Source organism: Cyrtonyx montezumae, unplaced genomic scaffold, assembly GCF_038088225.1.
Source record: "Cyrtonyx montezumae isolate F1298 unplaced genomic scaffold, pur_monq_1.0 scaffold_25, whole genome shotgun sequence".
Taxonomy (NCBI): domain Eukaryota; kingdom Metazoa; phylum Chordata; class Aves; order Galliformes; family Odontophoridae; genus Cyrtonyx; species Cyrtonyx montezumae.
Window position 1 is genome coordinate 14,041,345 of NW_027071992.1, and position 124,591 is coordinate 14,165,935.

The following is a 124,591-nucleotide window of genomic DNA, read 5'->3' on the forward strand; positions in this document are numbered from 1 at the left end:
CAAAAGTTTTACACCACTTATAGCAAGCTAAAACAATGAGAGACAAGGTGCAAATCAAGGACAGTGCAAAAGACAGTCAGAACAGGTGAGGGCAAGGATCAGATGAAGGAAAACCATCCACCAGAAGGAAGGAGATTATCTCCAGTAAAATAATATACATAGAAATATGTTAAATGCATGAGAAACCAAGCAACCAACAAAGTCCTTTGGAGGAGCAGTTAGAGAAAGCCATTTGTTGCAGATGTATTTCACAAATCAAAACAGGAATGAGACTACACTAAACATTGCTTGGCTTGAGTAATGCTCAGCTTGAGTAATACACCTCATAGCTGTAAGTGTATCTGTAGAGAAAAATACACCGTCTGCATACTACACATCCAAACACTCTTGTAGTGGACACATCCAGAAGCACAGCTTAAATGCTCAATTTGTGTCACAGAACATAGAATCACCAAGATTGGAAAAGAACTACTAGATCATCCAGTCCAAATGTCTACCTGTCACCAATAGCTCTCCCTAAACCATGTCCCTCAACACAATGTCTAAACGTTCGTTAAATACCTCCAGGGTTGGTGACTCCACCACCTCCCTGGGCAGCCCATTCCAGTGCCTGACCACTCTTTCAGAGAAGAAGTATTTCCTAGCATCCAGTCTGAATTCTCCCTGGTGGAACTTGAAGCCATTCCCTCTAATCCTATCGCTAATTACAAGAGCAAAGAGGCTGACCCCCAGCTCACTACAACCTCCCTTCAGGTGGTTATAGAGAGCAATAAGGTCGCTGTTGAGCCTCCTCTTCTCCAGAATGAACAATGCCAGCTACCTCAGCTGTTCCTCAGAAGGTCTGTGCTCAAGACCCCTCACCAGCTTTACTGCCCTTCTCTGGGTATGCTTTGATGTCTTTCTTGCAGTGAGGGGACCAAAACTGAACACAGTACTCAAGGTACAGCCTCACCAGTGCTGAGTACAGGGGGACAATTGCTTCCCTGCTCCTGTTGGCAACACTATTACTGATTAAAGCCAGGATGTCATTGGCCTTTTTGGCCACCTGGGCACCCTGCTGGCTCATGTTCAGTCAGGCATCAACCAATATGCCCAGGTCCATTCCCTCTACACAGTCCTCCAGCTATTCTGCCCCATGTCTGTAGCGTTGCCTGCGATCGCTGTGACCAAAGTGCAGGGAGATGCCAGTACTCTTCTTTAACGTGTCAGTAACAGTTATGGTCAAACCAAGACAATAGGACTGAAATCAGCAGTTTTTCATATGTAATACTCTTCTAGGTTTGACTTTTTGTCTTTGAAGGATCAACTAATTAAGAAATGTAGGAATATAAATAGAATAGTGGTAGAATAAGAGTTTTTATCTGTAGGTTGTTTCAGGGAAGAAAAGAAAGCTTTAATAATTCCACTATTAAAAGATAATAGGATGTTACTGTTCAGACTAATTGATTTCTCTTTTTCCTTTAAATTGAAGTTTACCTTTTGGGAAAAGTGACTTTGCTGGGGAAAAATATATATATATATAAGCGTATCTCTTACCCAGCAAGCGTAAGAGTGAAAGATGTTGGCAAATTGTACCTCCTATGGGAAAGAGATGAAGCAGAACAGTTGTTGGAAGGGTTGAGATTATCAAAAAAGGACCTCACTTATGTCTTGGAAGAAAAATTATTTTGTGAGTTTATCTCCCCTATGGGCAGCTTTCTACTCTGTCATGCTTATGCTATGTATGTTATGATGAAAGATCATATACTCTATGTTCAGTAACATACAAATCTGAAAGGGGAGAACTGGCTGTGCCATTCATTGCCTGGAACAACAGTGAACATTTTTAAAGATATCACAATGCCTCCGTATCTCTTTTATTAATGCAACTACTTATTCTTGATTCAGAAATCACGTGAAATATATTATTTCCATCTACTCAGATAACTCTTTGCCTTCTTTTCAGTATGAACAGGCTTACAGTTAGTGTTAGCTTCTGGTGCCAATAAACAGGTCAGTCTAGTGACTTCCAATTCAATGCTTTATCTCAAAAAGTAGCTGCTTAAAACACGTCTCTGATGGAGGCAACATGGAACATCTTCCTTCACAGAAAGCTGCCTGCTACAGACTGTTCCAGAAGCAGGTGGTTTTCATTACTGCCTGTCATGGTTTTTGTTATATTATTGATATTCCACATCATAACATCATGTTGTGTATTGGGAGTTAAAGGAGTTAATGCTCCAGCTGCACTCTGGGTATTCCTGTCTGGGAATCCAACCTGGGCTGGTAGTGAGAACTCCGGCTCCTAGCCACTAGCCCAAGAGCATTAACTCCTTGGCTCCTGCTACACTACATGATGTTATGATGTGGAATCATAACACTTCCCCCACTGTCATGATATGGCTGGTAAACATTTCTGCATCCACCAGTTTCAACAGAGCAAGAAATATGTGAGCTTCTGTAAGTATGAGCAGATTTATAGAATGGATTAAGCTGTCTCAAGAGACCATGGGCAACTCACTATACCCCAAAAAGTGTTTCTTTCTTTCTTCTACCTCACCAGAAAATCTTTGTTTTCCTGGTTATATCAGCAAGTTTCACTATGAGCAATGTAAATGTCATCTGTAGGATTAGAAGCTGAACAACAAAAATCATAAAAGGTTATAGAAAAAACTTTCTCCTTAAATCCCTGCTGCCATTTACCACGATGCCTGAGAATCCAAGCTATTTTGTTAGATAACTTACATATGTGAAGTGGCACTGTTGTTCTGTGCTCAATATTAAAAATGGATACAAAAGATACACGTGGATCAGAATATTACATAGCTAAAAAATGTAGGGAAAACTTGAAGAAAAATCACACAAATTTGCAGTAATCCAATTCCATTAGAACAGTGGATCAGTTTGGAGCAGGAAAAGAAGAGTCAGGACAGTCAAGTGAAAAGAGATTCACCCTGAAACTGGCTTGAAAAAAAAAAAGTTACAGTGAGGAAAATATACATTTTTCCATCTATGCATTTAGGATAGATTCTGATGCTTGTTTGATAACACTATTTTTTTTAAGAATGCACTAAAGCATGGCTCTCTAGCTAAAGTAGGCTTGTATGCAATCTCCCATATGTTTATTAAATTGCAGATCTTCCAAAAATAAGGAAAATATTATTAAAAGCTGAAAGAAAATATTTTAGAATTATATTTCAGTAAGCTAAGAAAAGATACAAAGAGCCAAATTAATCTCTGTTGCCATTGCACTGACAACAACAGAATTGTGTTTGGAAAGGTCTGCAGTGGTATTGCCAGACATAGAACTGCATCATACAAAACTAGAAACAAACACAATGAGCTAAATTCCTGCTGCTATCTGCATCCCTGTGAACTCATTTGCTTTCACAGCCACTCAAAGAGAAACTTACTGCATAGGCCAGTCCATCAGTCCTTACAGATAGGGACCTCGTCTCTGCTTTGTTAATGAGTCAAAATATGAGCCAAGATCTATAACAGTCCCAGTACTGTTATAAATTGCCCTGGTGGATCAGATCTGTGGTCCATTTAGCTCAGTGTTATAGACCTAGCAGTGGTAAAGTGAACACTGTTTAAAGCATGACCTTGCAAGTCCTGCTAAGCCCAGATTCACAGAATCACAGAACTGTAGGGGTTGGAAGTGACCTCCAGAGATCATGCAGTCCAACCCCCCTGCCAAAGCAGCTCCCTAGCCCAGGTTGCACAGGGAGGCCTCTAGAGAACGAGACTCCACAACCTCTCTGAGCAACCTATTCTAGTCACCTGCAGTGTGAAGAAGAAAGATGTCACTGAGTACAGCCCTGTTCTTCCAGTACCCCGTTCCACACATGGCTTTGTCACAGCTTTTTTCCACTTCACCACTCCTGAGGTAGAAGGCTCCAGATATGCTTTTCTTATTCTGTTTCAAACTTATCCTCAATGCATATCTTTAGTTTTTCCAGAACATCTAGTTAATGTGTTTTAGGACAGATATTTCAGTTATCCATTGTTTTCTAGATTTTCTAAATCAATCGCAAACCTCCTCAGCCATTCCCTCCCAGACTGGGGAGTCCCACCTTTTTCTGGGGTGTCAAACAGGTACAGGCAAAATTCTGGATCAGTCTAGTGCTTGTCAGTGCTTTTTAGTAAATTCCTTATTTGTGGCCAAAAGAAAAGGGAAGGAATTGTGATTCATTATACTTAATAAATATTCAAGATGAAAACAAGAGGAAGAATAGATAAGCACGAAGGTGCCACATCTGCAAGTTTCTTAAAGTAAAAGGTGGGAGATTTAGATTAGCTGTCAGCGGAAAGTTTTTTAATGAGGAAGTGGTGAGGTACTGGAACAGGTTGCCCAGAAAGGCTGTGGATGCTCCATCCCTGCAAGTGTTCAAGACCAGGTTGGATGGGGTGCTGGGCAGACTGATCTAGTACTTGAACTAGTGTTTGGCAACCCTACCTGTGGCAGGGGGGTTGCAACGTGATGATCCTTGAGGTCTCTTCTAATCCAAGCCATTTTATGATTCTATGACAGGCCCCAGTACTGACTCCATGGAGACATCACTCATGACTGGTCACTAGCTGTATTCAAATCCATTCACCACCAGCCTCTGTGCCCAGAGATTCAGCCAGTTCTTTATCCAGCAAAGAGTGTACCTGGCCAAGTCATGAGTTAACAGCTTCTGCAGGAGAATACTCTGGGAGACAGTGTAAAAAGCTTTACTGAAGTCTTACTAGGTTATATCTATAGCCTTTCTCTCATCTACCAAATGGGCCACCTGATCCTAGAAGGAGAACAGGTTGGTCAAGTAGGAGTTTCCTTTCATGAACCCATGCTGCCTGATCACCCAGTTGTCCCCTCATGCTGTGTGATCACAGTAAAGATCATCTGCCCCATAACTTGTCCAGTACTGAGGTTGGGCTGACAGGCCCCAGATCCTCCCTATGATAATTCTTGTAGCTGAGTACACTTAAGGATAACTGGTCTATTAGTGACAGAAGCAGAGTAGGCATTGTGTACCTTAGTCTTTTTTCCTCAATCTTCATGGTAATGATAGTACTACTGCGTTTCAAACCCTAGCTCTGACCTATGAACACTTCAATTTTAATTAAGATCTCTCAGGCTTCATGCTATCACACCGGCACTTTGCAGTGGGGCATAATGAGGCTTTCAGACAGCCAATTTCTGCTAGGTAAAGCAATCATAGTAAGACATAATGTACAAAGGTCTTTAAATGAAATTACCTGGTTGGAAATTTTTGGATATTCAAATACAAAGAACATAGTTCACAAAGCAATCAAGTCAACATTTCAAAATATATCTCAAATATCTTGACAGGATTCGTGGCAAGGAATAAAAGTCTAGCTTAGCTTAATTACAAAACTTAATGATATTCTCCATGTCAACAAGTTTTTCAAGCATAAAATATTACTCTGTAAAACAAATGGGAAACTAACTGATATTATTTTCCCTTCCAGACTCACTGCAAAGCTGTGCGTCTAAACCAATTGCACTAACATTTCAGAAAATATCAGGCTTCCAGGCTGAACATTTGTCTGCCAAATTTTAGCCTGAAAGGTATTTGGGAGCAGGGGACGCAATACCAAATGTTAAATTCCACTGGGGTTTTTAATGGAAGCACTGACAACACAACATCATAACTGCTACCCTATCTTCCTGGATGCTCTCTCTCTCAACTGCTGGTTTGCTTCTGATTCAAAACCACGAACTTCTGAGATGTTTCCAGATATTTCTTATGTTACTTGTACTAGGTGTAAACTCTTCCTGAGGACTCAGAGCCCCCTTCCTGCAATATAATGCATGTGACCCTGCACAAACTCCCATTATCTGCAACAGGACTTTGTAAGAGTGTTTTACAAAATTTTCATTTGTCTCCTCCCTGGAGCTGAGCCATAGTTTTCTCTCCTCCTGAGACATACTTCCTCCTCAGCTCAGTCAATCAAAGCCCTCATCCCACACTTCACAGCCCTGCACTCCAGATTTTTTCTCATTTTTTACTCAGCAGACAGAAATTTTCGTTAAACTTTTTTCTTCTTTTCCTAGTTAACAACCACTTCTTTACCCCTGCTAAAAGCTACAAACTTTCCCCAGCAGATCAGCTCAGGCTCAGCTCCTCATAACTTTCATTCATGAATGAAGTTGAAGTACAGTCAACATTTTCATTTCATGACATTTTCAGGAGCACGTCCAGAGGAGGGCCACAGAAATGATGTGAGGGATGGAACAGCTCCCTACGAGGACAGGCTGAGAGAGCTGGGGCTATGTAGCATGGAGAAGACTCCAGGAGACCTGAGAGTGGCCTGTATGTATCTAAAAGGGGGCTGTAAGAAAGAAGGGGACAGACTCTTCAGCAGGGCCTGTTGTGAGAGGCTGGAAAGTGGCTCCAAACCAACAGAAAGGAGATTTAGACTGGGTATAGGGATGAAGTTTTTTTACAATCAGTGTGGTGAAGCAGTAAAATGTGTTGTCTGGAGATGTGGTGCATTCAATGAGGTCAGACTGGACTAGACTCTGAACAACTGACTGAGCTGTGGGTGTCCCTGTTTGTTGCAGGGGAGCTGGACCAGGCGACCTTTAAGGGTCCCTTCCAACTCAAATGATTCTGATTCTATTCAACTCCAAAAGGAAGAATTTGGATCTCAGCAGATGTGTATCCCCGTCAAAATCTATTCTAAAAGAACCTTTCTGAGGATTTTTTGTTTGTTTGTTTGCTTAAAAAATCTTGTTTCCACCAAGTTTTGTAAAATTCATTTTTGAACAAAACTATTTGCAATGAACCAGCAAAATAAGTGTGGTGTAACTGTTTTCATTTTGAAGATTTTACTTTAAGGTCAAACTTGCAAAACATCTAAAGTAATAACACTGAGGATCTTTGACTCTCCATGGTACCTGAGCCTAGTTTTCACTCCCTTCGCTGCTGCAAAGGTAAGAATCAGGCTGAAATGTTGTCCTAAAACTGTTATTGTATTGTAAATACTTAGAAATTGTAAATTCTAGAGTGAACCAAACCAGCTCTCAGTCCTTCCCCACAAGACAAACATTCCAGACCCTTTGCCATCTTCACTGAAGGCACTTCAGTATGCTCACATCTCTTTCATACTGGGAAGCCCAGTACTGGATCAAGCACTTCAGATGCACTCATCAGTGTCAAGCAGAGAGTAAGGATTACCTCTTTCAACAATTTACCAACACAAATAAAGCCTCTTTTCCACCTGAGCAAAGCTAGGCAACTGATCACTTCTTCTTCCTTCAGCTTCCCAAGATCCTAAAAGCATAGTCCTGTGACTAGTTCCATTCTACAGATTTGTTTGCCAGCATATTTACTAGGCTGGAGTACACATGACATATTTACCATTTTCCAGTTTATCCCAGACCTTTCAATCCAGAGAAACTGCACCCATGTGTGCCCAGCATAAGCATGCACACCAAATCCAACAGGAAGTTAAACACATTTCCACGCTCTTTTCCTTAGGTCCATTCACATTGCTTTCATCGCTGGACTTGCAGCTTTTTGTTTGCTCAGACATCAACAGCATTTCCTTTACGATAAGGCTTAACTTTGTGTTTGCTTTTTTTTTAATAGGGATTTTTTTTTCTCAGAATAGCAACTTCAGAAGATATTCTTGGTTTAGAAAACTGTAAAGACAGATCCAGTTTTACTTGACAATTCATACTGTTTCCTTTTGTCTCCCTGAATTCTGTACAAGCTGAAAAGCACAGAACACTACAGACTTGCATTTTTAAGCATAAGGACAGACTGCCCTAGTTTTTACATTCAACTGTAACATTGCCTTTACTCAGCTTAAAATCTCTGCTAATCAGTAGTTATTAGCACAGGTATATTTTGCAATTACTACTGCTGAAATTCTTAACTACACCAAACCCTTGCCGAAATGCATTGTGTATCTTTGACATCATTCTGAACATCTTAATGAGTTGTTAGAACTTACTTCAAGATTTCCCTCTCAAAATAAAGAACTTTTGCAACAGATTCATTGCAGAAGCAAGCTTCCCCACTTCTATTGTAGGGAATAGTCATCTGACTTCCCCGTAGTGATTTATAACCAGTCTGTTTCCTGAAGCTTTATGTAAGTATACAAGACAAGAAGTACATTCAAGGAATCCAAACAGGATAATATTTTGGGTTGGTTTTTTTTTTTTTTTTTTTTTTGAGCTGTCTTCCGTCCTACAAAACTGAAGAATCACTGCAACTTCAGTAAAACAGTTATCACAAACAAAATAGTAGTACTTTGAAGCCCTACTAAGAGTGTCTCCTGACCACAGTCCACCAGGAGAAAGGCCCCACCTGAGGCACCGCAGCAGTCCATCTGCTCCTGCCAGGCACCCTGTCTATGCACTTCTAAAACAAAAATAAATAAATAAATAATATCGACCTCCCTCCCTACACTGTACCTTAGCTCTGCTATACCTATCTACCAGGAAGAGGTAATGGCACTGTGAATTGTGATGCATATCTACTTAAAGGTATGGCACATTCAGTAGACTGAGACACTTTCAAATCATTGTGATTTAAAGTTCAGAGTAGTGTGGAGATTTTCAGCATGCACAGTGCTCTCACCCTTTGTAAAAAGCTGCAGATCCACAGCATAAGAATTAGATATCCCCCATCTTCTGATTTTTTTTTCCATCATTTAGTTGGTCAAAGTAGAACAAATTATAACACACACTTTGCCAGTGCTAATTTTTTTTTGCCTCCCTTCTTATCCCAAAGCAACAACATATTTTATGGGAAGAAAAAAAAAATCTGTTTATTTTTTGTAATTACTTCTGGTCTCAGACCAAGTTTCCAAGTGGAAGCAAATTTCTATGTCCAAGTTATAACCTCTGAAAACAGCATATAATGAGAATGCTGACACAATATTAAGTGTAGTGACATGAACGGCGCCAACATAATGTAGTCAAAACATGTGGGAAAAAGTATTTTGTTCCAGAAGGATATGAAATTCCCAACTCATAATAAAGTATATGTCTGGTATTTACTGGATTCTACCAAACATAACAATTTTGAAAAACATATAAGGGCTTTGGGGAGTATAGAATTCAATAACACTTCAAAACCTCTTAATCTCAGATACACTTGAGACCAAGGGATCCACAAGCCACAGTAAGGGGTAACCTCTTTCCTTCCTGCAGAAAAACAAGAAGGGATTCACCCCAAGTGAATAATGCTAATGGACAAAATAGGAGTTCAGCAAAAGATCTGCGTAGGAGAGGCATTCAAAAGCCCACAAAGAATACAAAATGTTGTAAACCACTTAAAACAATCAGTGTAGCATCTACGCCACACAAGAACTACAACACAACACCAAAAATTAGTCCTTTGCAAGACAGCAGAGGCAGTTTCAACACACACAGAGCTGAGCCTTAGATAAACTACGGCACTATTCTCTACTAGTTGATAAGCACTGGTGTTGTATTCACTTCTTCTCCAGGGAGTCCTTGTCCTTAGGGACTTACAGTCACAGGCCCTCTGCCATTTGTTCAAGCCAACTCATAAGACCTCTCAAACTCCAAATGTTAAGATGGATAAAGAGATTCACCGACACAAACCCTGTGACTGCACCAAAAACATAATGAAGAAACAACATGGAGCAGTGAGAAATACGTAAAGAGATTATCATGCTTTTACAAATCATGAGTTAAACGATGGAAACAAAACTGACACTGAGCAAAAAACTGCAGAAGACACTTGAAGAGGTCTACTCAGCATCTTTGATAAGGCATAAATGGAAAGGAAGTAGAAGAAGAAAAAGAGGGTAGAAATTAAAGCTATTACAGGGCAGGTTGATACTGCACTGCTCAAACAGACAGTAAACAAAAATGAGGAATCACAGAATCGTAGAAGTTGGAAGGGTTGTGTGGAGATCACCTAGTTTCCTCCCTGCTAAAACACATTCCCTACTACAGGTTGCACAGGAAAGCATCGAGGCAGGTCTTGAATTTCTCCATAGAAGGAGACTGCTACCTCCCTGGGCAGCCTATTCCAGTGCTCTGTCACTCTCACAGGGTGAACATAACAGTGAAGGATATAAAGAGTCACATCTATCAAAAAGAATTTCCCCTCTGCCTTCCTTCCCTTGCTCACTGGCTGCATGCTCTCACTCCTGGAACTGATTTGGACACTTCTCTGTTCAGAGAGCAGTCATCTCCCCAAAATAAAACTCCCCATTTGTTCGTGCTCTGTTACTTGACCAACAGTGCTTAGAAGACCATCTTTTCTGTATCAGTGAGCTATTACATCTGTTTAGTCAGTGCTCTCCCTAGGATGCAGTTCTCATTTGCTCTCAGTAAAGCTGAAGAGCTATGTGGTACTGAAGCATTTTTGTTGGCAGAGGGCTGTTAGGGCAGTACCTGCAGCCTCCCCCACCTCTCCGATGGATTTGCACATGAATACAAATACCTGAATCTCAGAAAAAGGCTGTCCAGTATCAGTTTCCTCTCCACTGTTTTAGCAGGTAACAATGTCTTCCTCATGAGGACAAAAATTGGAGAAGTTATCATGAAATATCACCCTGGCACCCTGCTAGCAGCAAGGATTTCAGTTACAACAGCAGAGGTTAGCAAATCCCATATAAAGCATTATTCATTTTAGCAGAATGAACTCAGAAAAACACCTACCGATTCTGGCCATAAACATACAACACGATTCCTACCAGTTACAGCCAAAAGCCAACTTCGCTTTAGCAGAGCTTAAACAGGGATGAACAAGTGGTCCTTCAGTTGATATTTAAAATAATACTGACATCTAGCGGCTGGATCAACTCACACACACCTTTCTCAAGTTACTGCTGCGCACCTCTAGCTTCATTTCTTAATCTTTAGCGACAAGAGGCTCCAGCTGACGGAGTCACATCCTTCCCTGTCCTCTACTATTTAGTTAAGATGTATCCCAGTTGTGCAGAAGTCATAAATATTTAATCTTATAGAAAGAAGAGGGGACAAAAAATATTATTCTTCCCCTTTTGGAAACTGAAGTCATCACAGGACCATGGGATAAAATAAATTCAAAAACAAAACAAAAGCTGATGGGGTTAAATCTTAAGCCAGATAGGGCTGAATATAACCGAAGAAGAGTCCAGCCTTCACCTTACCCAAAATATCAGGAGCTTTAAAATCATCAGATTGGATGAATTGGAGCCAGACATTCATTGACATTCATCGATACTTGCTGAACGTTTAGGAAGACCAACCATTGGCTGTGGGGTACAGTGAGGTAGCAGGTGGTGCATTCTAGCAGTGGTAACAGTGGGCCACCTCCGCTGAGGCAAGGTTTTACAAGCACAGCATGCACACTTTTTTTTGTTGCTGGTGAAAATCATTGAATTACAGAATCATTAAGGTTGGAGTAGATCTCTAAGCTCATTTAGCCCAGTGGTCAACCCATCCCCACCATGCCCAGTAACCAGGTCCCTCAGAGACATATCTTCACATTTCTTGAACACCTTTAGGGACAGTGACCTCTCCTCTTCCCTCAATACCTCACCACTTTCTGAGATGAATTTTTTCCTTAAAATCAACCTGAATTTCCCCCCACACAACTTGAGGCAATCATCTCTTGCCATGTCACTGTTACCTGGGAGAAGAGGCTGACCCCACCTCACCACAGCCTCCTTCCAGGGAGAGAGCAATGAGGTCTCACCTGAGCCTCCTCTTCTCCAGACTCCAGGTTCTCTCAGCCTCTCCCCACAGGACCCATGTTCCAGACCCTTCACAGCTTTGTTGTCCCTTACTGGGCCTCCTTCTTGTCGTGAGGGGCCCAAAGCTGAACACAGTTCTCAAGAAGCAACCTCACCAGTCCTAACATATAGCTAATGGTGGTGACTATGTTGAAAGAATAGTGTTTTGTAGCTGAGAGGTAGCTCTATCAAATAATATCATTGTGCTCTCTGTAGCTATTGTAATTTCCACTGAAATAAATAGGAGGCACTACTTTCTGAGTGACCTTCATGCATTTTCCAGTACAACCTAAACCCAAGGTCTTCAAAGATCAGAAAAGCTATGCTTATATTCATGATCATTAAACTACAAGATGGCTCTGTCTCACAGTTGAGCATGCTGATTTGAAATTCCCTCAAAAAGTTTGGCATTTGTAGAGCATTCATTAACAGAAGACGAGCTTATCCTGCATCATATCTGTTGCAAGATATTCCATAAGTCAGCAACTCAACCTTACTTACGACAGAAACTGAGTTTGGACATTTTCAAGACACAAGAGGCATATCCATCCTGGAAACAAGTTACTGGATTAGAGACACACTTCCCTACCAAGAGAAGTCCAAAGGCTGTTGCTGTGCTTTGCCACGGTACCTTACCCCATTTCAGAGCACAGCTTTAGAGGAAGAAAGCTGTTCTCTTTCCTCCAGGTGTCAGAGTGCAGGAGATAACAGGTTAACAAGTACCAAAGCAGATAGCAGGTAGTGGTGCCGGTACTCCAGGAGGAACACCCATCCACAGCTGTGAGAAGCTGTCAGGTGAAATAAACATAAGGAAGAATTACAAAGTTAGGGCCATAAGATTGGCAACCATTAAGGAAAGATTTGTTGGTAGTGAAGAAGTGAATTAATGCTTCATGTCACAAAAAACAGCATGTCACAGACTCAGAAAAACAGGTATAACTCATGTTGACAGAGTACAAGCCAAGAGGCTCACATACAACAACCCATTCTTACATGTTTTCCAAAGAACCCTTCACATTTTCATGTATTTGACAACAATGAAAGCTCAGCTGTGCCTGAAATAATGAAGCTGCAAGGCAGTTGACATACTACTGTGGCCAGTGTGATCTGTGTTTTTTTCATCTCATTGCTCAGACAGCATCCCTGCATGCTGAAACACCACTTTTATTATTCTAAGTATCCTGAACAATGAACATTGTCTTGTTTGAAAATATTGTTCAGAGTACTTATATCAAGACAAAAATGTAAATGCAAAACAGTGGTCAGTTATGTCATCAAATGGAACTGACACAGGAACACTTTTCCTGAGGGCTGTTTCCTAATATCCCCAATCCCATCATTAACGTAGTAACAGGAAGTTACTTAACACAGTGCTTTTAACTTCAACTCGCATTACTTTGAAAATGATTCAAATTCTTGTTCCACCAAAGACATAGCATTGACCAAAGCTTCATGTGTCAAGTAGTAGAAACAAATGTTCGATTTCCAAATGCCGCAGCTGCCTGCACAGTTGGCAGCCAGCAGTACAGAGCACTCGAACAAGATTTATTCAAAATTCATCTGCCATCACAACCTCTAAGCTAGCTTCAGACCTCATTGTTTTCACAACTGAGCCCTCTATAAAACAGGGAAGGATTTAACCCATAAAGCCCAAGTAAGGTGCAGAAAGTATTTGCGTTTAGAAATAGTTCAAGAGTGAACGACTACTGTTTGGCACTTACACACTAATTCCCATTCTAAACACTACAGATCATGCATACAGTTGTACACCAGCAATCTGATGGAGCAACCTGCAGAAACATAGCCAGATGCAAACCAGAACTGTAAAGTTACCTAAACCATGTGCAAATTGAAGAACGATAGATATACTATGTGCTAATTTCAATCCACTTGAGGACACCACCGAACAAAGTAGCCTGCTTTAAGGAAAAGGTGAGTATCAATCAAAATTTTACTTCAGTAGAATAAAAGATCAGTGATATCTTTCATTAACTAAGCAGACTACTCACACCACAGAGGCAACACCAAGCTGAAGCAAATCTCTTTGCTCAAAACACACAGCCAGCTTCCTTGTCCAAGAACATCCATGGTGAGTTCGCAGCCTCTTCCCTCAGCCAAGGATGCAAAATCCAAGGCTCCAAGTTCTTAGAAAAGTTTCATAAAAACTTATGTTCCCAGTCCAGGAGAAACCTTAGAGGTGTCAAAATCACAAAACCACCTTCAAGAATCATACAAAGGTATAGAAAGAACTGGCTTTAAAATGTTTGTGGTTCTAAACAGTGCTCATCTAACACGGATTGGTACAACTTCTTCAAAAAGACTGAGTAACAAAAGGGCACATCTGCTGAACTTGTGTTTGAACAGAAAAAGTTCCACATTTCAGCTTTTTTATGTTTTTTAAACAGTCTGGGGTATGGCTTTTGCCTTCAAAATGGGAAAAGTATTGTTTCTGGAAGAAGCCACAAAGAAGTACAGAACATCTCACTGTTTTAGCTGCATAATCCCCTCTCCTCCTTTTTGCAGGTTAAATCAAGCCAGTAATTTTTCAGTCCTGACAGACACTGGTAGCACTTTTCAGCAGGTGCTCAGACAACAGAGCACATGGTCTTCATTAAGATAACAGTCTACAGATCTGAACCTGACAAAAACTACTAGAAATGCACCCAAGCTTGAATTTAACAAGTCTATTTTCAAAACCTGTAACCAGAGCAAGTTTAAAAATAAAATAAAGGAGCTGCAGAACTGTATGGTCACAGAAAAAAATTATATATGTGTGTGTGTGTGTGCGTATAAAATTTGCTTCCTGCAAAACAGTGAAGCAAAGTTAAAATACCATGAACGAATTTAGGAATGGGGAAAAGAGCAAAAAAGCTACGTAACCTATTTACAAAATTCGGTCATGAAATGTTAATCCCAAAACATTTTAAGGTGTGAATCACATTTTCCACAGTTCACTGCTAATTCTTTCTATAGGTAAAATGCACATTACCATGGAGCAGTCATGTCACAGATGTGTCAAAATAAGAGAAAAAAATACATGTGCACTTTCCCTCTAGCAGTCTCAGAGAGTGACAGAGTATATCAGAAGGAATAGTTATTGTGCTGCTTAGAGGACCATGCAATGTACACTGACAAACCTCTCTAAAAAAAAAAAAAAATCACACTGACAAGAAAAAAAGAATGAGTGTGTCTGCACCCTCTTAGCCCTACATAGGGATAAATCTTTACATGTTTTTTTGTTTGTTTTTTTCACGTGGCAGCTCAGGAATGTCTTTCAGGCTACAAAAGCAAGTGATTTTGCCCTCCAGTAACCATTTGCAACTGAAAATGCCCTTGTTTTTGGCAACAAGTCGACATCCAAGTGGTAATTCACTTTTACGCAGGAAAACTGGGTACTGTCTCACCACAGGATTTTTCCAAACTGTTAGTAATCACTTGCAGGGAAAAGCATAAGGCAGTATGAAGAATGTTTCCCTTGGGACATGTCAGTTGACTCTATTTAGCATATACAGTCACCAGAGCTATGGTCAAAGATGGATCCTATCAATAAGAAGGTAGTGATGGGAAAGTGGTAGAACAAGGACACTCTACCAACCCCAGATGGTGTTTCTTCCCATTGAGCCTGCCCTTTCTACTTCTGTTGACATGAAATGCTGAACTAAGCAAAACTGCTTAAAAAAATGTTTGGTTCAATCACAGAATCAGATAATTCCTAACAGATTGGTCACAGCAAGTACATGAAAAAAACAAACACCCTTCCTAAAGAAATCTACGTTAACCTAATGAGTGATTTAAAAAAAAATAAATGGGTGAACAAATGTTTTCTACCTAATCTACAGTGACATTTATTGTCAGATTAAAAAATACCACTGAAAAGACAATGGCTCAACTTCTTAACAGTAGTGACTTCTTAAGCCTTTTGGTTCAGGGTTTGAAAACTTTTTCCTATCTGCTGCCGCCATATTTGTAAGATACTTCTTCTATTCGAAAAGAAAAAAACTTCTATCTATCCTTCTGGGCTACACAAACCCCCCTCCCACAAACACAGATCAAGTACAAAGTGATAAGTATAAAAATTCCCAAATTACAAAAGTTGCAAGAAACAATCAGCAGTTTTCACAAGAGAAGAAGAAAGAAATAGTGCAGCTAAATTTCTATTAAAAATAACACTATTTCAACAGAAGTCTTCATTTATTTCCAGGTGTTCAAGTTCTTATTACACATAAGCCATTTAACTTTTTTATTTGAACATTAAAATTACAATTGGAGGGCTCATATCTCCAGATGTCTCTTTGCAGTAGAGACTGCCAGAACAAAACATTAAACATTCTACATGGTTAACAATATGACATTTAAGTTACCAGAGTTACAGTTACCCATTTTTTTTTTTGCTAACAGATCACATCAGAAGTACGTAGCTGGGGCATTTCCTTTAACAGAAATATCAAAGTTAACGCTGCATTTCTTTAATTTCAATATGAACATTTCTACATAAGAGCAACATCATACACATAACAGTTTGATTTAGCAAACGCATGGTACCTTGGCTGGTCTAACTGATGTATTTTCCCTCCTCTGATGGATTGTAATTGAATTTATAAAACATGTTGCTAGTATGCCCTGCATCAGTATCACATAACAAACGTATCTTTCTTTTCGCAGCTTCAGCGCGAAAGGGAGTAGTGTTTATTTTTACTTCATATTAGTCTTTCCATACATGCACAATTTTCTTCCACTGATACTTCTACGTGTACCCTAAGTACTACTTCATCTCCAAGAAAATAATCTGTACCCAAAAATTTGAGTTTTCTTCCCAAGTAAGTAGTACAACTGAAGACAACACATGACAAATCACAACCATCTATTAATTTCAAAGTAACACTGAATGTTTAAAATATATGTCAACTAACAAGCCATCAGTCACCTGAGGTGGAAAGAATTCCCTCACAATTCGTTTTCAGTTTTGAGGTCATTTGTGAAACTGACTGCTTGATTTAACTACCCTTTTTGGTAGGACATTGATGCAGATGTTAACACCAGCTCAAGTAAAAATATACATTTCAATCCATATTACAGGCAGAAATATAACTAGCAGATTGGAAAGCTATTTTCTCAACAAACAAGCTAAGTAAAATGAAAGTGCCTCAAATTTTATCTAGTAAAAGCATAAAGCAGCTCTGTTAGATATCCCCACATAGACAGTATAAGAGCTGTCTGTAAGAACTAGGAGTAATTTATCTGAAAATCTCTACCATGAGTTTCCACAAGAGAACTAATCACAATACTAAAACTTTTTCACTTACTCTCTCCATATTAGTGAATTTAATTCTCCACCTTCCTGAACAAAATCACCTCACAGCCTGATATACAAATTGCTGCCCAACGACTACCACAGTAACCTAATCGAGGACAATGTTCCTTCCATTACGATAATCATGCACAACAAGGTAGCCACATATGAAGGTTCTGAGGTAAAAAGATACAATCTGGTCACAAAACTTCAGTTTTAAAGGAAAAAAACTGCAAATACATACTGTAAATTTTTAAAAATTAACAACTGAAAAAAAAACCCGAAAAAAAAACCAACATAACTTCTCAGAGACCTAAAGTAATTTTTTTCATCCACTGATAGTAACAGGTATTTCATTTTTGTTTTACTTGGTCCAGATGTTCCTACATGTCATTAGCAGTTGAAGAAAGTTGTGCCCAGAAATGGTGCAGCTACTGTAAGACATCTCTTCACTTTTTATTTACCCTCACTGTAGTACTTAAATTCATATCTCAGGTAAGTTAAAAAGCAGAATTAATTATCTTACATAATATTTTAACTAAATAATACATACTTGATAAAATTAAGTCACCTTCTCTCACCCTTCATATACCACGTGTGCTGAATTATAAACTGTGCAGCACAAGAACAGTCTGCATATGGCACTTAGCAGAACAGGATGTCCATGCATGTCCTCAATACAAACAATATTAAGTTACCCCAGAATGAAGTAGCAAATCTTGTTTACCTATATAAAATTTTAAAAATACTTTTTAAGTTTACCATCAAATGGGAAAATCACAGCTGAAACAAAAAATTGTACATTCATTGCATATTCTTGAAATGTCAATTCTCATGATGTTGGTTTATCATCTTCTTTCTGTTAACTGAAGTAAGTCAGAAAATGAACTCCACTTCTAATGGAAAGGTCCTTCACTGTAGGTGTCAGCTAACTTCAATCCTACCATATTAATTCCTCTACTGGAGCACCCATTATCTCTCCAAATTCAACACGAACATCGTGTTCTTCCTTATTCATTTCATAGCCACATGACACCTACCAAGATTTCCTTCACTTGAGGCAAAATCTAGTCTAAAAGAACCTCCACTGGATAGAAGCTTCTCTTATCAGAGTAGTACACTGGAGGATGATTGAGGTTTTCTAGAGCCATGGATTCACTATGCTCCAGGACTCCATTGTAAGCACTAAATACCTTTGATAAAAAAAGATAAAAGTTGTGCACATGGTAAGCTGCACAAGGCAAGCCAAGTTAAACTATTTGGTCAGGCAGTGAGGACAGGACAAAGGCATGATAGCCGGATGCTTTGGCTGAAGATATTTTAACCCTGTGTGACTGTTTAACCTCCGTTACAGCCTAGTTTAAGCAGTGTTGTTTACACAATGCTCTCTTAACAAACAGAAGCCCTACAAAGACGTATTAAATCTTGTTTATAGAGTACCTAGTCGGTATGTGCTCAAGAATAAATTTAATCCAAAGTTTGAAAAAGGTACCTAAACTAATAACCAAGTCTGAAGCTTTTTAAATACTGTCTTACTCTGAGGTATAAGTCTATAACTGTAAAAGTTTATGCATCACATTCTAAGATCTAGGGTCCTTGAATAAAGTCTATTTCCTAAGTCAAGCAAGCTATACAAAAAATAGAACAAATGATGTGTGGATAGTGTTCCAGTGTTACTGTTTAGCATAACACTTCATGCAAATATGCAAGAAAGTCTACATACTCAGGACTGTTTACATCTGAATAAATAGGGTAAATTAGCAAATACAGTACTTAAAATTATCTATAAAAATGTGTTTTATCAGGTATTCACTGTTTGTATTAGTTTTAAAGCTGAAAGCTGAGGGCAACAGCAGAGAATATGAAACAAAAAAAACTATACGGAGACATTTTTAAAATCTGCTTAGAAAACAATCTCAGAAACTATTAACTAAATTAAAAAAGCCTACACTAGCTGGTGGCCTTATCAGCAAATACCTTTAAACAAAAGGCCACAAACAAACACGAACAGCTTTACATATTACTTGACTTGTTTATTTTACACCATGAGGTGAAAGCAACACATTTCCTTTTAGTAAAGTATACACAAATAGCCTCACTGAGAATACATGTTTAATGCACATAAAAAAATTATTCATTTTACAAATTGTTTTGCAATCCAAATATACAATAGCTTGGAAAACAATATTTTAGAAAACAAAAGCCAATGTAAAAAGACTGCTTAAAACAACTAAAGTGATAAAGGTTTCTGTATGGCTCTGTCTTTACAGTTTTCTTACTGCATCATCAATATCAGAAATCTGTTCCTTCAGCTGGTTCCACTGCTCTGGATTTAGAGAAATACCTGAAATGCATTGAAAATAAATACTTAGTATAAAAAGGAAAACCACAGTTCAGCATCTTGCATACTTACAATCAAGACTGATTTCATACACAAAGGCTATGTCACAACTATTAATGTTTGAACTACATCAACATTAGTAACAGACTTAGATGCATGGTTAAACTGCTTACTTGGAATACTTCAGTTTAGAGCTTGCCTATCTCTGGACAAGTTGACCTTGCAAAGGAAACAGGTACAACAAATTCATTCACACGTTTCATAAACTCAGGAAGTGAAAAAAGAGCTCTGCCTCTGCAGCACAAAAGCCCTGGGTGAGATGTAGGAAACTAACAGTATTTCTGTTGGCTGCTAAAAGCCAAATAACTCTGTGGATATATTCATGTATTTATGATGTAATGTGATTCTGGTTGGTTTTTATTTTTCTACTTTTTTTCTGGAAGCACTGTAAAGAATGAATGCCATAAATATTTTGGAGATACTCTTTTCTGCACCCTGGCACTCATAAACCAACACAGAAGAGTTCTTGTTTAGTTGCTTTTTTGTTGCTGTTTAATTTCACTATAAAAGCTTATGACATTCTATTAACAATTAGTCCCTCACAACCCATCAACTCATCTCCTCAGTTCTGAACGTTTACTTGTTCAAGCTACAGACAACTCTTTTCCATTGTGCATTATTCTCTTCACTCTTTTCTACAATTTCTAAGCCAACTCTATGCAAGTAGAGACTCGGAGGCCTTCCTCCCTCTCCCTCCAGCCAGGCTCTCCTAACATTTACCCCCTCACTCCCCCCTCAGTGATCAGGCCTCCTTCATTGCTTTCTCCCTGTACATAGAGCAGGACCTGAAAACAGGTGAAACTATGTATTCCATCTTTGGGACACATCAACTTTTATTTTTAATTTTTTTTCCCTTTTCTTTCTTTCCCATTACCACCAGAGTTTCATCACAGAACCACAATTATTTTAAGCAAAAAACTATCTATGCGTCTCTGCTTTAAACAGCTGTCCCAACAGTCCTTAAGGGAAACATTCTGGAAAGGCATTATTAGGGTACAAAATACCACCAAGTGGGCCCCAAACAACGTCTCATAAAGAGTGTAAGCAGGCGTAAATTTCAAACCTGATGCCTGAAACAGTCTGACATTAATTTCTAAGGGTCATATTTTCTTTTTCTATTTTTATTACAAGACTAAATTTATCCTTTTTAGGATAGCTACATAAGCAGCCTTTAAGAGTATCATTTGAACATTAGGCTCAGTTGCTATACTTGATTATTAATTTTATTCTAATAAAATCCAGACTTGTTTGACACACTTAAAAACATTTTCACCTAATCACATAATCTTTGTGAATTTGCCTGCCCATCAAGAATCATCATGGTTTCTCACTCAAGCTCTTGATTGATGAAATTTTCACTCCTAGCTCAAGACACAATTTAGCTCTTCAAGCTTGGAATAATCATTTTTGCTAAGGTGTAGTAACACTTTCAACAATAACTTCCCTGTACAATTTGTTACACAAATCTACTGAGGTTAATTAAGATATGTAGAAAACAGTTCACAAGCTTTCAAACTGTCTGTTCACTGTGTTGCTCCTGGGCACATCAAGAAAATACAATAAACTTCACAAATGCCTTTAGTCTTCAGAACACTAACGTTTCACACTTACCTCTTTCACTAGTACAATATTAAAAATGATTTATTTCTAAAGAAGCAACAAAACATAAAGAAAAGCACTACCACTGCAACCATCAACCCATCCTTATCTCACAGATGGCAAAAGTTCTGAAAACGGTCCATTGAAAGTATATCATAAAAATTAGGTATGACAGTGGCAACTGAAGATTTAAGGCTTACATGCTGAGCTGATGATTAGACAGATACAGAAAATGTTATAGGTTTCTATTATTTTAATCTGAAATTCAATAAAAATTGAAAACTGTTATTGTCTTAAAGAATTTAATAGCTTTTGCCAACTAAAATTAAACCTTTTAAGTCAATTTAGAAATAAAATTCCTATTGTAACAAAGCTAAGAAACTGATTTAAGCAATAGGAAAAAAAAAAGTATGGTTGCTACAATAAATTCGCTTAAAGTTCTGTCATTATGTATTCCCACAGATCATGCGAGATCCATTTAGGAAAATGGACTCAGGCCACCTTTGCTTTTGTTGCTTTTTTTTTTTTTTTTTTACAGGTAAAATTAATGTTTATTTATTTTTTCTAAAAATATTCCCCTAAAATCTAATGCAGTAAAAAATTATAAAACTCTGATACAAATATTTCCAGTAAATTGCAAGCAATGTTTTATCACAAAACAATATGAATCAGAAGAGTACCTTTTCTGCCAGGTTTCATTTCACCTTCTTGATCCATCCAATATTCTCTAATGTCAATTAAAACTTTCCCTTTAAAGTCACGAACGCTGACATACCTCATTTTGCCAATCTGTTAAAACACACATAAGGTATTTCAGGTATTTTGTGTATTACAGTATTCACTTTTCCAAACAGTATTAAACACAAGATATGTGACTTGAACCACTGCAGCTTATTTTAGACACCAGAGAACGAACCAGATCAAGAGCTTAATCCAAAGTGGTCAGTAGGCTAATAGGTAATGACAGTATAAATGGATGAAGGACTTAAAACAGGTTGAGCATTCAATAGTTGGTTTTTGTTTTTTTAGTTTTTGTGTGGGTTTTTTTTTTGTGTGTCTTTTTTTTTAGCAAATCAGGCTCTCCTGAAGTAAAAATACCTATATTCTTAGAAAGTTGCATTCTTACAAAAGTATGTTGGGTTTTTCTGGATATCTTTTTTTTTTTTTTTTGTCTCTATCATTATCATCTTTGCTAGCAGCAGTTGTACATGAAGAAAAAGATATTCACTCATTCCTAAATGAATAATTTTAAAATAGAATATTTTATCTGGACAGGCTGGATTCCTGGAATGAGAACCATGGGATGAAGTTCAACTTGCAATAGGACTAGAGGGAATGGCTTCAAGCTGCACCATGAGTGGTTCAGGTTGCCCAAAAACTCTTCTCTAAAAGAGTGGTGAGGCACTAGAACAGGCTGCCCCAGGAGGTGGTTTAGCAGAGAAATAAAACTGTCCACCTGGTGGCAGATGTACAGTTGGACTGGATGATCTTGGAGGTCTTTTCCAACTTCGGTGATTCTGTGATTGATTCCTTTCTAATAAAACTAATGTTTTACTTCTTTACATTTCCTTAATTTATGTATCCTGCACCGATAATTTAACAGAAGCTCAGACTTATTGTTCTAGACTTCAGTCTGACCAGAAACATGAATTCTCAAATCAAGTAAAATCATCGACAGATATTTAAGCCATATGCTGTTACTTCATAAAATAGATGTAAACAAGTATGCTTCAGTTAAGGACAGTTTTCCTCTTAAGCAGACCATGTTGAATTAACTCAAAAATTAATTTTAAAGCATCTTTATGTACTGTAAGCCTAAAGCATGTTTTTCTTACTTCAAAGTATCCTTTTAAGTGAGCGATAGATTTCAGTTTATATTATTTTGTAATTGATTTATTAAATACTTCCACAGCACTACAAATACAGCAGATAAAAATAAGGTATGATGTCAGACAAGCTCAGTTCTTTCAGACTTAACTTGGTATAGCCTGTAGGATTGGCCAAATCTGTCAGCACTGTTGGCAAAGAATATCAGAAATAGCCCACATAAAAAACATTTCCTGATTTTTCACTGTAATACTTCACCTATTTCAAGTTAATACTTAAAGTAGCAGTACTCCAGAACATCTATCAATTAATTATCAGTGCATTACCAAATCATTCCAGATTTGCTCTAAGAAACAAAATCTGATAAAAGCACAGCAGATTAGAAATGCAAATACAGTAGAAAGTCTTACTATCCGAACATTAAAAATGAGAGTACCTATATTAATTAACTACAGCAAGGTGAGGGGAGAAGAAAAGTACGAAGCTAACATCACTTAGCCAGTAGGACTACATTAACTGGAAACAGTTCAGTAGGAAAATGCTGAAATTTAGTTACATTTAATGCTTCTGCCTACATATCATCTGAATGCTCACATTAAATTTAGACTGTTAGGCTGAACTCTATGCAAAACACTGCGTCGTTGCAAAAAAGTTTTAACACTAGTTTCTGAAGTAGCTCTTATTAGCAACTAAAAAGAAGTCACCAAATTTACCCATTTAAGTTGATTTTTTTTCTGTTTTAAGTTTAAATACCTATCATTCTGGTATTAAGTCATTTCTGAACAGCTTTTTCATGAAGCTGGGCACGAAAATGATGGGCTCAAGCACTTTGTTATCGCTGTAATCAGAACACTACTATCACAGTAGTGTTCCAGAAGTTTATGATTTATAGCGTGGTAGTTAATGCCATTGAACTTTCATATACAAGCTCCTATGTTTTTCATAAAATATTTATGCTCTTTAGATATGCTACCCGACTGAATTAAGTATATCAAAATACTACTTCCAGGTTTTCATCTCTTAGAATACAATGCACTAAACTGTCTCTATGTTCCTTTCACAGCAATGCAACTCACTTCCTGTACGAGTTTCAGCTTTTATCTACATTTTCCTTCCAATTGCCACTTTCCTTTAAACACACACATTGAAAGTAGAAACTGCAAAAAAGCAGCCTTCCTTCTATAGCACAAGGAGCACAGTAAGGTAATATAAACTCCTAGAATGCAGCGTCCTGTAAACAGCTGAGCTCTTCAACACACCAAATTGGTTTAGAACAGTAATTCTGAAACTGATACTCACACAACATTATCTCGCAATCAAACACCTTTCCAGATCATTGCAAACATGTATTATTCTATTTTTAGGATCTTATGATAGGCAAAGACATCTTACTGTGAAACCAATGAACTTATTTCTGACAAATCAGAAAGCATATACAACTTAACCCTCAGAAAGGAGGGGGGTGGGGGTGTCTTTTCCAACAAAATGAAGTAATAAATTTTGTGAAATGTCTTGGCTCCATTCTGGACAGTTACTAATAGTGTAACCAGGTAGCATTAACAAACCTTACCCAAATTAGGCATGAGCAGAAGGCAGGATTTGTCAGAGTACCCATAGCATGTGATGCAGAGCTTAAATGAGCTTGAAGCCACAGACAGGAACCTAATGTAAGAACACTAAAACGTCCCACGTGAAAAATGCCCCTCCTTAGGATCTCTGTTAATAACATCACACATGGAGTGAGATAAATTTCTGCATCTCAGTTGTGCCCAAATCCCTTTATCAACAGTATACAAATCTACCTATAAAGTCTAAAAGGGCCAAGACACATAAATACATAAAATACACATGGGCCCATACTGAAACAATTTCTTACTATTTATAATTCTACTTTTAATGAGTTTCAAGGATAATGTTATACTAACATTCCTTTTAAGTTAACATCTTAAAACATACATCTTGCCAAAAATTATGTATGTTCTGAATATAGCAGTCACAATGAGCTTTACATAAAAAGGAAGCTGCAATTCTTCCAGAATACAGCCTGAACATTTAGTACCTTAAGTCACTATGTTTCACATCATTTGTTGCTTACTCCCACACAAAACGTCAATGGACATTCCAAACTCTTGAATAACCTATGGATGCTTTATATTCTGATTTCTATCAGTTCAAGTTGGGTGTTACTCTCAATGCTATTTCTACACCAAAACAGACCCATCTCATTTAAGGTACATAAGTTTATGTAGCAGTGCAATGCCTTCAAAACAGAATAAGCAACCTAAAAAACATTTCTGTTGAGTAACTAAAAAGTAGGCAGATACCAGAGAACACTGATGGTAGAGTCCAGACATTAACACATATTCAGCTGAAGCCCTCCCTCCAACTATACACAAGGAAAGTAAGGACTGACAATTAGTAGTAACTGACCTGTATTACATAAGCAGTACACAGGTCTTCTGTCTGGAAAATAATTTTTTTTGCTATGTTGCTTTGCGCAGCAATTCCCCAAAGCCATTTGCCTTACCCAGATGTGAGATCATTCCATTAAACATCCGCCCCAGCCCCGACACTTTCATAAGCTTAAGAGTCAGACTCTGAGTTTCTCTATTCCCTACCTTTTTCAATCCAGCTAGTCACAGATATTAACTAATTACAAGCTACATATATTCTTGCACAGCTTGCAGTACACACTGCTACTGATCTAGCTAACACTAAAAGTTAGTCTCCCACTCTAAGCTTACAAATACATTATGCTATGGAAAAATCAACATTCAATTCATCTAAAACAAGAATAATGTCAGAATTTGAATCTTTCTGGATGTTTAGTGAGAAAAACCTGTATCACAAAACAAAGAAGCAAGCAAAACTTACTTCAAGGCACTGCCTCATAGAACAAAAGCCAAGTTGCCCTTGACCTAGTTAAACAGGAATTAAGAGACCATATTTTGCTTTCCAATAACATTTCTTTCAAAAGTTCTGATTAAAAGAAGCATTCATGCAGAGAGATTGTCCTGGTTAAATATTTGCAGTTTATTTATGACGAGTGCTGTATTTCCAGACAAAATGACTACCTAGAGAGTTACCACGGGCAAATTACAAGAGGCCTGGGTCAACAACTCAGTTTCTTTTATTTTACTAAAAACTGACTGTTGTTCTTCTGACTACCTCACCTGCATCACATCTTTCACTGTAATCCCCTTCAAAGGACCCCTTCAGGCACTGCATGACCAAGACATTCATATCAACTTGAAATTTATACTGAGTGCGATTAGCAGGCTACCTTAAAAACAGTCATTAGGTTTTACCTGAAACATATTCTCATCTCTATTGCTGCTTTGCTTAGAAGAAGCGGCACCTTTTGAACTTTCACCCGTCTTTTGTTTCTTTACAGGCTTTTCTGGAGCTGCTTGCTTTTTCCGCTTTGCCTTGGAGCAAGAATAAAACAAATGCATGAACCACAACTCATTCTTATCAGTTACAGAAAAGCTTACATTAAAGACCACAAACTACTACTACACAACACACACTATTACTTTCCTTTTGTGATGGCAGAACTCCAGTACCACACAATTTCAAAATTAAAATCTCCAAGTGTGACTAATTTCTGCTCTTAGTGAAGGATACTTAGCTTTAAAAAAATCGTATTATTTTTATTTATTATTTTTAAAAGCCAACTCTTTTTCGCACAGCAATGTTGTCCAGCCAATAGTTTTAATTAAAAAAAAATTAAAATCTGATGCAAGTTTCACATTCTTTTCCAGTGAAAGCAACAAAAATGCAAGAGAGCTAACAACACTTCTGAAAAAAAGACAAAAGAGATGAAATAATGAAGAAAGGATCTGGAATTCACCTCTGTCATGGGGAACATCTTTTCCTTTTTTTTTTTTTTAATCTCTGTCCACAGCAGGATAAATCAAACACATTTTTAGAACATTCAGATGGTATCACTCATGTATCATATAATTTGCAGATACTGCAAAGTTACTGTTTTTACCAACACTTTTACAGTAATCATTACAGTAATCATGCTCTTGTAGCCCATCTCCTTCTCATCCTCCACTTCAAAATGTGATACAGAGATATCAATAATAATTCTCACACTGTGGATAATTTCTTTTAAAGAGAAACAGTTGCAGCAAATTTAGACAGCTGTGAGAGAAAAACCCATCAAAGTAGATTGTTCAAGTGTAACTTTTAAGGAATACATACCTGAGCATGTTCTCTGTTAAGATTTGACAGAATATCTAATTTGTTTAGGGCAACCAAGTAACATTTGGATGTAGAGCAGTAGAGCAGACAATATTTTTTCAAGTACTGACCATAAGACCTGAAGTCTGTATTATCACCTAGCATTAATTCTCTACTGTAATTCTGGCTTTGTTCATGACTGGTATACTAACAGAAACTTAAAAATTAAATAATTACTAGAAATAACTGGGAACACACAATTTACACATTTAGAAATAGACAATACATTAAAACTAATCAAGTGAAAGACATTCAGCTTGGCTGAGCATTTAAGTGAGAAAGTCGTGGACAGAGTAAACAGGTAAAAAAGTCAGAATCTGAAACAAAAAGTGTAAACAAGATAAGCAAGTTAGCATAGGGATGACAGGGCAGGTGGAGGTTTTGACTTTGGACTAGCAAGTTATCCATACAAAATAAAAGCAGAGGAAGGTTGAGGTAGTCTTAAAATTAATCCAAATTCTTGCCACGAGGGGCAGCTATGTCTTATCTCTATCTTTGGACAAAATGCAAGAAAGAATTCGAGGAAGACTAAGACTAGAAATATCATGTGGAAAAACCTAAATAAATCAAAATACAATGTAAGAAAAAAGTTCACTGCAAAGCAGAAAATATCTTTTCTACACAAATCCTAATAATAAATTTACCAAGTGTCTGATACATGATATGGAATGACCTATATTTTGGTACGTAACAGTTAATACCATCATAATGAACTACACATAGTTTTCACCTTTTTGTCAACTTCACTATCTGAGTCACTCGCAGATGAGCTTGAAGACACAAGTTCCTTTGACTTAGGCATTCTAGGATGAGAAAGGTAATATGAGAATAATGTACAAGAAATAAATCACATTACATCTAGAAAGCAATCTTGATACCGTTCACTCTACCAAGGACTTCCCTGTCTCTTCAAACAAGCTTTAATGCACATTAAGAATGTAATCTCATACACAATTCCTTCTTATACTGTTCCTTCTTTAGCTGCAACTGCTTTCAATGTAGCCTTTTAGTTTCCAGTTTAGGAAGGGACAGTTTTCCATCAGTTCCATTATGATAGAAACCACAATGGAAAAAAATACAATACATTACACAACTATCCACAGCTTGAATTCTCAATGTTGCGTTCATTAATTTAATCTACAAAGGCCACAGCACTACTACCTATACTCCTAAACAGGCATTTTGTCTAGTTGAATTTGCAAGCAAAATCTGTATAGCCATCTTAAAAGAAGCTAAGCTGCTCCATCAGTAATACAAAATCTGAAAAACACCTTATTTACAATGAATTACAGTATTGTGATTATTTCTACTTGCAGCTTCAACAGATCAGTCACTAGAGTCTATTCATTCGCCAGACAAGTGGACGTTCAACTTTCCTTGAATGTATGCTGCCAGATGTACTTCTGCATCTCTCCACTATGCAAACATGTGGTTGGAATATAGCAGCAGAACAAATTGCCTGCTACTAGAAACTCTTCGTGAGAAATAAATAGCTCATTTGTTCTTTCCTTACAACAAACATGACTGAGAACACAAAGGTAAGTTAAGGAAGGCATGTATCAGCAAAGGAAAAGCATCTCTTTTAAACTGGTGGTAAAATCACAAAGTGCGAGTCTAAATAATGCCAGTGGCTCGACACAGCTGATAAGTGGGGCAAGTTCTGTCGTCACAGCTCAGGGTACAATGCTGGAAACTGCAGCACTGAAAATGAAACAGGGTACGGGGAAGCACAGCGCATGCTGCAGGACAGACGTGGAGGGGACCTAGAAGGGGACAAACAAAGCAAGGACACGAACGTGGGGCGCAGAACAAGGCTGATCAGATAGGACCAGGGGGCCACAAGCCCTTAAGTCTGCCTTCGGATGCGTGAACGGCGATATGGAGGAAGGCGGGGAAGGAAACCGGAGAAAGGGGGAGCGGAACGATCTGCTGGGGAGACGCCGAAGCAGCGGGGAGAGCGAGGGCGGAGTGAGACGGGCCACGCGAATATGAGGCGGGGGAGTGGAGAAAAACAGGCCGGGAACAGCCGCAGGCAGATCCCAGCCGCCATCTTCCTCTCCTCCTTTCCACAGCTCCCGCTGCCCCCCGAGAAAGAGGGTCGAGGGTCCGCGCAGGGCCAACAACGCGGCCCCTCGTCCTGCCCCCAAGGCTGCAGCGAGGGGCCGCGGTTCAGCGGCGACGGGAGGCAGGAAATGCAGAACAAAAAGAAAGAAAGAAAGAATGGGGTCTGGGGTCGTCTGCGGGCACGGTCTGATCCCGGCGCGGGGGAAACAAGAGCCGGGCGCTTCCCTGACGCCATTTTCTCCCTCCCTCAAATCCTCTTTGCCCCCCAACATGGCAGCAGCTCCTCCCCGCCCCAGGCCCACCACACAGCGGGGCATCCCCCCTGCAGGGCACGGCGGGCACTCGAGGAAAGCGGGAAGGCCGCACGGCACGGCTCTCCCCGCCCCCCCCGACGCCGGCCGGGAGCCGCCGAACCCTGGCAGCCGGCCCCAGGAGTGAGGGCAGAAAAAAATGGCAGGGACGCCAGGAGGGGACCCCAAGACTCACGTCCTGATCCACACGCTGCCCCGTTCCACCACGAGAGGAGCGGAAGTGACGCACCGCGGAGCCCCCGCCCCCGCGCAGTGACACGTGACAGGGAAGAGTGCTTAAAGGGCGCGCGTCCCTTTGTTGCTCGTTCCCGCTTCCCTCGCGCTAGCGGTTATGGGTGCGGGATGGGGAGCGCTGTTCGTTGGAGCCGCCAGAGGCGGAGAGCACATAATGGCTCCTAATGCCCTGAGCGGGACTTTCAGGTGTATGAGCATCCGCTCTCAGTTCCTCGAGCTCGGGGGTAGGGGAGGAAGCGCAGCGGGGGCACGGCCGCTGCTTTGCATGCTGAGACCGCAGCCCCGGAACGCGCTGCTTCCTCCTTGCCCGCCTCCTCCTCGCTCCATTTCTCCTTGCCCGCGTCTTCCTTGCCCGCTTTGATCTCGCCCCAAGGCCAGGGGGAGCGAGGAGGAAACGCAGCTGTTAAAAAAAGCCCCACTAACTTCTGCAGGGCGACACGATGGGATAGATCAACCAAATAAAATGTGACTGTAAGCACCCTCGGCAAAGCTGGTCGACGGCCTTCCTTGCAGGTTCACCCCAGAGCGTGCTGCACGCGAAGTCCCCTGCTGATGGCAGCTGTGCAGTGATTTGGGAAAGAGAGGAGTTAAGTGCTCCTGTGAGAAGCCAAAATAGTACCAATTGTCAACAAAAAGAGGTTTGGGATCTTTGACGTTCTGTGAGACTGACGCACCAGTGTGCTTCAGTGGCAGTGGCTGCCTTTCTCAGCAAGCTCTTAACGGTGCTCATCATGAAATTTTACTCTTCCCACACTTCATCCTTGAAAACACTTGCTCTCAAATGCACATACTAACAAAAAGTGATGATATGAATAAGGGCTGATGCTGAAGTAAGGGATACTTCCCTCTGGTAAGAGAAGTCTTAACAAAGCCTGGTAAAGAGACACAATTTTTTTCTTAGAGTGGAACCTCTGGTTGTATGTATTTGTTTGTGCCAAGATGAGGACACCACAGATGTTACATTAGTCTTACACTTACCAAGAACTATAGTTAAGAATTCCTATGCTGCACACCATATGTTCCAATTGCCATTAGTAGATGATACTGTATTAATCTGCATTCAGGAGTTTTATTGATGGGTTATTCTTTAGCAAGTTTATATTTGCTATCCCTTTTGCAACTATGAAGCCAAGCTTACATGAGAAAGTTTTGAAATTGTCTAATTTTGAAATATATACTTTTTCTTCTTGTATTTTACTTTTATTTGCGTTTCAGATTTTGTCATAGAATATCTAGCTTGTGTTCCTTTCACATGGAAATAAAGTGGCGGCTAAATACACAATTAGACAAATTTACAAGTTCTGAGGAAAAGTGAAGAAATGTAGGTATAATACACATGTTCAATTAATAATTAGATACTAAAACTTACAAGTCCCTTTCATAGGAAATGACATGTATTCACAGGTACACACATGTATAGGTAGGCTGAAACAATATAACTGGCAATCACTGCATTTTACCCACCAAGTGCACAAGCACAAGTAGCATGCAATTTCGATTTGACTGAGTGTTCGTGGTAGTCGTGAGATGTGGAGTTAGCACTGCACTGTGCACTCCTCTCTGCAGTGTTCTGCTGTCATCAGCGCAGTCTGTGTCCAAGCTATGCACATCAATTCCTGGAAAATATTGCTAAAAATCACATAATTATGTTAAAAGTTTTATGCTAAAAGTTCTGGGATGCATTACTGCCTGTCCTGGGCTGCATGCAACCTGTGGGCTATAGATATGCCTGACGTGTGCTGTTGGAGCCTGAGTGTATTTCCCAGGTACAGTTGGTGTGGGTGCAGACATTCTGTGTTGATGAGCATCCTCTGTGGTTCCAAGAGCAGCTACCTCTTAATAAAACATTTTAAATCAGAAGTATTGTGTTTTCTAAATTCCAAGGACTTCTGTTCATCAGACAGGGTCTGTAAGACAACTATGTTCCAACTGAGGATAATATACAAAGTTAGCAAATGTTAAGCAGTCCTTATAAATACTCTTGAAAAAAAAAAAGAAAAAAACTTAGATTGGGGGGATGAGGTCTGTTAAAGAGTCTCACAGAATTTGCATAGTTTTCACTATTGATTGGCATAAATAGGCTCTCAGTGTGGCTTCTGACTTTATTAGCAGATAAACAGGAAGTTAATATAAAAAAAATTAGAGGTATGCTCTTGTAAATAATTCTTGTAAATTCCCTGTTTTACAATGCTATTTTTTTTCTTGGAAAATAAAAAGAAAAAATACACATTTCTTACTACAGACTTTCAGAAAATAAAATGCATGTTTAAACACAATTGAAGCACAGTATGTCACATGCATGTAAACATACAGTGCAAATATCACAACTGTCAAGCCATTTAATCTTGGAAGATGAACAGATGATTCTTTAATACTTAACAGCAACAGTAAAGAAATTCAACACGAGAAGGGCTCCATATGTGTAATATTAATGTGAAAAAAATATTCTCCAACTATGGTGTGGTTTCAAGGCCTATACTAGCTTTCGTATTAGAACAGAAATAGCAGTTAAGGTCTTCATAATCCTTATCTGTGTTATATTCTGATACCAAATCAATACATGGTACACAAAGAATGCAGAGGTTTTTCACATCCAAATTAACAGTTCTTCATGCATTTTTTATCAACTCCATCAGCACTGAAATAAATCAAAATGACTTAACAGGAAGAGAGTTTTTTTCAGCAGGATCCTAACGAGTTAACATCTCCCACCTCTATCATTTCCTCTGAAGCTAGCACCAAGTTTATTTTTACATCTGAATTCTCAAATAATTTGTTAGTGATGGGGGTGGAGTGTTTGCTATAACTAGGGATGTCATGTTACGCTCTTCTGTAATTACAGGCTTCTTTGAGAATTACTCTGGTGTTAAGTTCAGTGGCCATTTGAGCTTTTAAGTAAACTACCCTTTCTGTATTTCATTCTATTAAAAAGAAAGAGAGAAAGAAAGAAAGAAAAAAGCTGACTTTAGAAAAGTAGGGGAAGAATCTTAATTTTTCCAAGGTAAATCCTTCCCATTACCTTCAAAGTGATTCATCTATCTACCCAGTGTGTATAGTTCCCATTCAGGGCTATTAATTATTATTATTTTTAATCTCTTAGTTCCTTCATCATACACTTTCCTTTGGTAGCTGCCTTAAAAGGGCTTAAATTCTTCTAGCGACTGCCTGATTGCCTCATTTCATATCACACGTCTTCGGCTGAAAAGAATGTTGTAAGCATTAGCTTTTTCTTCAGATAGGATTTTCAGAATACAGATTTGAACAGGAATGCTGAAAAACAGAAGGCTGTACTTCTGATGTCATAGCAATTCTTATCTGCAGTTCACTAATTACAAATAAAAGGACAGGTTAGAAACAAGTTTTGGGGGGGCAAAATGAGAGACTTCTCTTGAAGGTTTATTATTAAGTACTCAGTATAAAACGTAGGTAAAATTGGATGAGGAAGGTTAGCTTATAATACAGACACTTTTTTTTAAAGTCAAGAAAGAGAGTAAAGGGATTTGCTAGGCATTATTTTTGCACGTGTACTGTGGGTAGTTCACTTCTCATGTAGGCTGAATGTGCAATAACACTTGAACAACTTTGTATTATGCTTCAATGTTAAGACTTATTTTTCTGTTGAAAATTGGAATTATAAACTCTAATAACTTTCATGTGTTTTTTAAGAGATTTCTTTTATTTATTTTACTAAACATGTATGTTAATCTTGTCACTGTTCATCTTCTAAACCGTGCCATTAAAAGGTAACTTTTTTTTTTTACTTCAATCATTTAAAACACTTGGTGAAAACATCTGCTTTTTTCCTTCACTGCTTAAAAAAAAAAAAAAGAAAAGAATAAAAAGAAAAAAGAAAAGCAGTTTCATTTTAAAAGTAACTTGTAAGATGATGAATGACTTACCTCTGTGCAGCCATCCTAAATAATTTCCAGGTGAGAACGGGACTCCTTATGCCGAAAGCAAAAACTCCGATTATCTTGGGCTTTTACAAAGAGTACGCTAAGTACTGGATCATCTTTTCAAGAAATGAAAGTGTAGCTTTTGTTAGCATGCTCCTTACTCGCTGTTGAGAGATGTTTTTATCTTCTGCCACATCCGCCCTGCCCTCTGGTGGCCGTACACGCCAGATAAAGGTCTCGGTTTTGAATGAACAGAATGTTTTGAATGTCGCCTCTCAAAACATCTTACCTCTTTCCACTACCACCACCAACAACAACAAGAAGTATATATTCTATAGTTGCTTAGTTTTATTTTTTTAAGAGAGGGTACGGAAGATTTAATTTTTTTTTCTTTGAACTGCAGTCTTGCAGTCCTGTGGTAGCAGCAGAGATGTGCATCTTAAAGTCAGACTCATGACACTGGTTGTTAAATTATAGACCTTCTTCTACCCATATTTTGGACGTATCCTTTTATATAGATAAAATTAAGGTCAAAGATTTGTTTTTTCGAAATGCTAGCTTGCTATGTTTGTCTGTGATATTCTTAGACACCCTGAACTTTGGACAAATAGGGTAAGTGCATATTTAATATCAATGCATATTTAATATCAATTTGAAGTTTTGTGTTTCATTGTGTATTTTCATTCTATAACCTTAATAGGAACAGAGATAGACTTTTTTTTCCTGTTTGGTTACATATATAGAGAGTGCTTATTTATACTTACATTACTTACTAAAGCTTATTACCCTTTCTTCTTCTGCCTCATGATTTGCACTTTATCATTCAATTTATTTTCCTTCCAGTTGAAGATGCAGAAATACGTAGAGTTCAGAATGCCCTAAAGGATCTAATCTAAATTTATTACTGTTTCATTTTGCTGCAAATATGATATGCATCGTGGGGAGATGCAATCTTGTTTTATAACCCACTGAGGTTTTCTAAGTACCAGCTATGAATCTGATCCTGTGAGCTAGTAGTAACATAAATAGATCTTAGTAATGGCTCAAAAAGTCACGAAGAAGCATCAGGTTCTTATTAGGAAACTGCTTAGAGAAAGAATTCCACAATACTACTGTTTTTTGTTTCTTGGTGGTTTTTTTTGTTTGTTTGTTTGTTTTTGTTTTTGTTTTTTTTTCTTTCTCAGGAATATGGCAAATCTTGAACTTTTTTTTTCTCTTGAACTGTGTTATATCACTGTTTAAAGTCATATATGCACTGAAAATTCAATGAGCAAAATTCATCTGGAAAAGAAATCTGACACTTCTGTTGAAATTGCAACTGAATCTGGCTATCAAATGAAAGTTCACATGCAATATACAGAATACAAAAAAAAAAATTTAAAAAAAATATGGATGGAATACTTGAATTAGAATCTTACAGATGACTTGGACAGAAGGAGATGTGAAGCCTAAGATGGAAATCTGCACTGTGAATAAACAACCTTTGTTGTTCCCCTGCTCTTTAAGCTGAATGTTTTAAAGAGAGTAAATATTCCAAATTAACCTCATCAATCTAGAAAAAAAAAAAAAAGCAGTTGCAGGACTATCCACTCACAAAATACAACTTACTGTTACAGTTTTAAATGGCATGTAAATGTCTATTTGTGCATGTAAATGTTTATAGTTTTAATTCAGTGTGTGTTGTATACTCAGTGTTTTTCAGCATACTGAAAGATTTGTAGCTGACAAAAACTTGAAAGGCAGTGGAATAAAGAAAATTTTTATTTTCTTTTTGTCCAAGTAACACAAAACCATGAGCTAATTATGAACAATTTTTAATCCAGTAACTATAGATATCTCTCACTTATGTATCCTAAGTCTGTTGAGAATCTAGTTCATGTCCTCTTAAGTTCTTATTTGAAGAGTTGTATAGAGGCCTCTCCTGAAGTACTCTTGTATTTAGGCTCAGGATTAGGGCTTTTATTTTCCTAAGCAATTGTAATTACATGAATTTACCTAATATTCGCTTTCTTCACAGAAAAGCACTTTGACCAAAAGCACACAACAAAATTTGGAAATTCATTCCTTTTTCAATGCAGGTTCCTTTTTCCTATTATGCTCTAATTAGGATAAGGACAAGAGGTACATTGCTATTTAGTTCCTGTGTGAAATATAATAATGTATATAAAACACATAACAATACATATAAAATGTAATAATAACAAATGAATTATATGTGGTGAATTGGCAAGAATATATGGCATCTTATGTAGCTATACTTGATAATTAGCTGCAATAATGTAAACTTCAGATGGGAAAATATTTTCCTCTTCTCATTCATTTTGTACCTAATAATAATAATAATAATAATCTATCTTGAAGTCTTACTTCCTGAGAAGTCTGCATGAATTCTGGAATAAGGGAAACCTGTGGTTTTGCAAGAACAGCAGGGATGTTTTGAATAAGTGGGATTTATGGAAAACAAATACTTCTGAAAAGATCACTTCCAAATTAATTCAGAGATGAAAGTATTTGAGCCACTTCTCCTAAGTCTTGCGCTCCAGATCCTTCACAGCTTCATTGTCCTTCTCTGGACATGTTCCAGGGCCTTTCTTGTAGTGAGGGGCCCAAAACTGAACACAGGCTTCAAGGTGCAGCCTTCTAGTCACAGGGAATAGAACCACTGAAATGCACTTTTGGTGACCAGAACGTTACCGCATGACCTGCAATATACTGCCCAGCATCCGCTGTGGCACACTGGGTATAGGTCAGACAACACATGCACATGGCTTTAGTTGGATGGCAGCTCCCTCACTCTCCATGTGTGTAGCTGTGGTAGTGTGCACTAAGGCTTAGATGAATATGAAACTCTCTTGCTATATGTCAAGCCAAGTCCTGGATTGTGCCAAGAGCTCCCACTGTGCCGTCCTCTGATTGCGTGGCATTACAGGAGTGGTAATGAGGTGTATGCTGACAACACAATTGGTGGGAAAGACATTTAGTACCAATACACCCAGTACATGCATGGGACAAATATTGCTATGGGATGAGGACGATGGATGATTTCATCTGGACTTCTGCTTCTTGAGTTACCAACACTACACAGATGAGGTCACACCTCAGGTACTATGTTCTGGGCCCGTCATTACATGAAAGGCAGCAAAGCCCTGCAGGATATACAGAGACGGGCCTGGAACACGGTTCCCAGGAGGCATTGCACATCCCGCGCATGCGCAGTCTCCCCGCTCGGCGGCAGCGGCGCTAGGCGCGCTCTGCGGCGGGAGGAGGGAGGAGGCACGGCCGCGGTGCGGACTACAGCTTCCATCGGCCCTCGCAGACCTCGCGCGTGCGCACGGCGCCGGCTCGGCCGCACACCGCCATTGTCGCCGTGGGTGGGTGGGAGGGGGGGGAAGGGAGCGAGCGCGGCGGCGAGGAGGAGGCGGCGGCGGCGGTGGTGGCGGGAGGGGGGGGGTGAGAGTTGAGAGTTCAGACGCCGCCGTCGCTGCCGCTAGCTCGGACTCATGATTCCCATATGCCCGGTAGTTTCGTTCACCTATGGTGAGTAATTGCGCTCGGGGCGGGCAGGGGTCGGCGGGTGGGTGAGGTGGGGCGGCGGTCCGGAGGCGCCCGTCTGACCTGACGCTCTCTCTGTCCCTTGTCTGTGTGTCCGTGTCCCCTTCTTCCTCCCCCCCCCCCCCCTCCTGCCGGGCCTCCTGTCATGGCCCCTACCTCCGCCGCCTCTGCGTTACCGCCGCCACAGTGCCCAGCCGGCTGGGAGAAGATGCCAAAATGGCCACCGGCAACTACTTTGGATTCACCCATAGCGGTGCTGCTGCTCAGTATAGGTAACCCTCGCGACCCCGCCCCTATCCGCCCGGGCCCTCATCCCGCGCTCGCGTCCCGCGGCGAAACCTCCCCACACCCCTCAGGGCTGAGCGCCCGGCGCCGCACCTTGCCCCGCCTGGCCGGGACCGTCGTGCCGCCGCCCCTCCCGCGGGCGGCTGTGCTCCTTCCCGGCGGGTCCGGCCATCCCCGGGCTGGGGGAGCCGGAGGGGGGCATCGCGTCCCAGGGCCTTAGATTAAAATGGCCACTTTCCGTCGGAGCCGGCGAGTTCCGCCTGCTGCCCGGGCCCTTCTCCTCTTTGGGCCCTCGCTTTCCCCGCAGCTCTGTCACCGTGGGAAGGCTCAGTCCTCGTTAATCTAGGTTAAAATTACGCCAGCGAAACCTGTGGGAGAGTGAGTGGGTGAGGGAAGAGCTGGAGCCGTGGAAAATACGGGGGGCTGTCTCATTCCCCCATGATATTCTGTTGTAGGTAATGGTCTGTCTAAGAAAGTAGAGAAGGTATCTTCAGGGCCTATCATATTTCAAAACGATTTCCTTTCTTGGTGTTATCTAAGACCTGAAACTGTACCTCTTGTTCAGAGGTACTCCTGTAAATGTTGGTATTGCTGTGTATCAGAGCATTAAAAAAAAAACAGTAATTGGTACCATCTATTATCTTCTGATATCAACTTAATATGAGGGGGAAAAAACATGGATATAAGCAGAAACATTCATTTTCAACTTGTATTGGAGAAGCAACCTGAAGCCTGCGTTTAAATCTCACATTATTTGTATCATAAATCTGTAATAAAAACTTGCCTTGACTCTCAAGTCTTGTCTAACAGAAAAAAAAAATAATACAAAGACAGAAGTGTAATGCGAATGCATGAAAAATAATCAGAAACAAATGCAAGTACATGCTACTTCTAGAAAGCTAATCAAACTTGCATACCTGATGTAGTTTCAGGAGAGCAGAGTTTTATGGAGATCTTGCATTGACTCTTAATACTGTACATCTATCCTTTCTTGGAAGCAGGCATAGTATGCTTTCATTTTAATTTAATTCCAATGTTGAATATTTAGAGGAAGGGATTAAATTCAGCATATCTTCTAGTTCTTCCAAGATGGGGTGCTTGCAACATGTTTATGTGTTGCTTGACAGTTATAGTGAAATTTGAAACTGAGTCCTCATAAAATGTGGAAGAGTTTTTAAATAGCTTAGAGGATTATTTTTTTCTTTTGGATTAAAAATAAAGTCTGTTAGTGAACAATAAACTATGCGATCCATATGACTGCAATTAAGAAATGGAGATGAAGTTATTTTTCCTTTTATGGTGGAGATAAGGTATATAGATTTAAGAACTTGAACAACTCATTTGAAATTTCCTTCTGCACTGCAGCATGAAAATGTTAATTGGAATAAAGTTCAAGTTCAGAATTGCTTTCATTGAATTCTAAATGCATTTCTGAGAAAGTGGAAAAACTGAACAAAAGGAGATTTTTCCTCTTCTACCACAAGTACAATATACTATTCCATTTGTGTATCAGTAAATGACTTTGTCCTATAAATGGTGTGTATGTCCACCATCATTGAAAGTTGAGAGGCACGGCAGTGTTAAAGCAGTCCTTTAACAGGAGCCAAATTTAATGTTTTTAGCAGAAAACACAGAAGGTGCTTAAAACATCTGAAAGGGGAATTTATTATCAAAAGCAGATCTGGCAGATCATTAATCTGCCAGATATACTGAGTGCTACAACGCCTATATTCCTTTCTAGTATATTTGAGCAAAAGATGGTGGTGGTAGGGAAAATAATTGAAGATTTAATATAGCAACAAGCTCTCTAGGATGTCTTTTTTTGTTGTTGTTCATAAATACTGGTTTTCACAAAGAACATTTGAAATCTTACCTCATTTTATATTTAATCAAAGGCAGCAAAAGAACTAACTGCCCTTTAAACCTATAAATAATGGATTAGAAGCATTCTTGTTCCTTTCAGTGTTGTAATTGCATAAATTTTCCTGCTGCCCACTTCGTTCAGAATTCTGTGAACTAGTCAGTAATAATATCATGACTTAATGAGAGCATAATTAAAGTGTTCAAATACTGATCCCGGAAATTTCTCCAAGTATTACAAATATACTTTCTGCTGATGGTGGTATTAGAATCTGAAGTTAAAAGCCTCTGTGCAGTGCAAAATTCATCTGCTAGTTATTTCAGTAACAGTATTAATCCTTTATTTACAGGTCTGAAGTAAAAGTGTAGTTTGCTTATACCAGTCCTCTTTTGTGCGAATATGTGCACCCTGTAGTTCATTTGAGCCACAGTTTCAATTCAGTTTGAGATGAAGGTTTTAATGTTGACTTGCATTCCACATGTGAGAAATATGCGGTGTGTTATGCTTTCATTTTAAAGTCGGCTGATTGATACATAAGAATACTGATGGAGAGATGAGGGCATTGAGAATTTAGATAGAGAAGTGGGCTTTTTTTTGTTTGCAAATATAGTGGTCTTATTTTATGAACCTAGAATTAAGATTTTTGGCTTCTGTTAAGAAGAGTAACTCTTTGAGTTTCATTTAGTGATGTTCTTACCAAGTCCCCACAGTAATAAGACAGGTCATAAGCTGGGAAATCCTTGGGTACTTATGAGTGATTTATTAACTTTAAGTTGCCTGCAAGCAGCGTATTATCGGTTCATGTTGTGAGCCATTACAGATAAAGGAAACAGTAGCAATTCAGGCATAGAGCAGAACACCATACCTGTAAGTTTAGGTTAAGGTGCAGTCTTCCGTGCAGCCGTGTAGATGGGAATATGTCTGCTGTGCACAGTTTTAGAGGCATTCGGGGCTAGTGCAGAGCTGCAGAGGAAAGGGATGCTGTGGGTGGTAAGTTTGCTATTGTGAAATTCAGGGGAGTGTGAGTGTGTGTTCTTTTTCTTTTTTCCATGTTTGTTAGTACTGACCATCACTTTTATCTCAGCAGCGTCAGCTTTCCAATCAGATTCAAATTCCAGAAGCAATTAGTCTCAAAGACTAATCCATGTAGGCCTGCTAGCCCAACCTTAAAATATCAGCAAACATAATTCAAACTTGCAGTGGTGGACAGCAGCAAAATAGGCAATGCTGAGTAGGAGTTATAGTTTATTCTGAAGTGGAAATGCTTTATTAAACGGAGTTAAGCATGTTTAGTAATCTTTGGTCATGTTAAGCACACCCAACTCTTAAACATGGGCAACAAAACTAAAAGTAATAGGGCTGCTCCAAAAGTGATGCCTCTTATTATGTTGGCCCACGATGTCAGAGGCAGATGGTGGTGGTGTGACAGTAGAGGATGACCCCTCCCACCAGATTTATTACATTTTATTGCTGTGTGACAGAGGACAACAGAGGGGCAGCCTGGTATAATGGTGTCCGGCATGGAAATGCATGTGAAGGAAAGGTGTGTAAAAATGGCACCCATTGACTCTTGCTGAATGTTTATGGAATCCAGTCAGTGTGAGCACAGAGAAGCATTGGGTGGTGTATTTCAGCAGTGGCCTCTGCTGGTGCATATTTTTGCAAGTGTGGCATGCAGATGCTTGTTCCTTGCTGGCAAAAATGCATAGCTAATGGGGGCAGCTATGTTAAAATAGTGTTTTGTAATTGAGAATTTGCTTTATTAAAGAGTGTTACTGTGCTCTTTGTATCTGCTGTAGTTTCCATGGGAATAAGTAGGAAGCATTCCTTTTGGAGCAACGTAATTTTATCTCACAATGAATGTACCTACATCACAGTGTAAAAACTCCCAACTCTGCTTTCTGTGATTTTTATGACCACGCTGCTTTGAGTTGCATCACATTTTGAGAAGAATATGCATTTTTTTAAGGAAAAGAGACTTCTTAGTATGATCAAGCTGCGTGGTACTGATTCTCCTTTGCTCAGTCTATGCTAGTCTTAAGTGGTATCATAAACATGGCATTTTAGCTTATGAAATATACATGATAAACCTCTAATAAGCTACTGCTGTTTATGCAAACCGATGACATACCAGTCTGAGATGAGGTATGTCAAGCTCAGGAAGACAGTAAGAAGCTTTGGGTTTGGTAATGTGGACTATATAATGGTAGTGACAGGAAGTCAAAGGAGGTACTGGTAAACCGGGGAGGCGGTGTGCCTCAGTAATCAGAGGAGCCTTTGTTGTTTCTGAGAGGGAAGTCTGCCAACTTGTTTAAATTTGCAGCAGGATAAGAACCAAGCACTTGGGGAAAGTTTTCTGTTATTGGCATAGTTAAGTCCTTTGTAGTTGTAGCCTCAGAATAGTTTGGTGATTTAGGCTTAAATCTGGATTGCTATGTGATAAGTGAAATTTTGTCTTCTACTTAAATGCAAAAATGGTAATGTGTCATTGCATTATTGGTACTTAGAAGAGCAAAAAAATACAAATTTCCATGGTGGTGAAGTTTCTTTCTTCTAATACAGAACTTGCCCATTTTAGTACTTTTTTTTTCTTTTTTTTTCTTTTTTTTTCTTTTTTTTAATGACAGGAAAGATGTTAGTATTTACTAGTTTTTTAGGCAGATCTTGCATCTCAAGTAATTCTTTTTGTCATGTGCTATTACTGTGAGTATGGCTTTAAAGACTATCAAAACGTTGCTTTTATTCAAGAATGCAAGTCGCTGTGTAGGCAATGAGCCATCCATTGTGTGCAACGGTACAGGGTGGTAGATGCAGAGTTTGCATTGCATCACTGGTTTAGACACTTCAATTATGGTGTGATGTAAAGTGAGGGGAGCTGCCAAATTTGATTTTAAAACAAGTAGTGAGAACAAATGCTAAGATTAATTAAGCAGGAAGAGTGTGTTGAAAACATGAGCATCTTTGAGATGGGTTATTGATAGTCAATTATTTAGCGATTGGTAGCGGTGAGTACTTTTGGGATATAGTGGAATAGTGGAAGAAGGGAAAATAACAGTTGCTTTAAGGGAGTGTATTTTTCAGATGAGATGTAATTAGACTGTAGAATGTGTTACCCAGAGCTGCTAAAATTTTACAGGATTCAAGAGTGTCATACTTGTGCATAGCTTAAGGCCTCCCTTTGGGTTCATAGTGAATTGCATTGTAATCAATATTGCACTCACATAATTATTATGAGAAGTAATATTTTTCATTAATATTCTGAATTTATTCACTCTTCATCAAAATTGTACGCTTACATTCAGTGGCAGGCTCTTAGAAAATACAGAATATCTTGCAGGAATATTCTATTTCACCATATTATGATGTTTATTGTTAAGTGCATTCAGGAGACAATAAAATTCCATTATTATTACTGATGTCATTGCTATTATTTCAGCCCAAGTTTCATTCACAGACCTGCCACTTCATCTGACCAGTTACTCAGTAGTGCATCCTTATCTATTTCTCTAAAGAAGCAGTATGTTGCAATGCTTACATCTGTTTTTTTGTACATTTAGGTCCTAGTTATTTCTATCTTACAGTCTCTGAAATAAAAAAATGCAGAACTGTATTTTTAGTCTGAGCTTTGCTATTCTGTTAGTAACACAATAGGCTATCAAACTTTGAGAAAGTCTGTAGTTAGATCTCAGTAATTCCTTAATTCTAAAATATTCAGAGGACTTAGAATTCAAGAAACAAGGCTTGTTTTGTTTCAAGATATTAGCAGTTTAAAAAATTATGCTTATCTGTTATGTTAAGCTATCTTGAAAAATCTCTTCTTTAAATGAAAAAATAAGTTTCCTAGAAATGTAATTTAGAAGTTGTCATCTCATAATTGGAGACAAAATTGGTTTAGCCCTGGTCTAACTCTGTGTCAGAGTAGTGCTCCTTATGAGGCTAAAACTGAAAATATAGGGATGTCCTTTAGTTGTAAAAAGTGAGTTTTCAGTGTTCAGGGCTCTAGGTTGGGCACTTCCAGTCCACAGGCCATCTGCACTCCCCAGCAGCTAGTAGTGCAGCCTCACAAAACTGTAAACTTCTGCCATTATTATGTGATTTTTAGCTGTATTTTTCTTGAATTTGTTGCACGTAACTTGAGTGTCAACTGCATAGGTGGCAACTGAACTGTGGGGTGGAGGGTGCAGTGCATTGCTGACTCCACCTCTCATGCCCACCAGACACACTCCATCCAACTCATACCTGAACGATTGACGCGGTACATTTGTTTGTCCACTTGGCAAATAAAATGCAGTGATAGCTGATGATAATATTTCAAGCTAACCTGTATCCGTGTTTGCCTGTGAAGACACATGTTTTTTTCTACTAAGCAGACAAGTTAAGTTTTCTTATTTAATTTTTCAGCTTGAAATTCAGACATTTTTGGTGGACATGATTGCTCATTTAATTGAATCAAACATGCATTTTCAAGGTGGAAATCAACCTATCTGTGCTATGTTTCAAAGCACAACTGTTGAAAATGAAACTTAAATTATGGCTAGATGAAGTTATGGATGCTGCTTTTATGCATTTTGATACATCTAATGTTCTTTGAACACTAAAAAATATACAGCCTTGCTTTCTGTTTTGATAAAGGAGTTCGAGAGTACGTTTCAGGATTTAAAAAAAAAAATCATTACTTTTTTATTTATTTATTTATTATTTGATTTTCTGTTGACATAAATACATTACCTGCAGATTTTGAATTGAAATGCACAGAGTTGCAATCAGACATACACATTTAAGGAATGTCTCTTTGCCACACTCTTCTAAAATCTCTCTTAGCAGAGAAAAATATCCTTTGCTTCACAGTTGCCCCTTGTACATGCTGCCAAAATGTGGTTACATGAATATTTGTGACCAACTGTTTTCAGGGATGAAATGCAGGAAGAGTAAAATTTCATCAAAAATCTCTGAAAAGCACTGTGAGAGCTCACTAAGAATTACAGCCGCTGCTATCGATCCAGACTTTGATGCATTACTTCTGCAAAAAGAAATGTCAAATATTCTTCAAGCAAGAAAACTTGTTTTCTATTTTTATTGCCCTCTTATTTTTTTAATGTTTTAATAAAAATTATTTAAAAAATAGGAGTTTTGTTTCTTATATACGTGAACTACATTTAATGTTTTATATGTGGCTCAAGATAATTTCTCTGTACTCAGGTGTGGCCCAGGCAAGTCAGGAGGCCAGAAACCCATATTCTGTACAAAGCTGTAATAGCAGCAGCATTACAGTGTATATGTTGGTTGTTAGTTTTCTAATGGTTTGATACTGTTAATGTGCAGTAAATAGAGCTTTCTACCTTTTTTCTTTCTTTGTACAAAGGAAGCCTCAAATCTTTATTACTGTAAAAGATCAGTATCTGGAAAAAGATAAAATAAAAGTGTTCTCCAGAGAAGAATTCAGTCTTTGCTAACTTAAATTTAAATGCTTCTATTTTTGTGTCATTCTTGGTCTGATAAATTGGAAGAAACTCAGACTTCCTGTCAGTATTGATCTTTAAAAGTAGCTAATAAGTGAATGCGCTGCTGTATTAGATCTAACAGTTCTTGCTTAAGCTTGTTTTTGTGGAGGCATTAAGCTTGTTTTTGTGGGGGCATGTTGCCTGCAGATCTTTAAGTAGCTGTTTAAATTAGACAGACCTGTTCTTCTGGAACTGGACAGTAATGTTTTACTAATTGAGCACTAGTACTTGATTAATTTTTATTGATCAGTGTATGTTTCTTGTCCAGCTTCTGACTTACAGTTTAAAGCATTCTACTAGCATATGAAAAAAAAAAAAAAACCTGCTTCAGAAGTTCATATTTCTTTTTGTTTGTTTCAAAGACACTATTTCTGTTCCCTTAGTGAAGATCTTTATGTAGCTTAGAAGAGGTTATTTTTAACTCATTTTAGCCAAATGTAAGTCTTCAGCCAGGAAGAAACACACTCTTTTTGATCAATACTGTATCTTACTTGATAATGCAGTTTAGAATTGGGCTGAGAGGTGTTAATAATTCTTTGCCTCTGTTTTGGAATTACACTAGCCTCATAACATAACATGGAATCAAAGAATCTCCATGGTTCAGTAGACCTCCAAGATCATCCAGTCCAATATTTCTCCACTAAACCATGTCTTCTGGTACAACATCTAAACATTCATTGAACATGTCTCTTGGACATGGTAATTAATGATATGGACAACAGAGTCAATTGAACCACTGAAGGTGAAGAGGCATAACATGAAAGAATGACTCAGCAGTGAGCCCCACAGCCATGCAGAGGGACCTGGACAGACGAGATTTGGACTGACAAGACTCTCATACAGTTCAGCAAGGAGAAGTCCAGAGTCCTGCTGCTGAGTACTGACAACAGTAGCCAACTGTACATGCTGGAGGACACTGAGATTGAACTGGAGAATAGAAAGTGGATGTCCTGGTGATCACTCAATTGAACATGAGTCAGCAACATGTCTTTTCTGCTAAGCAAGTTAATTGTATCCTTTGCTGCAGTACAGGAGAGACATGGACATGCTAGAAAGATTCCAAGGGAGGGCTAGCAATATGATCAAGTGACTGGAACACTTTCTCTATGAGAAGAGGCTAAAAGAGCACCAGGGATTGTCCCGCCTGGAGGAAAAAAAAAAAAAAAAAGACAGTCAGAGGATTTAATCTATGTTTATAAATACCTGAAGGGAGGATGTGAAGATGATAGAGCCAAGCTCTTTTTGGTACTGGGCTGGTAGGCAATGGGCTCAAACTAGAACACGGGAGATTTCCTCTGAACATCAGGAAGCACTATGCTAAGGATGTGTGGAGGATGGAGCACTGGTAGCCGAGGCCCAGAAAGGTGTGGAGTCCCCTCCTTGGAGATCTTCAAACCTGCCTGAATGTGGGTTTGAGACACCTGCTTGAGTAGGGGCTGGACTGATCCAGATGTCGTTTTCAACTTAACCAATCTATGACTTTGATTTGGTAAATAGGAAAAAGATTTTTAAACACTGTACTGCTGGAGCTTACATTTCTGAGTATATACAGTCTTAAGTGCTCACGCCATGAAAGTAGCTGTAGTGTTAGTCTTATGTCCTGCTTGTGAGCTATATGAGCAAAACACACGCTTGGGAACGTTTTATTTTCTTTGATCAAAGGAATTTCATACACCAGACAACACTGTGGGCAAGTCTAATTTCTTTACTGTGTGATGAATTCTGCAAGGTTGCAAGCCAGTCCATCCCTTCACTGCCCAGAAAATCAGATTGACATGGTTTTGGAGATTAGTATGGAGAAAGGCACTCAGTCTCAGCTCACTGTAGTCATTCCCATCTAGGAAGTTTACTGTCGTAACAGCATTTCATTATGTGTGGCACTTCAATTTTAATGCATTGGAAAGATCTGATTAGTATTTTACATTGTTAATATTAGTAGAAATTAGTATACTCTTCAAAGTTTGAACCAAATGTGTTTGACAAAAAACACTTTTTGAATGCACTGTTGTCCAATAGTTGTGAACAAAGAGTTCATTCTATAAATCTCCAGATTCCTTTAGTAAGTTATTGAATAACATAGTAAAGTAGGTATATACTGGGGTTTAAAACTTTTGAATAGAAACAAGTCTATTTGGGAAGCATAGAATGTGGGGAAACAGAAGTATGTGCTGTAGCAGTTTAGGGCAGGCAGGGAAAGAGTAAATTAGCTAAGTTGCTGAAAATGAACTTTGACTGAAATGTCCACAGAACATCGGGCGGAATAATTCATTGTAACATTTAAACTGTGAACTGGATGTGACTGGGATATTGAAAATACAGTGAAATAGAAATCTGAACTCGAAGTTGAGCATTCAAGAATATGTGTTCCTGGAAAAGAGAAACTGAAGTGAACTTGGTGGAATAGCACTTTTGGCATTATGATCATTCAAAAATAGGTTGACATGAACAGAATATATAACTTTTGGATTAAATCTTCAATAGAGGAGTTTTAGGGTAACACAGCAAAAGTAGAATTTGAAGCTGCCAAGTCCTTCCTTAGTAACTTAAGTCACAGAGTGGTGTTTATTTTGATTTTGCTCTGTTAGTAAGGTTAAAACTGTAAAATTATAGTATGAAGTTACGTTGAATTGAGCAGTCACAAGGTGGGTTTATTTTTATTATGTGTTGGTCTATAACTCCTTTGCTTTTTAATCTGAAACTTTTATAAACTTAAGGAAAATTATTTTCACACTGAGGGTGCTCAGATTCTGAAACAGATTGTTTAGAGTAGCCTTGCAATCTCCATTTTTAGACATAATCAGAATATGACTGCACAGAGCTCTGAGAAACCTAATTTAACTTCAGTGTCAGTTGTGCTTTGAGCATAGGATTAAATTAGATCACCTCCAGTGGTTTGTCACAAATTATTCTGTGATTTTAAGCTTACCTAGTTAGTAAAGATAGTGGCCTGAGGAGCTTGTCATATGAAGAGAGCTGGACCTCTAAATTCTGACATACTTATAAGAGTGGTAGAAGTTATTTGGGGGAAGGAAAGAATTCACCTACAGAAAAACTTGAGTAATTTACCAGAACACTGAGTTTGTGTCATCGTGCTACAATTGTATGTAATGTTCTTAGCCCATAGAACACAGAGTAATTTTATGCCAGTTGTGTTGAGTGATTAAGCTAAATTGAATTAACTTTCTTTGTTATGGTGAAGAACATGCACGTTTTGTTACAGTAGCTCAGTTGACATATTCATCATTACTTTAACTGCTTGAGCACCTGACAAGTCTTTTGGCGTCTAATATATTGGAACTAAGTTGAAATGCTCAGTGTGGTGCATTATGGAAAATTATTATGTAAGGTAGAGATTAATAAGAGAATCACAATCTTAGAGATATCGGTAGAAAAATGATTATCACATACAAATAATTACACTGAAGTCGTGCAAGGATTGATCTTGATTATTATTTAGTATTTACATCAGTATGTAATGTCATGATATCTGATGTAAAGGAAATACTGTCCATTCTTAAGTGACTTCACAAGAAGCTGTTCTAAGGAACGTAGTGTGAAAAGAAAAGCTCTGTCTGGAGCAAGGTGGATAGCACAGTTAAAGCTTCATCTGAACTGATGACTGTTTTTTTCCATTCATGGTCAAAAAAGATGAGTAGATAGCACTAGGATAGGTGCAAAGATGAGCTGCAGAAACTGGAGAAAGATAATGCAATACGGGATCTGGCAGAAATGTATGGGAAGAAGTAGGTTGATCTCAGTAAGTACAGTGGACATTTATCACCGAACAAGGATAAAAACCTCTGCTAAGTTAAAGGACAAGCAGCACAAAAATCCTTTGGCAGAAATTAATTATGTAGAAGTGTCTGGTCATCTTAACATCAAAATGTTTTAAGTGAGAGCTTCAAGAGCAAAGGAAACCTCATAAATGTAGAAAAGATGATGCCATGTACTGCAATGAGTATCTCTTTAAGAGGAAGAAATAGTCGGTTCTTCTAACCTTGCAAACTCGATCACTAGCTCTGCATGATGTTGCAGAAGCAAGGGGAACAGGTTTGCTAAAGTAAACATGGTAATAGAACTGTACTAGCCTTAGAAATCAAATGACTGGGGCTGATAATTCTATTCCATGATAAGGAATTTTGTTAGAGAAATAGCATAGAAGGAGTGGTACTGGGCAGAATGTTAACGCTGCTGTTCAGAGCAGCCACCATCTCTGCACAATATTGAATACTGAAAACTCAAGAAGTTTTAATAATATATATTGTGTGAATAAAAGCATTTTCTCTTATAAACTGTCTGATAATGTTACCTCATACTGTGTTGTGAGCACCTTAATGTATTTTGTAATAGTAAGTTGAGAGTGGTTTTGTAAAACTTGAAGAGTTAATGATTTCAGGACAGGCTTCACTTCTTTCTCTTTTTCCCATTTTTTCTGCATGTATACCTTGTGTTTTGGCAGGCATACTATTCTCTGAGCTCTGACATTTCTGACAGTTCTACCATGTTAAAAAATGAGTCCAGAAAAAAAAAAATCTTCCTTTCTTTTTTTTTTTTTCCCCTCACTTTTCTGCTACGTGAATGCAATAAATCAGTGGCTTGACAACTAGCAGAACTAACACAAGGGATGGAATAGGATGGCAGGGCTGGGATTAAGGATCAGGTGGATTAAGATTTTTCCTTGTGGACATTGTTGAAGAGTTCAGGTGTAGTACAAGTCAAAGGGAGACCTCATTGCAGCTTTCCAATATGTAAAGAGAAATTATAAACAAGAGGGAAAACTTAATGTAGGCAGATAGTGATAGGTCAAGGGTAAATGGTTTTAAACTGAAAGAGGAGAGCTCAGAACTGAGTTTAGTTTGGATGGAATGTAGTTGGTGTTTCAAGCAATGAAATATCAAAGGCTAGTGGTGGAAAGTACCTTCTGGGTAGGAAAGTCCAGTAGTAGTAAAATCTTTTCTGTGTTTTTCTGCCATACTTTCTAATATGTTAATTTGTTCTCCTGCAATTAAATTACAGTTTTATTTCTTTTTAATTACTAAATTCAATGGAGTAATGGAAATGTCTATAGCAAAAATTATATCTACAACAAAAAGATGCTTTGTTTCTGGTAGTTACATTAGAGAGAATATTGTAGGCTTGTGGCAAAAAATATTGTGTCTTCTTGTGCCTTTTGGTTTTGAGTAGAACTGCGCTGCAATTCCAGTTTGCTGAGTACCTATCAAGTGAGATAGCATATTTCTGTTTTCTTTTAAGTAGGGAATACTGTCTTTTGATAGACATGAATTCATTACCTTTTAATTGTGGTAGGAATATCTGAAATCCTACAGTGATTCCTAAATGTAGTTGAACAACAGTGAAGGAAATGTGAAAATAAAAATCAGAGTAATCACTGACTCTCTGTTTTATATCATTGTTCCAGGCAGTGTTATTTTGCCCAGTTCACTGTATTTGTTTAAAAATCAAAGCAACTATTATAAATATCTGAGGTGTGGGGGACACAGTGGTGAGGCCAGACTCTTTTCAGCAGTATGTGGAAACAGGACAAGGGGGAACGGACAGAAACTGCAGCACAGGAGGTTCTGCACGAATGTGTGCAAGAACTTCTTTATGGTGAGGGTGACGGAGCACTGGCACAGCTGCACAGGGGGGTGGTGGGGTCTCCTTCTCTGGAGATATTCAAGACCCGCCTGGACGCCTACCTGTGTGACCTGGGCTAGGGAGCTGCTTTGGCAGGGGGGGTGGACTTGATGATCTCTTGAGGTCCCTTCCAACCCCTATGATTCTATGATTTTATAAATCTTAATTGTAATGTGTAGTTACAGATTGAAATAAGACATTAGCGTCATTTTTTCTTCTAATAATTGAACTTCAGAGGCCAGAACTTTCTATTTGGACTGATGGTACTTACTTGTTCTTTGTTAATAGCCACATATTAATGTCCTACCTGCAAATTTTAGAAAGGCAGATTAGGCTCAGCATGTGCTTGGAAGGTTGCCCAAGCTCTGGTGGCAGGCTTCTTGCTTGATCTGACTGCCCTTTGGTGATGATTCATATGATTCATATCGTGAGGCTGTGGACTGCTACATGAGCAGGGCCAGTATTTTATAATTCTACATTTTTGTGGGAAAATTGTATTAGAGGTATATTTTTAAGTGTCTCTGCCTTAACTTCAAGAGTTTGTAGAATCTCGCAACGTTAATGTATTTTACTAAAAAATACTATGCAAGTGCGAGTCAATAATGAGCTGTCTCAGATAAAGTAGTATTTATCTTAATTTGGCAGGCAGTTTTACTGAAGAACTAATGAAGCACTTAAAAGTTTGTCAGACATGGGAAGATATCTGTTTAAGACTTACATGTTATTTTGAATGAAAGACTTCTTTGAATGAAATAATTCTAGTGCTACAGAAAAAAATAACCGCAAAACCGACCCATTGGCCACTCATTTCTCTATTTAGAGAAAGTTCAAAATGATGTAGATTTTTTTTTCATAGAGGAGTAAGAGAGTTAGTAGAAACCATTGAAGTGTATTCATAAGCAGATAGCTGTTCGTAGTTGATTAGTAGAACAGCCAAGTATTTATCAAATGTAAGATTTTGAAATGTCTAAGCATTAGCTTAGGATGTTAAATTAATGTGATCATTTACTTACTGTCTTTTTCCCATATAGCCAGCAGCCAGCTTCGGGTGTAGCGTATTCCCATCCAACTACAGTGGCTAGCTACACAGTCCACCAGGCACCAGTTGCTGCGCATACAGTTACTGCAGCCTATGCTCCAGCAGCAGCTACAGTTGCAGTAGCCAGGCCTGCTCCAGTGGCTGTTGCAGCTGCTGCAACAGCTGCTGCATATGGAGGCTATCCTACAGCGCACACAGCTACAGATTATGGTTATACACAGAGGCAGCAAGAAGCTCCGCCACCACCGCCTCCTGTCACTACACAGAATTACCAGGTGTGTTAAGCAAAAAAAAAGTAATTACTGCTGAACTACTGTGACACATCTGTGACGGAATTTTTAAGACCAGTGTAGGGATGATGTTTGTAAACTTGTGACTTCATATTTTGTCAAGGTGTGTATTGTTTTTCCTACGTGTTTTATGAGAATGTGATATAGTCATTATGAAAAGATAACAAAAGTAGTTGCTTTTTAGTTACAAAAATAGCTTGTAAGGGAATGAGATTAATTTTGTATTAAATCTGGCAAGGTCTGTCTGATTTTTCTTCAGGTGTAATATAAACATTCAATTTCTTTAATGTGTTTATCTATTTACAATGCCTCTGTGAATATTTTTTCAAGCAAATCATCTTTAGTGTAGGTTAGACAGAAATGTTGTTGGATATTTTTCCTCTGCTAATAACATATGTAGTTAGAGAAATAAAGGTTAAGGATAAATTCACTGTTCTTTCCTTTTTAAATGTTTAGGATTCCTATTCTTACGTTCGATCTACTGCCCCAGCCGTAGCTTATGACAGCAAACAATATTATCAGCAGCCAACTGCAACTGCTGCAGCTGTGGCTGCTGCTGCCCAGCCTCAACCTTCAGTGGCTGAGTCATACTACCAGACAGGTGGGTTGCATGCTTCAAACTCCTGTCATTGTACTGTGTAGGCACTGCTTTAATACCTCAAAAATAAATACCTATAACATACATCTAGGCAAACTTTTTGCTGATTTGTCTTGAAAGTTATCTGAGCTAGGTCAGCATGTCAAGGGCAGGTTCAGGTGATAATGATATTTGTCACTTGGTAATTCTTTAATTAGGTGATGTATGTAGTGCTTTAATTATTAGTATCATGACTGCTACAAAACATAGTTACTTTTTTTTACATTAATAAGAAGTGGTATGAGAATTTAAATGTACTTCAGTTCAGCATACTCCAGTAAAAATATTGAATGAGAATGTTAGTTGGGCAGCACAGTTAAAAACAAAACAAAACAAAAAATATCAGTAACTGATTCTTACTAATATAACCTGAGATATCATTATGCAGTTGTGAGTTACACAGTTATACAGTGCATAACTATGACTGTAAAAAAAAACAACATATATAGCAAAAGGAACCAACCAAAAAAGCCACTTCCACTTATTATATTTATTCCCCAGAATATAATTAAGTACTACTTAACAGGGTTGGCACTTCATTAAACTAAAGCCTGTGTATGTACTCTTGTATTTTCTATCCTACTTAGCTCCAAAAGCGGGATATAGCCAAGGAGCAACTCAGTATACTCAAGCCCAGCAAACACGACAAGTAACAGCTATAAAACCTGCAACTCCAAGTCCAGCAACAACAACATTTTCTATATATCCAGTATCTTCTACTGTGCAGCCAGTAGCAGCTGCAGCTACTGTTGTTCCATCCTATACTCAAAGTGCAACGTACAGTACAACAGCGGTTACTTACTCTGGTAAGAATTTTACAAATTGTGCTACTGAGATCTTTGCAGTTGTCACAGAAGGTTACAGGATTTAAATACTCAGAATTTTAGCATTTATGTTCAATTACATCAGTCTACTGAGAAATATCAGCCACTTACATAAATATTTTGTCAATATAATGATTTATCTTTAAAAGACATTTGATGCTTCAATATGCCTATTTTGTCTTGTGTGAAAATATGCAAGATACTGACATTGCTATGTGCACAGTGCTTTGAGGCTAACCATAAGATTTAGAGAAAAGATGAGAGGGAACAGGAATAAAGAAGGAGGCACATCCATGCAAATATTAACCCAGGGGAATAGGAAGAGAGCATGATGCCATGAAACAACAGTTGTAGTGACAGGGAGAAACAATCCATTATAAACCCTTGTTCTGTCTGGGTTGTATTAAACCAAAACTTCCTTGAAACAGTACCTGATAGGAGGATTAAAATAGTTGAACCAGTAGATGTAGAAAGTTTATGGGTAAACTGGCTCAAAGGTATGAAAGCCTAGTTTCCTTGACTTACTCAGCTTCAGTAGTAGCAATCGAAGAGTGCATACTAGTGTGTGCTGCAGATGTTTTAGCAGGCCAGCAGCTTTGCACTAAAACAATTTAACTCTGAATTAGAATGTTATGGCACAAGACGTTAGATTTTTTTGTATTAATTTTTTTTCCCTTTCTCTACATAATCTCCGTCTTCCTTTTAATCTTGAATCTCAAACTGTAAATCTGGTCCAGGAAAACTGTTTACTTCAACTGGCCTTTGATAAATATTTTATTATATGACGTTGTTATGAAATTTGCAAGATGTACGAGGAATTTTCACATATTCTTTAGGGATGAGAATTATATCCCACAGCATAACTGTGCATTGCAAAGATATCTCAAAAATCAAAGATGTTTCTAATAAGAGTGGTATGTGTTTGTGTCTTATGAAACATTAAGAAAAACCCGGACTGACTAACAAGATCTCAATACATTGTTTATGTTCTGCCATGCTCAAATGTTATTACAAAGCATGCTTGTAATTGATGTGTTACGTAACTGATGTATGACGTACAGTGATGTAATATTTATTTTATTTTGATCTTTGAGGTACCTCTTATTCTGGCTATGAGGCTGCAGTGTATTCAGCTGCATCGTCCTATTATCAGCAGCAGCAACAGCAACAGAAACAGGCAGCAGCAGCAGCTGCTGCTGCTGCAGCAACAGCTGCTTGGACAGGGACCACCTTTACTAAAAAGGCGCCATTCCAAAATAAGCAACTGAAACCAAAACAACCTCCCAAACCACCCCAGATCCACTACTGTGACGTTTGTAAGATCAGCTGTGCTGGACCACAGGTACCTGTATTATGTAATGTTCTGTAATACATTTTTATCACAATTTCTTTAGCTAAAAAAAATGACTCCTTCAAGAATGTTTGTTAACTTCTAAGGACCAGTTAAGTGCCCTGTGAATTTATTAATGGAATAAAGAGAAGACAGAAAGGTGCATTTTGTTAGCTTGTACAAAGAAGCTTCAACTGTATTTCAGACTCAGAAGTATTTGAATTTGATATGCGTTTTTAGCATAGCAATCTTCTTAGAATATGCTTTTTTCAAAACTCCTGAATTGTATAAATTTTGTGAATGGTAAGCCTGAAAGTTTATTCTTCATCATATTCCATCATCTCACTTTAGTTTCACAGTAGATTCAAGTGTATAAAAAGTAGATAAGAATTAATCCACTGTTTGTGTGTGAGAGGCTGAACAGTTCTTTAAGTGAGTCTGCCATTATTTCCCTCCGTCTCTGCTTTGTAGGTTGCCAGGTCAGTACAGGAGCTAATCTCAACTTCTGCATTTCGTTTTCAGCTCAGCTTTCTGTGCTGCCTTTATTTGAATCCAGTTTTTTAGTTCTTAGAATACACTGTCTTCATGCAAGTTGATGAAAAATTCAATTCAGAAGTACTGTGTGCAGTGCTGGAATTTACAACTCGGATAAATTTTTGTGACTGTATCAAGTTTTTGATAGCAGTAGCTTTTGAGCAGAACTTCACTGAGGAAGTAAGGAGGTGTAGGAGAGGAGTACTCAGTATTACCTCTAAAAGTGGACTTCTATTGGAAGAGAAGAAAATGTCTTACAAGAGTTCCACTTATGCCTTAAAGCTTGTCGTATGAAAGAACTGCTCAGCATACCAACTATTTCTCACATAAAGCATGTATTTTATGTTATGATCTATACTGTGTGTGTTCACGTGAATGATGGGCAAACAGTACGAAGGCAACTTAATGTGTGTGCGTTATTTGTTTAAACAGACTTACAAAGAACACTTAGAAGGTCAGAAACACAAGAAGAAAGAGGCAGCACTAAAAGCATCCCAGAACACCAGTAACAGTAGCACTTCTGCTCGTGGAACTCAGAATCAGTTGCGCTGTGAGCTTTGTGATGTGTCTTGTACAGGAGCAGATGCATATGCTGCCCATATCCGTGGAGCTAAGCATCAGAAAGTAAGTATTCTCTGGTTCTGGTCACTTGTATATTTTCCCCCTCCTCTTCGAGGGGAGAAAATGAGCAGAAACAATACAATTTGAATAATTTTGTTTTAAATTATTTTGTTCTGCATTTTGTTTCAAACATGTCTTTAATTAGAAGGGCACTGTTGGGAGAAAAGTGGAAAAATGTTACCACTGCATCAGAGAGAACTTTTTTTATTCAGAGAGGGATTAGACACTAGGACAGACTGCCCAGAGAAGCTGTGGATGCCCCATCCCTGAAGATGTTGGTTGGATGTCCAGGTTGGACAGGGTCCTCTGGGCAGCTTGAGCTGGTGGGTGATAATCTGCTGTAGCAGAGAGGTTGGAGATTTAGGGTCCATTCCAACCTAAGCTATTTTATAGTCCTATGTTTCTGTGGATTAAAAGTTTTCTAAATAAGACTTTTTTTTTTTTTTTGCTAGTACAATTGTTAAATTATACTAATTTAAATTGACTTGTCTAGTATTCTTTCTTTTATAAACACATTCAGATCTTAAATTTTTGGGTTATGCTCAGTAATCACATAAGTACATGAGGTATGGTACACATATTGTCCCCGTACATTTGAATGTAGCTCTCTCTTTCCTCTAGGTAGTCACTAGCTACTACTTATTTAGGTTTTCATATGTGTTAAACACTTCTCAATCTATTACTCTGGTACACTCTGAAGAATCTTTCCCATTCTGCTGCAAAAGGTCATTTGGAGAGTTCCTTGAACTTCTACTGTTACCTGACAGTATGTCTGTATTCATCTTTCCTAGCCTTGAGTTTTCATCTTGTGTATTTGTTTTTTATGAAGCCCTTATATTCCTTTGTCAGGTGGTGATCAGCTGTCTGTAAAAGGAACTACTCTCCTGCCCTTAAGTATTACTTTTAAGAACAAGTATTGTGACTTTTTTCTTTCTATGAATTCTAAGGAGTTCAGACATAGTCTTCTCACATTCTCCTTAATTGCAAAGAAAAAAATGGAAAGAATGAAAAAGAAACAACTTTTCCTTAATTAATCTCTTCAAATTTGCTAGGTAATTTGGCAGTTCTTTCAATATTCTTAAAAGACAGTGATCAAGAGACAGTGTTCTTGAATTTGAATTAAATAACTTAATGCACTATGCTCTTTGAAGAAAAGAAAAAGCAACCAGGCAGCAAAACACTGACACAGTTTCAGCAAAACCCTTCTGTTTTTTTGTCTTGTCAGTTTGTGAGCTTTCTGTTCTCATACACATAGCTTTTGAAGTAAATACATGAATTTGTGATGAAGACAAGCAATCCAAGATGATGATTAAGTATTTCCTTGTTTCAGATGAAAAAGCTTTTACAACTCCATCTTTTTTGTACTAAGATCACTTTTTGTTAAGAAACAGCAACTAACTTTGTAGTTATTGATTTTTTTCTTCAGTGTTATGTTCAGGTTTATGTTACAGCTTCCATAAGCTATAAGAAGTTCATTTTTTCTACTTTTTCCAGGGAGGTGATATGAATTTCTTTTTATTCTTACAGGTTGTAAAATTGCACACAAAACTTGGTAAACCCATTCCTTCAACTGAACCAAATGTGGTTACCCAGGCTACTTCTTCAACATCCACATCTGCTTCCAAACCAGCTGCCTCTGCTTCAAGCATAGCAACTAGCAGCAGTACTGTGAACTCCTCTGTTGCACCCTCTGCGGTGAAAATTCTTACTCCCACGGCAAGCACACCACTTAACACAGCGTCCAACAACAAAACATCTTCAACTGCTACTAATATAGCAGTAAAGAAAATATCTACACCGAAAATAAACTTTGTTGGCAAGTACAGAAGTCAGTCTTTATTTTGAAACCTAACCTATTCCATATATTTTTTTAAGATCTTACTGTAGCAGCTACAATTGTATTTAGTTAAAATGCATGAATAACTCTGTTGTGTTTTAGGTAATTACTAATAGGTGAAAATAAAACTGTGTATAAGAGTTTTGCTTTACAATTTATGATGTTTTCTGTACTGTTGTCTCAGCCTGACCTTTCCTGGAAGCTTCTTCATACTTCACGAGAGTGTTTTGGTTTCTTATCTAGTAGCTTCTGGAGTACTGCAGTTTATAGTCCAGCTGGTTCTAATTTCAGCCTATAGCCTGAGCTGTTAAAACACATTGGTAGTCAGTAACTGGGCAGCTGGAACATCTTTATAGTAGTGGAAATGTAGCATGGAAACTTTTGTAATGAGCATGACAGACTTTCAGAGATGAGAAGCAATTGTTCCAAAATAAGCTTATCCTGCTGTAGAAGGAAAGACTCGATGCAGTTGTAACAGTGAAAGCATAGTACCTTTGCTAACACAAACATTATATGGTTTTAATTACTTCTTTTTGCATCCATTTATAAAAATAATATCTGATGATGGAAATAGATCATTACAATGTCGTTGTGAAGCTCTTCCCTTTAATTCACTTTTTCAAAAGCATGAAAATGATGAAAATTGCCGTTTCTTATGTAACTTTGTTATATAAGTTGCATTTTTGCAGTGAAGTTTTTCATGCTAAAATAAAAAGCTAATGTTAAGTGTTCAAGTAACTTTAATCATTTTTAAAAATAATTATTCAAAACAAAACCCTGTTTAATTGTAATTTAAACATACTTAAGTTTTATTTAGTTTTGAAAGACTTCTAATGTTTTGCCCAGAACATTGATATTTGTAAGTGAAATCATCAGTCTGCATATCACGTGTAGTCATATTCTCATCTGATGAAAGCTAAAAATTGAAATGTTTTGATTTCTAGGTGGCAATAAGCTTCAGACAACAGGAAGTAAACTGGAAGAAATGAAGTCAGCTGAAAGTGTTAAAACAACTCCTACTGCCACGGTACAAACACAGGAAGTGAAACCAGACACAACAGCTGAACCAGTGACTCCTACAACTCTTGCTGCCTTGCAGAGTGATGTCCAGCCAGTGGGACATGACTATGTGGAGGAGGTATTAATATGACAATCTGTGGTGTTTTTTTAGCTGTTTTGGTGAAAAATTGTTCAGCATGAAACAAAGCATTGAACCTGAAAAGGCTTGTCTTATTTCTTTTGTTGTTTAAAAGAACATTTAACGTGTGTTGAAATCAGACAGTATCCAGTATCACTGAATTGAATCCATTTTTGCATCAGTTTTGGATTTAAAAATCAGTACCCACAAAACCACACGTTGATAATTTTATTTTCCAGGTAAGAAATGATGAAGGAAAGGTGATCCGCTTTCATTGCAAACTTTGTGAATGCAGTTTTAATGACCCTAATGCCAAGGAGATGCACTTAAAAGGAAGGCGGCACAGGCTCCAATATAAGGTTAGTAGAATGCTTATGCTTCTGTCTAAAAATCTGCCAGATGTCAGCTTACCTAATTGCATGGTCTTACATTGAGGATTACCAAACTAAGTGTACTGAGTAAACAGCACATGAAAATGTAGGGAAATACACTCACCTTCTAGTTGATTTGCTTCAGAGAATAGTTTTTAAAGAAGGTAAGCATACTGAAAATGTATTTTGATTTATGATTTTTCTTTTTTGTCATTTTTAATTCTACCTTTGGGAACATTTGTGACATTAAAATACGATACAACATATGCAGTCAACATTAGGTTTCTTCTTTGTTGTTTACCATTAATTTCAAACAGTACAGAACAGTATTGCTGAATAGTTTTGTTAGGGCACACCACATAGTCTTTTGTGGAGACATAAGAGAAGCAGGTGTAGGCCATTTTTTTCAGTCATGATTGAAGAGACACTGACATACACTATGCATTTTGGATATTGTAAAATTACATAGGAGGAATCTGCTAGGATTACTGGAGATGTAATGGGCCTGAATAATCTTGGAAAGAATAATAGAGAATTACTAGAAAAATGTTCTCAGTCATTCATGAATATGTTCTTTCAGGAACAGGATATCAGGAAACACACAGTAGCAAGGAGGAAATGTTTTTTATTTTTCTGTCTGCAGAATAGTCACCCAGCTGCATATATATATACATATATACAGAATGAACAGCAAATTATTAGGTATTACGTGAAGCATTTTCATCTTAAATTGCTTGTTTCTTGAGGCAAGTTAAGAAGGAATTCATGATGTTCGTAATATAATTTCCTCAAAATAGTAGGAACATATTTTTCTTGAACTACTTAATGTAGTTCTAAAACTGCATTTTATTCCTCTTGATGTTACTGTGCATGAGTAGTATGTGTGAAACATTCCAGAAAAACTGTTTCAACAGTGAGATGATGAGTGGAAAACCAACATTTCCTTTCTTTTTTTCTTTTTTTTTTTGAACTAGAAAAAAGTAAACCCAGATTTACAAGTAGAAGTGAAGCCCAGTATTCGAGCAAGAAAAATTCAAGAAGAAAAGATGAGGAAACAGATGCAGAAGGAAGAATACTGGAGAAGGCGAGAAGAGGAAGAACGCTGGAGGATGGAAATGAGGTAAATGCCTTTATACCACTGAGATGAAAATGCAGTGGAATTCATCTAAAACTAGTTGGTGCCTCTGGAACTGGTGCTTTTGAATGTTATAGGAGCTCTATACTGTTTTGTTTTTGAATTAAATAGTTGTTAACTGTCTAGGGTTTTTGTTTATTAGTGTTTAGTCCTTCTGAGAAATGCAGACTTACTAGAATTACTTTGCTGTGAAGAGACTGACTTTCAAAAAGCCATTCATTTTTTATCACCTTCTGGAGTTTCCTGCTATTTGCAGATGACTACTAGAAGTGGGCTAGAGAGGACATCCAAGAATTCCTTACAGTGTTTGGAAATACTAATAGTTATGTAAAGAGAATGTTTTCTTTGTTGCACTGCAGGCGATATGAAGAGGACATGTACTGGAGGAGAATGGAGGAAGAGCAGCATCACTGGGATGACCGTCGTAGAATACCAGATGGAGGATATCCCCATGGTCCTCCAGGACCTCTTGGCCTGCTGGGAGTTAGACCAGGAATGCCTCCTCAGCCCCAAGGACCAGCTGTGAGTTTCTTAACTTGAGGGGAGAAAAAATGAAATCTTAACTTATCAGGAGGACTGTAAGTTATGTGCTGCACTATCTCCAGTATTTCTTAGTAAAGTGTTTGGATAGTGAATAAAAAATTACATGCTAATGAAACTGTGTATGTGAACCTGTTTTCCAACGTTAAGTCCACTTATAAGAAGTATGTCTCAAAGACAAATGCTGATTCTTATGAAACACACATCTTTATGGATTTGTGTATTACCTTCTATTTAAACGCATTATAGAACATTATTTTCTTGATCTCTAAAGGTCATTTCCAACCCAAAACATTTTATGACTCTATAATTGTGGACAAATATGAGTAAAAAGTGTCTGGGTCATCAGTCCCAGAGGATGGTTAGAATCACCATAGAATCAAAGAATGGTTTGGGTCGGAATGGGTGTTGAAGCCCATCCAGTTCCAGTGCCAGTTCTGAGGGTAGAGTTGCCATCCACCAGATCAGGCTGCAACCAACCCAACCTTGAATACCTCCTGGGCAGCCTGTATCAGTGCCTCACCACTCTCTTGAGTAAAAGAACGTTCCTCCTAGTATGTAATGTAAATCTCCCCTCTTTTAGTTTAAAGCCATTCCCTCTTGTCCTGTCACTATCAGACTGTGTTAAAAGTTGGTCTCTCCTGTTTGTAAGCTCCACTAGTGGTGGGCCTTTCTCTGCTTTCAGATTAGTATACCCACTATATTAGTTTATCTTGAAATGTGTCATTTTAGTATCTTACCAGTCATCTGAGCGTTATGTAGTGAGTGCATGCTCAGAAGGACCACAGCTTGTTTGTGAGCGGAGTTAAATGTTAAGGATATCATTTGTGTTTTATTGCATTTAAGTGATTTGATGTTCAAATGTTCTGTGAACTTTGAAATACGCATGCGTTTCAGAAACACACTTTTTCCCACGTAGCCTCTGCGTCGCCCTGACTCCTCAGATGACCGTTACGTGATGACCAAACATGCAGCAATATATCCAACAGAGGAGGAACTTCAGGCAGTCCAAAAAATCGTTTCTATTACTGAGCGTGCTTTGAAACTTGTTTCTGACAACATGACTGACAATGAAAAAAACAAGAGCAAAGAGGGTGATGACAAAAAAGATGGCAGTAAAGACAGGTATTTTTATTTTTTGAGAAGCTCATCTTTTGTTTCTAAAAGTCATTTTATATTTTTCCTCAGACCGTTCTCAGTATTTCCAGGGATCCTGTTCTTATAAGGTTTTGATACAGCAAATTTTGATAATGGCTGTGGCCTAATGTATGTGGGCTATTCCTGTTTTATTTCATTTTTCTATTTTCAGAATTAATTTTAAGGTTTTAATTTTACTTTGAATGCAGCTTTTAACTATGATTTACTTCACAGAGCTTTGAAAGGAGTTTTACGGGTGGGCGTTTTGGCTAAAGGCTTGCTGCTCCGTGGAGACAGAAATGTCAATCTTGTTTTGTTATGTGCTGAGAAGCCTTCAAAGACGTTACTCAGTCGTATTGCTGAAAGTCTTCCCAAACAACTTGCAGTAAGTAAAACTGAGATTTTTTTTAAAGGTACTATTTTAAAAATGTATATTTTCTTAGAATAAATCATATTCTTCCAGCTGACAGCTGCATTTCATAGCCCAGATTAAGTTTCTTTTGATTTTCTGAGTGTTTCTATCTGAATTCAGTGACCATGCTGTATGTTTTACTTTTTCTGTATAGTGGGTTTACAAGTTTCTCGATGTTTATGCCAGTGATGTAGTATCAATCATCTTTTAATATATTTCATTTAATTGTCAAATAAACATGAGCAGAGGAAGACTTTCTATTACTGCAGTGTTACAGGAAGCTTACTGCCTGAATGTCAAAGTTCTGAATTAATGCTGTATGCTTTGAGGTTCCACAAGTAAGTTAATAAAATACGTCCTGTAGCTTTTTAGTTACAAAAAGATTCTCAAATCAGACACGCAGTTTTAGACTGTTCAGAGGAATTCATGTAAACCATTTGTGATATTTGTAAGGAATGAATAAAATATCTTTATCTCCATTGCTCTGTACTGTAACCAGGTCTGCCCACCATCATTGTAAAAGTCTTGCCATAGCACCAGTGTTTCAGTACAGTTCAGTAAATTGTGTGTCGGAATCAGTGTCATGATGGAATCATTAGCAGGATCAGATTAATTAGGAAATAATATAGGGTCCTTCTGATCTGTGTATGTGAAGAAATAACCTCTAGTTTTGGAAGGAGGTGATGGATGGGCCTGCAACTTCTTGAAATAGAACTATTAAATCTAATAGCAAGAAACAATTTAGATTAACCATTTTGTTATTGTAACATTTTCCCCATCTGTTTATCTGTGCCTTTGCTCTTATCTGAGAGTGCTGTGATAGCTAAGTAAACAACCTCCCTAGCAGTTCTCAGCCTCTATGTGAGAGCTGGAAGGAGAGGAACTGCTGCAGCTTTGTAGCTGCTGTGTTCAAACTGGGGATGTACCCGGTTCACGTTTCAAGTGGCCGTGAGGGTTTATTTTAAATGCTGTTAAGATTCATGTTATGTAACTTACTTTGCATATGAATTCCCTTTATGGGTAATGCTTTTTCTTTTGCATGCTTGTGGACTACTTGTTGTGTATTTTCATTAATGATTTGGCAACAGCATGTAAGTCTGTATCTCTCTCTATATGTGTGTTTATAGATTTTTTTTAATTGGATATATCTATCTATATATATATATATGTTTATAGATTTTTTATTTAATTGGATATGATTCCTTTGAAAACATATGTAACTGCTTTGTATCATTATTACTGCATTTCTGACTTTCTGTTGAAAAGACATATTTTGATGCCCGTTATCTTCTCCATACTTCTCTTGGTCATCTGCTAATGGAAATCTCTGTTTCCCAATATTTAGGTAATAAGTCCTGAGAAATACGATATCAAGTGTGCAGTCCCAGAAGCAGCAATAATATTAAATTCATGTGTGGAACCCAAAATGCAAGTTACTATCACACTGACATCTCCGGTCATACGGGAGGAGAACATGAGGGAAGGAGGTTGGGAAGTTGTTAAAGATATTTGCTTCTCTCCTATGTATTTTGATATGTTTATCTATTCTGCTTAAGATGGCATTAAGGTCCTGGAAGGTAACATGCTGGCACAACACTGATTGAAACCTTCTTTCTCAACAACCAGTCTTGGTAGACAGCAGCTGGTTAAAATAAATACTTACGTGATGCATTTATTTAATTTTTTTAAATTCTAACTTTATGTCCAACCTCAGCTTTCTGGAAAAGGTACAAACTTGACTATTTTTTTTCCCCTCTTGATTCCAACTACATGAAAAACTGTGTTCTGTAGCAAGTGGCTATAAACTTGCACTCTTGAACAGTCTTGCCTTAAGAGAAAGATTGTATCCTTTTAGAAAACCAAATCAGATGGTTTTGGGTTTAAACTGGATCAGTATTACTGTCACTTACACATTCCAATTAGCATTGGCACTTAAAATGCACTTGTGTAACATTTTCGATGGTAATAGCGCTTCTGACTTTAAAAGACAGTGCAATTTTTTCCAGCTCTCTGAGGTTGCTTTTTTGGTTTGTGGTGCTTTTTGAGTACATTCTAGGCTTCTGGTATTACAGTAAGTCTTACATCCAACTGGCAAACCCAGACTAGTAGAGTAAGAAACAGCACAGTTGTCACTGAGCTGAAGCAGAAGGTGGTGTCCGTAAATCAATTTATGTTTCTGAAGTCTGCAGTTTCTCTGGTGCCAGCAGTGTTGCTTTAGGGTCTGTTCTGTAACACTTTCAAAGCTCCGAAAGCTTTTAAGCCAACAAGCATGATTAATGTCTGCAGTACACCGGTTCTTTTTGTCTATGGGTCAGATAAAATTAACATTTGTTTCCTTTTAGTCCTGTATTTTCATAGTTGAAAGACATTATGGCAAACAGGGTCCTGGTGTTTGACAGTGAACCTACAGATAGGAAGTCTGAGGTTTTTTTAATGTTCCTCATGCAGGTTGAAAAAATTGCATGTGTTTATGTATATAGGTGCTTGTGTATATACATGATTATATAAGCTACAGTTGTGTTTTTTTTATTTTATCTCATCATTACTTGTCCTCTAAAATATTTGAGGTTTTTATATTTCATTAGTTACGTTCTGTAGCTGTGACTAGTGCATCATTAGCAAACTGAGTTAACAAATTCATCCTGTGTGATCAGAGAAAATTCAAGATGTCTCCTCTAGTTTGGATGACTTCTGAAGAGTAGTGAAGAGTGCTTTGTACATGATTTCTAAGCTGCACGTATCATACCTACCTATGAATGCTTTATACGTAGACTGTCACATCCTGTCAGTACTACTGAGGATTTGGCAATCTTAGTGTAATATGACTCTTGGGTTGTCTGTGTTGAATCTGACTTGGCATTTTTCTTAAGTTTGTAAAGAGTACTTTCACTTAATGGCTTTGATTATTAAGTCAGATAGTCTAAAAGAGAATAACCTTACACACCGTGTTAATGTACTGTGCAAAAAGTGCAGTATTGATTTTGCCACAATACTCCAATAAATTGCTTGTGGTCTAAAATTACGTGATACAAGCTAAAAATGAATATAAAATGCCTACAATTAATCCCTCAATGTATGCCTCCAAAAGGAAACAAATCTGTATTTTTGTCTGACCCGCTCTTGAATTAAAATGATCGTTGTGAGTTTATTCACTGCTGAATGCAGTACTGCCTCTGGGGTAGCAAAATCAAGTTAGATTTCTCTCCAAGACACTGAGCAGTATGAAATAGATGTTCAGTAAAGTTCACTCTCGAAACAAGAGAAAATAGAAGACCGAATTGCAAATTGTTGCAGCAAAGAAGGCCTTATTTTATGAAGACTGCCGCTTATTTGCTGCAGAGTTATAACAGTGCGTGTTTGTGTTCTTTTTCCTACTGCAGCTTCTCATGCTCTGTGTCTTAACAATGGTTACAAGTGTTCTTTTTTTTAGCTCGCTTGGGGAGCTAGTTCAGGTGATAAGGAAGGCTTTACCGGAAGAGCCAGTTTGAGTAAAGATGAGACTGAGACTTACTCATGGAGAAGAATTATGTTTGATGTGTAATAATCCTATTACATGATAAAAAAAAATACGGTGTGAAATAAAATTGTTAACCGCATAGCTACTGTTCTTTACAGTGTTCTGCGTTTGACAGTTTCCCAAATCTGATATAACCGAAGTGTTCTAACCCCTGCTGTGGATCGTTCCTTCAGCAAACGAAGTGTACATATTTGTAAAGCATACATGTGTGCGCGTGGTTTTTTTTATCCTTAGCTAACAGCCCCGGTCCAAAGCCTTCTAGCAGAGAGACTTGATTCCTGTCAGGGGTTGCTGCCAAGACATCGGAAGGATTTTTGACCAAGGTTTTCAAAAGCTCAGTGTCACACCTGCCGTGTTAAACAAAGAAAGGGGGTTTGGATGCATCGTCCTAGCATCTCCTGTTACTTTGTGTTTATTTTTTGTTTGTTCGTTTTGTTTTTCTTTATGTCCTTGTCTCTCTCCTAGAATTAAGCAGTGTTCACACTAGTTTTGAAATAGTTGACTGGGTAATATGTATTTCGCATGATAATGCTACGAAATTGATATACCTGTTAACTTTTAATGAAGAAGTAGTGTGGACACGGCATGTCTAACTGAAGATTAACCCCTTATACTTAGACTAGTTACAAATATGTTACATAGGGTGAGAATTTGCGATTGAGTTTTGTAAATTAACTCAACTCTGTGCCTTAGCATAACAGGGTGGTAGGCTGGGAGTCTGAATTTAGTTAAATAGTTGTTAAGGGGTTAATCCTATAATGTGAAAAAGATGCAAAAATCCACAGATTAAATATTTCAAGAGTTTTCTTTTTTAAGTCAGTATTTTCATGGTGCAAGAGGTGCCTTGGCAACTTCCGACTTTCACAGTCAATTTTTAAGTTTCATGGGTATTCATATATTTTCTTACATTGCTAGCACATTTTAGATTTACATTTCCAGCAGTGAGTGAGATTCTCATCTATGCACTTGTAGCGTAATACTTTTTTAAATAACTTAATAGTAAAAATTATTTTCCAATTTGGAAGTTTCTGAGTGCTAGAAGTCATTAGAAAATGGAGTTCAAGGTAATGTAGTGAACTGTGCTGAAAATTTGCAATGTCACTTCATTGCATATTAGTTTTAGAAGAACGTAAATAATTGAGTAAATACACCAAACCCATACTTCTGTTTTAAATTTCTCAGCTTTACTTTGCCACTCTTTTCTTCTGTAGGTTTTCTCTTAGAGTACCTCTTGTTTCTAGTATCCAAGTTGTGCTCATTTCATCAGTTATCTTACCTGGTACCTCTCTTGCATAAGTTTAGGGTTTGGTTTCATTTTGTTTTGTTTGTGTTTGGTTATTTTTTGTTTTGTTTTAAATACCACTTTCAGTGTCTTCATTTGCTCTGTAAGTGCTTTTTTAGTTCCTTCTTTCCACTTTAACATATGGTCCCTGAGTGAGTATTTTGTGAGAAGAAAACTATATTCTTTTGACCTGGTTCTTATTTTGAAATCTTTATTTTTAATTCTGTTCAGAGCAATAAGAATATCATATAAAAATGCTTGAGTCTGAATGCAGTACTTCAATTTAACTATAATATTGGAAATATGTAACACCATGCTTACTTACTGCTTCTTGTTCTAATAAAAGTGTCCTACTATTCATTCTGCTTTTGTAGTCAAGCAAATGGCAGTTGCAGAGCTGTCTTTCTGCAGCATCACTACAAGTTTCTCTACGTTGACTTGTTTTTTTTAAATCCCTCTCTGCTTTTTTAATTTGATTCTCTGACTTACCTAAATTTATGTCTTGCTGCCATAAACTGTACGGTTTCATATAGCCACCTCCAGTGAAATGCATGCCATTGAGAGAGGGCTTTTTGTTACTTCCTACATTACATTGACAGTTATGCTACCAGCATTCCTTATTGTGCTACCAGTATTCCTTATTACTAGTCACAATAGCCTATTTCATAAATAATAAATTATTTTTTAAAGTTGCATAGCCTTACAATCTGAATACATAATTCCACGTGGTTCAGTGGTTCCTGTTTCATTGATTGAACCACTTCGAAAATGGCATTGTGATCACATCCATTTAGGTAACAAAGCCATCAGCTTGTCACTTAATTATTTTCTGAACATTTAGTATATGGGATCTTCTGCTTTGTCTTTATCTTCCAGACATTCTGCTTTGTTTCTTAAACTATTCCTTGCTTTGCTTTTTCCTGCTAAGTCTTAAGGAGTCCCCTTTCTTTGCATCCTTAGTTACTTTGGAGCACATATGTCACGGATTTAATTATTAAGTTGTCTGGATAAGAGAGGGTACTTAGAAAGTAGTGGAACTCTGTAATAATGAAGAGCATTTCTGGTTCCTTTAGTCAGCTTTTAAAGCAAAATCATTACGTTCTCATCTTGAGGTATCATGACAGTAATGTTGCTACAAAACATCTAGTTTTTTGAGATTTTTTTTCTTACCTTGCTTCTGAGATCTAGGTCCCAAATAACAGGTGGCAGTTAAAACATACAAGAAACTTAAGTTTGAATGTTTCTACTTGGTTAAAGTGGATTTTTGTGTTCCTTCTGTCTTGTGTTCTCTGTGCTGGTGCACTGTGTCCAACCATCCTTCCTTCAGTATTTAATTGTACGGGATGTGTATTTTTCTAGTGGCAGCTTAAACAAAGAAGCACTGGACATTGCATAATCTGCAATGCATTTGAAAGTAACCAAAATGATAAAAGTATATTGTGCTCTTCACGATGGGTGGATGCCCTACTCCTAATTGAATATCTTTCATGGAACATTTACAAGGGTTTAAACTTTAAATGGCATGTGTGACATTGAAGCTACTTTAAGGAAGTGTCTTGCTCACCTGGTCAAACACCCATTCCTCACTGCATTTTGCCAATTCAATCCATTTTAGATGTAACCTCGGGTATGGTGAAAGACCCACCGGACGTCTTGGACAGGCAAAAATGCCTTGACGCTCTGGCTGCTCTACGCCACGCTAAGTGGTTCCAGGTTCGGAACATCATTTTACTTTCTTCTTGTAGCCTTATGAGAGATTAAGTTCAGTTGCAATATAAATGTTTAATTGTCTGAAAACATTCAGCGTTGTTCATGCTAATAATACTTAATATTTTTCTGGTCCCTAAATTTAAATGTAGAAGGTTGAGTATGGAGGAACTGCTTTATGCAGTTGTAGCTCATTTGACATGATTTTTTTTTTTCTGGTCTTTGGGAAGGTGGTGTTGAAAGTTTGATTCGCTTGGGGTGATCATACATCGTATATTTGTTATATATTCCATAAGGCTGCAGAGTAACTTTGCTTTAAATAATTGAATATGTGTTTAAAGCTTTGTGTTTAGATTTAAGACTTTTTTTTTCCTATTTCTTTAAGTGCATTGAGTGTAGGGAATGAAAGGTGAGAAGCAACTGTTTGGTTTAGTGACTTTGCATTCTGGCAAAGGCACAATAAAGAAACCAAACAGATTCCCTTGACCTTTCAGTCTCTATACCTACTTCTTAGACCTTTACTTTATCCTTTTTATTTCTAATATAGAAAGATACTGTATTTATTGTTACAAGTGAACATGGGTCAAAGTGTACAGGGGATCAAGAAATGTTATTCTTGTATAACCTGGGCACTTTGACTTCTACCACCTTAAATTACTAACCCTGTATAAAATACTGCTGTAAATGGCAGCTCATGGAATAAACTTGTAAAATGATTTCTTTCAGTCTTGGATCTGAGCTTCCATTGAACAGTGGTGTTTTAGTCTTTCAACGAGTCCTATTTGCTGTTGGTGCTGGGATTGATTAATTTGATTTTGTATTGCTCTCAAGGCTAGAGCTAATGGTCTGCAGTCCTGTGTGATTATCATTCGTATTCTTCGTGACCTCTGTCAGCGTGTTCCAACTTGGTCTGATTTTCCAAGCTGGGTGAGTAATGTTCTCTTGAGTGAGTCTTTCTGAAGTACATACACAGGCACTGGAAAAGGTTACTGCCATTAAATGTAGAGGTAATTAATGTATTTAATTAAATGTAATTAATACAGATATAACAGTTGCCTGTAACCAGGTTACTCTGATAACAGACAGGCTACTTTAAAGAACAAAGGAATAAATCACAGTAATTTCCATGATTCTTAATGCAACCCTTCTGCAAGATGAAATACAGCAGTTCTAGTCAGTGGATGCGTCAAAATTAGCATCTCAATCTGTGTCACTTAAAAACATATTTCGGGGTTGAATTCATTTATCTCTCATAGTTTCTCCAGTTGAATATTCTTGGAGAATTCCTTTTGCATTGACTATTTTAAAAGATGCTCTACAAGGAATGTAATCTGTTTTATGATTTGTGGACCAGAAAAGATTAGTCTGAAATAAAAACTCTGAAACTTATGTATAGTATGCAGATGAACTGACTGGTTTGTTTCACAGACCAGATTCTGTTGCAGTGCTGTGCTGTGCTGCTTCCCAGCGTAAACTCTTCAATTTTGGTAGAAAGAGAGCAAACATTGTCAAGGCAGTTTCAGAGGTTGGCATTATTTTAACAAACAATGTCATACTACTGTATTAGGCTTGCAGACACTTTTATTAAAATACTACTGGAAAAATACAGAAAAGTTAATGTTCAAGTTTGTATTATAATATGCATATATCCTACTAGTTACTGTGCTACATTACCAAAAGATGCACTGTGCAAATGTAGCTTAAAAGAAGCTAGAAAAGTGTTTAACTGGCCTGTTTATTATCACCATGATATTGAACTGCCAAAACACAACCCCTGGGGTACTTGTAGGAAAGTATCCTTATAAGTATCACAACACACATAAGGCATATGCATAAGGAACAAGGGATGTTGTTTCCTCTTCACCATACTGTCTGATAAAGTCTTATGACAAAAGAAACAACAGAGTGAAAAATGGTCATTTATAAACTTACGTAATTTCTGCAAGTCACAGCTGGAATTTTATAGATGTAGATACAGAACTTCTCCTAATGTGTATGCCAGCGGCCTGTAACAAGTGAAGGACTTTTTCAAAAAGAGCTAAATTATTTTTGATAATAGAAAATCTTCAGAAGATTAAACACAGAAATTATTAGTAGCCTTTTATACCCAAAAATAAATACTGAACTTGAAGAATTCTATCAATTTCCTACATGTCGTTCAAGATTGTTCAAGGTTAATTTCTCAGACATGTAATATAGCCTTTCATGCACACAGACGCCAGGGCATTGTAATTCACCTTGTCCTGTGATTAAGATCTGGGATTTTGAATCCAGAAGAGGAAGATTTGAATAAATGTAAAAACATTATTCCTTTTCCTTTACTACTATGTATTGCTTCATGCTTGAAAACAGCTATTACTGTTGAATCAAGTCAGAAACTTGGTCTAGAATAATATGATGAGACCAGGGTAATGCCATGCTCAAGAAGTGAAAACTAACAGTTAAAGTGAGCCAAAAATAGAAATGAATGAGCATCCTTAATGAAGAATTGTAATCAATATTGCCTACAGTTACTTGCATGAATTTATTCCCAGAAAGTGGAAATAAAAGGTAACATTTGAAAAACTGTGATCTAAGAGGAAAAAAAAATGTTGATTGCAAATAAAATTTGCAGATAAAATAGTATTGAAACATCCATTTAATGCTGAGGAAGCTAAGGAAAGTATTCCTTACTACTGCAAGTATCGTCTACAGTTTTTGTTTGTTTGTTTGTTTTTAAATAGTATCCAAGAAAAACAAAAGAATGGAAATAGTCTCAGAGGGAAGAAGAAGTAGTATTTAAGATGCTGCTAGTCATTTAAAACATTTCAGATGTGTTAATTTTTGAAAGTCTGTTAATCAGTAAAAGCGTGGGATTTTTTTCACACTTGCTGAGCATCTGAGTTATTGATAGCTTATTGCCAGGAAAAAAAATCTACTGTAAACTTCAGTTTTGTTAAACTGAGGAACTATTAGCCATTTAGACTAAACTACAAAAGACCATTACGTTTTTTATTATTTGAGTTCATGTTCTTAAAGCAAAAATTTCATCATCTTCTATTAATCTCATTAGGTATACTGTGCATTGTTCATTCACATGGCTGCCAGATTCAGATAACCCAACTTTTTACATTCATACTCAAAATAATGCTGGACAAGTTGGCTATCCTAATGTGCAGGCTACTACTGTATAAAGTTTAAAAAAAAAAACCTTTTTGGCTACCTGTGAAAAGAGGGATATCAGTATTGATGCTTGCACCAGCTTTCTTTTTATTTGCCTTAATAAAGTAGCCTTTTGTTTCCTCGTTTGTTTTCATTTAACTGAAATGGTTATGTGCTGTATATTCTTAAGAATTCCCATATCAAAAGCTCTGAACTAAACAACAGCAGCAGCATTTTTCTGTTTCAATCACTCTTGTAAATTAACCAGGTTTTATTATTATTACAGGCTATGGAGTTGCTTGTGGAAAAAGCAATCAGCAGTGCTACTGGACCACAGAGCCCTGGGGATGCACTTAGAAGAGTTTTTGAGTGTATATCTTCAGGAATCATCCTTAAAGGCAAGTTGAATTTGATCACTCTATGTGTACTTGTGATGAAGTAGTGTAAAACTCTCTAATCTTAGCCGTAGTAAGTCATAATGCACTACTAATTAGCCTAACCATCCTAGGTGGTCCCGGCCTTCTGGACCCTTGTGAAAAAGATCCTTTTGATACACTTGCTGTAATGACAGATCAGCAACGAGAGGATATTACTTCAAGTGCACAGGTAAGGTGAAGTATGTTTAAAGTAACTAAATGTTGATGACATTGACAGCTGTCAGTATCCACTCTCTCCAGTAATAAAGCCAGCGCAGTCGTATGTGCCTGTCCCATTTGCTGTATGAAGTCCAAACTCCCAGCTTCAGCATACGGTGTTTTAACTGCTGGGCTTAACACTGACAACAGCAAATGGGGCATGCACATACGTTGTGAACTTCGTTGCAGGAGGAAAGAAGGTGTATAGCAGGAGCTGAGGGTGATATTATCTCACACCACTTCTTCATTGCTTGACAAATTATTCCAAATTGACATTTGTTTCTAACTGAAACATCTTCTTTCTACCCTTTTTGTAGTTTGCACTGAGACTCCTTGCATTCCGTCAGATTCACAAGGTTTTAGGAATGGATCCGTTACCACAGATGAATCAGCGCTTCAACATCCATAACAATCGTAAAAGGAGAAGGGACAGTGATGGAGTTGATGGATTTGAAGCAGAAGGAAAAAAAGACAAAAAAGATTATGATAACTTTTAAAACCTTGGTCTTTCATGCTGAGATTGAAGGTGATAAAATGTCCATTTGTTGCCTTGTTTTACTCCATTCATAATAATGTCCGTTTAAAACATCCAAAAACAACTCAGAAATTAGATTTGGAAGAGGACAGTCTAGCTCTTCTGTGAGATTCTGAGCATTTTAGTTGATGTGCTTTATCAGACAAATTGTGAATGGAAAGACTACAAATGGAAACTGTCATAGGAAAAACGTAGTTCTGAGGTTTTTTTTCCCTTTTTAGCATTTTCTTTAAAAGTATTGCTAACTTTAGTAACTCTTGTTATTTTTTGTCCTTTTTTTATGAACAAGTGAGTTGTCTTATCTTGACTGTATTTAATGCAGCATTTGTGCTTTCGTTCCTATGTGTATTTTGACATTTTATTTAGAAGATTTTTTTGTTTGCTCTTGACACTAGTTGTATAAGTTACCTTGTGTTCGATAGTATAAACTGTTCCCCTCCCAGTTAATATTTTACCAACTTTTTTTTTTTTTTTGTAAAGTGAGACTGCAGGATTATGGTTTTTTTCTAAATTTGAAGGGGTTACAACACAATTAGCCTGCCGTTTGAGTGCTCCGAGTTAAATGTTTTTGCCAGTCGTGTGGCATTTGTCTTCTTAGTGTGAAATAACATTGTAATTAAGACAAATTTGTGTTAATCTAAGCAAATTTGCTGTTCGTTGTTCATTAGCAGTATAAAAGCTAATATATACAGTATGATCTTGCAGCAGTTCTTAAGCAGCCACATAACTGATTAAAGTTTTGCATGATGTTTGTTTTTAATAGAAGGGTTTTAAAAACTTAGGTTACATGCGTAGTTCTTTGTATGATTGACATTGTGACATAGCAAGGCCAAAAAATAACTTTCTGACTTTCTTTTCTGAACGTATAAGCAGAAGCAGGCATTTCCCATTTGGACAAAGTTAATCATTGTTTTCCATCAACTTTCAGCAACGTGATATTAATGCCTCTCAGTCCTTAAAAAATAAATGTTTGTCATTTCAGTGCCTGTGAGGTTATTCCTGATAGCTATTCTTGTATAAAATTTATGTGATTTTTTTTTTTCCGGTAATTCAAAATTTAAAAGTGGAGTATTACTAAGTGGAGGTTGTCAAAGAAAAAACCCAGAAAATTATTTGGTGTGGCCATAGTGTATGCTTATGTCTCTTTTGAAAAGCTAAAATATAGCAGTGGTGTAAGTTACATCATACCGTTGATGTATGCTCTGATACACAGGTGTGATTTGTTGTCACAGCACTACAGTGGAAATACGCAAATAAAAGAACTAAGATTTATTAAGTGACTATAATTCATTACACACTGGAAACTGAATTTTCACTTATTCTGTTCAGTGTTTATTACACTTGGTTTGCAAACCCATAAAACACACAGATTAACACAGACTAACATTCTGGAAACTACTTTATCAATGGCTGATGAGGGTATCAGATGTCACAAAAGATAATTTGTCATTTCTGGTACTATTCATTGAGAAAGCCTTCTGTTACAGTTTGGGGTTGAATTTATCTTAGACCTTTTTAATTAGTAAATCTTAGAGTGGGATGGTACTTCTCTTTTGCAACACGCACTGCTGACAGGATGAGTCTGTGGAATACAAATTAAATATCTTAGAAAATAGAGAATCTTAAATTAAAAAATGTAATGCAGTATTCTTCAAGCATTAGAGTGCAATTTTAAGAGGACTATGTGTGAGTGGTTAGTAAATAAGGAAAGCTTTCTTATGGTAGGAAACCTTTCTTAAATTATTTCAGTGTCAGGAAAACAATAATTAGCATGTGCTTTAAAATTACTTTACAGAAAAGATTAGGCTTGTTTCTGTAGTCCAGCATTTGAGGTTTAGCTTCCAAGCATGTTCTTGTTCTTGGTCCTTTTCTTATTTTTTGAATGGGGATATCTTGCTGCTATGGTGTCTGGGCAGCCATTACTGTTTATTCTGAAAGCTACAGGTGCTGTTCATTGTTCATGTGGCAAGTTCAACTAAATACCAAAGTTTATTTCCACATAAAGCTGAAAACTTGTCTCCTCAGACACGTGACCCTAATCTTTCAGGATTAATAAGGTCAAAGATGTATTTTGGATTTCTGTGTTTTTGTTCTGCTGGCTTTGCTTTTTTAACTAGTTTCTGAGTCTTTTGAAATATTGTATACTTAAAGTGGTTCTACATTAAATATGAAGCTGTGACTATGACTTTTATGTTGTGTGGTGAAGATTCAATTGTAGTTTGTTGCTGTTTTTCCTGCCCATTTTAATAGGCTTGTTTTGACTAGTTGACTCCTGACCCTGGCAAAACTAAGAAGAATGGAAAAGCAAGGTTTTAAAGAAAAGTACACAGCCAGTTTTGACTTTAAATCTTAAACTGTGTGCTTGGGAAGACAAAGCTAAGACCATGTAATCATTTTACAAACAGGTAATTACTGTAAAGTGTTTTGATAGTGCTAGCTGTTTAGAAATAAGCAGAAATTGCCTTTTTTAATTCATCAGGGCTGTGTTAAATCTCAAAATGCTCTACACCACCATCATAGTATAAAAAAAATAACACAGCGAGAAATATTACCCCCCCTCCTCCCCCCAGCACTTAGCCTTTGGAAAACAATTTGTGGGAATGAAAGCTCTTGTTTGGAAACTTGTTATTTACACTTTGACTTGTCTGCCTAGTTTTCAAGCGTGTCGAGTCCACATAGAAGTACATCCACAATAGGATCCTACTGAGCAGCATGGTTTCACATGGTTTGTTTATGGAGGCATTGTTAGAAATGAAAGTCTGTTGGATACAGTCCATCAGATTCTTGCCCTATTGTAAAATTCTGTATGAACTGCTAATCATATAGAGCTATTAACGTGGTGTATTGATTTGCTTCCATTTTTAGATTTTTTTCACTACTTCAGAAGTGGTTTACTAAAAATCATTTTACTTACCAACATTGAGAGTTGATTGTATCAACTTAAAATATTCCTTCTACAGTGTTATGTATATTTGATGCTCTCGTAGTTTGCTGAATATCAGCTGATGATCGGTCTATTAAGTATTCATACAATGCCAAGTTCATTTCCTTAATAAACAATGAGGACTTCTTTGGACGGCCCAAATGCACTTTACTAGCATAGCACCAATAAGGGGATGAGGTAGGGGAAATTCAGATGATCTGGTTTTTTTTTCCACTTGCACTGAAGACTATCAAGGACAATGACTGGTTTGTTTCAGGGACGTTTAAAGCCTGATAGCTTTCTTGGGCTCAGCTTAGCTTAAGTACTTTTTAAAATATATTCTACATCAATCCAATTTCAAGCTGATATTCTAAATGCAGAGATATATGGAAGGTATCAAGAAACCTCAATAAATTTTTGAAATTTTTTTCTTACATCTGAAAATCTTAAGTTTTCAGAATGAAATAGCCGACCAAGAGGAAGTACATCATTTGCTGTGCAGTAAAAGATTATCATTAAAAAAGAGATGAAAAGTCTCATTTCTGTGTGAGTCACTAACATTGCTCCTTATATAAACCTTTTTTTTCTTTCTCATTCTTCATTCTGCATCATGTTTACATCGTGTGGATGCATATAAAAGCATAAGAATAGGACATTCTGTCCAGAACACTTGAGATGCCTTAATCATAGGCTTACATCAAAATATGTGGCTGAAGTTATCAGTAACCTGCTGGTTATAGAAGTGAAGAGTTTGAATTCAAAGAGCATTTGGAGACTGCTCTCAGACATAGGGTTTGGATTTGGGGTGGTCCTGTGTGGAGCCAGGGGTTGGACTTGGTGGTCTTTGTGGATCCCTTCCAACTTGGGATATTCTGTGATTCTGTGAATAACCAGCATATCATTTGTTCTCTTCCAAACGACTTCAGCTTTTTAATGTACAGTGGCTAATTTAGTCGGATTATGTCTTTACTGCCGTGTAAGAAATCTGCTCTGCCTGCACACGAGGGTCTAACCGTTTCTAGTAATTTACTAAATGCATTTGTCAATGGCTATAAATATTCAACGCATTCCGTTGTACGCATGAATTTCTCCACTTCTCATATTGAGCAGTGAGCTTTCTCTAGCTGCAGATGTCACATCCAGATTTTTTTTTCCATGTTTTTCCATGCGTTGTTTCTGATAATGTGTTCTGTTTCAAGTTCACGATGGTTTTGGTGTCGCTTTTGCAGAACTGAGGACATAAACAAGTTAACAGAAAAACATTTTAGCAGGATAACCAATCACCTCCATAGTTGCATTTTCACTGTGAAAAGAAATAGTCCTTGAGCGAATTTTGTGAATTTGAGAAGAAAGAAGAAAGGGGAGAAAAACTGAGAAAAACAGTGTCAGAAAGAATAGAGCTGGTTGAATGGGTCCAACTGGAGAAATAAAGCGAGGAAGGCTCTAAAATCAAAGCTAAATGAGAAACAGGCTATGTCAACGAGTAAAACATCCAACTGAGAAGAACAAATAGTGCAGGAGCAATAAGAAGAGCTCTGTTTCATGCAGAGAGAAGAGCTGGTGCAGTGTGTGATTTGCCATCCATGCAACAATTGCAGTGCTCCTCTGACGCAGATGAAAACGGAAGCGCCAGCTGGTTTGGGTGAAAGGCTAGTCGAGCTGAGGTGCTGATAAGGAAGCATTAAGAGAAATATCACTGTGCATGTGCTGGAGGGGATGGAGAAGACGGAGGGAAGGAACTGACCTTCAGTGTGTCTGTCTTACTTGCCAAGAAAAGCTGTGTATTTGGCATTTGTGCTTTGCTGTTATATTTGAATGAATAGCGACTCTGTGTGTAACATGTTAACTAATTGGAAATCAAAACGCTGCTCAGGCAAAAAGAAAAATGTGTGGTTTTATGCAGGAAATCGCCTGTATTTGCTGGGATGGTGCTTGAAAGGTGTCCATGTGCTCTGAGCAGCAGAGAACGCTCCATCATCATCATCATCAGCTGCTGTTTGGAAAGGCTGAGGTGATTCTCACATCACTGTGATGAGTACAGAGCAAAAATTGTGGTGTTCCAGCTGTTCCTGTCTATTGACAAAGGCACACTTAGGAATAAATAAATAAAACACAAATCTCCTGATGCAGAAAAGTTGCTGTTGCAGCAAAACCCAGTATAAAATCAGTGCATAACATGAGAGAAGTGTTTAGAAGCACAAGCATGATAATCATACAAGTAAATCTGAAGTAAATACCTTATGGAGTGAAAAAGTGAAATATTTTGGGAAGCGGGTAGATGGGAAGGTAGAAGAGAGATTTAGTACTTTCAGAGATGTGGGCTGCAGAGAATAAATGAGCTGAAGTTTCATCACGTAAAGATTTGTTCTGAGGAATTCAGACTAGGAAAGAGGTTATAAAGGAGGACTAGAGAAAATGTGTGTCAGAAGAGTCAGTCTTGCAAATCATTGGGAACAGGAGGAAAGCCATTTCAGATGTAATTCCCGTATGAGGAGACAGCCTATTTTGGCATTCTTGCATCCATTTCTTAAGAAATGTCTTGCAGCTGTTCTGTCTGCCTCTCATGCTGTCAGGGGTGATTTCAGGGTAATGCATTCAGGATAAGCGTTCCTCACATGGCAGTGGTTAACTTGTAAACAGGGATTCTGGACGCTTTAACTAATGTCCCCAGCATGTTCTCCAGTGTACCCAAAGGGATAAGACATGCCAGTTTACAAGATGCATGACCAGTTCAGAGCTTGCATTACAGGACATGCCAGAGCAAAAGTGTTTCCCAAGGAGCAATGAAGCAGAGTGAAAGAGAAGCAACGTGAATGCCAAGGGCTTGGAACAACATCCCAGGAAGTTTCCACCAACCCTCTGCTGTTTTATACTTCTCCTTGAGGAGCAGTAGTAGATGTCATGTACACATCCAGAAGGAACAGAAAATTTAAAATAACTGATTTCTCTGGAAAAATGTTCTGAAGCACAGGTGAGCACTGTTCCCAGGACAGACAGACTGATTTCCAAACACCCAGGTGGCATTCAGGTGAACTAAACCCAGCGCAGCCCTCACCACAGATATGTTTTAAGTCTAGAAAGTGTGGTCAAAAAGCTTTTTCCACATGCTTAGAAAAGCACAGCAATTCCAGTGAAAACCGTTTTAGCAGACAACAGACAATTGCTAATGTAGAATACATGTTTTCAGCAGATTTCTTTTACGAGATCTGCTGCTTTTACAAGATTTGCTCCTTCAAATATTCATTTACCTTATTAAAATAAAAGTTTGCCGCGCTCAGACAAATGTCTTTTTGGATTCAGGGACCAAAAGGGGAAGCTAGAGCCAGCCTCTAGACTCACATTTATGTTTTACCATTAGCCTCTACTGAAGATCATATAGCTTTTCTTAACAGGAGAAGGTATGCCTGTTTCTTAAATTATCCAGTCCAGAATTTTTACTTACAGCAACTGAATGGGAACTGAAGATGGCAAAAGAAGCATTGAGCTGGCTGGCTTCTGTCAATACCTAAGCTACATGATTAGTGTGAGTCATGTGCACTTTTCATAAGCAGAGTATGACAAGGGCTTGGTACACAACTTAAAACAAGCATTTTACTTATGTCATGTGCTAGATACAGTTTTCACTGCTAATGGAGAAAGCAGATGACATAGGATATTGCTAGCAAAAGCTTAGCCTGCTCATGCTTTACAAAGGGAAGAGGCTGCTGCCTAGAGCTGACACAGGTTGCCCTGCTGGAACTCTGCCTGCCCTGCCTGGTCTGACTCAGATGCTGGTGGTTCTCTCTGGCTTATTCCAGAGCAGGACCACTCAGCCAGCAGGAAGAGCCTAACAAGGAACAGCTATTAGCTAGATGGACTGCATTCTCAGCTGATGATGGATAGCTATAAATCTTCCCCGGGGACTTTTGGTCCATTTTGGAGAAGGAATCTGGGCTGTCTGGTAATTCCAGCAAGGACTCCCTGGCAACTTTCTCCACCACCTAGCTCAGGGACAGGCATCCAAACAGGAAGCTGAATGTGTCCTTACCAAGGTTCTTTCCAAGGCAGAAGAATCAGTTCAAACAGTATGCACATTTATCTTTCTTGTTTTCTGAGGGCTTATGATGCTCAGCATTTGACTGCAGGTTGAGAAGAACTGAGGCTGGGAGGCAAGCCCTGACATCACTCCACCTCACACTCAGCTCTGGCACAGCATAAGCACTGATGCAGATGTGCCTTGGCTCATCCTTCAGGTATGAGTGAGAAGTCCCCAGCCTGAGGTAATTTGGATTCAGAACTGCTGGAGAATAAAACAAAGATGTATACCACACAACATAGAAGACTGTGTGTCCATGCATAAATAATTATCTGCTTACAAAAGAGCTGAAAAAAGGTGGGGAACTTCCCTAGCTGCTCTGCTTTTTTTTTTATTTCTGCTGCATGTGGTTCCTTGGGTGATTACAGTTACTAGTTACTTCCTCTTCTTCCACTTAAAGCTAAGAAAAGAAGAATGGTGGTTTTGCTATTAGTTGTGATGTGCTTCCTTCCCTCACTTTTTACAGCTTTCATATACTGTTTTCCATTCTCAACTTAAAAATATATAATTCCCAAATACATCTCCAACACTGAAGTAAACGTCCTCCTCCAGTGTGTGCTCTTAGCAGCTAATGCCTCCATCCTGCTCTTCTTTATGTTGTCACTAATAAAGTCTTGCAGTTGTGTTTTGGCAGGTAGTTGGTGGGATGCCCTCATGGCATCTCTCCACTGCTCTTCAGTATCTGGGTTACTGCCTGACCAGGGCTCTTTTGAAAACAACTCAGTTTCCTCACTAGCTCTGGAAAGTCTCTGTAAAACAAAGACACTCAGAAATAAGGAGGTGGACACAAAATTGCCACTGGTTGCATCACGAGGGCTGAAGGAGTTGCTGATTGCTGCCCCAACCATGATGACAGCTGCATGGGACCTCCTAGGTGGTTTCATTCAAGAAGTAAAATGCATCTCTTTGACCACTTTCAGAGAGGCACTGGGCACATCCTGTTGCAGGAGGGACCAGGATATGTATGTAGCAGGAGGGCTCTGCCAAGCAAAGCTGGTACAGTGTTGTTCTGCTTTTATCAGGGAAGATTGTTTGCCTTGTCTGCCTTGTTTTCCTTGGACATGCGCACATAACCCTCTCCAAAGAAAGTGGGCTTTCCCAACAAAACTTTACTTAAAAATTCAGGTATGCAATGCAGCCAGTGAAGAAAGTGCAATAACGATAAAACAGAAATAACTTGTATAGGGCAGCATTACACAGTCTCTGACAATATACTTAGCACATTAAAGTAAAAACAAATGTTTATGCTCTGAGCTCTAAATGTTGCCTTGAAGTTCACTGTGAAGGTGCCACACTGTGAAGGACAAAATCTGAATCAAGTTTGGAAACCAGCTCTCAACGGATAGCTGACGATGTGGATGAAAGCATCAATGTGAATCCAGCACTAAATGCACTGTCTTTTTCATCTGCTTATCATTCTTATAGAACTGTCTCAATGTAGATAGAGGTAAGACTTCTAATAATAAGTTGTCTTAACCTGTTTACAGCAGAGATAGTTCACTGGTTGTTTACGAGTAGACTGATCTGCTGATGCTTACCTATAAGACACCAGTACACTTCTCATTCCAGTTTTTAGTGCTGATTGCTTCCAGTAATCTGACATCAAATTTAGTCTCAAGTCTTCCACATTTCCTGCACAGTCATTTCAGTAATGTGGTCTTGTACTGTTTAATATAGCAATCCCTGAGCTATGTATTTGAGCAGTACAAATAGAAGTGTCAGGTCCACCAAGCCTGGTTAATCCCTGGGCTCAGAAAACAAATCCAGCACTTCTGGGACACCTACCTCCAATGCATGCATGGCCACCTGTAATGCTCAGGGGAGTATCATCAAAATTATTCTGTAGAAATATCCAGATTTTTACACCTATGGACTGTTCTTCTGGTAATGCTCAGATGAGAGTAAAGCAAGAAAAATCTTCCAGTTGTCTCAGAGTAGCTTTTCATCAGAAAAGTTGAAATTTAGCAATAAGCCATAGTTGATGATCTTGGCCAACCATGCTCCAGCTACAGCCTAGGATAATGGCTTACTGGGGGGATGGCATTGGATGCATAGTATCAAGGGAACCCTGGTGAGGAGGGATGACAGCCCCAAAGGAAAACAGGAGAGAACATTTCTTGTAGTTCAGAAGATCCCTGAAAGATAACAGAAATAGAGGCTGCAAATGGCTGCCTTGTGGCTTCCCTCCATCAGCTGTTCCACCGAGCCCTGGGCACAGCTGAGAATTTGGCCAAAGGAATTACTCAAATTCACAGCATGTAAGTTTTCTAAACAAAGCAGTCCCTGTTCATAGGAAGAGCAGAGCTGGTCTGTGTGTTCCTTTCCTGCAGATAGTTTTAGAGGTAAATACCATGATTACATTTTTAGAAGGAATGCAAATTATCAGGAGCAGGTTTTAAAAAATCTCATGATAAAATAGGGACAGTGAAATGCTGAATGTTCTTCACCACAAACACGATAGAATATGACTTTTATAAAGTTTTGCTCTCCATTTGCATAATGGTCATTGACACACATCTAAAAGTGGATGAAGTGACAGGATTTCATATGCTGACTTTCATTTTCAAATGGAGAGAGTTGTCGGAAGCACAGAGTGAGATATGGGAAGAGAGGCAGCATTAACACGCCACCCAGGAACCGCTTCTGACTTCTGTGAATGCTCCTCACAGATCCTCCAGACTGGAGAAGAGAAACGGGGAAGACAGAGCATAGAAGGCTTTTGGGGAAGTGAAAGAGAGCAGAGCCCCGGTGCCCTGCAGTTTGTTGGGGCACAGTGACTTAGGGTCGCAGCTGTCCTTTTCAGATGCAAATATGCTTTCCCGAGGTAAGTTACTTTGCATATGTAATAGCTTCGTTTCTTCCGTTCCAAAAACATGAAGACACTGTCCATCGACACGGGGATCCAAATTCAGCCCCTGAACTCTTTGAAAAAGGCTTCTTTTCTGTAGTGGGCTGGCCTGCACACCGGGTGCTAGGGAAGCTCCCTGCTTTAAAGAGGCCCTGATCGCTGCTGAGAATGGAGCATAGAGATGTGGGGATGTTTTGCCACTTCAAAGCAGTGGTTGCATTCGTCTTTTTGGATGTGGGGCTCTTTTGATGAGATGTTAAAGAACAAATTCCCATGTGCTCTGCGGGAATCAAAGCTCCTTTTGCACTTTCCTTTGGAGTTAAGGTTCTCTGGCACATTATAAAAACATTCCTTTCCTTTCCATATGCACCATGCCATTAAACAGATGCTTTTTGGCGTGGTCAGAAGTAAACATCAGGGTAAACTTGGGGGTAGTAGTGCTAGTGGTCCACCTTGGGACTGGTGCTCTTTAATGTCTTCGTCAGTAACACAGACAGCAGGATTGAGTGCATCCTCAGCAAGTTTGCAGATGACACCAAGGCGAGGGGTACAGCTGACACAACAGAAGGAAGGGATGCCATCCAGAGGGATCTGCAAGGCTTGAAAAGTGGGCCCATGAGGACTGAATGAGATTGAACAAGGAGAAATTCAAGGTGTTGCACTTGGATTGGGGTGCACAGATGAGAGAACTCCTTGAGAGCAGCCCCACGAAGGACTTGAGGGTCCTGATGGACAAAAAAGCTGTATATGAGGCAGCCCAGAAGGCCAACAGTGTCCTGGGCTGCATCAACAGAGGAGTGGCAGTAGGGTGGGGGGGGTGGGGAAGTAGTTGATGGAAATTACAAGCAGGAGGGGAACTGATAATATGATAGTGAGAGGGCAAGGGAGAATGACTTTAAAATAAAAGAGGAGAGATTTAGGTTAGATGTTAAGAGAAAGTTCTTTACTCAGGGAGCGCTGGCACTGCTGCCCTGAGAGCTGAGGTGCCCGAGGCCGGGTTGTGTGGGGCTCCGCGCAGCCTGAGCTGGTGGGGGCAGCCAGCCCACGGCAGGGGTTGGGACCGTAAGAACTTTAAAACCCCTCCCAGCTTAGGCACGGTAGGAGCCTGTTTCACAAGTCTGCCGCCGCGGCTCCCGAGTAACGAGCAGCGCTACTTGCCCTGGTGCAGCCAGGCACTGACACAGCGCTCCCTCAGCGCCCCGCCCCTCGGACAACAGCCAATAGGAGAAGGGCTCTCATGACGGACAGCCGCACCGCCCAGTGAGAGAAGCGGGGCGGGGCGGAGGAGACGGGGCGGGGCGATTGTGCTCTGTGCGCCGGATGCCGCGGCCGGGGCCTCGCTGAGGTGGAGTCCCACCGAGCGGCGCCGGTGCCGCTGGCTGCTGGGGCGGACGGAGCCATGTTGGGCAGCGGGGCCAAGGCGGCCAAGCCGTCCTTCGTGTCCTACATCAGTCCGGAGGTGCGGGGCCGGCGGGTGGGCGCGGCCGGGCGGGTACGGCTGGCGGGGCGGGGTGAGGTGAGGGGGGGCTCCCGCTTCCCGCGGTCGTTCTGTGTGGGGCGGGGGAGCTTGGCCGCCCTTACCTGGGCCGCGCCCTGGGTCTGCGTGCTGCCCCTGCCCGGGTCGCTGCTTCTCTTCGTCGGTCCCGGCGTTGCTTCGTCTTTATCCGTCGTAGCTGTGCTGCAGGAAAGCCCGTGCTGAAGCGCGAGTTGGGCGCTGCGCTGCTGTTGTCCTTCGGCTCGTTTGCTGTGATGCGGGCCGGCCGCTGGGCACGTGCTGTTGCAGCTGCGGCCGTGGTTCCGCGCCCTTCAGCTTCTGCTCGTCCCTGCTGCCGACCGCTGCGTTGTGGGGAGCTGAATCTTCTTGGAAACTGCTGCTTTGTACTTGCTGTCTTCCTCCGAGGTTCCCTGTAATCTGTGTCAAAATAACGCTTTATCTTCAGCCCTCGTGATAGCTTCTGCGGGGAAATGTTTTCCTTATCTTGTTAATTAGTACTGAGCGTATTGCTGATAGGACCTTGGAGAAGCCGCTGTTTTGCTTTTCGCTGTCTGGAATACCAGTGCGAAGTTACTGTGGCCTCTTTAAGTCAACTGTGTTGTTCAAAACCTATTTCCTTATTTGTGGAGCAGCTCTGTTTTTGCAGGTTTTTCAGCCCTGGTGACGTGTAGCTTTGGCACTTGACTTCAGAAGCTTCCTTATGATCCCCAATGAAAGGAAATAAATAGTAGGTACAGGGACTTATTGAGTCTGCAAATACATCCACATGAAGTCAATCCTTTCACCTTAGGAGAGTGTTTCTGTTCTACAAATAATGCTCCTGGGATCGAGGTAGGAGCTGCAGTGGTTGGGCTTGCTCTAAACAAGTGTGCTGGATGATTATACATATATATACACAGGAGAAAAAAAGGCTAGTGTAATGATGTAAGTCATACATGCAGCACACTAATCCGCTGAACAATAAACTGCATTTAACCTCGCTGGAACTAGTGCTGTGTAGTGCTGCAGGAAGAATAATGAGGGCACTTAATATTGAAAGATGAAGTTCTTAATTAAGTTTTCTGATGTACCAGAGTTTGGTCATTTGTTTTTCATTCGTTCTTGCTGCTTTTAACTGTCACCCCGCTGTACTTAAATTTCATGGGACCTTGCAGCTGAAGCTTCGAAATATGTGGAGGCTGACTTCTGCCACAAAGCTGCCGTCTTTCTGTGGCTTTCAAAGCTCAGTGAAATAGGTCAAATGCTGGCAGCAAGTAAAGCAAGTTTAACTATTTGCTCTGTCAAGTGTTGCTGTCTTTCTGGCAAGTTGGAATTGCCCTATTGTTTGGTTGCACAGGGAGCTGAAAGACTTAAATGGTTCTCAGTAGTACTAAAAATACAACTCTAGTTATCTTATGAAACCTGTGAGACTGTCTGAGGTTCTAGAAAACCATGTTAGATAGACTAAAAGTAAGCAGAAGTGAGTATCTGTCAAGGAACTGTACTCTGTGTGCATGGGGAAATAACAGCCTTCGGGACACATGATAACTTCCATGTACCTGAGTTTTGGGACTGGGACTACACTGGTAAAACAGTGGAAATGTTCCAGTCCCTCTTTATGTGGAATGTAATTTGCTGAACTGGAAACTCTCATTTCATCAAGATAATGCAATTGCCATTCTAGAGCAGGTTGTAGCCCATTGCTTTCGTTAGCAGTTGCCTGTGAAGGCACCTGGGTGACAGTCATATTTAGTGTTCACCTCTAGACCCTGCCACAAAGTGGGAAGCAGCTGCACAGGGGCTTTGTGAGCTGAAGGTTACGTATAGATGGCATCTGATCTGATGATAGGCCCCCTGAATGTGTGGAGCCTCGCCACCTTTCTCTTTATGCTTCTGACTTGCACCATGCCATTCAATGCAATCTACTAGCATTATGCTGTCGCCCTTCATGTTTGCAGCCTTCATATTTGCTGGGCTTGTCCTTCTTTGCCTGGAAAATGGTTTGAGACCCGATTGTAAGCCAGGGGAGCCCTGCACTTAAACAGTGCAGCAGGCAGAGTTGAGCTTGGTCCTAGTCCCAGCTTGCATAGCCTCTGTTTGTTGCACCTTAGGAACACTGTAGGTAGTGCGCAGTGAAATCAAACTGGCTTTAAGATGCTTTTGTTGTTTCATTGACTATTAAAAGAAGTGAGAATTCTATTTGTGGTGATTCTGTGTGACACAGGAGGAGTAAGGTGTGAACAGAAGATGCTATTTATTAAGGAAGTGGAAGTGACCTCCATTGCGTTGCACAGAACGTCTGGAAAAGTGGAGTTTCTGACATCTGACTAAATATAACCTAGTTATGCTCTGCTGCATGGAACCACAGATCAATCAGCAGTCTGTTAGGAGTGAGCCCATAGGATGTTGATATTAATGACACACTTCCCCTCAGGACAGACTTGGCTACCCTGCAGGAAACAGGGGTGAACACCAGGGTGTAAGAGTCAATGTTTTGACATGCCTGGTCATAGGCTAGGAATATTTGTCTGTGGGGACACAGAAAACAGAAGCAGTGAATTACTTCGTGTTTCCTAACTTTGAAACTTGAAAACTGTGAACTTGTACAAGATTAACACGATGAATAATGTTCTCCATAAAACATAGGTTTAGATAAAAATTGTGGTTTCAAACTTGATGAGAAGCTTACTGTTTATTTTGGTGTGTGTGCTTTGAAGTTAAAATTTCATGTTAATTCTTCTAAGAGATGAGTTCTTGTATTAGCCCTTGGTATGTTCTTGTTCTAGAATGTGTAAATCTTGATTGCAAATTCTGCAGTTCTGCTGCTTATACGTTTTAGAGCAGCAGTAGTGGTGCCTGGTTGTTGCTTTGCCCAGTCAGAGCCCTGTGTGCAGAGTCGCAGCAAGTTCAGAGAGAGGGGGTGACTGTTATTTAATTGATGTGCCCTGTGGATTGCGGGTGGAAGTTACGTAGCCTGTAGCAGTTACAAGTACTTGCTCCTGGTAAATCTTGATATCTTCTTGTGTGTTCTGTACTGATTGCTGTCCAGATTAGAGTGGTGGGGGTGAAGGATGGCGTGAAAGTGCAGCTGGGCTGCAGGCTGACGTGGGGGAAGCCAGGCACTGAAGTCAGAGGAGAGGAACAGAACAATGTAAGGAAAGAGGAAAGGATAAAAGATTAAACAAATCTGGAAAATGTGTGCAGTGATCTAATGGGTTCTTGGATAATGGAGCTGTTAAAGGAAGGAAAACAGGCATTTAGAGATTGTTTTCAGCACTGTTATTTTAATTAAAATGTGGTAAGTATCTCTTCTGTTTTGTTTGGAATACAGCATATGTTTAGGCTTGTTAGATCAGAAAATAGTCTGTAAGGGAAGACTGAGTACAGTGAAGTACAGTTAAATTTAAAAAAGGAAGTCTGTGGCATGGTTCACTGTAGTATGGAGCTTTCCTGCAGGTTATTTAAGAGAGCCATTTAACAACATCAGGTAACACCTTGCAAAGAGCCCATGAGGAGCATGTCTTCAGGGTGGTTGCAGTGCTGTCCACCGAGACTGGCTTGGCACAGTGAGAAGGATGAATTGTTATATGGTCTGCTATGGCAGCCTGCTGTCCTGGCATGACTTTGGGTACTCTGTTGTGAGCAATTGTAACAGCATAAAATGTTGGTGTGTTGCCTCTCACTGTTGAGTCAGATAACCTGGAAAAAGACAAGCAGTGTATGGTATACATCAGGTGGAGGAAGTTTTTACAGCGCTCACTAAAGTGGAGGTCTTTGTTTTCTTCTTTTTTAAGGCAGTCCAAACTTCCTGCATGGTGTCCTCTAGATACCTTCCATATATCATTTTCTAGTAGGATTTTCTGTGTTGTATCTTGAGTAAGAAGTGTGAAGATGCTGCTTCAGGTGCTCAGAATGAGAACCCTGCAGGTGAAGAAGAATCAATGCAGAAGTGAGGCTAGCTTTCAGTGGTCATATCCATAAAGTGCTTGCATGCTTAACTTCAACAGATGGTCAAAGGGTGAAGCTTTCTGTGGTCTGAGCAGTTTTTATAGCTTGTTGAAGGGTACAGACCTGCTTTTGGTTCATCTGACCATCTGTGACATCTGTGCTCATCTGACCTGTTGATGAGCTGGTTTTGCAATCATCAGGCAAGAAGAATAAAACCAAGCACAGCAGGTGTATAGGCTTCCTATCTGATCTTAGGAGCTGTGAATTACCTCACCATGTACTCACACAAACCTGAGTATAAGGGAGCATAAACTGTATGTCTGTGATGAAATGAATGTTGAGGAGCATGTCCTGTAGTGGCTGAAGTCAGTCCTAAGGTCTGATTGTCCCGAACTGGAACCTCAAGCTGATCAAGAAGAAAGCATAGCTTGAACTGTGTTCATTACAGCTTGTACTGACTCATTGTGAGTTAACAACTTTTCCTCAGATCTTTGCCTTATCTCTTAAAAAGAACACATTTGAAATGACATGAGTAGAATTCAGTGTTTTAGTGTCCTTCCTTGGGAAATGAGTGCTGCAGTGTGGATTCTTCGTCAGTGTCCAGCTGTTCATTGCTTGCATTCTAGCCATCCTTAATGCATATGAATGAAAACCATCTTTGTAGGATCTATGCTTTTATTAGGGAATGCAAGTGTTGGCTCTGAAATAGATCCCTTATTCGTGGAGTTTCAGCAGTTGTAAGCTGTTGTATAGGAATTCTGCTTGTAGTTAGTATGTCACTTTGTTTTCTGTTGGCGGTGGTGTTGCATTTTTAAAAGCTGATCTCTAGTATATGTTTGATTGAAGTCTGTAATTTGCTGTGGTGCTACCCAAGTAATTCCTACTGCTTTCAGAAATCAAATAATTTACCCTTTAACCACTTGTGTCATGGGGACAAATAATTTTGAACCTGCTATAAGAAGCTTTATTGCACTTTAACTGGTAGATGTTGGCTCAAAGGAATTCTTTGGTGTCTGATACTTTTATATTTTTTTTTGCTATAATTTTAAGGCAGTACTGATTAGATAGATGTAACTTGAAACTTATGCGATTGATGTATATACAGAGTAGTTATTACATTCTTTATCTCTTCTAGGCTAGTAGGAGAACACCTAGTTAATATACTACTTTGTTCTATAGCAGTGATTGTGGGTGTATCATTTGTAAGTGAGCAGTGCTCTATTTAGGTGCACAAAGTGGTAGCAGAAGGCTGAACTGTAAGGGCACTGGAAAACACAGTGTTTAGTGTAGATTTGCCTGTGGGAACCCCCAGCATTAGGAATCCTCATTTCTTTTCTGAATGCAGCAGTGTTTGGCCTGAGACATATTTGTGTAGTAATTTGTTTAACTGACAAACATTGGTTGAAATTACTTGTACAAGAGCCAGTCTTGGAAGTCAAAGGCAGCAAACTGTGTTCTGTTCTCTGTGTCAGCTGCCATCTGTAGTTACAGATTCTGCTATGTAACACCACAGCTTTCTTAGAACCTTTACCTCTGTCAGCCTGCCTTGAAGGCCTGCCGCTCCCCTGATAGTTTCCTGGTGTTCTTAATTTTATTATGCAGCTGTAAAACTCTGAGCTTTGAGAGCAAGTGTTTATGTGAATGGTAGAGGGATCTTGTTTTTATGCTGTCTTTTTTTCCTGTATTCAATCCAGCAAAAGTGTTGTTGCTTATGTCTCCTTTTGGTTGCTTGTCTTGATTCAAAATAACTGACTTCGGATGCTGCGGCAAGCTAAAATTAGTTTGCTTACTGCTATGGCCCTAAGGGTATTTTTAAGTTAACTGATAGTTTTCCACAAAAACTTGAGTGCGGGTGAAGTGACTGACTGCAGGGGGAAGTCTGATCTGGCTGAGCAGGAAGGGTGTAGTGTGTTCTGTTTAACACTCTTTCAGATGGACGTTTTTAGCCCAACCATGAGCACCTCAAAGCCAGAATAAGCGATACTGAGGTTGAATAAGTTAGGTTTATGCGGTTTGAGCCCAAGCTGAGGTCCAGACATCCTCTGACTTGTGCTACCTCTTTGCTCTGAGATTCTGAAGTCTCTTTCATTACCATCTTAGAGCTGTTGAAGTGACTTAGGTACTTCAATTGCAAAAATACGCATAAGAAAAGTGAAAATACATAACAAAGGATGAGTGATTAAAAACTACCAAGTGTGCATTAGAAAAAAATACTACTGATGTGGAAAAGCTTCCAATGAGCTTTGGGAGTGTAAACGCTTACCCATTTATGTTTTATGAAAAAACTTAAATACTATTAATAATGCTTACTTTATGTCTGTTCCTTATGAAAGTAAAACATTTTTTGGGTTTTCAGCAGTGTGAAACTAACTTAATGATTTTTCTAGTAGGCAGCTGGCCTTAAGTGGGGAGGAGTGTACTGCAAACTTTCTCTTTACCTTAGGAGGAGGAACTACTCTCCCTAACTTTTAATTTTCATGCTTGCCAGAATGTGAGTGCAGTCATGTGCAGTGTTTATAATAAAGATATGGTTTCTGCAAAGATGTAATTACTATCTTTCTCTCTAGGAAATACATATAAAGGAACCCATAGAAAAGGAAGTAAATCCTCGTTTACTACCAGGTAACTATGCTTAGAATTAAATAATAAAATAACTAATTAACATAAATTATACATGCTCTCATTTCTGTGCTGTCAACACTTAAGTTCACCCACATCCAGGGATGATAAAATGTTTGTGGATTACCACCCATGCAGATTGAGTATTTTAAGTATCTGTCTGCATGGATTATAGAGAGTGTATGAAAAGTTGATGTATATTTTGCAGAGAGCAGCATCTTCAGGTACGATGGTCCATACTTCATTTTGTCCTGTTTCTTTAAGGTTGGTTAGATTTTTTTTTTTCCGTTAAACCAAAGACTGTGAACTAGTAGATACTTAATTTCTATGTGCTTTGTTTCTACTTTAAGCTATTTGGGGCTTTCATATCTCATTCATCGTTAAGAGTCTTTTACAATTTACAATTGTTTGAAAATACGATCAGTGTTTTCCAAGCTTAGGAAAGATGAGGTTGATGAGACAGAATAGAAGTAAAAGCTTAATACAGTGTTCTGTCAAGCTTTCTTTCAAGAAAGGTGTAGTCTGAGTGTCTGTGCTTATTAAACCTGTTTTCATTTTAAACTTGAAGTTGAGTACCTGATAATTTGAAGATTAAAACTTTGTTAAACGTTTATGTAACTTGTTTGAGAACTTTAAAGTAGTTCTGGGATGTGTAAAATTAAAAAGATCACCAGGTAAGGCTGTGGAAAACTGTGAAGACCTTGTAATAATTAACTCGTTTGTTTCAGTAATATTAACAATTTAGTGGTCTGGAAAACTGGAACAGTTATCAATTTGTTCATTGACTGCATTAACTGCTTTTAACTGGGATTTGGGTTTTGTTTTTCAAGTGTACGTGTATGTGGTGAGTTTTCAATATTCTGTGTTATTCTCCAGTTGGACCATGGTCAAGATGTTTCTGATTACAGGACTCATCATGTTCAGCTGAACAGTATTTAATTTGTCTTTAGTCATGTTAGTAACCTGAGAGGCTCTCTGAGTACTGATTTCAAGAGCTGCCTCTTATTCTTTGTGTTGAGTACTTAATATCTTCAGGCATACGCTTACAAGAAGCCATGAAGGAAGTACACGCTGGTTTCAAGATGTATTGAAATAATATATATCAGTTATGTTACAAGTTAATGTTTGTTTTATACAGGTGAACAGCTGCTTTGTGAGGCAAGCACAGTATATAAGTATATACAAGAAGATGGGTCAAATCGTGGCACTTACGGAAAACTTGTATGCACAAACTTCAAGATTGCTTTCCTTGATGAAGATTCTACTTCAGATGATAATGTAGGAAGACCAGTCTTCTTATTATGACCAAACAGATTCTGGACAAGTATAGCCTCTTTGACTAAATAATTTTGCCTTTCCTTTATATAAGAACGAGTATGTATTTATTAATGATGCCAGACCTGTGTTAATCAGTGTGCATCTGTTTGATCCGTACATATCCTGCCTCAAGTTCAGACTATTTCAGTGAAAATATTTGAAGTTTGTATGTGGGTATTTATAACTAGATGTAGTTGATAAGTTTTTATTTACCTTGTGAATCAGTAGTTACATTAAGCATAAGTTAAAAGAATGGAATTGCTTGAAAGCTAAGTCTAAAATTAGTTCACTGCTTATCTAGTAGGAATTGCAGAACTGTCGACATCAAGCATATTTTTAATGCTGTATAACATTGGATTTGAATTTGGGTGACTTCATCTACAGAACCATTTTACAGTTCCAAAAGACTGAGTAGGCTGAAATACAGTGGAAATCCTTAAAATTACTGCTGTACGGCCCAGTAAAGCTCTGCATTATTCCACTCAGAGGCAAGTGTTAACTACAAAGATTTCAAGCTGATGAATATTTTAAATGCTAAAGCACCCCCAGTTCTTAGAAGTAAGTTGTCTAGTTTCCTCTTCTTTGGTACTCAGTTGGAGTCCTCAGAGAAGAGTGTTAATGCTGCACTTTTTGGGTGTGCTGTAGCATGTGAAGCTAGTCTATTTAGATGTTGCAAGTGAAGGAGATCCTAGTATATGGCTTTTAGGAGCGCAAGGTCAACTTGAAAGTGACTGAGATGTGTTGATTGCAGTTGGATATTTGAGGGATAAAATTTGAGGACATTTAATACTGAAAAACTAATGTACTTATTTGTACAGCAAAATACGGGTTTTTTTGAACCTTCCAAAAGGAATTCAGATGAAGCTGTACAGGCATTCCCACAAATCCCATGAGATATATTTCTAATCGCGGAGGTGACCTTGCTAATTTCTGTTCTGTCTTTAGCTTGTTAAATCCTAGGTTAAAGCACACTGAGTCAGCAAATATTTATCAGCAAAAGTTCATTGTTAGCCACCTATTTCAGAGTGGTGCAGACCTGGAAATAGCTTGAATGAGACTGACTTTGTTCATCTAAAGTGTTATTTGCTCATGTAGTGTACATAAGTCTTCAGGCAGTAGTATTTAGAATAAGCATTTAATTGTGGCATCACTCAAATCCTTATTTAATCCTCAGAATTCATGGGAGGTGAAGGAAGCCTGACAGAACTGGCTTGTGTGACTTTATTTTGCCTAGTGATAAATCCAATTCTTATGTTGGAATAAGTATCTTAAGAACACTTGGGATATGCATTCTTTTAAGACACTTTCTGTTTCCTGCCAGTTTCCCACAGTAAGGAAACTTTTCATAAAAGGGCTTGGATTACATCAAGTTACTGTATTTCCTGTTTACTGCAATGATTCTAGTTTAAAATGTGACCTTCAATAGAAATGCATGCTTCAAAGTTACTTGAAAAGAACAATTGCAGATGTAGTTGAAACTTAAACACAACCTTCAGTTTATAAATTTTGCTTGTGTAACCAATGTCTGTCTCTATTTTAAGTATGGTTTGATGTTGTCTTACACAGCTTATAAAAATAAGAGGAAAACTGATATTATAATATGCACCAAATACACAACTTACGCTAGTTCTTAGGAGTTCAAGATTTCTGAGATTTTTTTCTTCTCTTCTAGGAGCCACAATTTAAGAACAAGATCATAGGAGAAAATGACATAACCCTGCAATGTGTAGATCAAATCTATGGAGGTAGGTCAGCTCTTGTTTTAATGTGTGTCATACATCTATTTCTTGTGTTCTTGTTCTGTACATATCCTTTCTAGAAAATGAGTGGAGTTCCTGCTTTCAAGACTAGGTTCAGTGATCTGGGAAGAGGAACTGTGATTATTTTAATGATGAAATGACAGATAAAAGGTCTGCAAGAATCCAGTTTCATCCCCCATGCGTATCTGCCCTAAACAAAATGTACATTGATCGATTTCTTTAATTTATTTTTCTTGCCTATTCATGGCCAAAAAAAATGTACTGTATGAAGTCTCTGGTTAAGATTGTACAAATATTGTATTCTAATATATCACAGAATTGTAGGGATTGGAAGGGCCCTCCAGTGATCATCAAATCCAGCCCCCTGCTAAAGCAGCTCCCTAGCCCAGGTTGCACAGGTAGGCGTCCAGGCGGGTCTGGAACGACTCCAGTAAAGGAGATTCCACCACCTCTCTGTGCAGCTGTGCCACTGCTCTGTCACTGCATTGTGAAGAAGTTCACACTCACATTTGTGTGGAACTTCCTATGCTTCCATTTGTGGCCATTTCCCCTTGTCCTGTTGCCACACACTGCTGAGAAGAGTCCTGCCTCGTCATTTTGCTTCTTAGATATTTATAGGGGGAGCCCAGAACTGAACACAGTATTCCAGGTGAGTCCTCACCAGGGTAGAGTAGTGGGGGATGATCACCTCTCTCTCCATGCTGACCACGCTCTTTTTAATGCATACCAGCATCCCATTGGCCTTCTTGGCCACCAGGGCACACTGCTGGCTCATGGCCAGCCTGTCATCCACCAGGACACCCAGGTCCCTCTCCTCAGAGCTCCTCTCCAGCAGATCATCCCCCAGCCTGTTTTGGTGCATGTGGTTATTCCTCCCTAGGTGCAAGACTGTACACTTGCTCTTGTTAAACCTCATCTGGATCAGAAAGAACACTTTATGCCCAACTCTCCAGCCTGTCCAGGTCTCTCTGAATGGCAGCACAGCTTTCCAGCATGTCAGCCATTCCTCCTAGCTTTGTATCATCAGCACACTTGCTGAGGGTGGACCGAGAGACCCTCATCAAGGTCATTGATGAAGATGTGTCAACTCTTTCCCATAAATATGGAGTAGAAATTTCATTTTAGCAATTACATTGTAGAGTAGTACAAGTGAGTAACTCCTGAATGCCTTTTATTTGTGTCTAAGAGAACTTTGTTTGCTGAGACTCTTGATTACTTCAAAATATCAAAGGTGGTAGAAAATGAGCTTTTATTTACAAGCGAAACAAAATGGTGTTTTGCAGCAGAGCTTATAGGTATGGCTGTGTTACTTAAAAAAAAAAAAGGAAGCATAGGACTAGTAATTTGTAAGAAGGAAGACTTTATTGAGCAGCCTGACTTTGGGTTACTGTTCAGAGTATTTATGAATGGTGGTGGTGTATTGGTGAAAGAGTAGATGAGTGAGAATATTGGAGCATTGTTATGAGATAGTTTGGTTTTGTTTCCAGTGGCCTAGCTGATAGTACTCGAAGAGGCAAAATTACATATTCGCAAAAGGAGGTGAACACAGCCTGTCTTGATGGATTTATAATGGTTTTAAATAAATAGCTTTTAAAGGAAGTTGATGACCACAGTTGCCTGACTCTTGGGCAAAGCTACTGAACTGTTCTTCATGTATTTCAAAACTGAACTTATTTTGCTGTCAGAATGAACAAAAGTAAACACTGAGCAGATGGTTTGGCTGTGAGTCCAGTTCCTACCCAAGTAACTTGAGTGGGTTTATGTTTTGGTTGATGCACTCATCAACTTCCAGCTTGCAATACTGTTGTAGCATGCTTGTTTTGAATCGCTAAAACTAGGGATTGAATTAGTTTCTCAGATTTTCAAAGGACAAGTAGGGATAATTGTGTCAATTGATAGTACTGTTCTTTTTGATATTCATTTCGATCCTATTGATATTGCAGTCTATGATGAGAAAAAGAAACTTCTAACTGGACAACTGAGGAAGTATCCAGAGAAGCTAATTATCTACTGCAAAGACCTTAGAGTATTTAACTTCTGCCTCAGGTATACGAAAGAAGAGGAAGTAAAAAGGGTAAGTAGGAATTTCATTTGTTTTTTCCTTTTTAAGCATGGTTTTAGGTGTTAGTTTCTTTGTTTGGGATGAGGGAAGGATGAAGTTAATTCTAAGAGATCCATTTAAGTTGAAGTGTTTTCTGAGCATTTCCAATTGAGAGAGACTTCTTTCAGCCAGTGTTATTCATTAAACATTTTTACATACAGCAGTTAAATACCTAAAATGTAGCTGCTGTCGAGGATAAGTGGCTTCAGAGTAGTATGTATAATTACCTTCAAATCCAACAGACTTGTAAAGCTGTTCTGTGATTGTGATGCTATTTTACAACATTGTGGACCTTAGTCTTGCTAATAGAAGAGCAGTTAGTTTCCTGATAATTTGAGTTCTTTTAGTGCAAGACTAGAAGTCTTACTAGCTTTATTTACATGAGTCAGTCTATAAGATGAATATGTACAATGCTTCTCATGGAGTGAAGTAAATACATTGCCCTGAAGAAATGGAAAAGGACTTTCAAAAGTTATTTTTCAGCTACTGTAGGTAGAATCCATGAAACAGTTTTGTTTTAAACATGGGAGAGGGAATTGAAAAGTGATATTGTTTACACTGACTTTTTTATTAGTCTGGGTGTTAATTTTTGGTCCTTTCCTAGATTGTCAGTGGCATAATTCATCATAGCCAGACTCCTAAGCTGCTTAAACGCTTGTTTTTGTTTTCTTATGCATCAGCTGCCCCAAACAATACAGGTAAATGTTCTTGTATTTTTAGATTGTATTTGTTCTGTGCTGTTAGTTCCTAAAGCAGTCTGGGATGTTTAGTAGCTGAGTTTATACCTAGCTTATGACTACCTAATAAGCAATCTGCCTCTGAAGGTTCATTTGTCATGCATGATTGTACTTTGTCCTTAAAATCTCTAAATCATCCACAGTTGATCTTTGTGAATGTCAGTGAAGTTGTGCAGAATTTTTGTAAGCAAGAGTAGAATCTTTGGATTGAAAACTGTTATCATTATTTGCAAATGCTTTTCATGTGTGTCTCCCCAGACTGCTCTCATCTGGAAGATATTTTGAGTATTTTATTACTGTTTTGAGTATCACTGCAGTGAACCAAACTTCCTGCTTTTAAGTTTTAAATTATTACAGTTGCATTGGCCACTGACAGAGGATTTCCCTTTTCTCTCGAACTTAGAAGCAATCTGCTTTTCCCAGGCAACTACAGAAAAGCCCATGTTTGTATAGTGAGGTTCTAGTGACTTGACTTCCTTTTAGCTGATTTATTACATAATTTTCCCACTTGTTCAAACTTGGCTGAATAGCACAATCATCTTCAAAACTTAAGATAAAAAGTTATCCATGTACTTTCTTGCATTTAATAGTTTTGTCTTCAACTGAAGCAGTTTAAACTTTAACTTAAGACTCTGATTCTTGGTGCACCAAAATCACATGCTCCTGTTCCAGAAGAAAGTTTTCCTTGTATCCAAGGTGTTAAATGAACACTTAGCAAGTATTTCCTGCAATTACAAAATCATTGGGTTTGATGAAACCTTTGGATATGAAGCAGTTGTTCCTTTCCATCTCTTTCCCTCTGCCATGCACCACTCAGAGTAGTTTCAACTAGAGCAAATTCCCCAGGTTTGCATCCAGTTGAGCTTCAGCCATCTCTAAGGACAGACTCTACAATTCTGGGGCAGCCTATTTCAGTATTTGACTGCCCTCATTGTGAAGTATATATGTTTAAGTGGAATTTGTTGCATTTCAACTTGTACATGTTGCCTTATGTCATCTCACTGGATACCTGAGAGTCTAGCTACACATTCTTCACTCTCTGCTTACCCCATCTATCCTGTCAGGAGTTTAAATGTGTTGTGATCCCATGGAGCTTTCTGTTCTCCAAGCTGAATGATCTCAGCCTTCAGGCTCTTGTCTGCTTTTTCAGCAAGCCCTGAATGGGTCTTCGCTGGGTTTGTACTGTGTCTTGTACTGAGGACCCTAGTGCTGGATGCATTGTTCCAGCAATGGCCTCACCAGCTCTGAACTGAGAGGAATAATCAGATCATTCAATATGAGGAAAGTGTTTTTCCTAATGCAGACGAAAAATACGCTGTCTTTCTTTGGCGCAAGGCCACATTGCTGGCTTAGGTAATTCAGTTGTGACTAGTATTCAGTTTCAACTACAAACATCAGAAATACGAGGTTTTTCCAGGTAGAGACTAAGCAGATGTGGAAGAAACTCTTTTATTAGGCATTGCAGTTGTATCTTCCAGGGAACTTCCAGTTCTGCTTATCTTTTAAGTTGTGCAGGATGTTTAATTATGACCAGTGTCCAAAACAATTGATGTTACAGTTGATGTTACTCTGTAAATTACATGTCTGTTGAATTATGTCAAAATCAGTCTGATGTCGTAACTGTTGATGAGGTGGCTAAGTGGAAGTATGGGAAATATCTTACTTGAAATGATTGAGAACAACTGCTGTGATCAGTTTTCCATTCTTACTGAATTCCTCAGATGCTGTGTTCCTATCTGAGATGAAAGAATGAACATTAAATGAAATGTGAAATCTGAATTAACATAATTTATCTGATAGATGAAAGAAACCAAACTGTGATGTTTGATACTCTGGAAGACTGGCGTGATGAGTTGGAGCGAACAAAGGGAGATGTGCAATACAAAGCAGTATCTACCAATGAAGGCTACAAAGTCTCTGAAAAGTAAGCTTGCCATGTCTAATAGTGAACTTTTAATATACGTCTCATTAATTCTTGTAAAAAATAATGTGTAGCATCATAAGGTGGCGTTATGCCTGCTTTTTAGTATCCAATTTCCATTTTTTGTTATACAGTACTTTTGACTTGGGACCTTAGGAGGTCATTTTATGCAGTCCTGCAATCAAGTGGAATTGACTTCAAAATTAGGTTGAGTGTAATCAGGATAGTTTTGATTATCTCCAAGGCTGAAGAATAATACCATGTTAAAGTGGATTTGTGATAATGGGGGTCTACTGTCTGTCTCACTTAGCCTGTCAAGGTAACACTTATCTTGGTAAAAAAGCAAATTACGTGCAGTTAAGATCGTTTTAATTTGGAGGGGGTTGAAGTAACAGGTTAAAAGTGTGTCAGCAAATGTGCTGGGGGAAATTAAATTGTTACTTCAGTAGTGGAAGGTTAGCTAAGACTTCCAGTTTAGCTAAGGAGTATCTGTTTCAGATCTGTAAAATACATTGAGTACTGCTGTTCAGTAGTCAAATTCTGTAAGGTTTCACAGACTCCAGTTTTCAAAGTATAGCTAAATTGCAGACTTGTGAAGTCAGGGTAGTGTTGCAGTGAAAATGAACAGCTCAGGATTGGAAGAAAATGTTACCAAGCTGAAAATTTTGTTGAGGACAAAATTATCTAGTTGGAAAGATTTTTTTTTTTTTTGTAACTCCAAGAGTGAATACATACTTTGCATGTGGACTGAAGCACTTTCCATCATTAAAGGAGCTTGGAGACTGTTTTTTGTTCTGTTCCCAAGTGCATGAAACTTTTTTTTTTGGTCATCTTAGGTTGCCTTTGTATTTTGTTGTTCCCCTATGTGTTTCTGAAGAGAGTATTTTGAAGTATGAAGGCAGAGGCATTCCTGTAAGTATATGTGCATGCATGGCTGAGGTCAATAGTCTTACCGAGATTATAAAATTCAACTAGCATTGTAGATATTATTATGTTCATCTTCAGAACATGTTCTAACAGTTCACGTTTAGTTTATGTAGCCTGTAGTAAAGGAAATAAGATTGTGGAAAGAGGGGCACACAGAGTGTTCTGTATTCCCTCAAACAGTGCAAAGCAAAGTATTTAATTGCTGATTGACAGATATATTAAAAATCTAATGTCCTATACTCTGCACATACTATTCATCTATATTTCCATCAGCCTGTGTTTCATGAGTCTTAGTGCTGTTATCTAGCTGGGGCAGGATATAGGGCTGGAAATGCATTTTGGGTGTTGAGGTGTAGACCTGCGTGTGCAGATATAGTTGAATAGCAGTGGTTAGCCAGCTTGAGTACTGGTAAGAACTATGTAACTGCAGCGTTTTTACTAAGTCAGCAGGGGAAACAAAAAAAACAGGTAATTCTACCACTCTTAACAGAAAATAAAGTTAAATATACAGAATTGTTAGAATTCTTACTTCCAAATCCTCTGTGGGAATTTTGTTGAAAATATCTTTACCGTACTAAATCTGTTTGAGATAGTAGTGAAAGGAAAGGTAATTTTGAGAGGTTTAAGATGTTCCTCAAGAAGTTGCATAGAGGAAGTGAGAAGCTTTGAAGACTGTCCTCTTTTTAAAAATACCTGTAATGGTGCTGTTTAATTTATGAGGGCTGCTCCAAAAGTAATGCTTCCTATTTGATTCTGTTGGCCCACAGAGTCAATGGCAGATGTTGAGGGTATAGCTGTTGAGGCTGAGCCTTCCCAGGCAATATTCCTTTCCATCTTGTTGCCAATGTTGTAATGGAGTTGCTTAAAAGAGCCATATTTACCAAATCATACAACGTAAGTAGCATACTGAGGCATGTAGTTGGGATGCAGATACAGAAGTTTGCTATTACTGAATCACTGAATACATAAAACATTCAGCAAAGCACAGCATAAGGAAATTTCTTGTGATGACTCATTCAGTTACTTTGTGTGAAACAGTTTATTGGCTTTTATCACAGTAAATGTCTTTCTGCAGATTTGGTGTTGGTCTTGCCATAATGGTGCTGCTCTTCTCAAAATGTCTGCATTTCCCAAAGAACAGGATGACAGCACTTCACAAATGCAAAAAGCCTTCTTGGATGGGTCAGTAATAGCTATTCTGTCCACAACACTTTGCTTGGTATGGACCTTGCTTCTCTTTTTCCATATATGCTGTATCTTTAAGCTTGCACGCATCAGGCTAGATCTAGAAGTAGTTTACTGTAGTGGAATGGGTTTAAGCCCTTGGCCTAGTAGCATCTGTAGTCAGTTGTGCAGGACTGTAATGCCTCTGAAGACCTACTTGCAGAAATACACAAATCTATACCAGACTAATCTCAGTACAAACCATCCTTGATAAGTAAAGCAGTGACAACTCTGTAGTTCTTGTACAGTGGTAGTAGTGTTAACTGATGGGCTCAGTTGCTTGCAAGTGAGTTCAAATTCTTCACCTCTAAACGTGAATTTTTTTTTACTTGGGGTAAATCTTGGTAAAAACAGCTGTCCTCTCAACTAGTTTTTACTAGTTCACTACAAATGTGTTGGTAGGACTTTATTTTTTAAGCTGAGTTAGTGAGTTGTTACAGCTCACCAGTTTGAAAAATGTGAAAACTTAAAAGAGAAGGACGCAGATGCCTGCTGATGTCTTGTTGCTTCCCTATCCCCAGCTTTTTTTAACCTGTTTGGTGTCCTGAGGAGAACTTAGCAGAGGAAGTCAAGTCAATATGTACTGTTTGTACTGCTTCACCACTAGTTGCTTGTTTGGCATAGATGGAGCCTCTTTATTATCTGACAGCTCTCTGATTATTTGATTTGGCTTTTAATTTTTGAAAACAAGAGATTCTTAATTATACTTCCATGAGAGAGGCTTTTGACCCTTCCTACAGTTCTCAAGCGTTTCCTTCTGAAATGAGGAAGTTCATATCTTGTGGCTCTTAATGCTGTTTCATAATGTGGAAGTAAAACAGTAAGCAGTAATAGGGTATCAGCTGGTATTCTGATCCTTCTCTGTGGACTTCTCAACTTGTGGGTAGTATTGGTGTGCATGTGTTTTTGCTGTGGAATGGAGTACTGGTAGTTTACCACTAATATTTCAAAATGCGCAAGATGTCCATAAGGATGTGTTAACATGTCAGTGTAATGGGAATCTCAACTCAGTCACACAGCAGATGTATACAGTGCATCTTCTAGTGAAAATATTTTAGAGTCAAATATCCTGCCACAAATCATTTATTTCAGTTTGGAAGAAGTATCATAATTGACAAGTAACAGCTTTTGCTTGATGCTTTTCTCATCTGATGCATCCTCTAGTAGGTTTGATGACCTGCATTTCTCACATGTACCTCTGTAATTCTTGCTAAAAGCAAACTCCTGTTCTACAACAGCTAGGAAACAAAATACTGTCCTGTGCTGACCAAATGCCTGCAAGACTTTACTTCTGGATTATAAACTGGAATAGTTTTAGCCAAAACTTTACAACAGAAAGTCTCTGTAACAATCGCTATTTATGAATCTGCTACTTAGTGTCTGACTCAGACCACCTCTGGAGCATAAGTGGGAGGGGTCCTTCGTGATGCAGATCAAAGCTTATCTGGCCTAACATTTTTCACCCCTCCTAGGGGAAAATGCATGTGTATACAGAAGTGCAAGGCAGATATATAGTCTTGCTTGAGTTGAGATAGTTCCTTCTTTTACTCTTATGTTTAATGAGCAGACTTGGCAGCTAGGTGCCAGAATATAACTTGGTAGAAGTCAGGAAAGACTGAAAGTGTCTGCTTGGAAATGTGTGTGTGCTATCTATCCTCTTTCTGGGTTGGTCTGTAACTAGTCTGCTGTTTTTGTGTCTGTAGTGAAGACAGTGCCTACTGAGGAAGCAGTAGTAAGCTTTACAGACAAGCTTCCAACCAGTATGCAGAACTGCGTGGAGGCCGTTAGCTTTTGGAGATGTGTCTCTTGGTCTTACAGTGATTTCCCAAACCTACGCATATTAACTTTGTAATTAGTTGGTGTGTTATTTGACATGTGAAGCAGAAAGCTTTAATCTCTTGGTGATTTGATATAGAATCTACAGGACAATTAGAAAACCCCCCTATGAACTCCTGAAGACAGATGACTTGTCAAGCAGCCTTCCATCTCTGCAAGAAATCCAGACTGCATACACAAGATTTAAGCAGCTGTTTTTGATAGGTAAGTTGAACTTTAAAGTAATTCTGTCTCTGAAATCTGTAAAGGAATGCTGTTCTGTGCCTAAAAAAGGTAATCCTTCTCTTTGTGCCTTATTTTCTGATGCTGGTTAAATGTATATTTATAAGTAGCAGCTAAGGACTATGCTTATGACTAGCATGCTTATGACTGGAATGCTAATGGACAACTGTAGTTCTTATCTGTCTCTTGCTACGCATCTGAAAATCTCTTTAAAAGAGCAACTATTACTGAAGTTTAAATATTCAGTAGTATACATTAGCTAGGTTGAAGTTGTGAGAGACTTCAACTTTTTGTGATGCACTAAAATTGAATGTTTGATGTTAAGACTTTTAGTCCTTTGTGTTGGATCAAGTACTAGATTTACATGAAGACTACTGTTATTGGATGCAAGAAACTGATAATTACTGAGCCACGAGAAATACAGGAAATGAGATATTCATCAGAGGTTCATAATGTAGAAAAAGGAAGTCTTCACTATGCTGTCAAATTTACAGTGAATCCTTCTTTCCATACTACTTAAGAGCTAAAAACAATGTATTATAATTTCAGTCTAGTTACTACTGACTTACAATCCTGTAAGAAAATGACCAGCTTGAGTTGAAGATAGATATCAGGAAATACCGTGTATCTTTTAATCATAAAAATGTGGGCTTAGAAAAAGCTGAACAAAGCGAAAGCTCCCCCTCGTCTGCATTTATTCTGAACCTTTCACACTCTCGATCCCTGATTTGAGTGTGCTGAAGTTTTGTTACCTACAGACCAGAATGAGCTGTTTGACTTGTAGTTCTTGTCAGATGAGTACTTTGATCAATGCGATTTGCTAATTATCAGAATCCAAGCAGTGTCAAGCCACAAAACTGAAAAACCAAGAGCAGACACAAAATAAATTATTTCTGGGTGTCGTATCATGCTGTATGTTTTAAAAGTACTGGATTTTTGGTTCTGAACCTCTTACATGAAAGCCTTTGTAGCTCAACAGCTGACATGTCATACTGGATCTCCACTGAGGCCAGAGCAGTGCTTTGAAGTGTCTCTGTGTTCTTAGATTTTGTGTAATTTTTTATAAAAAGGAGCTGAACTCAAATTCTGAATACATGATACTTCATTGAATTACTCATAAGAATTAGATTTTTTTAATCAAGGAAAAAAAGCACAGATTGCTCTTACCTTTCCTCCGTAGCTGAAGTGCTATCTTCTAAATGAATCAGTATTATTTTGAAATGCATGTCTGTTATCTCAGATCTGAATGGGAAGCTCTGTAGTAATAAAATGTGCAAATAATTCTTGCTGGGAGAGCTAAGAAAAATATTCATAAAATCAATATTCAAATGTAACAAAATGCTTAAGTATTAAACAGTATTTAGCTATAGTTCCTGGTTTATCTATCTAGTTTTCAGAGTAATGCTGCCTTGTTTCAGTAGTACCATCTCCTGGCAGTGTGTACAGTTCACCAGAAAATAACCTCTACTGCCCTTTTTTGAGGACTTTGTACTAACAGACATCCTCTTCGGAGGTAATACACCACAGTCTATTTTTTTTTTCTTTCTTTCCCTGTTCTTTTTTTCTGCCTTTCCCTTTAGTAGGTTCCTATTCAGCATTGGAGTCTTCAACTTTTAAGTTCAGATGAGATGAAGAACTGTACAAATCGAACATAAATGCTTAGTTTTCAGAGTCACAAGATCTGAATATTCTCCTGCCACAACTTTACAAGCTCATACTCAGTTTTCATGTACTTCACATCAAACTTTCAATCTGATAATGTATGTTCTGAAGCTTTAGTATAGTTTGTCAGTTCCACAGTGTTACTACTCTTGAGCGAGCCAAATAACATTGTTTTTTCTTTATTCTGGTGCAAAGTGGTCAACTCTGCTGTTTCTTTGGATGTTTTCTGTAATAGTGTTAGGCACTGTTAAAGGTTCTTGCTTGGTTTGGCTTGATTCCATGACTGATGGGGTGGAGGGACCCACAGACACATGCCTCACTGGGGAGAGAGGGGAGGGAAAAGGCAGGGACATGGACCTAAAAACAAAGCGGTGGCAACAAGCTAAGGGAGAAAACTAATCTACTAAATGTGGTAGCAGAATGTGAGATAACATGATATGAATTGAATAGTAATAACACAATATGGAATTGAAGCAATAAATCAAATAAAATGAGAGTGTGTCCAAAACCGGAGGCCTCACTCATGCTGAAGGCATGACAACTATGGAGCACACACCACAGAGGTGAGCAGTAACAGAAGGGGCTGCCTCATTACTTTCAAGCAGTTTTATCTTTCCCTCTGAACAGAAATTGGAAATGGAACAGGTAAGTCTTCTGGGATTTGTACTTCTCTTCTGAGAAACGTACACTCAGAACTACTTACAGTCCACAGACCTGGAGCATTAACTCTTTAACTCCCAGTGCACTACAGGATGTTATGATGGGAAATACCAATAACAAAAATCATAAAAGCATGATATGCTGTTATCAACAGCTGGACGTGCTGCCAAATCTGTCTCTGAAGCTTTTAGGCCCTGGCGAAAGCTTCGCAGCTTGGAATGAATGCCTTATCTGGGAGCAGCTCACTGTCAATTGAATCATACTATCACTAATTCCTGGTTTCAGATCTGTGTAATGCTGAAAGCATTGTGAATTTATTTGTCTGACAGCCTATGAGAATTTGACAGGTCCCATTATGTCCAGTGACAGTGCATCAAAACCCAGCAATTCCTCAGAACACTTCAGGGTATTGCTACATCAGCTAAGCTGATTCTGCAGAACTTAAAAGTTCTTGAGTATCGTCCTGCTGAATTGGCCGTATTCCACTTCATCTCATCTGTTGTATTCTTCATCCAACTGTATCAGTGCTCAATTAATGGTTGCACCCAGTGATCTTTGGAGGTCTTTTTTGGCCTAAACAAATCAAGTCTTATGAGGAGTGGCAGGGGTTTGTTTAGTCTGGAGAAGAAGAGATTCAGGGGAGACCTCATTGCTCTCTTCAGCTCCTTGAAAGGAGGCTGTGTTGAGGTGGGGTCAGCCTCTTCTTCCAGGTTACTAGTGACAGACTAGATGGAATGGCCTTAAGTTGTACCAGGGGAGGTTCAGGTTGGATCTTCAGAAAAACTTGTCAGCTGTTGGAACGAGCAGCCCAAGGGAGGTGGTAGACACACAGTCCCTGGAGGTGTTCATAAAACATTTAGATGTTCTACTGAGGGACATAGTTCAGTGCAGAAATACTGGCGTTATGGTTGGACTTGATTTTGGAGGTCTTTTCCACTTTGGTGATTCTGTGATTGTTTGACCATGTAGGTGTGGCAACAGCCTGGCAGTTTCTGAGTACTGATTGTGCTAGAAATAAAAGCAATAAAATTTTAGGTTTTGTTTAACTAGCTACAAAGATTCTAGTGAAGATCATAAGATTTTTATGACTTTGTGATACAATGCTGGCCTTCTGAATTATCCTAGCTAGCTGTTCTCTTTTTTGATGTCTTTTAATGCTTTTTCTTTTTTTTATTTTTTTAACAGTTCCAGTGAACTGCTTAAAACTTTTCCTGGTATTTTCCATCTCATAAATTTATCTAACCCCCTTTTACAACCCATTTGTATTTCTGGCTTCAGTGTTAGTGACCTTCTGATGTTAAGATTTATGTATATCGTTCTTTAAGGCAACTGAAATTTGACTCAGAAGTAAGAATTGGTCTCATCTGATTAAACTTAGTTCCTTTCCCATATTGTCAACAAGTTTACTTACTTGGTTTGGCTACTGTGAACTTCTAGAAATATTTTTTTTGCTACAAAGCTTTACTGGTATTTGCAAGACTACTTCCTTGTGTAGTTATAAATCAAGTGTCAGCTTTAACAGCAACTATGATTTACTGACTCAACATAAGTTGTTGTATAACCCTTTGTGAATGAGTACTAATATAGTGTCTGACTTACTTAGTGCTACATATGAGTAAACTGCTGTTTTTTTTGTTTTGTTCAGATAACAGTACAGACTTCTGGGCAACTGATGTGAAATGGTTTTCATTGTTGGAGAGCACAAACTGGCTAGAGATCATCAGGTTTGCTATACCTATAACTTTCTTGGTTTTATATTGGTGCTAATTGAATTTTTACTGTGTTTACAAGAATTCTCTTTCCTATTGGAAAGGTGAAGGGCATCTTCATATTTCAAGAAACTAAGGCAATCTTATGGTCCTATTTGTCATATCTCTACAACATATCACCATTTTTACAGTGCAGGATTGTGTTAAGCCCCCCCACATTAAAAGATGGGAGAAGCAGCAGCTTGTTCCAAATAGAATTCTTTCAGGAAATCTCTTAAAACTATAGATCCCTTAATTTTCTTCCTGTACATAGCTTTTTTCCAATCTGAAGTACTCTTTCTTTCTTGCATGAAACCTGTGCCATGTCTCTGACTAGCCTTGCCATTCTCTGTACTCTCTACTTCTATAATATCCTTTAGGATGGGATGAACTGCAGTATTCAAGATGTTAGCCCACCACAGATTAATAAAATGACAGTTGTTCTCAGTTTTGTCCCCTTCCTCTCCTGATTGTTCCTCAAGTTCTTTTTCTTCTCTCAGCAATCCACAGTGAGTAAGTCTTGGAATGGTGTTGGCTGGCATAAGGCTTGTTGTAGTGCGATGTTGAGGTTCTTTTTTTTTTGTTGTTTTCAGTGTTATTTTGTGCTATCTGAATTATCTGTTGGCTTATTCTGTGATCAGCTTGTTACTGTTAAGTATTTCTTCAGTTTCTTGCAGACAGCTTAAGTTCATTCTGAAGAGTAATAACAAATATTGACATTGATATCAATTCCTTTTTTCAGAGCTGAAAGTTATGTTGAATGAGAGGTTCTAGTGAAGGTTGTATGTTGGGAAATCTATTCACATAACTCATTATAATTAATTAAAGATATATACCAGCCCAAATTCCTATCTTTAGGTTGCTTTAAGACTGGTCAGTTCCATACTTGGATGCAGTTACTTCCTGAGTCAGCCTATTCTTGACTCTTGGAGTCAGAAGAAATGCTTTCTCAACTAAAGAATCTGACAGCTTTACATTTGGAGGCTAAACTGTTAGCTTCTGTTAGTGACCTAATCCGTTGCAAGAACCCTTATTTGTGTGCAGATGTTTTCTGAAAATCCAGCTTCATCAAGAATTAGAACTAGGAACCAGCAGAATAAGATCTGGTTTTACGTGACCTTTAGCTCCACTCAGTCATCCTTGTTTAATGATAACCTCTGAATAAGCATTGTCTGCATGCTTACAAGATCTGATTGCTGGTCTTCCCCTCTGTTGTTCAAAAACAGATTGTGGGAGAAATGTACTATGTATGTAGGAGGTTGAAAAATAAGTGAGACATTGTACCAGGATAAAAATCTGGATCTTAGTAATAGTAATGCTTCAGTGTGTGTGATGACTTGTACTGTTTCAGAATCAAGTACTGTGTGGTGAATGTACAGAGCTAACAACTGGAAATGCATGGTTGATTGCCAAATAAGGATACCTCCTGGAAACTTGATGTTGAAACTAAATGCTTCTTCATCTGTAGAAATTGTGTGGTTTTATATTAAAAGAATAGACAAGTTTCAAGAGTATATTTTAACCCCTCTTTAGAGGAGATATTTTTTCTTTTTTTTTTTAAGAAAGTAAACATGTTAATAGCTAAACTGAACTTTTCCTGTACCACGTTAGGCGAGTCTTGAAGAAAGCTATAGAAGTTGTTGAGTGTCTGGAAAGGCAGCATACAAATGTTCTCCTTATCGGTAAGAAAATCATGAAATTACCCTATTTTGTATTATTGTAAATTCCAATATATTCTATTTATAGAAATAATTCTGATTTTCTTTTGAAGTTCTTTAAATGTAGCTTAAGTTGTCAGTTTATAATTATGGTTTGAACTGGTATAATTGATAAATGTATGATCTTCAGCATGCTTAAAGTAGCAGACCTTCCTGGAAATAATTCCTGTAGTTTAAAAACAAAACAACCTACTGGACAGACAAACAGAAAAAAAAAAAACCACAAGGAAACACTTAACTAGCATAGTTCAAGGCTCAGTGGAATATGTTATCAAAGAGAAGGCTGCTTTTAAACTTCCATGCAAGTCATGCTCTCTCTAATTTAAGAGTTCTTGTTTCCTAACTTATTTTTAAGGTCTTCTGCTATATTTTGAGGCTGAGGAGAGGGGATAAGCTCCACACAGAATGCAGAGATTGAGAACTTTCTAAAGGGTTATTTTTGTGCTAGATGCACAGTAATGAGTTTAATCACTTTTCTAAAGTGTATGCTTATTGTATACATCCTGAGCAGTTTTTTGCCGAGATTGATGAAAGCAGTCACACAGAAAACCAAACAAGATTAACCATCACCCTATTTTTCTGTTAACAATTGAGGGATGTTTCAGCTTTTTGCCATTTGGGAAGCCTAGCACAGGCAGATGTTTCTTGATAGGACGTGAAAGACAGAGGATGGATATTGCACAAGGAGGCAGTTTCACTCCTTGCCTTATGTCTCTTGTGTGCGTTTAGGGATGCTTTAAGTCACATCCACACCTTGAGAAAAGATGGATGCTGAACATAACAGTGAGGATTGAATGGCTGGCCTAATAGCTTAAGGCAGGAGGGGGCAGTATGTGCCCTGTGGGAGACTGAAAGGAGTAGGGATCAAAACTAGAGTATTCAGAGTTTGTTTTGCGTTTTGTCTTGTGCATGTGTCAAAAAAACCTTGTTTCCAGGAGAAAAAAACAACTGTATTAGAAATACAGATTTAATGTTTTTTCTGGTATATAACTTGTAAGAAATTGTGTGCTTCTGTGTTTTGAAGTACAGTTTTGTTTAGTAATGTGCAGTTAGCAATTCTTTGCTTTGCTATCCAAAGCTTATGGAATGGTTTAGACAATACAGCTTTTTCTTCTCTTCTGTAGAAGAGAGTGCTACTGATATGTGCTGTGTAATCTCCAGCCTGGTTCAAGTGATGATGGATTCATACAGCAGAACCAAGTCAGGATTTCAGAGCCTTATTCAGAAAGAGTGGGTAATTGGAGGACATGGCTTTTTGGATCGTTGTAACCACTTACATAAAAGTGACAAAGAGGAGGTATGATTCTTTTTTTCTTTGCCTTACCTGATATTTAAGATTTTAGTCAGCACAGGGAGAGGCTTAGCTGTCCGTCCAGAGGTTATTTACTTCTGTTCTGTTTCGTGGGTGGATATTTTGTATGGTGTTAGTGTTTCTGCTATTTGACTTTGCAACAAAGGAATAAGCATGAAATTTTACTTTTCTGTCTTTGAACCTTTCAGAAAAAGACTTGCATCTTGTGTCCTTTTAAACTGTTAAATGGTAACATCCATAAAAGTAATTCAAGTGAACTGTGCATTTTTGTCACAGATAGAGCTTAGTTTTATATTGTTTTGCTGGATATTGCAGTCTGGTTTCTCCATATGTTTGTATTTTGGGAATAAATCAGATAGCTATAAAGAATGGAAATCTTAGGTGTATACTGGTCAATCCTGATTAGCAGTTGTTACGAACTGGTTTTGCAACTTTGAAAATGTCTTCTCAACAGCCTTTTATAGTGAACTAATAATGTGTGCAAATTCAGCTCAGAAAGCGTTGCTCTCTTCTGTTAACATCTGGCATGGGGTCACTCAGATGATACTGAACAGTTTGACCTAATTTGTATATAGCAATTCTGTATTTCACTAGGTTGTATTCTTTTATTTGTTTGTTAGATGGTAATACTGCAAAATAACAGTTTGCAAGATAAGACATACTTTTTTTGTGAAACTGATAGGATGTTTTCTTTTAGGCTCCTGTGTTTCTGCTCTTGCTAAATTGTGTTTGGCAGTTGGTACAACAGTATCCTCCAGCATTTGAGTTCACAGAAACTTACTTAACTGTCTTGTCAGACAGCCTCTATGTGCCTATATTCAGCACTTTCTTCTTCAACTCACAGCATCAGAAAGACACTACTATGGTAAGGGCTTGTTTTGTGTGTGCAGTGTGTTGGATAACAGGAATACAAAATCTTCCTCTTACATACTCTGTTTTGTTCTGAAATCAGCATTTTTTGAATGTTGATTTACATTTGCTTACTGCTTTTCTCTAGCCTAAGAAGGTGGAAGTAGGCTGTAAAGAGTCTAAGAAATTGAAGATGACTGTTTAGCATATAAAGTGCTGAGCATACAATTTAAATTGGCAGCACTGCATGACTGCAGTGAAATACAGAAAGGTTTATTCCGTAATCCTGATGTGCCCTCTGTATTTGACTTCAAGTGTCCATCTTCTGCCCAGCTTTCAGAGTGTTTCTTAATTTCACCTTGACTTGGTCAGAAATCCTTTCTAACAGTCTTGATTGTGACCTGTTTGTTTTGGCAGACTGGTGAAAGCCTGAAGACACAAAGCAGTCCTTTCAGATTTCTTACTGTGTGGGACTGGTCTGTGCAGTTTGATCCCAAGGCCCAGGCTTTTCTGAACAACCCTCTTTATGCAGAGAAACCAAAACCAGATAAAAGCCAACGGAAAACTGCACGATTCAAAGTAAGATATTTTGTTGCTTCATGAGTTCTTTCTATCATTTAAAAATGAAGTGTAACTCAGTTGTACTTCTAACATGCTTACAGTAGTGTTACTAGTGTCAGCTTTTAATTTATGAATTTTGTGTATGGCTAAGTCTCATCTGTGTCTTGAGTGCTGCTTGCATCCTCCTTAGCTTTTCACTAAATCATCCATGGTTTCTGTATGCAGCACAGCTTTTCTTACTACTGTGATTGCATACAACACTTAACTTCTTCCTGGGACTTAATGTTAGTGTGAGTTGTAATGACTTGAAGTGATTTTGTTTTGTTCCACTAAGTACTTACTTGAAACCATGATTGTCTCCTTGATTTTTCTCTTGAGTGTAATGGGAGTTTGTGCATGCATTAAAAAACAAACAAACAAACAAAAACAATTAAAATTTGCAAACAAACAATATCTGTCAAGGATATGGAGTGTTGGTGGATCACCTCATTACTGGCAAATAGCATAAATTGAGAAGAAGAAACTTGTTTGGGGTAGCTGTAGTTTCCCTACCATCTGAAGTGTGTTCTGTACTAAAACATTCTCAGGTGATACACTGTTATGATATGCAGCATAATGTATAGCTGTAAGGTGGCAAGTAATGAGGAAATGAAGAATTAAAGACTTCTGAACCAAATGCTCTTTGATTTGTATGGCCATCTTAAACTTGGAAACCTGTAATACTTGTATGAAGAGCATTTTCCTGTTTCAAAGAATATTTTATGCAGTGTTGCTTCACAGCTAGAGTTGCAAGAAAGGTATATGAAAATAGAAGGTACTGTGTGAGTTATTTGATGTATTAGCTATCAAGAGTAGCAGTTTTAGACACTATAGCAAAGGCAAGTCTGTGTTTGTCACTTCATTGCTTTTAAGTATTTTCTGAATATAATTTCAGTGTTTTTATTCCACTGAAGATTTTTAACGTTTCATCAGTATTTCTTTGTATATTTTTCTTTTCTTTTTCCCCTTAAAGCATCAACGACAGCTTTCTTTGCCACTGACACAAACAAAATCTTCCCCAAAGAGAGGATTTTTCAGGGAGGAAACAGATCATCTAATTAAAAACATTCTGGGTAAAAGAATTGGCAAGTTCATTAATTCTTCAGATGAACCTCCTAATAGCTTCAGGGAGTTTTATGATAGCTGGCATAGTAAGCCTGTTGATTATCATGGTCTTCTGTTGCCTCACATCGACGGACCTGAAATCAAGGTCTGGGCTCAACGTTATTTACGATGGATTCCTGAAGCCCAACTTCATGGTGGTGGTACAATAGCCACAGCTGCAAAGATTTTGGACTTGATGGAGGAAGTGCAAAACTTGCAAGTGAAAATGGATGAAGAACATAGCCAGGCTATTTCTGGAGACATACATGCTGTTCCAATGCTGAGAAATTCTGCCCGTTTGTCATCGTTGTTTCCTTTTGCTTTACTTCAGAGACAGTCTGTCAAACCAGCTTTACCCACTAGCACCTGGAAAGACTTGGAAGATGAGGATGACTTGGTCAAGAGAGATGATGAATTTGTTGATCTAAGTAGTGACATGTTATAAACTGTATATAAATTTATAAAGTATGAATTGTACGTGACTCTGAATTTAAGGTGTTTTTCCATATCCTAATCTGAAGAACTCGAGTATCTACAGCCTGCTGAGTGGGTTTGTAGGGTAAAGAAAACTTGGCTGAGTATATTTTGAACTTCCATGTCACTCCAGCAGTATTTATTGCAGAAACACATTTTTAGTATAGGTGTAATAAAAACAAGTCCGGGCTGCCAAGAAAAGCAGACACACGGCTGCTTTATACAAAAAAATATTCTGATGCAAAGGTAGAATACTAAATGTGTACAGCAACGGTCACGGGGAATCTGCAGACTTTCTTACCATTAAACACTCTTCCCTTCTTGCTAAAAACTAACAGGAACTATTAATATATCCACAGTTCTGTACCACGTGAAAGGAAGAGGGGAAGGTGAAACTAAACGTGCTTTCAAGCATTAGCTTTTACAGCTGAGAACTAAACTTGGGGATTTCTGTCTACTGTGGCATCAAACGAAGTCATGTGCTTGTCAGCCTCATCCTTTCTGACAGCGTTCATCATTGGCTTGCAGAACTTTACCTTGTGTAGTGGTATAATAGCATCTTGGCTTTTGTAAGGCTCTGCTTGCACTTATCTTAGAGATGAAATGCAAGAGCTGAAGCTCAACATTTCAAGACCTGTTGTGTCTTCTGTCATGTGCCCTTGCTGCCTTGGAAAATCAAGTCCCGAATGTTTCCCGAATGTTGATTGTAGGAAATGGCCTGACAGAGATTCTCTTTTTTTTTTTTATGGATACTTTTTTCCTCTCCTTTTGATGAGATTTTTACTCTTAATTTCCCTGAATATGCCAGTTGCCTTTGAGGCTTTCTGAAGCTTGCACTGAGACCCTCCACACAGAAGGGAAAGAAAGTCCTGAATTTGCAGTCTGTTGCCACTTGACACGAGTTAGTGGTGCAGCTTATGAATGTGGCTTTCATACCTTGCAAACATTTGCATCCTGTTACTGGATGTTCTAGTAGTACCTCGGTGAAAAAAGCCATAAAGAAATGCCTGATAACTTTTTGATCTACTGTGTGTGTGTGTGTGTTTATATAAAAAGTATTTTTGCTGCAAATAACTGTCCTTTGTAAAGTTGAGTGTTATTTGACTGTCAAATCTATTTTGAGCCCTTAAGTGCTAGAGGAGTACCCCCAAGAATGGATGCAAGTCATAATATCGGTTAGTTTGAGATGGTGGACATTGAACGTTCTCTGTATTCGTGTATGATTTAGAAATCCATGCTGGAAAATTCAAATAGTGAAATCTAACACTTTAAAATCAGCTCAGTGTAATCAGGGTTATTAAACTAGGTTAGAGATCAGTCACTTCACAGTGAGCTGTACTTAAGATGTGTAACAAAAAATCATCCGCAGCTCTTTAAAAATATTAATATTAAAAGAAATGTATAAATGGGGGAAGGGAGAGATCTTGCTGCAATTCTTTGCCAAACTGAAGCTTCTCAGCTCCTGATTGCCTTAAGTCTTAGTAGCCTGAGGACAATACTTGACTTCGTAGCAAATTGTTTAAAAACATGCTAGTACTTACACTTTCTGCTTTGATACATATCTCATTGTTGTTGTTTTTACTGCTAGCTGTAAAATTCCTTACTGGAATGGGCTGTCCAGCACGTGTCCTTCAGACTTCACTGTAGCTCAAGTAGTTCATTTATTCAGTGATTTCTTTGTGTGTTTGAACAATGCATTTTTGTAGAGAAGAAATATCCATCATTCTAAGGTCACCTGGGTTCAGGGGGTTTTTGAACACTGTTGTTAGGAAGAAGAAAATATTACATTAATTTTTCTGTGCTTTTAATCAAACTATTGTAATGGCTCAGTCACGAAGAATACATATTTATATTAAAGAACAGGTGTTGGACATCTGACTTGTACATAAGTTATCAAAAGTTTATATAGAGGGAAAGCATATATGTGGAATCGAGCATAGGAACACTTCAAATGTAGAGTGAATACCATTGTTGTTGGTTTTCTGCACTGCAGGTTTGGGAATGTGCTTAATATTTTCATTCGACTTCTGTTTATACCTCTGAGTTTTTACACTGAATGCAAACTAGAAATTGTTTAGTTGGCTTAAAAAATAAATACAACTCTTGTTCCTCTTTAGCGGGCAGTGTGGAGAGTATCAATAAAATACACTTTGTCATGTTTATCTTGAAATGACAATGTATGTTTAAGCTCTGTTTTACAGAATGACACTTTAAATTGTAGTGAACTTGACAATCTGCAGTGACAAGGCTTTAGGGTTGTACACAGGGTATTTGCAGACCTACAGAGAGGATGCTGTACAGTTCTGACCTGGCTGTGCTGTAGGTTGCGTGTGTCAGTTCAGGAAAGATCAAAATTCAGGATGCCTATGGGAAGCTACTGAAGTGATGTAGAACGTGTCTGCCAAAAGGCATTTTTTGGGGATCTGTTAAAATATTGCAGTCGTAACTGTTCTGGGGATCTATTAAAATTTTTCATTCACAGAGGTGTGCTTGTCTTTCATTAAGTGGTTTCCCCACTTCAAGGAGGAGCATCATTCTTACGGTGTTAGCACAGCAACTTCTTGAAATTGCAGTGGCAGAGTATTTCTCAAACTGAATGTGTTCTGAGTCCAGGCTGGCTGCTGCTGCTCACAGTACTCTATGGACTACAAATGAGAAACATGTAATTTTTTTTTTCTCACAGAGATGACATAGTACTAGTTTCTGTCCCCAAATCCAGCACAAGCACAGATCGGTCAAAAATAATTTCCTAGAGAGAATATATAAAATTTCTGTAAGGTTTCAGGAAGATCTGCTGTTGGGACAGGAATAGCAGAGGGGCACTGGGGCACGTTGTAACACAAGGTGTGCCACAGCCTCACCCACATCTCAGATCTCTGTGTGTACTTTGACCACTTGGCTTTGAGATGGCATTCCTTGCAGTGAACGTGCTCGGCTATTGGTGCAGGCCACGCGGCAGTGTGAGTACTTACAGAAGTAAAGCTTTTTTGTTCATTTTCTAAGCATATAAGCAAAACTGTTTTACAAGGTAGTGTGATACCTTCTGTGCTGTGTGGCTCGCCAGTGAGTTATTTCTGTCACACACAGATTTCCTTCCTTCTAGTCTTGAGCTGGAAACTTCCTATGCAGTACTTACTGCCTGGTACTCATGGTTCTGAGAAAAAGAATGACAGCTTTCGCATGAAACTTGGTTTAGATATTACCCAAGGTGTGTTTCCTTTTGTGACAGAGGGCAGGTGGTCAATGGAATGTTCTGAATCTTGGAAAGTGTTCCATGAGCAGAACTGCTTAGGCTCTTCCATGATGCGTTTATTTGTCGCAAGGGGAGTTAAAGCAAGATCCTTCTGATGGGGCCAGGTCCTTTTCCTTCATTTATAATAAAATTACCCTGTGATGAATGCTTTTTGCCAGGCCTTGCAGAATGGCAGGACGCTGAACCCAGAAGCAGTGAGCACAGAAGATGAGTACAGCTGCTGAGTTGGAGAAAGCTGTTTCAAAATGAGCAGTATTTCCCCTGATGCTTTGTGTGGCTGCTTGAAGCAGGCACATTATGTTTTCCTAGGGATGCATTTGATGAATGACATTGTGGAGAGCAGAACCACAAAAACTGCTTTCCCGTAGTGTTGTCTTGCTCTGCTGCAGTTCCTTGAACTTCCTCCTCTCTTCTGGCGTGTCCCAGCATTGCCCACACCATTACACCTTCAGCCTTCCCTCTCTCCATCTCCCCTGTTCTGAAGTGAGTGGTGGCTTGGCCACACCAGGTGGTCTGCAGCCTGCTTCTTAGAATCTAATAGCTTCTGAAATCTGTTCCTATCAACCGTGATCAAAATTACTTACTGATTTCCAAAGCTCTGGTGCAGCTGGGTGGAGAGGAAGTGTTAACTGTCCTCTGTGGTCACTAGGGAAAAAGGAGGAGCAAAGGAAGCTAAAACTGTGTGCCTGCAATGTTGGTGCAAAAATGAAGGCAACTCCCAGATAGGAAAGTGCTCATTTACAGTCAGATCATAACACAAGTTTATTTTCACACAACAAAACTGTTATTTCCTTTATTGTGGTTAATGTCTGTCTCCACATTCTGAAAAATTTATTTCATTTTATTATAGGAGCCAGAATTGAGGCTTGGGAACCTTTTGATTTTCCTGGAAATCAGCTGGCATTTCGTATGTCCTCTGAAAGGACACTTACAATCCTTAAAATAGCATTCCCATTCTGGAAAAAAAAAAAAAAAGAAAGAAAATCAGTAACAGTTAACCCAGCTAGAATTAATGCATAGTTTTGCTAATTAAGTGTAAATCTTAAAATGTTTTGTAACCAGTGCCAAGCCTGTGGGCTGGTAGCTAGCTCACTTTGCAGTGAGTAGGATTCACTTCCTCTTTCTGTTTCTACAGACATCGTTTTGAAGTATGTTTATGGACAAATGTCATGACAGATAAATTTTATGTGGTAGCCTCACTGCTTCATGTTTTGGTGATAATGCAAGAAAATACTTTAGTTTTCATTGTGCCTCGATGCACAAATCAAAACAGAATCCCTCTTACCAAGTTCCTCGTATGCAGATTAATACTACTTGTTTCCTACAAAGCCACTTCCTCCATTTTCTGTTTTCTCAGCCCAGACTTTCCACTATAAGTCTTCTTGACATACTTTTGTGAAAGTTCTTTGATGAAGTTTGGAAAAGATTGAGTTTACACCTGCTGTGGTTTTTCCTGCTACATTCTTCTGAGAATAAGTGAAAGCCAGGTAAGAGAACACTGCAGATGACCCGACTCACAACAATTAACATGCAGGCTTTCAAAGATCCCCCACTTCCATGTCACTGTTGGGTCATCATCACTGGAGCACGGCAGCTCTGGTAGTTGTCATGTAATCAAGAGTAAACATTTAGAATAAATAAAATCCTACCGTGTGATATTTTTCCTAAATGGAAACTGCATCGAAGAAAATGCAGGCTGGTAATCCCAAACTGCGTTTCCTAATGCAACTTATCTCCTGGAATCTTTCAGTACGTTGCTGGGCTGATGCCTGCCCAGAGGAGTCCATCTGATGTGGGGCACTTGAAGGCTGCTGCATGAGTTCTGCTGCTGAGTACTGCACCAGCAGTGTGCTCCTGCTGCCCTGCTGTTAGTTTGGCTGCCAGGAGATGGTATGAAAATATATATTTTGCTGTTGTGGATTAGTTTTCTATTACATCAGCTTGTTGATGCAGATCACCGCATGGCTGTGCAAGGGTTGGTTAAGGATGATTTTCTCAATAGGCAACTGCCAGTTATAGTGGAGGAGGAAGGAGGAATCACAGCTGCAGTAATGCAGGCTCTGGAGCTGCTGTGTTGTTGAAAAAGAGAAATTTTGGGAACTAGACCTAATGTGCATTTAGTTGAAAGGTTATAAAGGACGTGCACAGCTAATCTCAGCTGTTTTAACACTTATGAGAAGAAAGCACTGAGTACACAAAACCACCACCAAAACCAGACAAAATAAGCTTAGAACCAACCAAATCAAAGAAGCTTTGGTTTGAGGTTGCCTGAAAAAATCCTTCCAGGACGATTAGATAATAACACTGGATCTGAGCTGTTGTTATAGGAAGTAGCTATGGTAGGCAGAATTAACCATCCTGATCCACAGCCATCAGACACATTCCTTAGGCTGTGCTTTGGTTTGGACGTTTTAAATATCATCATTCTGCCTGGGCCGTGATTTAGCAGTGATTGAATGTGGCTGCTGAAAAGCAAAAATCACGTTTTGACTTGCAATGTGAAAACAATCATCGCTGAAAGTGATTTTGGATTCCTGATGCAATCCTGCTTTTCTCATTTAAGCTTCTACTATACATAACTAGCTGAGAGGTTACTCTTTTTTTTTTTCCTTCAGCATATTTTACTCATTTACTTCTCATTTCTAGTTAGTTTTAATGTGTTTGATGTGCTTTGTCCATGTGTAGCCCATATTCCACCTCAGGGGCAGCATGGAAGTCTCTCCCTTCTGACCAAGACCCTAATTTTCCAGGGCTATTCATACACTCAGTGCTTTTCCAAAGGCAGTGTCCTATCCTTATGATTCAAATTGCAGCTGAATAGCTATCTGACAGAGATGAAGATAAAAAGGGCATTAATAGTAAAATCATTATTTAATGTATCAGTATTAAGTAGAAGCTCTATGAATACACAAAGCCTCTACAGGTAACAGTGGATGCTAGAAAGAGCTGAAATATAATTACCAGGGACCTGGATTTAAGCAATAGGAAATGATTGAACATAAATGTCTCTTCATGATCTTTGTATCTTATTAAAGCATTAGTAGCCCTATTGGTGCTAGCTGCTAACATTATTACTCTGTCTAGACTGGCAGACATCCCCTCTCAGAGCCAACCAGGACTTTCCTCACAAAGCAAACAATTCTCCAGTTGAAATGCATGCTGACTGATATCTTCGTGTTTGTCAGGATAACATTGTGTGCAGCTGCTCCTGTCACCAAGAAATTTACTTTGAAAATCTGAATTCGTAGAATCAAGGTGTGGTTTTGGTTGGAAGGGGCCTGAAAGACCACTCAGCTTCATCCCCGTGCCTTGGGCTGGTTGCCCCCACCAGCTCAGGCTGCCCAGGGCCCCATCCAACCCGGCCTTGACTCCAGGGATGGGGCACCACAGCTCTCTGGGCAGCAGTTCCAGGGCCTCAACTCGCTCACAGTGAAAAATCTTCCCCAACATCTAATCTAAATCTGCCTTCTTTTAGTTTAAATCAGTTCCCCTTTGTTCTATCACTGTCAGACCATGTAAATGTTGTTTCCCTCCTGTTTATAAGCTCCCTTTAGGAACTGGAAGGCCACGATGAGGTCTCCCCTAAGCCTTCTTCAGGCTGACCAAGCCCAGCTCTCTCAACCTGTCTTTGTGGGAGAGGTACTCCAGCACTCTGAGCATCTTTTGTGAACCCCAAATCCTTCTCCACAGGACTGCCCTCAAGTTCTTCTCCCAGTCTGTAAACATACCTGGGATTTCCCTGATGCAAGCACAACACCTTGCACTTGGTCTTATTCAACTTCAATAAGCCCCAGGACAGACCCCTGGGGAGCACCACTCGTGACCAGCCTCCACCTGGACATACTGCTGCTGAACATATCCCTCTGGCTGCGCCCATCCAACCAGATCTTTATCCCCCAAATATTTCACCCTTCCAATCTGTCTCCCTCCAATTTAGACACAAGGATGTGCTGCAGGACTACGCCAAAGGCCTGGCATGAGTTCAAGTAGATGACAACAGTTGCCTTTCCTTTATCCACAGATGCCGTCACTGCATCACAGAACTCCACCAGATGGGTCAGACATAATCTGCCCTTGGTGAAACCATGCTGGCTGTCTCAGATCACGTTTGTCTCTCATGTGCCAAAATTTCTGTGTGAGAACTGGAGTTTAAAAGGTAAATCTAATCACGGGGGTGAACAGGATTTCTTTGACAGAGCTGAAGTCTTTTAAGTGAGGAAGTAATATTAGCTCTTCTTTCAATGTGGGGGATAGGAGACTCTGAAGGAGTTACAGCCTTTCAGCAGCATTTGGCCAGCTGGTGACTGTGGAAAGGTTTTATGGGCAGTTTCATTTTCTAGGGAAATTTTCTTTAGAAGTGGCTGAGTGCTAAAGTATAGAAAATGTATTTAACGTATCTATCTTAGCTTTCTTTCAATTTGCATAGCTGTTGGCTTGCCAGTAGGTGCCACACAGAAAACTACACTGGCAGCAGAAAAAAAAAAACACCACAGAATCACAGAATCATTAAGGTTAAAAAAAGACTTCTAAGATCATCTAGTGCAACCACTGACTCATCCCCTCCATGCCCACTAACCACGTCGCTCAGTGTCACATCTCCACATTTTCTGAACACCTCCAGTGACAGTGACTCCACCCTGGGCAGCCTGTGCCAGTGCCTCATCATGTCTTTGGAGAAGAAAGTTTTCCTAATATCCAGCTGAACCTCCCTTGGTGCAGGTTAATTCTATTACCTCTCATCCTAAATCACACGCTGATGCTGATTTCCCATCTCTCCTGGATGTCTGCTTGGGTCTGCTGTAGGGAGGTTTGCTTTGCATTAATAAGCAAGTCATCTCCATCCAGTCATCACCAAATCCTCAGTGTTGAGCTATGGGAGTGCGTCTGTGTTGAGAAGGGCTGTTGCAGTGTAAGTGCACATGGGGAGCTCTGGTGTGTCAGGTCAGACTCTGAGGTGTATGTGATAGTGGTGAAGAGCACGAGACGTATGGCTCCCTGCAGAACTGGAGGGAGAAGCCTCACAGAAGGGCTTTGAGGTCAGGGTTCCGGCTGAAGGAGCTGTGTTTAAAGAAGCTGTCTCCAGAAGTTTGATTTAAGCTATGCTCAAAGAAGCAAGGCTGTGTATTTTTGTAAATAAACCAAACGGCATGAAAGATGCTTTATTCCTAACTGGAGTAACCTCTAGGACTCTGAGCTGGCCAGCTGCCCAGATCAAGAAAGATCTCTTCCTGTGAAAGGAAAGTTGGCAGACGGAGCGTAATCAGGAATTTTGATGGTTTTTTTTTTTTTTTTTTTTACTTTTGTCAGATGTGCTGAAGAGGCATACTAAAAAAAATAAAACAACCCTCTTTGAAGTAGTTTTATCTGTGCATTTTCAAATCTGAGCATGATCTGTGTGCGATGGTATCTTTTCAGAATGCACTTGGAAATCCACAGTAGTAAAAATGCTATCTTCTTAATTCCGCAAGTTGTGGTCCTTCTTCACATCCCATGCCCTATTTCTTGACATTAGCGTCAAAATGAGCTACTGTCAGCACTCCAGAGAAGGGAGAAGAGCTGTGACTACACCTTTGTAAGTGCCATTTGCTGAGGTGTGTGGTTCAACTGCAGTCACATACCCAAGAGCAGTGTGTCCACGTCACACTTCAGATATAGCTCCTGTCAGAAAACAGGATACTAGAGATGGTTTAGCACTTTGCATTTAGCTTAAATTTACACGTATCACTGAACACATGTTCAAAGATGATGTCCATATCTGAGGGCAAGCCATGTTCTGGGGTCATGCAGATACAAGCTGTGGTTTGATTTTGGCCACCAGGTGTTTATGATCAATGGTGAAGTGCCAGCTTGGTTCTCCAGTTCTGTGCTGTGTTTGCAGTTAGGAAAACAGATTCCATTTGAGACAAAAAGAAAAGGAACCTCCTTAAGTTCTCTTTTGGAGCCGAGCTTCAGAGTGGGACCATGCTTCCAGGACGGGGAGTGTTTTCTGCCCTTTGGGGTACGCCTGGTCCTGCTCACCCTCTGCAAGCTGAGAACCACCACCACGCTGGATGGTGCCCAAAGGTGGATTCAGCAAAGGCTTACGTGTTTTATTCTTGTGTGCTTGTTCGGTGGAAACATAAGGGCTGCATTTGCTGCTCTGTAAGGTAGAATCTAAACAATGAGAGTAATTTTGGTCTTGGAGGACTTCTTAAAATTTTTTTTTTTAATTTCTCTCTGAAGGACTCACTGTGTAGTAAATAGATATTAAATCATTGCTTTGTCCTTTGGGAGAGAGAATTAAGTAGCTGCCTAAGAAAACATCAGTGAAAATACTTAGTAAGAAAAGATATGTGCCAAACTCGGACACCTTGATCAGGATGGTTGACTCATCGGTTTGACTTATTCTGAGTTAAATACAGAGAACACATATGTCATCTCTCAGCAAGAGCAAAAAGAGATTTATCTTATCTTTCAAAGATGACTTACAAACCAGATGGGATCTCAACTAAATCTCTGTGCAGGTGAAAGTGCTAATGAGCAAACCTCATTCCCTGTTACAGCCATGCAGATGCACTGGTGCTGTTGAGAAGATCCTGGGCACTGTCTCACAGTGCCATATGCATTTTGTTTCCAATCATCAGCTGGGTTTCTCCACTGAATCTCTGTTTCTAACTTTCATTGATAATTGTTAATGGTGATAATTTTTGATGCTAATTTCTTTTTCTCTCTCTTCCCCATGGAAGTCACTGGAGTCTCAGAGGTCTGCCTGATCCAGTCTTCAGTAACCCCTGGGAGCATCAGAGCTTGCCTAAAGCTCAGCAGCCAACAGACTCAAATGGAGGCATTCACTGGACAAGTGAAGGAAGCATGTTTTACACAGGACTTCTAGGCATCCCTAAAAACTGGATAGGATCCTTAGGAATAAAGCAAACATCACTCTCATCTCATCTTTCCAGCTATATCACTTATTTCTGGCACTGTTCTAGCTCTGTTTGACTTCAAGAATGAAGCCCTGAATTCTCTCTCTTCTTTCCCAATCTATCTCTCAGTGAGAAAAAAAAGTATAAAAGTCCACTAGAAGGCAGAAGCATGAGCAGGAAGTACAAGGCTAATTGTAAAATAATTGCTTTGCCATCAGAACTCATGATTATTTAGTCAAGTTTCTGCTCTGTTTGAATAACCCATGGTGATTGCCAGAAATACTGCTATTAAAAAAAGTGGAGACATTGCAGTCACACCCTCTCATGCCTCATGATTGAAAATCAGACGCCATTTCATTTAGCCAGGTGCAGGCTGCTCTGTGCACAGCAGAAGTTCTTACGCACCTGCTGGTCATTAACAAACCTGTAACAATGCAGTCAGGAGTTATGGAAATGCATTTATTCATCTGGACAACAGCATGCTCTCCAATGGCCTGCCTCAAATATAGCTAGCCTCAAAGATCCTATTGTGTTATGCACTCAAATGTTCTTCAATCAATATTGAGCAGGTGGCAGCCTGAGTTGTTTCTGCCCCAGCAATTTGAATGATTACTTCAGGTTAAGCTAAGGATGTGGTCTGGAGAGTCGATTTCATTCAAAAAAATTTCTTACAAAACCCCTACGGAGAGATCTGTTTGAACAGCAGTTCTTTAGCATCAAATGTATTAATCAATGTTTGTATTCATGGTGAAGTATTAGCTGGTGAGAAGTTTTTTTGTAAAAGCCATTAAACAGAAAGAAATGATCCAGTTATAATGTTATTTTACGACACTGAAGATAGATGGTGCTGCACAGACATAATCCAGTGCAGGATTTACCCAAAGAAAATCAATCCACATTGGCTCATGTTAACCCTGGGTGAAAACATTTGTGGGTGATTTTCTCTGCCTTCTCCTTCACAGTCAGTGGAAGGACACAGTCAGCTTGAAAATCAGGTCAAAATGGAAAAAGCTATGGGTGCCTGGCAGGGTGCTCTGCTGCTGCCCTCTTCCCCAGGGGAGACCAAGCACACCCACAGCAAGAAGGTACGACACAGTGTTCAGTGACACTTGACTAGCATGAGACCGTGTTTTCAGAGCCAACTTTCAGTGTAACAAACCCAGCTGATTAGATGTGCTTCCATGCTGCTTTGAGTGCTGAGTGAATCAGCGAGAAGCGTAACCCAGAGATGTCTGCGTGTTCCACCAGTGAGTGCTTATAGCATGCTTTGGGAATTACTGAGAGTAGTAACAAAGCCCTCTGCTTGCTG

General features: G+C 38.7%; 3 protein-coding genes and 1 non-coding gene across 8 annotated transcripts; 3 read left to right on the forward strand and 1 right to left on the reverse strand.

Annotated features, from left to right (window-relative positions):
- Positions 1 to 16,304: 16,304 nt before the first annotated feature.
- SUB1 (SUB1 regulator of transcription) lies at positions 16,305 to 29,654 on the reverse strand. 2 transcript variants are annotated; one of them, XM_065740001.1, is made up of 5 exons: positions 29,616 to 29,654; positions 27,796 to 27,868; positions 26,123 to 26,242; positions 21,668 to 21,776; positions 16,305 to 19,331 (listed from the first exon to the last, which is right to left on the reverse strand). In XM_065740001.1, the coding sequence occupies exons 2-5, from the start codon at positions 27,865 to 27,867 to the stop codon at positions 19,252 to 19,254; spliced, it is 381 nt and encodes a 126-aa protein (XP_065596073.1). In that variant the 5' UTR covers position 27,868; positions 29,616 to 29,654; the 3' UTR covers positions 16,305 to 19,251. The 2 variants fall into 2 exon arrangements, with proteins under 2 accessions (XP_065596073.1, XP_065596074.1); XM_065740002.1 differs by lacking the exons at positions 16,305 to 19,331; positions 29,616 to 29,654 and adding an exon at positions 19,341 to 20,173.
- A 7,376-nt stretch (positions 29,655 to 37,030) lies between these two features.
- ZFR (zinc finger RNA binding protein) lies at positions 37,031 to 75,253 on the forward strand. 4 transcript variants are annotated; one of them, XM_065740006.1, is made up of 20 exons: positions 37,031 to 37,107; positions 37,310 to 37,394; positions 51,438 to 51,720; positions 52,192 to 52,336; positions 52,960 to 53,178; positions 54,291 to 54,538; positions 55,493 to 55,684; positions 57,209 to 57,497; positions 58,463 to 58,656; positions 58,896 to 59,015; positions 60,002 to 60,147; positions 60,522 to 60,684; positions 61,622 to 61,827; positions 62,074 to 62,224; positions 63,597 to 63,738; positions 68,666 to 68,763; positions 69,589 to 69,684; positions 72,185 to 72,296; positions 72,407 to 72,504; positions 72,851 to 75,253. In XM_065740006.1, the coding sequence occupies exons 1-20, from the start codon at positions 37,071 to 37,073 to the stop codon at positions 73,028 to 73,030; spliced, it is 3,204 nt and encodes a 1,067-aa protein (XP_065596078.1). In that variant the 5' UTR covers positions 37,031 to 37,070; the 3' UTR covers positions 73,031 to 75,253. The 4 variants fall into 4 exon arrangements, with proteins under 4 accessions (XP_065596078.1, XP_065596075.1, XP_065596077.1 ...); XM_065740003.1 differs by lacking the exon at positions 72,851 to 75,253 and having other exon boundaries at positions 57,209 to 57,509; positions 72,185 to 72,416; XM_065740004.1 differs by lacking the exons at positions 37,310 to 37,394; positions 72,851 to 75,253 and having other exon boundaries at positions 37,036 to 37,107; positions 57,209 to 57,509; positions 72,185 to 72,415.
- Positions 48,768 to 48,904, forward strand: LOC136050943 (small nucleolar RNA SNORA66). The gene has a single exon (XR_010622439.1). It is a non-coding gene; the product is annotated as a small nucleolar RNA SNORA66 (small nucleolar RNA).
- Positions 75,254 to 84,216: 8,963 nt separating the features above from the next.
- Positions 84,217 to 115,608, forward strand: MTMR12 (myotubularin related protein 12). Its single transcript, XM_065740007.1, has 16 exons — positions 84,217 to 84,373; positions 90,904 to 90,958; positions 92,094 to 92,233; positions 93,945 to 94,017; positions 95,976 to 96,106; positions 96,738 to 96,831; positions 98,671 to 98,794; positions 99,628 to 99,703; positions 100,794 to 100,900; positions 102,858 to 102,982; positions 106,968 to 107,046; positions 108,682 to 108,752; positions 109,913 to 110,085; positions 110,798 to 110,965; positions 111,367 to 111,528; positions 112,523 to 115,608. Exons 1-16 carry the CDS (start codon positions 84,314 to 84,316, stop codon positions 113,096 to 113,098), a joined length of 2,214 nt encoding a protein of 737 aa, XP_065596079.1. The 5' UTR covers positions 84,217 to 84,313; the 3' UTR covers positions 113,099 to 115,608.
- Positions 115,609 to 124,591: the final 8,983 nt, after the last annotated feature.

What these genes read in the sequence shown, in the direction of transcription:
- SUB1 (XM_065740001.1), bottom strand. Translation starts at nt 27,867, where the DNA reads ATGCCTAAGTCAAAGGAACTTGTGTCTTCAAGCTCATCTGCGAGTGAC. An exon ending in GAGATGAGAATATGTTTCAG is followed by an intron (nt 21,777 to 26,122) that starts GTAAAACCTAAT and finishes GTGTTTTAACAG; the next exon opens with ATTGGCAAAATGAGGTATGT. An exon ending in AATGAAACCTGGCAGAAAAG is followed by an intron (nt 19,332 to 21,667) that starts GTACTCTTCTGA and finishes AATGCATTTCAG; the next exon opens with GTATTTCTCTAAATCCAGAG.
- ZFR (XM_065740006.1), top strand. Translation starts at nt 37,071, where the DNA reads ATGATTCCCATATGCCCGGTAGTTTCGTTCACCTATG. An exon ending in GGTAGTTTCGTTCACCTATG is followed by an intron (nt 37,108 to 37,309) that starts GTGAGTAATTGC and finishes CCGCCGCCACAG; the next exon opens with TGCCCAGCCGGCTGGGAGAA. An exon ending in CGCTGGAGGATGGAAATGAG is followed by an intron (nt 60,148 to 60,521) that starts GTAAATGCCTTT and finishes GTTGCACTGCAG; the next exon opens with GCGATATGAAGAGGACATGT.
- MTMR12 (XM_065740007.1), top strand. Translation starts at nt 84,314, where the DNA reads ATGTTGGGCAGCGGGGCCAAGGCGGCCAAGCCGTCCTTCGTGTCCTAC. An exon ending in AACTGGCTAGAGATCATCAG is followed by an intron (nt 107,047 to 108,681) that starts GTTTGCTATACC and finishes GTACCACGTTAG; the next exon opens with GCGAGTCTTGAAGAAAGCTA. An exon ending in TACAAATGTTCTCCTTATCG is followed by an intron (nt 108,753 to 109,912) that starts GTAAGAAAATCA and finishes TCTCTTCTGTAG; the next exon opens with AAGAGAGTGCTACTGATATG.